The 134,054-nt window shown below is 50.9% G+C and overlaps 14 protein-coding genes and 1 long non-coding RNA gene across 23 annotated transcripts; 8 read left to right on the top strand and 7 right to left on the bottom strand.

The window, feature by feature from the left end:
• Positions 1–5,137: 5,137 nt before the first annotated feature.
• Positions 5,138–7,632, bottom strand: HSPA1B (heat shock protein family A (Hsp70) member 1B). Its single transcript, XM_036248250.1, has one exon. It carries the CDS (start codon positions 7,409–7,411, stop codon positions 5,486–5,488), a length of 1,926 nt encoding a protein of 641 aa, XP_036104143.1. The 5' UTR covers positions 7,412–7,632; the 3' UTR covers positions 5,138–5,485.
• An 8,364-nt stretch (positions 7,633–15,996) lies between these two features.
• Positions 15,997–18,441, bottom strand: HSPA1A (heat shock protein family A (Hsp70) member 1A). Its single transcript, XM_036248659.1, has one exon. It carries the CDS (start codon positions 18,228–18,230, stop codon positions 16,305–16,307), a length of 1,926 nt encoding a protein of 641 aa, XP_036104552.1. The 5' UTR covers positions 18,231–18,441; the 3' UTR covers positions 15,997–16,304.
• Positions 18,442–18,829: 388 nt separating this feature from the next.
• On the top strand, positions 18,830–31,930 carry LOC118621339 (U6 snRNA-associated Sm-like protein LSm2). Of its 3 annotated transcripts, XM_036248658.1 has the most exons (5): positions 25,141–25,233; positions 25,778–25,845; positions 31,019–31,049; positions 31,164–31,223; positions 31,441–31,930. In XM_036248658.1, exons 1-5 carry the CDS (start codon positions 25,231–25,233, stop codon positions 31,564–31,566), a joined length of 288 nt encoding a protein of 95 aa, XP_036104551.1. In that variant the 5' UTR covers positions 25,141–25,230; the 3' UTR covers positions 31,567–31,930. The 3 variants fall into 3 exon arrangements, 2 of the variants coding, with proteins under 2 accessions (XP_036104550.1, XP_036104551.1); XR_004957674.1 differs by lacking the exons at positions 25,141–25,233; positions 25,778–25,845 and adding an exon at positions 26,001–26,041 and having other exon boundaries at positions 31,441–31,451; XM_036248657.1 differs by lacking the exons at positions 25,141–25,233; positions 25,778–25,845; positions 31,019–31,049; positions 31,164–31,223; positions 31,441–31,930 and adding exons at positions 18,830–18,975; positions 20,287–22,537.
• On the bottom strand, positions 24,331–34,874 carry LOC118621342. Its single transcript, XR_004957675.1, has 3 exons — positions 34,712–34,874; positions 31,431–31,548; positions 24,331–24,513 (listed from the first exon to the last, which is right to left on the bottom strand). It is a non-coding gene; the product is annotated as an uncharacterized LOC118621342 (long non-coding RNA).
• Positions 34,875–34,939: 65 nt separating this feature from the next.
• Positions 34,940–48,060, top strand: VARS1 (valyl-tRNA synthetase 1). Of its 2 annotated transcripts, none has more exons than XM_036248656.1 (29): positions 34,940–35,351; positions 37,600–37,734; positions 37,830–37,968; positions 38,203–38,327; positions 38,422–38,506; positions 38,707–38,807; positions 38,900–39,027; positions 41,183–41,347; positions 41,572–41,653; positions 42,164–42,283; positions 42,363–42,471; positions 42,563–42,657; positions 43,094–43,184; positions 43,435–43,559; positions 43,642–43,745; positions 43,825–43,983; positions 44,088–44,178; positions 44,305–44,410; positions 44,492–44,562; positions 44,646–44,771; positions 45,080–45,184; positions 45,267–45,335; positions 45,417–45,495; positions 45,613–45,740; positions 46,028–46,183; positions 46,351–46,557; positions 46,626–46,737; positions 46,829–47,154; positions 47,921–48,060. In XM_036248656.1, exons 1-29 carry the CDS (start codon positions 34,965–34,967, stop codon positions 47,987–47,989), a joined length of 3,795 nt encoding a protein of 1,264 aa, XP_036104549.1. In that variant the 5' UTR covers positions 34,940–34,964; the 3' UTR covers positions 47,990–48,060. The 2 variants fall into 2 exon arrangements, with proteins under 2 accessions (XP_036104549.1, XP_036104548.1); XM_036248655.1 differs by having other exon boundaries at positions 34,965–35,351; positions 38,419–38,506; positions 47,921–48,058.
• Positions 48,061–48,496: 436 nt separating this feature from the next.
• VWA7 (von Willebrand factor A domain containing 7) lies at positions 48,497–56,828 on the top strand. Its single transcript, XM_036248530.1, has 15 exons — positions 48,497–48,963; positions 49,269–49,550; positions 49,872–49,968; positions 50,552–50,662; positions 51,109–51,304; positions 51,385–51,554; positions 53,060–53,172; positions 53,394–53,510; positions 53,997–54,182; positions 54,677–54,809; positions 54,929–55,081; positions 55,192–55,284; positions 55,620–56,136; positions 56,349–56,523; positions 56,617–56,828. Exons 1-15 carry the CDS (start codon positions 48,730–48,732, stop codon positions 56,788–56,790), a joined length of 2,751 nt encoding a protein of 916 aa, XP_036104423.1. The 5' UTR covers positions 48,497–48,729; the 3' UTR covers positions 56,791–56,828.
• Positions 56,829–59,500: 2,672 nt separating this feature from the next.
• Positions 59,501–78,648, bottom strand: MSH5 (mutS homolog 5). Its single transcript, XM_036248628.1, has 24 exons — positions 78,520–78,648; positions 78,143–78,266; positions 77,641–77,721; positions 77,393–77,455; positions 76,605–76,726; positions 76,309–76,418; positions 76,024–76,059; positions 75,262–75,344; positions 74,508–74,553; positions 66,098–66,236; positions 65,895–65,957; positions 64,056–64,184; positions 63,718–63,790; positions 63,455–63,564; positions 63,140–63,220; positions 62,821–62,908; positions 62,414–62,603; positions 62,180–62,306; positions 61,629–61,778; positions 60,985–61,059; positions 60,645–60,788; positions 60,332–60,469; positions 59,847–59,920; positions 59,501–59,627 (listed from the first exon to the last, which is right to left on the bottom strand). The coding sequence occupies exons 1-24, from the start codon at positions 78,646–78,648 to the stop codon at positions 59,516–59,518; spliced, it is 2,487 nt and encodes an 828-aa protein (XP_036104521.1). The 3' UTR covers positions 59,501–59,515.
• A 3,851-nt stretch (positions 78,649–82,499) lies between these two features.
• Positions 82,500–88,647, top strand: CLIC1 (chloride intracellular channel 1). Its single transcript, XM_036248971.1, has 6 exons — positions 82,500–82,765; positions 85,361–85,470; positions 85,671–85,796; positions 85,937–86,043; positions 86,906–87,087; positions 88,244–88,647. The coding sequence occupies exons 1-6, from the start codon at positions 82,727–82,729 to the stop codon at positions 88,403–88,405; spliced, it is 726 nt and encodes a 241-aa protein (XP_036104864.1). The 5' UTR covers positions 82,500–82,726; the 3' UTR covers positions 88,406–88,647.
• Positions 88,648–88,967: 320 nt separating this feature from the next.
• On the top strand, positions 88,968–92,204 carry DDAH2 (dimethylarginine dimethylaminohydrolase 2). 2 transcript variants are annotated; one of them, XM_036248500.1, is made up of 7 exons: positions 88,968–89,176; positions 89,992–90,354; positions 90,467–90,566; positions 90,695–90,768; positions 90,907–91,026; positions 91,543–91,692; positions 91,887–92,204. In XM_036248500.1, the coding sequence occupies exons 2-7, from the start codon at positions 90,058–90,060 to the stop codon at positions 92,001–92,003; spliced, it is 858 nt and encodes a 285-aa protein (XP_036104393.1). In that variant the 5' UTR covers positions 88,968–89,176; positions 89,992–90,057; the 3' UTR covers positions 92,004–92,204. The 2 variants fall into 2 exon arrangements, with proteins under 2 accessions (XP_036104393.1, XP_036104394.1); XM_036248501.1 differs by having other exon boundaries at positions 88,984–89,176; positions 91,592–91,692; positions 91,887–92,194.
• A 2,529-nt stretch (positions 92,205–94,733) lies between these two features.
• MPIG6B (megakaryocyte and platelet inhibitory receptor G6b) lies at positions 94,734–96,897 on the bottom strand. Of its 4 annotated transcripts, none has more exons than XM_036248719.1 (6): positions 96,813–96,897; positions 96,262–96,561; positions 96,023–96,113; positions 95,680–95,726; positions 95,463–95,542; positions 94,734–95,347 (listed from the first exon to the last, which is right to left on the bottom strand). In XM_036248719.1, exons 1-6 carry the CDS (start codon positions 96,871–96,873, stop codon positions 95,243–95,245), a joined length of 684 nt encoding a protein of 227 aa, XP_036104612.1. In that variant the 5' UTR covers positions 96,874–96,897; the 3' UTR covers positions 94,734–95,242. The 4 variants fall into 4 exon arrangements, with proteins under 4 accessions (XP_036104612.1, XP_036104611.1, XP_036104610.1 ...); XM_036248718.1 differs by having other exon boundaries at positions 95,463–95,561; positions 96,262–96,609; positions 96,813–96,890; XM_036248717.1 differs by having other exon boundaries at positions 96,262–96,609; positions 96,813–96,890.
• Positions 96,898–98,508: 1,611 nt separating this feature from the next.
• On the top strand, positions 98,509–101,210 carry LY6G6C (lymphocyte antigen 6 family member G6C). The gene is made up of 3 exons (XM_036248994.1): positions 98,509–98,623; positions 99,955–100,065; positions 100,536–101,210. The coding sequence occupies exons 1-3, from the start codon at positions 98,572–98,574 to the stop codon at positions 100,748–100,750; spliced, it is 378 nt and encodes a 125-aa protein (XP_036104887.1). The 5' UTR covers positions 98,509–98,571; the 3' UTR covers positions 100,751–101,210.
• An 870-nt stretch (positions 101,211–102,080) lies between these two features.
• LY6G6D (lymphocyte antigen 6 family member G6D) lies at positions 102,081–106,045 on the bottom strand. The gene is made up of 3 exons (XM_036248627.1): positions 106,031–106,045; positions 105,789–105,894; positions 102,081–102,298 (listed from the first exon to the last, which is right to left on the bottom strand). The coding sequence occupies exons 1-3, from the start codon at positions 106,043–106,045 to the stop codon at positions 102,081–102,083; spliced, it is 339 nt and encodes a 112-aa protein (XP_036104520.1).
• Positions 105,821–114,606, bottom strand: LOC118621295 (lymphocyte antigen 6 complex locus protein G6f-like). Of its 2 annotated transcripts, XR_004957666.1 has the most exons (7): positions 114,478–114,605; positions 113,700–113,801; positions 113,353–113,616; positions 111,746–111,901; positions 111,507–111,573; positions 111,078–111,375; positions 105,821–105,894 (listed from the first exon to the last, which is right to left on the bottom strand). XR_004957666.1 is itself a non-coding variant. In XM_036248620.1 (6 exons), the coding sequence occupies exons 1-6, from the start codon at positions 114,530–114,532 to the stop codon at positions 111,351–111,353; spliced, it is 897 nt and encodes a 298-aa protein (XP_036104513.1). In that variant the 5' UTR covers positions 114,533–114,606; the 3' UTR covers positions 111,078–111,350. The 2 variants fall into 2 exon arrangements, 1 of the variants encoding a protein (XP_036104513.1); XM_036248620.1 differs by lacking the exon at positions 105,821–105,894 and having other exon boundaries at positions 113,700–114,029; positions 114,478–114,606.
• LOC118621296 (lymphocyte antigen 6G6e-like) lies at positions 107,843–109,822 on the top strand. Its single transcript, XM_036248621.1, has 3 exons — positions 107,843–107,932; positions 108,871–108,996; positions 109,129–109,822. Exons 1-3 carry the CDS (start codon positions 107,881–107,883, stop codon positions 109,347–109,349), a joined length of 399 nt encoding a protein of 132 aa, XP_036104514.1. The 5' UTR covers positions 107,843–107,880; the 3' UTR covers positions 109,350–109,822.
• A 2,215-nt stretch (positions 114,607–116,821) lies between the features above and the next one.
• Positions 116,822–133,065, top strand: ABHD16A (abhydrolase domain containing 16A, phospholipase). Its single transcript, XM_036248695.1, has 20 exons — positions 116,822–117,017; positions 118,045–118,101; positions 118,819–118,885; positions 119,130–119,216; positions 123,398–123,483; positions 125,842–125,915; positions 126,094–126,216; positions 127,794–127,908; positions 128,007–128,108; positions 129,034–129,097; positions 129,482–129,531; positions 129,802–129,925; positions 130,346–130,450; positions 130,679–130,742; positions 131,781–131,837; positions 131,971–132,033; positions 132,166–132,242; positions 132,328–132,426; positions 132,520–132,566; positions 132,755–133,065. Exons 1-20 carry the CDS (start codon positions 116,886–116,888, stop codon positions 132,836–132,838), a joined length of 1,677 nt encoding a protein of 558 aa, XP_036104588.1. The 5' UTR covers positions 116,822–116,885; the 3' UTR covers positions 132,839–133,065.
• Positions 133,066–134,054: the final 989 nt, after the last annotated feature.

The raw sequence follows: 134,054 nt of genomic DNA, 5'->3' as shown, positions 1-134,054 counted from the left end.
ACAAGGCAAGGCCAATATAGAGCAAAACAGTTTTATTCCATGCACCTGGGTGCAGGCTGCTGACCCAGTTTCAGTTGTAGGAATTGACTGCCAAATATCGCAACCCAGACCAACCCAGACACTCACTTGTTCTTTGGGCCCTTATGTCTTTCTCCACTCTTTTTTATTTTTATTTATTTATTTGTTTGTTTGTTTGTTTGTTTTGGTACATGCCCCAACGCTCCAACAGCTAAGCCAAACCAGCCAGGGCTCTCCACTCTTCTGGTGTTACCAGCCTGTCCCACTCCCTTGTTAGGGCGGGGCATTCTAACTAAACTCCATACTCTCTTTTTTTCTTCTTTATTGATTTTTTTAGAGAGAGAGAGAGAATGGAAGGAAGAGGGAGAGAGAGACAGAAACATCGATGAGAAAGAACATTGATTGGCCACCTCCTGCATGCCCCCTAACTAGGGGTTTGGCCCACAACCTGGGCACATGTCCCTACTGGGAATCAACCGGTGACCTCTTTTTTTTTTTTTTTATCCTCACCCGAGGATATTTTTCCATTTTTTGTACAGATAGAGTGGGAGGGAGAGAGAGGAAGGGAGAGAGAGAGAGAAACATCGACATGAAGGGACACATCGAGTGGCTGCCACCCACACGACCAACCAGGGCCGGGGACAAAATGCAACCGAAGTACATGCCCTTAGCGGGAACCGAACCCGGGTCTCTCCGGACCGCAGGCCAACACTCTAACCGGTGACCTCTTGGTACATGGGTCAACACTCAACCACTGGGCAACGAGGGGGGGGGGCTAAACTTCATGCTACTTTAACCTTTACTTCTACCCTCCCCACTAACCCTTCTCATTCTTTACTTTGTCTTTTCCAAGAATTAGCCTCCTCTCCTAACATAAACCCCCTACCATTAACTCCAAAATTAGTTAACCCCATAGTGTGGGACACATCCCTCCCATCTGCAGCTAAGTACCATAGGCCAATCAATTTTTTTTTTTAGGTACGTGTCCCTAGCGGGAACCGAACCCGGGACTCTCTGGTCCACAGGCCGACACTCCAACTGCTGAGCCAAACCGGCTAGGGCTCATAGGCCAATCAAGATAGCTCTCAAAGATCCCTCATTTTTCCTATCCCAGAAACAATACCCTACCCCAGCAGAAGCCCAGAAATGACTGAAACCTGTCTTAACTCCTAAAGAAAAATTTACTCCCCCCTACCAGTTCTCCCTATAATACTCCCATTTTGCCTGTACGCAAGCCCGATGAATCTTCCCTTCTAGTACAGGAGCTCCACATCATAAATCAGGCCGTCCAGCCAATACACCCAGTTGTTCCTCACCCATACACCCTTCTCTCCCAAATTCCAGCTAACACACAGTTCTTTACGGTCCTAAACCTTAAAGATGCCTTTTTTACTGTTCCCTTACATCCAGGTTCCCAAAACTTTTTGCTTTCACCTGGACTGACCCAAGCACCGAGCAGTCTCAACAGCTAATCTGGACCATTCTCCCTCAAGGATTTCGGGACAGCCCCCCCTCTTTGGGCAGGCCATAGCCAGTGACTTGCGGCAATTAGACATAAAAGGGTTCGCTCTTCTTCAGTATGTAGATGATCTTCTCTGTAGTCCCACCAGACAGGATTCTGAAAATCATACCGCATGTTTATTGAATTTCCTTGCGCTGTGGATATGATCTCCCGCGGGCTCAGACCTTTTAGTTTCACTGTCCCGGGCCTTAATAAACATACTCTCAGAATCACCTAGACTCATGTTGTGAAATCTTTCCTACATAAAGTTAAGAACCCACATACTACTACTAGTGGGCCCTAGGCAGACCCGTGGAAGGCCCAGACCTGAGCCCAGACCCTGTCCAACAGTAACATTTTTTAAAAAATTGAATTGAGAGAAAGGGAGAGGGAGAGAAACATCGGTTTGTTGTTCCACCTAGTTATTCATTCATTGGTTGATTCTTGCCTATGCCCTGACTACGGATCTAACCAGCAACCCTGGCTTATCAGGAGGATGCTCTAACCAACTGAGCCACCCAGCCAGGGCCCATCTGGTAACATTTTGAGCAAAGCCACATATAACAGGGTGATTTGGAGATTTTGACCCATACAAAATTGGTCTCCTTTTTGAATCACATAATTTAGGCACAGTGAGCATACAGTAAATTTTGGAAGAATGCAATTGTGAGCACAGGAAATATCCTTTTACTTTCTTCTGCAATTATCTTTACATCTATCCTGCCTTCCTCCAAGGTTTCAGCCTTCCATCAAAAAATATTTTCCAGGAATCCTGTGGTATTCACCTATTTGATACATTTCTCGGCTCCCAGGGGCCACTTCCACTTGTGGCTGCTGTTACAAAGTAATTTTGCTTGAAGTTTCAAGATGTGTTATGTGTACAAGCACATCAAATGGCTGTCTCCTGTATGCCCCCAACTGGGGATTTGCCCACAACCCCAGCATGTGCCCTGACCAGGAATCGAACCGGTGACCTCTTGGTGCATGGGTCAATCCTCAACCACTGAGCCACATTGGCCAGGCTGGGTCAACACTTTTAAAGCCTTTTGCAGCGGTTCTCAACCTGTGGGTCGCGACCCCTTTGGGGGGTCAAACGACCCTTTCACAGGGGTCACCTAAGCCCATCGGAAAACACATATCTCCAATGGTCTTAGGAACTGAGACACAGCTCCTCTATCCATCTCCAGGCGGGTCCGCCCACATGCAGATACGCTCACATACAACATGAGAAGCTGTATTAAAGGGTCGCGGCATTAGGAAGGTTGAGAAGCACTGCTTTACAGCCTTCAGGCTCCCATGAGCCCCTAACCATCAGCTGTGGCTCCTGAAGTACAGATACCTTCCTGCCCCCCCCAAATACAATCACGAGTAGCCTCTGGTGCAGTTTTCTCAGCTTTGGTTGCACATTAGAAACACCTGTGCAGCTTGAACTCTGAACAATGCCTTAGCTACTTCCAGACATTCTAAACTGGTTTTGAGGAGGTCTGGCACATATATATATATATTTCTTTTAGCCTTCCCAAATTATTTTAATACCACTAGGTTGAAGAACCACTAGGTTGAATGGCATATATATATATATATATATATATATATATATATTCTTCTAGCCCTCCCAAATTATTGTAATACCACTAGGTTGAATGGCTTGAAGCTAAAGGATATATTCCCATACTGCACTTAGTATATTCTATTTTTTTATCCTCATCTGAGGACATTTTTGCACTTATCTTCAGACAGAGTGGGAAAGAGAGAAGGAGGGAGAGAGAGAAACATCGATGTGAAAGAGACACATTGAGTGGCTGCCACCCACATGACCCCAACTGGGGCCGGAGACAAACTGCAACTGAGGTACATGCCCTTAGCAGAAACCGAACCCGGGACTCTCTGGTCCACAGGCCGACACTCTAACCACTGAGCAGAACCAGCCAGGGCAGTATATTCTATTATCATAGACTATATTATAGTTTACCAATCCTGTGAATAAAACAGGCCTCTGAGAATTGATCCAATTACCAAAAGAACTCTTACTATACTCCTTTTCCTTTACATGCTTTTAAGAAGGGCTTCCTATATGTGGTCATTCCTAAAATGTTTGCTTTCCCGACAGGGTAATTTATGGAAAAATGAAAACATGGAATTTTAATTTTGTATGATTTTGGAGTAGGTATGTCCAGACTGTGTTTGGCAGGAAGGAAGCTGGGATTCTCTCAGGCAAGTGGAGGTCTTCAGGACACCTAACTGCTAGGCAGGAAGAAACCCCTACGGAGGGGCTTGTGTGGGAGAAAAGCCCATTTCCCCTGTCTCCTCAGCTCTAAGTTGTACAGCTTTATCTCCTCCTTTCTGCATTAAATTTGCTATTACTCTAAATTGCTATTCTTTTGAGATTGTCCATAAATAAGACAAAGAGAGTACCAATTGTTAAAACTGGGGTAAAAACACTACTTAGAACCAGACATTAACAACCTAATGCCAACAGTGTCCAGGCAATCTGGAAACAGCCCAGCCCTCAAACCATCACTTATGCTAATTTTGCCCTGGATATAGTTGAAATGACCATGTCCACATACTTGCCTATGAAAAAAACAACAACCACAACACTTTAGGCCGGTATGGCTGAGGTTAGAGCATCAGCCAGAGAACCAAAGGGTCTCAGGTTCTATTCCAGGTCAAGGGCACGTACCTGAGTTGCAGGTTCAATCCCCAGCCCTGGTCTGGATCCTGTGGGAGGCAACCAATAGAGGTGTCTCCTCCCTCCCTCCCTTTCACTCTATCTAAAAAAAAAAAAAAAAATCAATGGAAAAATATCCTCAGGTGAGGATTGACAACAACAAAAAACCCTATAGCTTACCTGACATGTAGAGAGTGGTGGAATGAGGATTACTTAAGATTATTGGGGTACAATGCCTATCCCCACTCCTCCTTATTGCCATGCCCCCAAACTCAGTTATCTTAATCCTACAGACTTGGATAACTGCAGCTAAGGTGAAGGTGTTGCTTGTCTATAGCACATTTCTGCTCAAAATGATCTCAGAACTTTGGAAGTGAGGCCATTTGGACAAAATAAAAGGAGGCAACCAAGACTGAGAGGATAAATAACTGCATGTGATCAACCAAGACTGAGAGCATAAATAACTGCATGTGATCACCAGGTCAGATTTACAGAGCCAGAGTGTAAATCTGCAGCTCATTTTTGTTTTGCTCACTCCTAAATGTATTTACTGTATAAGCTAAACAAAAGACTGGAAGACTCACAGGTCAGTATTGGACACTAGAGTTCTGCCCACATAAGTGCAAGTGAGGAACCACAAATTCCTCTAAACACAGCCTTTAAACCCAGACTAACCTCTGCTCCCCAAACACCTTTTGCTGATCCTGTCCCACTTTTCACTAAAACAAGCCCGACCATAATCAAAATGGTCACCTATTATTTTTGTTTTCTAACACGGATGTCATTTACCACCTACAATTAAGACCTCCCCCCATAGCCATAGTCATTGTTTCTAATTTATGGACCTTTTTTCAGGAGTACTGTCCCTTTCACTGTTTATGGAATGTTGACATTTCAAATGAGTCCATTTTCCTCCCAAATGAAAACAGGCACACATTATTAATATTTTTATTTACTTTTCATTCTTAGCATACAATTATAAAAAAACAAAAACATCTCATAACTTTGTGTGTTTAAAAGTTCCCCCCCAAATAGGCCAGCGGGTTGCAAGGTTGACTCATTTACGGGGGGTGGGACACTCCAGAGACCCACACTACTTTAAATGCAAAGAATTGTAGAGAACACATTGGTTATATCAAGAAAGAATAACAAACACAAGCACGTTAATCAGGTTAACCTAACTTTAAATTGAACTGGAACAGTAGAGAACTTCAAGTTAAAATATATAGAGAAAACAATAACAAGGTCCCTGAGTACCCTGTCTCACAGATACATGACAAAATAGGGTAGGGTCCCTAATCCACCTCCTCAATGGTGGGGCCAGAGCCAGAACCCCCCTTGGGAGCCTGAGCCCCAAAGCCACCAGCCCCAGGGCCACCCGCCCCCTGGTACAGTCCGCTGATGATGGGGTTACACACCTGCTCCAGCTCCTTCCTCTTGTGCTCAAATTCCTCCTTCTCCGCCAGAGTGTTGGAGTCCAGCCAGGAAATCACCTCCTGGCACTTGTCCAGCACCTTCTTCTTGTCGGCCTCGCTGATCTTGCCTTTGAGCCCCTCATCTTCCACAGCACTCTTCATGTTGAAGGCATAGGACTCCAGGGCGTTCTTAGCAGACACCCTCTCACGCTGGACCTCGTCCTCGGCTTTGTACTTCTCGGCCTCCTGCACCATGCGCTCGATCTCCTCCTTGCTCAGGCGGCCCTTGTCGTTGGTGATGGTGATCTTGTTGGCCTTGCCTGTGCTCTTGTCCGTGGCCGTGACGTTCAGGATGCCATTGGCGTCGATGTCAAAAGTCACCTCGATCTGGGGCACGCCCCTGGGGGCCGGTGGGATGCCGCTCAACTCGAAGCGCCCTAACAGGTTGTTATCCCTCGTCATGGCCCTCTCGCCCTCGTACACCTGGATCAGCACCCCTGGCTGGTTGTCGGAGTAGGTGGTGAAGATCTGTGTCTGCTTGGTGGGGATGGTGGAGTTGCGCTTGATCAGGGCAGTCATCACGCCCCCGGCTGTCTCCAGCCCCAGTGACAGGGGAGCCACGTCCAGCAGCAGCAGGTCCTGCACGTTCTCAGACTTGTCCCCCATCAGGATGGCTGCCTGCACCGCTGCCCCATAGGCCACCGCCTCGTCGGGGTTGATGCTCTTGTTGAGGTCGCGCCCGTTGAAGAAGTCCTGCAGCAGCTTCTGCACCTTGGGGATGCGGGTGGAGCCCCCCACCAGGACCAAGTCGTGGATCTGGGCCTTGTCCAGCTTGGCATCACGCAGAGCCTTCTCCACAGGCTCCAGGGTGCCCCGGAACAGGTCGGAGCACAGCTCCTCGAACCGCGCCCTGGTGATGGACGTGTAGAAGTCGATGCCCTCGAACAGGGAGTCGATCTCCAGGCTGGCCTGGGTGCTGGACGACAGGGTCCTCTTGGCCCTTTCGCAGGCGGTGCGCAGCCGCCTCACGGCTCGCTTGTTCTGGCTGATGTCCTTCTTGTGCTTCCGCTTGAACTCCTCCACGAAGTGGTTCACCAGCCTGTTGTCAAAGTCCTCCCCTCCCAGGTGGGTGTCCCCAGCCGTGGCCTTCACCTCGAAGATGCCATCGTCGATAGTCAGGATGGACACGTCGAAGGTGCCCCCACCCAGGTCAAAGATGAGCACGTTGCGCTCCCCTTTGCCCGTCCTGTCCAGACCGTAGGCGATGGCGGCAGCCGTGGGCTCGTTGATGATCCTCAGCACGTTCAGCCCCGCGATCACCCCCGCGTCCTTGGTGGCCTGGCGCTGCGAATCGTTGAAGTAGGCCGGCACGGTGATCACCGCGTTGGTCACTGCGTAGCCCAGGTACGCCTCGGCGATCTCCTTCATCTTGGTCAGCACCATGGAGGAGATCTCCTCGGGGTAGAACGCCTTGGTCTCCCCTTTGTAGCTCACCTGCACCTTGGGCTTGTCCCCGTCGTTGATCACCAGGAAAGGCCAGTGCTTCATGTCCGACTGCACCACCGAGTCTCCGAACTTGCGGCCGATCAGCCGCTTGGCGTCGAACACGGTGTTCTGTGGGTTCAGCGCCACCTGGTTTTTGGCCGCATCCCCGATGAGCCGCTCGGTGTCGGTGAAGGCCACGTAGCTGGGGGTGGTGCGGTTGCCCTGGTCGTTGGCAATGATCTCCACCTTGCCGTGCTGGAACACCCCCACGCACGAGTAGGTGGTGCCCAGGTCGATGCCGATGGCCGTGGTTTTAGCCATGCCGGTGTCCTGCTCTGTCGCCCTGCGCTGAGGTTCGGGCCTTTTCTGAAAAGGTGCGGGTTCGCGACGAGAAGCTCAGACTTTCCTGAAGCGGGAAACTGGGGCTCGTCCTGAGAGGCTGCGGGTCTGTGGAAGTTGCTCGCACGAACACCAGGCTGGAAAACCGCCAGAGTCGCCCGTCCCCGCCGCTGGCCGCTCGCTGCTCTTCGACCCGCGGCTCGGTGTATATCATTCTTCATGGAGCCCCGCCTTCTCCCTCCGCTCACCCAATCCCCGAGCTCGGCTGGGCGGTGGGTCGGGAATATTCCAGGGCGTTCGCGGTGGGTCCTGCCCCCAGGCTTTCTCAGGCCAATCAGTGGCCTGGGTCCCGCCCCTCCCAGAACTCTCCAGACTCTTCTGGAGGGGCTGGAGTCCTAAAGGGAGGGGGAGCGGCGCTAGGATGGATGGGTGTTGACTCCGCCCACCCAGTCTCTGTATCCGGTAGACGCTGGGCCCCCGCCCCCGTCGTTGAAATTGACCGGAAGGGGCAGCGCTTGGCTCCTACGTAGTGTAGGGCGGTGACAGGCTGTTGGGGCTCAAACTAGTTGTTTCATTCGTTAGAAAAATTCCCGAATTTCTTGAAGAGGGTCCAAAGACACTCTGATTGGACCTTGGCGGTGACGGAAAGGTCGCCTTTGGGCCTGCTCTCCAAGCGTCCCCACAGCCCCCGCTGCCCGAAGATTGCCTTGGCCGTCTGCGGTGTTTCCCAGCTTATTTTTAAAATGGGAAGCAGAAAAGAGATCGTGCTATATAGTTTTTTACCTCATGCATAACGTACATGGAATATCTGGGGGTGGGGAATCGTAATTTTCAAAGGGAAAGTAACCAGGTAAAGAGGCAGTTCTTAAACAGGGAAAAGGAGCATGCTCCGTGCGGGGGAGGAAAGGGGTGGGAGGGTGGAAGGGCGGGGCGGGGCTGGGCGTGGGCGCCCCGCTCCTCTCAGTCTCTCCCCTTTGCCTGGAACTACACTTCCGCCTGAGAAAGAAAATAAGTTGTCCCTAGAATTTGTCTTATGGGCTTCTCCCTTCCACTCGTTCTTCCCAGTCTGGTGTCCCAGCTAGTCCTGTTCCTCCTTTCTGCCTTCTCCATTCCTGCTTCAGCCTGGTAGTGTGGAGTAGAGCCAGCGTTAACCTCAGGGTCCCGAATTTGGCCGTCTGCCCTGTCCCTGCAGCCCCTAGGCTCTCCAACCATTTATAAATATGTGGAATGGCGCTGGCTGGTGGGCCGGTTTGGCTCAGCTTAGAGCGTCAGCCCACGGACCAAAGAATCTCCCCTCTGATTCTGATCAAGGGTACATACCTGGGTTGCGGTTCCATCCCCAGCCCTGGTAGCCCTAATAGAGGTCTTGCAGGAGGGGAGACAACCAATCGATGTGATCTCTCTCTCTCCCCCCGCCCCCTTCCTTCCCACTCTATCTGAAGATAAATGGAAAAATATCCCCGATTGAGGATTTAAAAAAAAGGCACCCTTGCCCATTTGGCTCAGCGGTTACAGCGTCATCTTGCGGACCAGAGGGTCCCAGGTTCGGTTTCCGCTGAGGGCACGTAGTTCGGTTGCAGTTTGTCCCTGGCCCTGGTTGTCGTGTGGGTGGCGACCGTTCCATGTGTCTCACATTGGTGTTTCTTTCTCTCCTCCTCCCTCTCTCCCTCCCATTCTATCTGAAGATGCAAAAATGTCCTCGGGTGAGAATAAAAATTAAAAAAAAAAAAAGGCAAAATGGAGAAACACATACTTGTACATTGGTGGGTACAGAAGAGTTAAATAACATTAACAGCACATAGAGATGTATCAGGAAACAAGATAACTGCAGGTCTCTGTGGTCTCATGCTCTGGTGGTTTTGTGCTCTGATGCTGGGAGTTTTGACTGCAAGGGGTAGGAAAAGAAAATTACTGACATTTCGAAGGTGTGTTTTCTTAGATGTTTGAACAGTGGACAGTTCACTTAAGGTAAAGACTGACCTTTGCTAAGGAGGCTATAGGCCTGAAACATGACTACCTGCTATGACCTGCCTAGTTAAGAATTTGTAATCAACCCATCCTGTGTGGTTACTTTTAGTCACTGAGCTTGTCAGGCCAGCCATGAGCACACCCCCCTGAGCTTGTCAGATTATTGCATAGCCTCCTTTTTCATTCACAGGTTTGGTTTTTTACTAGGTTTGGTGTTTGGAAGCAGCAAGGGCTGAGCTTCTCCGAGCTGTATGGGCTGTCAGGTACTTGGAAATGTGGGGCAACTGCAGAGGGAGTGCCAAGAACACTGGCTGCTTGAGGCAGGAAGTGTGGGGGAGGGAGGCCTTTCTCTGTAATTACAAGATCTCTTTTTTTTTATCTCTCCCTTTTCCTATAATTTCTCAATTTTGTTTTACCAAATTATAATAAGTTTATCTAGGAAAAAAGCAAAAGAGATAACTGTTATGAAACCTTGAGCCAAGCATTTTTAACAACCAAAGACGTCAACGATCTGGGAATGCTGTGGATTTCCAGCAGCATGGGGGGAATAATGGGGGGTGGGGGGAACGAGGGTTGGGGGGCACCTGGGAAAGGGAAGACCTGTCTTTTCATCTGAACTCTACTTCCTTGTTGAATATTTTTTAAAACAATAATGTATTTGTAAGTGAACTAAATTACACGTCTCTATATCTCTAAAATAGAATTAACATCTATTTCTTAGGACGGTAGGGATAGGACTGATAGATAAGAAGGCCTTAGTTGAGTACCTGTGACATAGTGCTCAAAAGTTGCTGCCTTCTCCCTTTTGTTGGGGTCCCCTAGTCTCACATCTGACTTCTCTCACAACTGCTCACAAACCTGGGCACTACCAGGACTATAGCATTACTTTTGGTTTACTGTAGGAATGAATTTAAGATTTGTAGGTAGAGGACATTCAGCCAACTTTTTTTTGTGTGTGTCTTTTATAGAGAAAGGGGGAGAGAGACAGAGTTAGAAACCTGGCAGCCAAACCTTTTCACTTTCAAAGATGAGCGCAGAGGATCAGAGGTTCAGTGGTTGGTCTGGTTACACAGACAATAATTACAGCACCAGTGACTGAACCCACACGTCCTTACACTCCCTATTTGGAATCCTCCCAATACTGGCACATTGGCCCAATGGCTTCATTCTCAAAAAATCGCCTTAAAAGGAGGGAGTGAAACGTTATTATCAGAGAGCTGCGCATTAGGGGCCCCATGGGGGTATGTGACCAGCCAGGTCTCCCCTCCTGCAGCGGTTTGACTCACCACCACCCCTCCCCCCCCAGGCTCCCACCCTTCCAGCTCTTCCAGCCCCGCCTCCCCTTCCCTCAGTAACAGCAGGGTCGGAGGGAAAGGACTGGGCCGCCTGGTGGCACAGGGTTCACAAAATCTCCTGGAAATTAACTGTAAAGCCGTGACTACGCGTGATGTTCCAGGGCAGGATTGGGGGTGGGGAGTCTCGGCCCGCACAGTTTGTTTGCGGAGGAATCAGTCTAGGAGTCAGTCCCCGCCCTCGAGCCCGGAAACCTCCAGAACATTCCGGGCAGAGCCCGACCGGCAAGGGGCCTTAGCTAACTAGACTGACACGGCGCGGGGGCGGGGGCGGGGGCGGGGGCGGGCCGGGCCTGGCGGCGGGGCGGGGCCTGGCGGCGGGGCGGGGCGGGGCCTGGCGGCGGGGCGGGGCGGGGTCTGGCGGCGGGCCTGGCCACCGAGATGCCTATCCTGCATGGTGTTTGCGATTGTCCTTTCAAAACGCGATTAAAAAAGAAAATAAAAAGAAAAGACCTTTAAAATTTCCCGCACTAGCTAATGTATCAGACGAAAACACTGGGGAGTTTTTTTAGTCATACAACTAAAGCAGAGGAACTGGGTGGCCAGACGGAGAGGGAAAGGTCCCTACGGCCCAGGGAGCGCGCCCGCCTCTAGTTCCTCGTGTCCTCTCGGCCCTTTCCAGGGGCAAAGAGGGCCAAGACCCTGCGCAGTGATTCTCGTCTCCTGCACGTCGCCGAGCTCCCCATCTGTGGGCCAGCCACACGCCTCTGCGGTGCCTGCTCCTCTGGTTCTGGACTGGGCCAGTGGAGGGAGGCCTCCTCTGCCTCCCGAACTCACTCCACCCTGCCCAGTCTTTTTTTTTTTTTTTATCCTCACCCAGGACATTTTTCCATTTTTTGTTCAGATAGAGTGGGAGGGAGAGAGAGGAAGAGAGAGAAGCATCCACGTGAAAGGGACACCTTGAGTGGCTGCCACCCACACGACCAACCAGGGCCGGGGACAAACCAACTGAGGTACATGCCCTTAGTGGGAACTGAACCTGGGTCTCTGTGGACCGCAGGCCAACGCTCTAACCGCTGAGCCAAACTGGCCAGGGCCGCTGCCCAGTCTTTTTAATGAGCGTTGCTAGGAGAGGGCAACAATGGTTGGGGTTGTTGTGTCCCACTGAACTGCACCGCGTACCTTATGGAGTGCCGGAAGGGGATTGAGGGTGATCAATTAGCGTGAAGGGAGATGGTTACCGGTTCTTAGTCTTGACAAGGATTGCCCCCTTAGAAATCGCCAATATTTCTCTTTACCTGAAATAACCCCATTTCTTTTTTTAACCAAAAGCCCCCTTCTCTTACACTTACAATTTTTGTTTTGGTATCTTTTCTGTATGTTTGATGACAGAAGCCTGTTAAACACCAGGGCTATTAGTATGTAGGTTACTAATAAAGGAATGTTTTGGGTTCAAAAAGCATACGAAATCAGCTACATTACCATAGCCTCCTGCCTTCTCAGGACTGGTATAGGGAGATAGGTGAGACTGGAATCAGGGATGCTACTCGATTTTAAAAATTGTTTCAGTTACTTTTTTGAGGCACAGTCCCTCCCACAAAGTTCCTTTTGCTACCCAAAGCATCAGTTCCTTGAGGGATGGCACTGCAGGATATCCTTGCTAATTATGCAATTCCCTCAGCCTCCTTGAGCTTACAGTGACTATTTTCTTTTGTTTTTTTGTTTATTGATTTTTTTTTTTCTTTTTCTTAAGAAAGGGAGGAAGAAAGAGAAGCATGGATGTGAGAAACATTGATCAGTTGCCTAAGTTGCCTCCCATACTTACCCTGACCAGGACAAACCTGTATCCTACCTATGTGCCCTGACCAGGAATGAACCCCAGATTTTCCAGTGCACCAGATGAGACCCAGGTTCGGTTCCCACTAAGGGCACGTACTTTGTCCCCGGCCCTGGTTGGGTCGTGTGAGAGGCAGCACAGACCTCTGAATAATAACCAACTGAGCCACACAGACCAGGGACAAAGTGATTATTTTCTAAGTATTCTCTGCAAGGATATGCAGGCAATAACATTTATTTCTTAATAAAACACCTACTCAGTAACCTTGACTGATCTAGCCATAGGAATTGTTTTCTCCAAGGTTATTTCAGATTTTCCCAGGCTCTATTTCTTTTTTCCTTTTTTTTATTCTCATCTGAGGACATTTTTCCATTTTTTGTTCAGATAAAATGGGAGGGAGACAGAGAGAGACAGAGACCTGGCTGGTTTGGCTCAGCAGTTGGAATATTGGCCTGCGGACCAGAGAGTCCCGGGTTCGGTTCCCGCGAGGGGCATGTACCCCCCCCCCCCCAAAAAAAAAGAGAGAGAGAGAAACATCGATGTAAAAGGGACACATTGAGTGGCTGCCTCTCACACGACCCAACCAGGGCCGGGGACAAAGTACGTGCCCTTAGTGGGAACCGAACCTGGGTCTCTCTGGACTGCAGGCCAACACTCTAACCGCTGAACCAAACTAGCCAAGGTCCAAGCTCTAGTTCTTAACAAAGGTGTTTGGTAGGTCCTTCCCAATCTCCATCCTTTTCCACACATATTCTTCTTGCCCTCAAGTAGTGGTAGTGGCTGCCGACTTGAAAAGTCACTATTATATGCAGATGACAGTCACAAATGCTCCTGCAGCTCCAAAGGTCCTGTTACAAATGCACATGCCCATGATGACTGAACTATGTCTTGGCTAGAGTCAGTCCAGGTGCAGCAGTTCAACTACTTTGAAGGTTAAATGTGTTTTTATCAGCTGGCCTGGAAGCCTAAGCATCTTAGATTTCCAAACTTACAAGGCAAGGTCTACCTGGATGTGCCATTCCCTGATACTGGGTTTTCTTCAAAGGCACGTTTTTGTGAAAAGTTTGGTGGGCTTTGAGGTACACGTAAGCTCACAGTGCTTTTATGGAATGTTGACACAATTTTTTTTACTGTTTTTGTTGTTGAAGTAAAATTCACAGGACATAAAGTAACCATTTTCAAGTGTACAATTCAGTGGTACCTAGTATATTCACAATGTTGTGCAACTATCATCTCAGTCTAGTTGTAAAGCACCTTTGCAACCCCCAGATACAATTGACTTAAAGGGGCTCTTTCCCCAAACCCTGAGGATTGTGCGAGGCCTTTTCCAACAAGGAAGCTTGGATGGGATTACTTCTAGGATGCTAGCAGCTAGGACATAAAGCAGCTCCAAGGGACTAAAGCCTTTAATAAGTCTTCCCAGTATAAAGCAGCAAGTTTTTTCTCTCTTTTCTAAATTAGCAAATACCAGATGTTTGTCATCAGTTCTATTGCTTACTTGACATAATTGTTCAGGACTGTATAAAGATAGAAGGGGTACTGATTGTGAAACCTAAGGTAGAAACATAACCCAGAACCAGGCATGTACAAACAAGCCCTGAGGAACATGGGGCAAGATGGCAAAAACCTGTAAAACCTGAGTTGGGAGTCCGGTTCAACGTCTTTGCTGAACTGGATCTTATTTTTTGTTGTTGTTAATCCTCATCCAAGGATATTTTTCCACTAATTTGCAGACGGAGTGGAAGGGAGGGAGAGAGAGAGACAAACATCAATGTGAAAGACATTTATCAGTTGCCCCCTGCACAACCCTGACTGGAGCCAGGATCGAACCTGCAACCCAGGTATGTGCCCTTGACCAGGAATCAAATCCGAGACCCTTTGATCCACGGGCCAATGCTCTAACCACTAAACCATACTGGCCAGGGCAAACGAGCTTTAAAAAAATTTTTTTTTCTTTACTGATTTTAGGGGGGGGAAGGGAGAGGGAGATAGAAACATCAATGGGAGAGAACATCCATTGGCTGCCTCCTGCATGCCCACCCACAGGGGATTTGGCCCACAATCTGGGCTTGTGCTCTGACCAGTAATTGAACCTGCAACCTCTTCGTGCATGGGTCAATGCTCAACCACTGAGCCACACCCGCTGGGCCTGGAGCTTATTTATAACTTTTAAATAATTTTAGTTGCCTGACAGTTTTGCTCAGTGGTTGAGCATCAACCCATACACCAAAAGGTTGCCAGTTCGACTTCTGGTCAGGGCACATGCCCAGGTTGTGGGCCCAATACCCAAGTGGGAGAGCATGCCTGAAGTGGTCAATTAATGTTCTCTCTCATGGATGTTTCTCTCTCTCTTCCCCCTCCTCTCCCTTCCTCTCTAAAAATCAATAAAAAAAAATTTTTTTTAGTTAAGCCTGTACTTTTTTTTTTTTTTATCCTCACCCGAGGACATTTTTCCATTTTTTGTACAGATAGAGTGGGAGGGAGAAAGAGGAAGAGAGAGAGAGAGAGAAACATCGATGTGAAGGGACATATCGAGTGGCTGCCACCCGCACGACCAACCAGGGCCGGGGACAAACTGCAACCAAAGTATGTGCCCTTAGCGGGAACCGAACCCGGGTCTCTCCGGACTGCAGGCCGACGAGTTAGGCCTGTACTTTTAAGTCTCCCCATATGCTCACCTGTGAAAGTCAAACACTGCCTAAACTCAGTGTGGTGGAACGAGGGTTAGTAGACACATAAAAGGCCCCAGTACGGTGCCTGGCATGTAACAGCACTAAAACACTGGAGTCCTGCTGGGGCACCCAATTCTCAATGACACCTCCCTAAGGTACTCAGTAGTACACTTAAAATGTAGTTAACTATTGCTAGAAATGTGGCATTTCTCTCTCAGCATCCTTTCATATGCAAGAACTGTAAGCTGAGGCATTAGCCAAACCCTTTCATTTTAAAATATAAGAAGGGATCAGAGTGGCCAGTGCACTTGTGCATAACTCAGCTATTGCTTAAACTCACATCTCCTCACTGCTAATTAGGCCTCACTTTCTTCCATGTTGAATCAAGATTAAATGTCAGGGCCTCGATATATCAGGTGTACTTTTAGAAATTAGTAGCTATGACCTTCCCATCTAACTGCCTCTCCTTTGCCTGCTTCTAGGAACAATCCCAGCCCCAAGTCCCTTTTGAGGCCACCCTTACATTGTGAGACAACTATGCCAGTAGCCCTTACTTTTTCTGAACCCACAAACCCAACTCACTATAAATAAGCTGGTTTTAATTTAAAATATGTATGTCTCCTGAGAATACCATTTGCTTAAGAGAGATCACAATGCAATAACACCCTTTTTCCTCTAGATGCCTAACGTTTCCTAAGAGGTAAATTAACCATTGCTTTTAGACATTATAAGAAACGCAAACTATGCAGACCCTTCTGACCTCAAAATAAAACACAGGTAGGCAAGACATCACTTAGCTTGAGTTTATTTACTTTGAAGTAAACAGTTGGGAAAAAAACAACAGGAGTTTGGTATGAGTATTACAAAAAAGGAAAGAAGCACAAGTAATGCACAAGTATTATAAAAAACGAAAATGATGGCAGTATAAACGCATCTGTATTTTCACTAAGGGGGAAAAAAGCTCATAACTTCACCAAAACACACAATTCAACTTTGCAAACAATTCCCAAAGTTGAGAGCTGAAGAAAAGCAAATACACAAGGCAATGCAAAACCTTTAATCTCATCCTTCTCCTTAACAAACATAAGCAATATGGGAAGGCTTTCTTAATCCACCTCCTCAATGGTGGGGCCAGAGCCAGAACCTCCCTTGGGAGCCTGAGCCCCAAAGCCACCAGCCCCAGGGCCACCCGCCCCCTGGTACAGTCCGCTGATGATGGGGTTACACACCTGCTCCAGCTCCTTCCTCTTGTGCTCAAATTCCTCCTTCTCCGCCAGAGTGTTGGAGTCCAGCCAGGAAATCACCTCCTGGCACTTGTCCAGCACCTTCTTCTTGTCGGCCTCGCTGATCTTGCCTTTGAGCCCCTCATCTTCCACAGCACTCTTCATGTTGAAGGCATAGGACTCCAGGGCGTTCTTAGCAGACACCCTCTCACGCTGGACCTCGTCCTCGGCTTTGTACTTCTCGGCCTCCTGCACCATGCGCTCGATCTCCTCCTTGCTCAGGCGGCCCTTGTCGTTGGTGATGGTGATCTTGTTGGCCTTGCCTGTGCTCTTGTCCGTGGCCGTGACGTTCAGGATGCCATTGGCGTCGATGTCAAAAGTCACCTCGATCTGGGGCACGCCCCTGGGGGCCGGTGGGATGCCGCTCAACTCGAAGCGCCCTAACAGGTTGTTATCCCTCGTCATGGCCCTCTCGCCCTCGTACACCTGGATCAGCACCCCTGGCTGGTTGTCGGAGTAGGTGGTGAAGATCTGTGTCTGCTTGGTGGGGATGGTGGAGTTGCGCTTGATCAGGGCAGTCATCACGCCCCCGGCTGTCTCCAGCCCCAGTGACAGGGGAGCCACGTCCAGCAGCAGCAGGTCCTGCACGTTCTCAGACTTGTCCCCCATCAGGATGGCTGCCTGCACCGCTGCCCCATAGGCCACCGCCTCGTCGGGGTTGATGCTCTTGTTGAGGTCGCGCCCGTTGAAGAAGTCCTGCAGCAGCTTCTGCACCTTGGGGATGCGGGTGGAGCCCCCCACCAGGACCAAGTCGTGGATCTGGGCCTTGTCCAGCTTGGCATCACGCAGAGCCTTCTCCACAGGCTCCAGGGTGCCCCGGAACAGGTCGGAGCACAGCTCCTCGAACCGCGCCCTGGTGATGGACGTGTAGAAGTCGATGCCCTCGAACAGGGAGTCGATCTCCAGGCTGGCCTGGGTGCTGGACGACAGGGTCCTCTTGGCCCTTTCGCAGGCGGTGCGCAGCCGCCTCACGGCTCGCTTGTTCTGGCTGATGTCCTTCTTGTGCTTCCGCTTGAACTCCTCCACGAAGTGGTTCACCAGCCTGTTGTCAAAGTCTTCCCCTCCCAGGTGGGTGTCCCCGGCCGTGGCCTTCACCTCGAAGATGCCATCGTCGATAGTCAGGATGGACACGTCGAAGGTGCCCCCACCCAGGTCAAAGATGAGCACGTTGCGCTCCCCTTTGCCCGTCCTGTCCAGACCGTAGGCGATGGCGGCAGCCGTGGGCTCGTTGATGATCCTCAGCACGTTCAGCCCCGCGATCACCCCCGCGTCCTTGGTGGCCTGGCGCTGCGAATCGTTGAAGTAGGCCGGCACGGTGATCACCGCGTTGGTCACTGCGTAGCCCAGGTACGCCTCGGCGATCTCCTTCATCTTGGTCAGCACCATGGAGGAGATCTCCTCGGGGTAGAACGCCTTGGTCTCCCCTTTGTAGCTCACCTGCACCTTGGGCTTGTCCCCGTCGTTGATCACCAGGAAAGGCCAGTGCTTCATGTCCGACTGCACCACCGAGTCTCCGAACTTGCGGCCGATCAGCCGCTTGGCGTCGAACACGGTGTTCTGTGGGTTCAGCGCCACCTGGTTTTTGGCCGCATCCCCGATGAGCCGCTCGGTGTCGGTGAAGGCCACGTAGCTGGGGGTGGTGCGGTTGCCCTGGTCGTTGGCAATGATCTCCACCTTGCCGTGCTGGAACACCCCCACGCACGAGTAGGTGGTGCCCAGGTCGATGCCGATGGCCGTGGTTTTAGCCATGCCGGTGTCCTGCTCTGTCGCCCTGCGCTGAGGTTCGGGCCTTTTCTGAAAAGGTGCGGGTTCGCGACGAGAAGCTCAGACTTTCCTGAAGCGCGAAACTGGGGCTCGTCCTGAGAGGCTGCGGGTCTGTGGAAGATGCTCGCACGAACACCAGGCTGGAAAACCGCCCGAGTCGCCCGTCCCCGCCGCTGGCCGCTCGCTGCTCTTCGACCCGCGGCTCGGTGTATATCATTCTTCATGGAGCCCCGCCTTCTCCCTCCGCTCACCCAATCCCCGAGCTCGGCTGGGCGGTGGGTCGGGAATATTCCAGGGCGTTCGCGGTGGGTCCTGCCCCCAGGCTTTCTCAGGCCAATCAGTGGCCTGGGTCCCGCCCCTCCCAGAACTCTCCAGACTCTTCTGGGGGCTTGTTGGGCTAGCTCTGCCCCGGGGAGCGGGAGGAGGGACATGGGGGTGGGAGGGGCCCGGGGGGAGGCAGTGGTGACGTTAGGAAGGGGCGGGAGCGGGGGGTGGAGTTGTTGACGCCGCTTCCGGCAGTCGCGTTACAATGGATGTGCTGCCTCTGACCTCATGGCTAGTTTGGGTCCGGATGATAGGACAGGAGCCGGTTCAAAGTTGCAGGGCAGGAGGGTGGGGGGTGGGGTGGGCGGACACCGGCTGCGCATGGTGGATGTTGAGGGAGTCCCCACCGACAGGGGCTTCGCAATCCGAACATTACCAAACTGGAGCGAAGGCGTCGGGAGAATAGGTGAACCAGGAGGGCTGTTGGTAATGGGATGGGAATAGCAAGACTGGTAGGTCCTTGTTTAAGTGCTGCAAGGCTCTCTAGTTTAAGTCAGGTATGGGGTGTTGGCCACCCACGGGAGTGGGTGCACTGGATTGGTCACAGGTGCTGGAAAGAGGTGGAGGAGCCGGTCTGTTATTGCCTCTAGGTACCAGGATTTTTTTAAGGTAAAACGCCAAACAGACTTCCTGGAGCGCACCATCTCAGCTGAGAAAACTTGGGTTCCTCGCAGCCCAGATTTACTCCTACAAATAATCCCTAGTACAGGGTAAAGGAGCCCAGGAAGGCAGCTATACCCAACGATGGTGACTAATGTGTCATGTAGAGATGGGAGGGTAAAATAATTACTCTTAGTTCAGCAGGAAACAGGTCCAATCTCAGAATAAAATATATCAGAGATATATGACAGAACAGTTGAATCTATGAAAAATTGAAAACAATTACACCCACTACCTTCCCACTTCACCTTGGCTAGAATGCTTTTCTCTGCCTGTCCAAAAAGCATGGAAGCCATTGTCTGAAAGAGATATTTGTACACCAAAAAGATATTTGTACACGGAGTTCATGACAGCATTATTCATAGTAGCAATGATGTAGAAGCAGCCCTTGTGTCCACAGAGGGAATAAATGAATAAAATTTGGATACACAATGGAATATTATTCAGCCTTAAATAGTAAGGAAAGCCCTGGCCGGTTTGGCTCAGCGGTTAGAGCATCAGCCTACAGTCCAGGGAGACCCGGGTTCGGTTCCTGCTAAGGGCATGTACCTTGGTTGCAGTTTGTCCCCAGCCCTGGTTGGATGTCTCTCTCTCTCTCTCCTCCCCTCTCCCCCACTCTATCTGAACAAAAAATGGAAAAATATCCTCGGGTGAGGATAAAAAAAAATAGTAAGGAAAATGAGATACATGCTATAACATAGATGAACTTCATTATTAAGTATAATAAGCCGGTCACAAAAAGAGAAATAGTGTATAGTTCCACTTGTATGAGTTATCTAAAGTAGTCAAATTCATAGAGACAGAAAGTGGTGTTTTCCAGGGGCTGGTGGAAGTAGGGAATGGTAAGTTGTTTAATGCACATAGAATTTCAGTTTTGCAAGATAAGGAGTTCTGGAGATCGACTGGACAACAATATGAATGAAGTTACTACTGAACTGTACACCTAAAAATGGTTAAGATGGTAAATTTCATGTAACGTGTACTTTACCATAAAAATAATAAATAAGTAGAATAAAGAAGTATTCTGCCAAGACTTGATCTTACTTTTCCTCAGCAGGTCTCGGAAAACCATGGCTGCTGCTAAGGGAACAGCCATCGGCATCGACCTGGGCACCACCTACTCGTGCGTGGGGGTGTTCCAGCACGGCAAGGTGGAGATCATTGCCAACGACCAGGGCAACCGCACCACCCCCAGCTACGTGGCCTTCACCGACACCGAGCGGCTCATCGGGGATGCAGCCAAAAACCAGGTAGCCATGAATCCTCAGAACACTGTCTTTGATGCCAAACGCCTGATTGGCAGAAAATTTAATGATTCTGTAGTGCAATCGGATATGAAACTTTGGCCTTTTCAAGTAATCAATGAAGGAGACAAGCCCAAGGTATTGGTTTCTTACAAAGGGGAGAAAAAGGCTTTCTACCCTGAGGAAATTTCTTCTATGGTGCTGACTAAGATGAAGGAGACTGCTGAAGCCTTTCTAGGCCACCCTGTCACCAATGCTGTGATCACCGTGCCAGCCTATTTCAATGACTCCCAACGCCAGGCCACCAAGGATGCAGGTGTGATTGCGGGTCTCAATGTGCTAAGAATTATCAATGAACCAACAGCTGCTGCCATTGCCTATGGCTTAGATAAAGCAGGTCAGGGAGAGCGACATGTCCTGATCTTTGATCTGGGCGGAGGCACATTTGATGTGTCCATCCTGACCATAGATGATGGGATTTTTGAGGTGAAGGCCACAGCCGGGGACACCCACCTGGGAGGGGAGGACTTTGACAACAGGCTGGTGAACCACTTCGTGGAGGAGTTCAAGCGGAAGCACAAGAAGGACATCAGCCAGAACAAGCGAGCCGTGAGGCGGCTGCGCACCGCCTGCGAAAGGGCCAAGAGGACCCTGTCGTCCAGCACCCAGGCAAACTTGGAAATTGATTCACTTTATGAAGGCATTGACTTCTATACATCCATTACTAGAGCCCGGTTTGAAGAGCTGTGCTCCGACCTGTTCCGGGGCACTCTGGAGCCTGTGGAGAAGGCTCTTCGGGATGCCAAGATGGATAAGGCTAAAATCCATGACATTGTTTTAGTGGGGGGCTCCACCCGCATCCCTAAGGTTCAGAGGCTATTGCAGGACTACTTTAATGGCCGTGAACTCAACAAGAGCATCAACCCCGACGAGGCGGTGGCCTATGGGGCAGCGGTGCAGGCAGCCATCCTGATGGGGGACAAGTCTGAGAACGTGCAGGACCTGCTGCTGCTGGACGTGGCTCCCCTGTCACTGGGGCTGGAGACAGCCGGGGGTGTGATGACTGCCCTGATCAAGCGCAACTCCACCATCCCCACCAAGCAGACACAGATCTTCACCACCTACTCCGACAACCAGCCAGGGGTGCTGATCCAGGTGTTCGAGGGTGAGAGGGCCATGACGAGGGACAACAACCTGCTGGGGCGCTTTGACCTGACTGGAATCCCTCCTGCACCCAGAGGAGTTCCTCAGATCGAAGTGACTTTTGATATTGATGCCAATGGTATTCTTAATGTAACAGCCATGGACAAGAGCACTGGCAAGGCCAACAAGATCACCATCACCAATGACAAGGGCCGCCTGAGCAAAGAGGACATCGAGCGCATGGTTCTGGATGCTGAGAAATATAAAGCTGAAGATGAGGTCCAAAGAGAGAAAATTGCTGCAAAAAATGCCTTAGAATCCTATGCTTTTAACATGAAGAGTGCTGTGAGTGATGAAGGCTTGAAGGGAAAGATTAGTGAGTCTGATAAAAAGAAAATACTGGATAAATGCAATGAGGTCCTTTCATGGCTGGAGGCCAATCAACTGGCCGAGAAAGATGAGTTTGATCATAAGAGAAAGGAACTGGAGCAAGTGTGTAACCCAGTCATCACACAACTCTACCAAGGAGGATGCACTGGGCCTGCCTGTGGAACAGGGTACATGCCTGGAAGGACTACCACAGGCCCCACCATTGAAGAAGTAGATTAAACTTAGCTGGAGCTGGAGGGTTCTAGGGTGCCTTTAAGGTGAATTTGTTCCCCTCATCTTCAAACATTTTTATGATTCTTAAATTGACTGGACCTGAATCTACGTTACCATCATTTTGGGATTCTAATGGAGGAGTGTCAAATGCCATCTTTTCACTTGTTTCTGACTCTGGAATCAGGCTCTTAGGAAAACTAGGCCCCTCTCTGAACCATCTGATGAATTTGTCTGTTATTTAGTTCCAGCTTCCCCACCTTTCTTCTTCCTGTGTGGATTGTTATTTGTCACTCAGTAAATTTGTTCCTGAAGCACATTTCTTCTGGTATCTTTAGGCTGTGAGTGTATCTTGAAAGTAAGGAAAAGGAAAGTTCATGGAGAGAGCATGTGTGGTTTGATTGAGAACCTGTGAATGATTAAGCTGGTAAGGGCAAAGTATTTGAATTTTCATGAGCTAATTGTTTCAAGCAGGAAAATGACTTGATCATCAGGCACTTCCAGCCCCAGCTGGAGCAGTTGCTAACAATAATTACTGCTGATATTCAATGATAGACCGGTTTAAGTGTTAGGGTTCAGCTATGGGGGGCAAACTTCTCCTTGATATTACCCAAAGGTGGGGTCTAGATGCAGCATCTGTGCACTCAAAATCCATTATTACATTTAAAAAATTTTGTTTCTATTTTAAGGAGGGAGTGGGAGAAATATCAATCAACTGCATCCTGCACGCTCCCTATCAGGGATCAAGCCTGAAACCTGGGCATATGCCCTGACCAGGAATCAACCAATGACCTCTTAGTGCACAGGACTATTATGCTCACCACCTGAGAGCCACATTGGCCAGGGCTATTATTACATCTTTTTAAAAAATTTTTTAAATTGATTTTAGAAAGGAAGGAGGGGAGAGAGAGAAACATCAATGAGAGAGAACATTGACTGGCACCTTCTGCAGGCCCACAACCTGGGCATGGGCCCTGACGGAATCGAACCTGTGATCTCCTGGTGCATGGGTCGATGCTCAACCACTGAGCAACACCGGTCGGGCTATTATTACATCTTTTACATGCAGAAAACACTTCTACAACAAATTTCTCACAAATGAGTACTTTTATACAAGATGAGAAACAGGATTTAGTATGGTTTTATTCCTTGAAAAAAATATTTCCACCTATTATACCATATCACATATTTATATAAGTCTTGGGAACATGAGTGTAGAAATATGTGTAAGTGCATTTGTAACCCTTTGTATTTGAGGGGGCATATTTGGATGTGACATATGTTACCAAACTCAAGGGATTTGCACCCAAGGTGGTCTATTCAAGAACCAGACATGGCCCTGGCCGGTTTGGCTTAGCGGTTAGAGCATCGGCCTGCTGTCCAGAGAGACCTGGGTTTGGTTCCCCCTAAGGGCATGTACCTCGTTTGCAGTTGTCCCTGGCCCTGGTTGGGTCATGAAGGTGGCAACCACTCGATGTGTCCCATTCATGTCGATGTTTCTCTTTCTCTCTCTTTTTTTATTTTTATTTTTTATTTAAAAAAATTTTTTTTTAATCCTCACCTAAGGACATTTTTCCATTTTTTGTTCAGATAGAGTGGGGAGGGAGAGAGAGAGAAAAACATCATGAAAGAGACAAATCGAGGGTTGCCACCCGCACGACCCAACTAGGCTGGGGACAAACTGCAACCGAGGTACGTGCCCTTAGTGGGAACCGAACCCGGGTCTCTCTGGACCGCAAGCCGACGCTCTACCGCTTAGCCAAACCGGCCAGGGAGCTGTTTTATTTTTTATCCTCACCCGAGGACATTTTTTGTTCATATAGAGCAGAGGGAGAGAGAGAAAGAGAAACATCGATGTAAAAGGGACACATCGAGTGGTTGCCACCCACTTGACCCAACCAGGGCTGGGGACAGACTGCAACTGAGGTACGTGCCCTTAGCGGAAACCGAACCCGGGTCTCTCTGGACTGCAGGCCGACGCTCTAACCGCTGAGCAAGATCAGACCGGCCAGGGCTCTCTTCCTCTCTCTCCTTCCCGCTCTATCTGAACAAAAAATGCAAAAATGTCCTCTGGTGAGGATTAAAAAAAAAAGAACCAGACATGTTTCACAAGGTAGTTTTATTTATTTGCAGCAAGTAAAGGAGATGGGATTCATAGCCAAAGCTCTGCCTTTTTGAAGGAAGCTTAGTCATTGCTTGCTTACACTATCGGGTCAATTACATGTTGATTTCTTTTCTGCACTTGGCCACATTCATCAGGTTGAGTTTCCTGTCCTCTTTTCTGTTTAGTGCTGCATCTGCAAAATACTGCTATATTTTAACATTTAGCAAGAAATAACATTTAGAATGTTAAGACCTTTGTCCTATCAAATAATTAAAATGGCTATTTCCATCCTCCAGCTAGTCTGTTAGTTTTACTCAGTCCATGTCAGGACTGTCCTAGGCAAAAGTGAGTAAGAAATGTGGACTGAGATTGGGTCTTTGAGAGAAGTATGTTTATTGGGAAGCAACTTTTTATAAAATCAGGATTTGTGCTCAGGCTCCTGACCTTGGAGGCTCAATTTTTTTTTACTTTTTAAGGAAGTGTAAAATATATAGAAAAGTGTACAAATCATGAGGTTTCACAAACTTCCCAGCAGTTTTCAATCAACATGCAGTGTCTGTACAGTGTGAACAAATCTTGCTTCGGAATGCACCACCTTGGAAAAGGAAAACCTAAGAGTGCTGAGGAGCTCTGACCCTGCCGCAGCAGCTCGGGCCGCGCCTGCGCGGTGAGCTCGCCGGCGGAGGAGGAACTCGGGAGGCAGGAAGCCCCGCCCCTCCCTCGGCTTTCGCGTGCCTTCCTCTCGCGATCCCTGGGCCAGTCGCGCGCTCCCCTTCAGGGCTCCGAGCTTCCCGCGGCGCCTCCCGCCCCGCCCCACGCACGGGCTCGCACTCCGGTTCCCGCCCGCCCTCTCCCGCGGCGTCAGGCCCTTGCCTTCCCGGTCCCGTCGGCAGCCCGCTGCGCGAGCACCATGGTAGGCACTGTGACGTCACAAGGGGGCGGTTGGGGTCTGGGTGGGGGTCCCAGCTACGTCCGTCTGCGCTGGAGTTGGCCCTGGGGTTCTCTTCACCCTTATTTTCTGCGCCTCAAGTTCTCTGAAGAGACTTCTGGGAACACGTGGGAGTTTTTTCTCTTATAAAGAAAACAATGGAAGAACCCAAGGGAGAGTCGGCAGGGACAGCAGGAGAGGGAGAAGTTAGACCTCAAGAAGCACTTCCCTGACGGAGAGCAGGCTGCGGGCGTTTGGCCGGGGGTACCTTCCGCGGTTCCCAGGAGTGGGCAGGGACCCCAGGGAGGTGGCGGGCTGGCGCCGGGTCGGGCAGGCAGAGCCTCGCCGGCTCTGTGAAGTGCGCAGACTCTCGGGCTCCAGCTGCTCGCCGGCACCGAGTCTTCTTGATCCTGTGAAGCCTGAGACCTGCCACCGGTGTGGGGATCCCATACCAGAGCGGCACAGTGCGGGAGCCGCTGCTCCCTCCCGCGGCTCTCCCCGTCTGACGGTTCCCTCTCTCGCCCCATAGCTCTTCTATTCCTTTTTCAAGTCCCTGGTGGGCAAGGACGTGGTCGTGGAACTCAAGAATGACCTGAGGTAGGCACCTATTCCAACAAGTCTGTAGGGGGTGGATGTGCCCAGGGCCCTGAAACCTCTTTAATTCCTCACCTGAGGTTACTTTCTCTGTTTATCATCAGATAGAGTGGGAGGGGGAGAGAGAAACATCGAGGGACACATCAACTGGCTGCCTCCTGAGTGACCGGGACCAGGGCTGGGATGAACCACAACCCAGGTACGTGTCCTTGACAGGAATCGAACCCACAACTCATTGGTCCGCAGGCTGACACTCCAACCACTGAGCCAAACCAACCAGGGCATCAACATTTTTTTACAAAGCAAGCATAGTTTTTTTCCTGATGAAATTACTCCTGTGACTCGACTTATAGAAATGTCAGAATCAGTTCCACAAGTAAAGATATATATACAAAGATGTCTGTAGTTTTGTTTGCAGTGGCCAAAAAAAGGAAAATAAATACCTATCAACAGGGAATGGGTTAAATTGTGGCACTTCCATATTATACCCCTGTCACACAGGAATGAGAGGCAAAATAGTGTATGTGCATTATCTCACTTTTGTTAAAGAAAATGTAAAGGATAAACGATCAATTCCTTCCATCTGTGTTGCTTTTACATCCCGTACCCCTTGTATCATTAGCTCCTAACCATCTTTCAGAACTTGGATTAAATGCTATATCCTTGGAGAGGCTTTTCCTGGTCTTTCTAGCCAAGTAGATCCATCTTTTTTTTGGGGGGGGGGAGGTATGTGCCCCTAGCAGGAACCGAACCCAGGACTCCCTGCTCCAACCGCTGAGCCAAACCAGCCAGGGCCAAGTAGATCCTTCTATCACAGAGTCTTATTTTCTTCCTAGTGGGTGCTTCTCAAATTGTGATTTCAGAGAAGTAGGTTTACTGTTTATGGCCTTTTTTCCAACAGGGCCAGGACCATGTTTAAGCTCACTACTGTACCTAATGTCTAGCATAGGCCTGATATATAGTATGAGCTTAATAAATGTATGCTGAAAGAAAAGTAGCTAACCTTTGAGAACCTCCTATTGACTAGGCACTCTTCTGAATACATTTAACTTATTTAATTCTCATAACACCTCTATATGACATATACTATTGTTGCTATTTTACATGTGAAGAAATTGAAGCTTGGATAGGTTAAATTTGCTTAAGTCTATGCAACTAGTAAGTCACAGCCAGAACTGAAATCCAATTCTGTCTGGCTTTTTAAATTTTATTTTATTTTTTTAAATTCTCACCTGAGGATATTTTTCTATTTATCTTGAGATGGGGGCACAGGGGGGAGAGAGAGAGAAACATCAATGTGAGAGAGACCCAAACGACCCCAACCGGGGCCGGGGATGAACCGCAACTGAGGTACATGCCCTTGACTGGAATCGAACCTGGGACTCTTTGGTCTGCAAGCCAAGGCTCTAACTGCTGAGCCAAACCAGCCAATTTTTTATTGATTGATTTTATAGCGAGAGGAAGGGAGAAACATCAGTTTGTTGTTCCATCGGTTGATTCTTCCATGTGCCCTGACAGGATCAAACCAGCAGCAACCTTGGCATACCAGGATGATGCTCTAACCAACTGAGCTACACAGCCAGGGCTTTTTTTTTAAAGGTAAAAACAGGATCATATGCCCTGGCCGGTTTGGCTCAGCGGTTAGAGCATTGGCCTGCGGTCCCTAGAGACCCGGGTTCGGTTCCCGCTAAGGGCACGTGCCTCGGTTGCGGTTTGTCCCCAGCCCTGGTTGGGTTGTGCGGGTGGCAGCCACTCGATGTGTCCCTTTCACATCGATGTTTCTCTCTCTCTCTCTCTCTCTCTCTCTCTCTTCTCTCTCCCTCTCCCTCTCTCTTTCTCTCTCCCTCCCTCCCTCCCTCTCCCTCCCTCCCACTCTATCTGAACAAAATATCCAAAAATATCCTCGGGTGAGGATAAAAAAACAAAAACAAAAAACAAGATCATATATTCTATGCAGTTGTGAAACTTGCTTGTCACTTAAGAGATGTTGTGGATATTTTCCATGTCAATAAAGTTGATCTTTAACATTCTTTTTTAAAAATTATTATTAGAGAGAGGAAGCGAGAGGGACAAAGAGAGAGAAACATCGATGTGAAAGCAGAACATCGATTGGTTGCCTCAGAGGCTATTCAGCAGCCAGGGATATGGTGAAACCACCACTGAGGCAGTAGGTCTCAGACACTGGATTTCAAAGACTTACAACTTTACAAAAATTAGAGTCCGGTGTGGCCGGCATGGCTAAGTGGTTGAGCCTCAACCTATGCACCAAGAGATTGCCAGTTCAATTTCTAGTCAGGACATAGCCCAAGTTGTGGGCCCAATCCCCAGTGAGGGGCAGGCAGGAGGCGGCCAGTTGATGTTCTCCCTCATCAATGTTTCTACCTCTCCCTCCCTCTCCCTTCCTCTCTCTCTAACATCAATAAAGAAAAAAAAATTCTAAATAAAAAAATTGTAAGCCCTGGCTGGTTTGGCTCAGTGGTTGAGTGTCGACCCATGCACCAAGAGGTCACCAGTCTGATTCCCAGTCAGGGCACATGCCCAGGTTGTGGGCCTGATCCCCAGTGGAGGGCATGCAGGAGGCAGCCAGTCGATGTTCTCTCTCATCGATGTTTCTCTCTCTCTTCCTCCCTTTCTCCCTCCTGCTCTATCTGAAGATAAATGCAAAAATGTCCTCGGGTGAGGATAATAAATAAAATAAAAAGTTGGAGGACAGAGGTAACAGGGCTTGGAGCACTGGAGTTATGATAGCATTCCTCATTAATATTTCAGGGTCTTCAGGATTAGGCAGGGGAGAGAACATCCCGTGTCTCTTCAAAAAGAGCAATGATAGCCCTGGCCGGTTTTGCTCAGTGGTTAGAGCGCTGGCCTGTGGTCCAGAGAGACCTGGGTTCAGTTCTCAATAAGGGCGCGTACCTCAGTTGCAGTTTGTCCCTGGCCCTGGTTGGTCGTGTGGGTGGCGGCCACTCGATGTGTTCCTTTCACGTTGATGTTTCTGTCTCTCTCCCCCCCTCTCTCCCTCCCACTCTCTGAACAAAAAATGGAAAAACAATGTCCTCGAGTGAGGATTAAAAAAAAAAAAGAGAGCAATGCAAGCTGCTTTATCTACTTGACATATGGGGCTCTGGTTGCAGAGCAATAAATGTTTGAAAATAGCTGATGGTCTGGGGTCAGACAGATATGGACTGAGTCCTTGTTTATATGTTCTAAACGTGGGCATTACACAACCTCTCTGAGTCCCTGGATGGGTACTTTGTAAAGTAGCTAAAAGATTATAAAAGTGACTGTAAAAATTACAAATGCTCTGCAATAGCCCTGGCCGTTTAGCTCAGCATTTAGAGTGTTGGCTGCAGACCAAAGAGTCACGGGTTCGATTCTGGTCAAGGGCGCACACCTCAGTTGTGGTTCAGTCCCCAACTCTGGTTGGGGTCCTGTGGGAGACAACCAATCAATGTCTCTCTCTATCTTTCCTTTCCCCTCCACTCTATCTGAAGATAAATGGAAAAGTATCCTCAAGTGAGAATTTAAAAAACAAACAAATGCTCAGCAAAATACAGGAGAAATACAAGATGGCAGCTCTTAGAAGTGGGTTGATGTAGGGAAAGATGTACAATCTAAAATACACTGTTCAGTCTGGCCAGTGTGGCTCAGTGGTTAAGCATCGACCCATACACCAGGAGGTTGCTGGTTCGATTCTGGGCCAGGGCACATGCCCAGCTTGTGGACCCAATCCCCAGTGGGGCATGCAGGAGGCAGTCAGTCGATCTTTTCTCTCATTGATGTTTCTATCCCTCTCTTCCATCTCTCTCTCAAACCAATAAAGAAAAAATTTTAAATACACTGTTCTGGCCCTGGCCGTTTTGGCTCAGTGGTTAGAGCATCGGCCTGTGGACCAGAGAGACCGGGTTTAGTTCCCACTAAGGGCATGTAACCTTGGTTGCAGTTTGTTCCCAGCCCTGGTTGGGGTCGTGTGAGTGGCAGCCACTAGATGTGTCTCTCTCACATTGATGTTTCTCTCTCTCCCTTCCTATCTCCCTCCCACTCTATCTGAGGATAAGTGCAAAATTGTCCTCAGGTGAGGATAAAAAATAAAATAAGTAAATAAATCCAGTGTTCTGGAAGCACTGTCTTTCCTTCTCTAGGGCTTAGGAATGCCCCCTTTTGGTTCCACCTATTCTGGCTTCCCCAAGTCCGTGACTTCCCCAGACTGTTCCCTCCCTCCCTTCCCTCCCTCCCTCCCTCCCTTCCCTCCCTCTCCTCCCACTGATTCCCCCCTCCCCGTCCTGTCCCCAGCTTTGTTGTCCATGTCCATTGTTCATGAATACATGTATATAAGTTCTGTGGTTTATCTCCCCCACCCCCTCTTCTGGGGATTGTCAGTCTGTACCCCACTTCCACGTCTCTGGGACTACCCCATTCCTCACACTGTTATGTTCATTATACTCCACAAATAAGTGAGATCATGTGATACTTGTCTTTCTCTGTTTGGCTTGTTTTGCTTAGGATAATACTTTCCAGGTCCCTCCATGTTGTCTCAAAGGATAAGAGATCTTTCTTACAGCTGCATAGTACTCCATTGTGTATATGTACCATAGCATTTTTATCCATTCGTCTACTGATGGACACTTGGGCTGTTTCCAGATCTTAGCTATTGTATTTTGTTTTTTTATCCTCATCTGAGGACATTTTTCCTTTTTTGTTCTGGTAGAGTGGGAGGGAGAGACGGGAACAGAGAGAGAGAGAGAGAGAGAGAGAAACATCGATGTGAAAGGGACACATCGAGTGGCTGCCACCCGCACGACCAACCAGGGCCGGGGACAAACTGCAACCGAGGTACGCGCCCTTAGCGGGAACCGAACTCGGGTCTCCCGGGACCGCAGGTCGATGCTCTAACCGCTGAGCCAAACTGGCCAGGGCTTAGCTATTGTAAATAGTGCTGCTATGAACATGGGGGTACATATATTCTCTCTGATTGGTGAAAGAGGTGCTTTTTTTGTGTGTGTGGTATGTGCCCTTAGCAGGAATCGAACTCGGGACTCTCTGGTCTGCAGGCCGATGCTCAGCCACTGAACCAAACTGGCCAGGGCCCAAACTGTATTCTTATCTCAGCTCTCAAGTCACTTCTATGTTGACTTTGGTGTAAACTAATTTGGTTCTTTCTTCCCTCTTCCCCTGACAGCATCTGTGGAACCCTCCATTCTGTGGATCAGGTAAGACAGAGCAAGAGCCCAGGACTGGTCTTGGGGAAGGAGAAGGGGAGAGGTTAAGGATGGGATACTTGTATCTTTTCTCTAGGGCTAATGATGGTATTCATCTTTTCTTAGTATCTCAACATCAAACTAACTGACATCAGTGTCACAGACCCTGAGAAGTACCCTCACATGGTGAGTTGCGGGTGGTGGAAAATGGAAGCACCTCTAAAAGCAGGAGGGCCCTGGGTGGATAGAGGACTCTTTTTTTTTTTTTGGTACGTGCCCTAGCAGGAACCAAACCTGGGACTCTCTGGTACGCAGGCCGATGCTCCAACCACTGAGCCAAACCGGCCAGGGCAGGTAGAGGACATTTTAAAGGGTGTTTTCACATTTGCCTACCTTTCTCTAGTTATCAGTGAAGAACTGCTTCATCCGAGGCTCAGTGGTCCGCTATGTGCAGTTGCCAGCAGATGAGGTGGACACGCAGTTACTACAGGATGCAGCAAGGAAGGAGGCCCTGCAGCAGAAACAGTGATGGCTCCTTCTCTACTTCCTTTCCCTCTTCCACTGGTGATCCTTGACCTGGTGTCCTAGCCCAGAACCCCTCCACTCATACTTGAGATGTTGTGTTTTTGTTTTTTTAATAGTGAAGTTGCCTTTTTTTTTTTTTAAGGGATGAATAGATGAGAGGACTAATTAGTGGGGAGCAGCTATCCTCAGTGAGAAGGGGATGAAACTTGTCTGGGGAACTGCAGTGTTCCTTGTCCCCAGCACCTGCCTTTCTTACTCCTTTCCCAGAGATGGTGGGAGAATCTCCTAGAACTCTCAGGGGCAGCATGTGATTCATTTGGGGATGGAAGGAATCTGTCCCGCATCGGGAATAAAATTTATGATGCAAATTTCTGGTTCTGTGTGTTTTGGGAAGGAGGCTGGAGCGTGGGAAGGGGATGTTGAATTCATCCAAGCTCTTGATCTTCATTACTCCAGCCAAGAATCCAACCCAACTTCCCAGTATTACCTGCCACTGTTCTTTGGTATAAACCATATACTACTACCTCAATTGGGCTACACCATGTTTCCTGAACATGCCTTTACCTACATGGCCTTTTGCTCAGATTGCACCTACGATGAGTGCCTGCTGTCTTTCGTAATGTGACCGTTATTTTTTTAATCCTCACCCAAGGACATTTTTACGTTTATCTTCAGATAGAGCAGGGGTGGGGGGGTGGTGATCGAGAGAAACAACGACCGGTAGCCACCCACACGACCCCAACCAGGGCCGGGGACAAACTGCAACCAAGACACGTGCCCTTAACAGGAACCAAACCTGGGACTCAAGTCTGCAGGCTGACGCTCTAACCACTGAGCAAAACCGGCCAGGGCATGGGACCATTATTGTTAAATCAGACACCAAGATGCATTTGATGCTGCTGGATTTTTTCCTCAACCCAGCCAAGTCAGTATGAGGCAGGATAGTGAGAAGCTAGGAAAATCTCTGGGGAAGTGGAATGGGGAAACAGAGAAAAATTAAACAAGGCCAAACAATTTGAACTTTTTACAGCCAGCTGGTGAATTACAAAACTTTACCTCCCCAACCAAGGATGACAGAGCAAATGGTTCATAACACTGCTCCCTAACTAGAGAATACATAACTTAAATCACCCTGGCCTGGGAAAAATAGAGAACAAAGACCCAATTAATGCCATTTGTGCCCGCTAAGCCCAAGGACAGATGAAGTTGGGGAATAACAAAACCCCTGTTAAAGACAGACAGACCTAAGATAAAAGTAAAACTGTAAAACAGACCAAAGAATAATCCAAGATTTCCCCTATCCACTCTTTGATGCATCATCATATTAAAAATGCAGCTGGAGCCCAGCTGGTGTGGCTTAGTGGTTGAGTGTTGACCCAGAACCAAGAGGTTGCTGGTTTGATTCCCAGACAGGGCACTTGCCCAGGTTGTGGGCCCCATCCCCAGTGGGGGGCATGCAAGAGGCAGTCAATAGATGTTATCTTTCTCTCCCTCTCCCTTCCTCTTTCTCTAAAATAAATAAAGAAAAAAATTAAAAACAACAACACCTAGAGCCCTGGCAGGTTTGACTCAGTGGTTGGTGCATCCACCCTTGGACTGAAGGGTCACAAGTTTGATTCTGGGTCAAGGGCGCGTACCTGGGTGGCAGGCTTGATCCCCAGACCCATTTGCGGTTGGGGTGGTGGTGGAGGCAACCAATCGATGGGTCTCTCTCACATCCATGTCTCCCTCCCTCCCTCCCTCCCACTCTATCTAAAAAAAAAAATCAATGGAAAAATGTATCCTTGGGTGAGGATTAACCAAAAAAAATAAAGTGTTTTTTTCTTTATTCATTTGAGACACACAAACACACACACACCGATGAGACAGAACATCGACTGGTGGCCGCCTGCATGCCCCCCACTGGGGATGTGGCCCATGTGGACTCGTGAAACTTGGGCATGTGTCCTGACTGGGAATCGAACTGGCTACCTCTCAGTGCATGGGTTGAGCTCAACCACTGAGCCACACTGGTCAGGCAAATAATATTTTTAAAAATGCGCCTAGAAGGCTGATAAATATTCTACTGAAACCCTCTCCTAAGATTCTCACCTGCAGGAAAAAAAAAAAGATAAAAAACCCTTGGGACAGAGACTCAGTGTGGGTTCTCTCCAGAGCATGCCCAGGCCGGTTCCCAGGCATAAACTTCTTATTTCTAAGGGTCCCCGTGAGACTGGCAACCAGGGGAGCAGTGTTCAGCAGTAGCTTGACCCCAGCCCACCCGGACCCTGTCTCCAAAGCCCCTTTCCTCTGACTTCCCAGTGGGTTCAGCAGCCCCGCCCCCGACGTTTCCAGGAGCCAGAGCAGAGCACAGCCTGGGTTCTCCCGTGGTTTCTTCTACCCCAATCCCTTCCTCTGCTGCTCTGCCCCCAGCACTAACAAACACCTGTTCAAGCCCATGTGGACTCGTGGAATCTTTCCTACACGAAGTCAAGATCCCACACACTACAGGCTGGCCTGCCCCGGTAACGCGCACTCTGACATTCAGGGCAAACAAGTGGCATACTTTTTATTGTGGGGGGTGAATGCAAATTGCCTGTATTCACCCATTCCCGCTCCAGATGAGCGCTCTCTGCATTGCTGCCACCCAGAGTGACCCCAGTTCTCAACAGACGAGGCACTGGGGCCCTGGTCGAGGCAGGCCGCTTGGCCGCAGCACCTTCCCGGGCCGCTTCCGCCGCTTCCCCCGGGCACCGCCCCCTCGCTGCGGCCTGAGGACCCACCTGGGTGCCCGCGGCCGCGCCCGACGGGAGTGCCCGACGAGAGCGCCTGACGGGGGCGCGGTCCTGGGGGCGACCCGTCCTGTGCCCGCGCCGGCGCCCGCGCCCTCCCTCCCGAGCGCGGCGGGCGGCCCCCCCGGCCAGTGTCGCGCGGGGTGGCGGCTGCGCACGCAGGCGGGGCACGGCCGCCCAAGCCAGGACCCGCGGGCCGGAAACGCTCGCTGTCACAAAGGGGCGACACGTGGGTGCCGACAGCCCAGGCGGCGGTCCAGGGAGCCGGGGCGCCCGGAGAACCGCCTACCGTCCCGGCCGCTAGACTCCTCGGCCCCGGTCGCCAGGCCGGTCCAGCTTTGGCCGGCGCCCGGCTGACCACCTCCCTCCAGTACGTACCTGCGGCCTGAACCCGCGTCCTGTGGACACTGAGGGGCTCCTCCCGGCTCCTACTCTCCCCGAGGACCCGGAAAGTCCCCACTGTCACCGCCACTCCGACAGTCGGACCCTCGGCTCTTGAGGCCCAATCAGACGCCCCAGTCCTGGGGGCCTCGGGCGCCTGCGGTTTCTACTCAGACCCCAGCTCGCTCAGTCTTCCCGGTGTCTCTTTCTCCTTAGGTCTTTTCCACCCGGTTGGGTCCCCTGCAGGACCATGTCCATCCTCTACGTCTCCCCTCACCCTGATGCCTTCCCAAGCCTCCGAGCCCTCATAGCTGCGCGCTACGGGGAGGCGGGGGAGGGGCCGGGCTGGGGAGGGCCCCACCCCCGCATCTGTCTCCAGCCGCCTCCAGCCAGCAGGACTCCCTTTCCCCCACCCCGCCTGCCTGCCCTGGAGCAGGGGCCCGGTGGGCTCTGGGTGTGGGGGGCCACGGCTGTGGCCCAGCTGCTGTGGCCAGCAGGCCTGGGGGGCCCTGGGGGCAGCCGGCCAGCCGTCCTCGTCCAACAGTGGGTCAGTTACGCCGACACGGAGCTAATACCAGCTGCCTGTGGGGCAACGCTGCCCGCCTTGGGACTCCGCAGCTCTGTCCAGGACCCCCAGGTGAGTGGGGAGAAGATGGGGAGCGGGAGTTTTAGAAGAAGGAAGCAAGAATTGGAATGGATAATGAGGCAAGAAGATAGCATGTCAGATGTGGGGAAAGACTGATCAAATCCCAGATTGCCTAGTAACTAACCCCTCTGAGCCTTAGGCTTCCTTTTGTCTATGAAAACTTTAGTTTTCATGTTGAGAAGATTAAAAGAAGTGTGCAGAGCACAGTCTAGTGCTAGGCACTTGAAAGTTCCTGAATAAAAGTTTGATGAGCTTTAAACCGATGATAGAAGTTACTGTGAATTGTAGGGAAAGACTGGGTGAAGGAGATATGAAGAGGAGAGAGGAGAGGCAGGTAGGGCCAGGAGAGATAATGATGCTGGGAGGCCAGAAAGGAGCAGTGAAATGAGGGGAAAGTAAGGGAAAGGAGATAACCACAACAGATTGTAACTAAGTCCTTCCAGAGTGGGGCTGTGCCTTCTGGTCCTTATCACACACCATATATTGAACACATGGTAGATATTTAGTATTTTTTTCCTTTATTGATTTTAGAGAGAAAGGAAGGGAGACAGAGATAGAAACATTGGCCCTGGCCGGTTTGGTTCAGCGGTTAGAGCGTTGGCCTGTGGTCCAGAGAGACCCGGGTTCAGTTCCCGCTATGGGCATGTACCTCGGTTGCAGTTTGTCCCTGGCCCTGCTTGGGTCATGTGGGTGGCATCCACTTGATGTGTCCCTTTTATGTCGATGTTTCTCTCCCTCCCTCCCTCCCACTCTGTCTGAACAAAAAATGGAAAAATGTCCTCGGGTACGGATTAAAAAAAAGAGAGACAACATTGATTGGCTGCCCCCTGCACGCCCCCCACTGGGGATTTGGCCCAGAACTTTGGCATGTACCCTGACTGGGAATCAAATCAGCAACCTCCTGGTGCATGAGTCAGTTCTCAACCACTGAGCCACACCTGCCAGGTGATATTTAGTATTTTTTGAATGAATGAATAAATAATTGAGTAAATGGAATCAATATGTGACTTAGATCCTGGCTGGCTCCCTCATGTCCTGATTACACTATGTGAAATAGAGGTCTCTCTTGAATGCAGACTGGTGCAGCCACTATGGAAAATAATACGGTGTTTCCTCAAAAAATTAATAATAGAACTGCCATTTGACCCAGTGATCCCACTTCTAGGAATATATCCTAAGAAGCCTGAAACACCAATCAGAAAGAATACACGTGCTCCTGTGTTCATAGCAGCACTATTTACAATAGCTAAGATCTGGAAACAGCCCAAGTGTCCATCAGTAGACGAATGGATAAAAAAGCTGTGGTACATATACACAATGGAGTACTATACAGCTGTAAGAAAGATCTCTTATCCTTTGAGACGACATGGAGGGACCTGGAAAATATTAATGCTGAGCGTAATAAGCCAGTCAGAGAAAGACAAATATCACATGATCTCACTTATTTGTGGGATATAAAATCAAAATAAGCTAACAAACAAAATAGATCTAGAGACATGGAAGTAGAGAACAGACTGATAAACCTCAGGGGCAGGGGAGAGGAACAGGCGGGAAGAGAGAACCCAAAGAAATTAAATGCATATATGCATAACCAGTGGACACAGACAGCAGTGCGGTGAAGAGTAGGGCAGGGAGAAGGGTGTCAATGGGGAAGAAGGAGGGACATCTGCAATACTTCCAACAATAAAGAAAAAAATCATTAAAATAGAGGGCTCCCTCTTTGGCATTCCCTCTCTCCCTCAGCCTGATTTATTTCTGTTCATAGCATTTAAGGAGAAAAACAGGGTAATGCATATTTGCTCATTTATTGTCTCCCCAATTACAATGTAAACTCCAGCAGGTCAGGTGCCCCATCTGTTTAAATTCTCTCCTCATTCCTTAGAGAAGTACCTGGCATGTAGTAAGTTGCTTAATAAATATTGTTGAAACAATTACTGTGTTGTCTCATGTAATCGTTAACTTCATGTACTTCTTATTGCAACTGACACATAGTGAGTGTTCAGTAGGAATTTACTGAATGAATGAAAGAAAGAAAGAAAGAAAGAAAGAAAGAAAGAAAGAAAGAAAGAAAAAAAGAAAGAAAGAAAGAAAGAAAGAAAGAAAGAAAGAAAGAAAGAGGCAGCAGGGCTTCTTTTTCTTATGACCATTTCAAAGAAGATGAAACTAGCCTCAGAGGTCATGATTTGTGGGAGTGGAAGGAGGCCAAGCCCTGTCTCATACCCCTTCCCCTTCCTGCTAGGCTGCACTGGGGGCCCTGGGACGGGCCCTGAGCCCCTTGGAAGAGTGGCTTCGGCTGCACACCTACCTGGCCGGGGAGGCTCCCACGCTGGCTGACCTGGCGGCTGTCACAGCCTTGCTGCTGCCTTTCCGATACGTGAGTCACCAGGTCCTGGCAAAGAATGGGGTTACTTCCTCTCAGACCTCACTATAAGGTAACTAAGGATAGTTTATTTCTTTTCCCCTTCCTAGGTCCTACACCCCTCTGTCCGCCGGATCTGGGGTAATGTCACTCGCTGGTTCATCACCTGTGTCCAGCAGCCAGAATTCCGGGCTGTGCTGGGAGAGGTGGTTCTGTACTCGGGGGCCAGGCCTCTCTCCCAACAGCCAGGTGAGGAAGGGTGCAGGTAGGAGGGGAGGGGTTCCCTGGGGTCATCCATGCAGCTCACTTTCTTTGTTTCTCTCAGAATGACAGAATTCCAGGGGCAGGTGCCTGTGGGAGGGTAAGGTGGGAGGTCAGCATGGAGAAGCCCTTGGGTAGCTGGAGTAGCCCATCTGAGACACAGCAGCACCTTCACAGGGGGCCTCCTGTAGGCTAAGTCTGCATTTCTATGCCTCTCACCAGGCCCTGAGGTCACTGCACCTCCAAAGACACCTGCTCAACTCAAGAAAGAGGCAAAGAAACGGGAGAAGCTAGAGAAATTCCAACAGAAGCAGAAGATGCAACAGCAGCAACCGTCGCCCAGGGAGGTAAGAGGCTAAGGGAGGTAAGGACAGGATGTTGGTGCCATAGTGAGGGGGGAGGGGCCTGATATCTGGGTCTGTATCTTTCCCTCCCAAGCAGAAGAAACCAAAACCAGAGAAGAGGGAGAAGCGGGATCCTGGAGTTATTACCTATGACCTCCCAACTCCACCTGGGGAAAAGAAAGGTACGAGGACAGGGAAGGAACCCCCACCCTTCACCGCCACCCTCCTCAGCTGCTGCTGCTTCTGTTTTTCCCATCCTGCTTTGTCCTTGCTCCCACCATTTTATTTGGTGAAGATTTGCAGAGGTGCTTCTCTGCGGGCTCACCCTCCCTTTCCAGCTACTCTCAGCCTCAGCACTGATTCCTGCCTGCCTCTCCTGCAGATGTCAGTGGCACCATGCCCGACTCCTACAGCCCCCAGTACGTGGAGGCAGCCTGGTACCCTTGGTGGGAGCAGCAGGGCTTCTTCAAGCCAGAGTATGGAGTGAGTGGGCACTGCCACCCAGGCCTGGAGGGGGAGGGGCTGGGAGAGGTGCCGAGACGCCTTAGCATATGGCCATCCTTCCCCCTACACAGCGTTCCAGCGTGTCAGCACCAAATCCACGGGGCACCTTCATGATGTGCATTCCACCCCCAAATGTGACAGGCTCCCTGCACCTGGGCCACGCGCTCACCAACGCCATCCAGGACTCCCTGACCCGGTGGTGAGCTCCTGTCCCCTCCCAACTGGTTCTTTCTGCTTCCTTCCCTTCCCTGACTAGGACCCTCCCCCTCTCCCTTCCATGTTGGCCCTCAGCTCTGCCCTCTGGTGGTGGTACACTTCTCTCTCATTCCCCTCTGATCACAGCTTTCTCCCCTAGTCAATAACCGACACTCACCAACTTGTAGACACCCTTCTCTCCCTTCTCTTGTTAGTAGAAATAACAACTTTTTTTTTTGTTAATCCTCACCTAAGGATATTTTTCCACTGATTTTTAGAGTGGAAGGGAGGGAGAGAGAGAGAAACAAACATAGATTGGTTGCCTCTCACACTACCCTGACTGGGGCCTGGGATTGAACCTGCAACCCAGGTACATGCCCTCAACTGGGAATCAAATCCACAACCCTTCAGTCTGCAGGCCGATGCTCTGACCACTGAGCAAAACCAGCCAGGGCTAAATAACATTATTTTAATTAAACAAGAAATAATGTGAAATATTCTTATTGTAAGAAATTTAAAGTTTCAAATCTCCTTGACTACCCCGTTGCAGGCCTACTCCTTCTCAAGACTGAGCCTTTGTTATCGCTTTGATTTTGGATCTTTTTTTATCTTTCTTGTCTATTACTTACATGACATGCACCCGTAGAAATGTATAGTTCTCCTTTTGGGTAGGATTTTCTTTTTTGTCATGTTGTTCTTCAACTTTCTTCTTACACTTAATAGTTGTCTTAGAGATCTTTCCTGACCCTTATGTATAGACTGATTTCATTCTCTGTCATTTCTCTGTAGCATTCCATAGTGTGACTATACCATAATGGAGTCACTTTTTAAAAAACTTATGGTTTCTAATTTTTCTCTGTCGAAATCTTGCTGGGCTCAGCGGTTTGAGCGTCAGCCTGTGGACCGGAGAGTCCTGGGTTCGGTTCCCGCTAAGGGCATGCACCTCAGTTGCAGTTCATCTCCAGCCCCGATTGGGGTCGTGTGGGTGGCAACCATTCGATGTGAGTCTCGCACATTGATGTTTTTCTCTCGCTCTTCCTCTCTTTCTCCCCCCTGCTCTATTTGAAGATAAATGCAAAAATGTCCTCGGGTGAGGATGAAAAAAAAAGAGAGAAAGAAAATCTTGCTGGAATACACATTCCTACACAAGCTTTTTCAAGCACATGTGAAAGAAGACTTCTCTTGCGTAGTTACCAGAAAGTGAAACTGCTAGGTCAGAGGGACATGCCTACATTAAGTACAAATAGAAACTGCCAATTTGCCCTACAAAACAGCTTTACCCATTTATATCTCCATGAATTCCCTGTGAGGATATTCATTTCCCCATGGCCTTGCCAACTCTGGACATTATCTTCATTTTGCTAATCTGATGGGCAAAAAGAGGCCACCTCTGTAGTTCTGATAACTAGTGAGTTGTGCCTCTTCCCGTGTCTGTGCCAGTCTGGTTTCTCCTCATAGAACTGTCTGTGTACATCTGTCATTGCCCACATTTCTATTGATTCTTTGTTGTTGTCTTTTTCTTTCCTTTTTTTTTTTTTAACTTTTGTTTATTGATTTTAGAGAGAGAGGAAGGGAGAAAGAGAGAGAGATAGAAACTTTGATGAGAGAGAACATCAACTGGCCACCTCCTGCATGCCCCCTACTGGGGATCGGGCCCACAACCTGGCCATGTGCCCTTACTGGGAATCTAACCAGCGGCCTCCTGGTGCATGGGTCGACGGTTAACCACTGAGCCACAGCGGCCGGGCAGAAAACTGTCATTTTCTATGGTTTTTCTCATAGTTTTAGTTTTTTAAATTGTTTTTCCCTTTTGTATTGATAGGAAATCCCACCCCTGACAAATACTAAATTGGCTTGGATCTGTTTCCAGTCACTAATTTGTTCCCTTTCGTCTGTAACTTTGTTCCTGTGTTGTAACTAACTGCTTGAATAAGCATAACTTTCCCACATGTTTTGCTGTCTAGTTGGACAGGAGCCTCCTCTTTGTTCCTTTGCCAGATTGCTGTGGCTGGCCTTGCACGTCTCCCCCAGACCGGAACTTGAGGATTGGGTCCCTCTCCACTGCCCTTTCCTTTCCGAGTGCGCTGACGTCCCACCCAGAGGCCCTCTTCATTAGTGCCAGGCTTCACCAGTCCACTCACCTCTGTCCTCCTCCACAGGCACCGCATGCGTGGGGAGACCACCCTGTGGAACCCTGGCTGTGACCATGCAGGCATCGCCACCCAGGTGGTGGTAGAGAAGAAGCTCTGGCGAGAGCAGGGCCTGACCCGGCACCAGCTGGGCCGCGAGGCATTTTTGCGGGAGGTCTGGAAGTGGAAGGAGGAGTGAGTGTGCAGCAGCCCTGGCTTCCTGCCCCCTTCCCCTCAAGACCTGTGTCACCCGTGACCCTGGCTTCAGGGTCACACCCTCTTCCAGAGGCTGAGGGTCAATGGCTTCAGAGCCCAGGTCAATTTCAGAGCATGAGTGATCCCCACACTGCCCCATCAGCCACCCCATGTCTCCCTGCAGCCAGGCCTGAGTGCTGATCTACCTGTCTGTCCACTCCCAGGAAAGGGGACCGGATTTACCACCAGCTTCGGAAGCTTGGCAGCTCCTTGGATTGGGATCGAGCCTGTTTCACCATGGACCCTGTGAATAGGAGGGGTCTTGGGGCTGGGGCTGGCTGGGGAGGCTCCCCAGTATGAGGCACCCATAGATGAGAGACTGCGTGTTGTACACTCCCCCAGGGATTGAACCCACACATGGGAAATCACCGAGGGTTCAGCTGCAAATGTCATTTCTGTTCCCTTGCCATGACCCTTTGTGCTTCTTGTCACCACTCTGGGAGCTCACATTCCTCCAGGTTGTACATGGGGCCTCACCCTCCCATGGAGCCTAAACTCCCAGGATTCTCTGCACTGGCACCTTTCCTCACCTGAGTGGCTTCCCTGCCATCTCCAGTATCGGCAGGCTTGTTGCCTGTGCTTGTGCTCCACAGTACCCTCTCCCCTCAGGGAAAGTACTGCGCCCTTGGCAGCCCTCATAGGGGTCTAGGTGCTGGGCAGTGGGACTCTGGACAGGCCAGTCTCACAGGACCCTGCTGCCTTGAAAAGTCTGCCTGGGCCCCTAGGCCCACCCCTGACTCCCCTACTCCTCCCTAGAAACTGTCAGCAGCTGTGACAGAGGGCTTCGTCCGGCTCCACGAGGAAGGAGTCATCTACCGCAGTACCCGCCTTGTCAACTGGTCCTGCACCCTCAACTCTGCCATCTCTGACATCGAGGTGTACCCCTGCCCCAGGCTCTCTGAAGCTCCACCCCAGCCCTAGTCCCCGGCCGCTTTTCCTAATACCCATTTCACAGGTGGACAAGAAGGAGCTGACAGGTCGCACCCTGCTCTCTGTGCCTGGCTACAAGGAAAAGGTGGAGTTTGGGGTCCTCATCTCCTTTGCTTACAAGGTCCAAGGCTCAGGTAGGAGCCAGGGCACCAGGATCCTGGGCTGGGTGGGGTGGAGCACAGGAAGGGGCCAGCGCTGAGATAACAAGGTTGCCTGTCACCCCAGAGAGCGATGAGGAGGTGGTGGTGGCGACAACTCGGATCGAGACGATGCTGGGAGATGTGGCTGTAGCAGTGCATCCCAAAGACCCCAGATACCAGGTGTGCGGGTGCTCCTGCAGCTGGGGAAGACTGCTGGCTGAAAGGCAGAGAAGATTCGATTAGAAAGTTATCTTGGCCCTGGCCGGTTTGGCTCAGCGGTTAGAGCCTGCGGACCAGAGAGTCCTGGGTTCGGTTCCCGCTAAGGCACGTCCCTCGGTTACAGTTTGTCCCCGGCCCCAGTTGGGGTTGTGTGGGTGGCAACCACTCGATGTGTCTCTCTCACATCGATCTTTCTCTTTCTCTCTTACCCTCTCTCTCCTTTCCGCTCTATCTGAAAATAAATGCAAAAATGTCTGCGGGTAAGGATTTAAAAAAGAAAGTCATCTTGGGGCTCCTTTCTAGCCCTGGCGGGGGAATTTGGGTATTGAGACATTCAGGGCCCAGGTTAGGAGGGCGCAGCCCTTCATGCATTTTTGAGGTCTCCCTTGGTTCCCAGCATCTGAAGGGGAAGAGCGTGATCCACCCGTTTCTGTCTCTCAACCTCCCCATCGTCTTTGATGATTTTGTGGACATGGAGTTTGGCACAGGTGAGCAGGGGACTGTCCTGTGGGGAGAGGAAGGAGCCCAGGAGGCACATCCCACCATCCCACTTCCCTGACAAAGAAAAGAAAATAAGCTTCACCTAAACAGGCAGGACTTGGGCTGGTTCTCAGGGAACTGTCTTAGGAAAGTGGGAGACAGGTAGTCTAGGAGACACATCCTTCAGCAAAAGAGGTGCATGTGGGAAGGGACTCCATTGAGTCTCTCATGGTCCTAGCACCCCCACGTACACTCTAGGTGCGGTGAAGATCACCCCTGCACATGACCAGAACGACTATGAGGTTGGGCAGAGGCATGGGCTAGAGGCTATCAGCATCATGGATTCCCAAGGGGCCCTGGTCAACGTGCCCCCGCCTTTTCTGGTGAGACTGCCTGGATGTGGAGCCTGGTCTGGGGACAGCGGGGTACCAAGGCACAGCCATAATGGGGCTTGTCTCCACCCAGGGCCTGCCTAGGTTCGAGGCCAGGAAGGCAGTGCTGGCGGCGCTGAAGGAGCGAGGACTATTCCGTGGCATCAAGGACAACCCCATGGTGGTGCCACTTTGCAAGTGAGGGTGGGGCCAGAGAAAGGGGGGTGGCTCCTCAGAGAGCTCCCCATTCAACCTCCCCACCTCTGTGTACCTGCAGCCGGTCCAAGGACGTGGTGGAGCCTCTGCTGCGGCCACAGTGGTACGTGCGCTGTGGGGAGATGGCCCAGGCCGCTGGTGCTGCTGTCACTCGGGGTGACCTCCGCATCCTGCCTGAGGCCCATCAGCGGACGTGGCATGCCTGGATGGACAATATCCGGTGCGTCAGGCTTTATGTGGGGAAGGTGACTGGGTGAGGTGCTGGTCCGGGCACAGGCCAGGGCACCTCCCTGGCCCTGACCCCTCCTTCCCTGCCATTTGCAGGGACTGGTGTATCTCCCGGCAGCTGTGGTGGGGCCATCGCATCCCAGCCTACTTTGTCACTGTCAGCGACCCAGCCATCCCCCCTGGGGAGGTGAGAACTGGTCCAGCGTGGAATACTGCACATTTGGGGGGAACTGTGGTTTGTTGAGTGCTTGGTGTGGGGCAGGGGCGGGGCAAGGCAGGGGCGCCCCCTGGGTATTCACTGCACCTGTGGCAGGACCCCGACGGGCGGTACTGGGTGAGTGGGCGCAGCGAGGCCGAGGCCCGTGAGAAGGCAGCCAAGGAATTTGGAGTGTCCCCTGACAAGATCAGTCTCCGGCAAGGCAAGGCAGGGCCTTGGGGGTGGAGGGCAGAGCTGGGCCTCTGAGCCTCATCTCTGACCTCTGACCTTTGGCTTCCCTCAGATGAAGATGTCTTAGACACCTGGTTCTCCTCTGGCCTCTTCCCCTTCTCCATCCTGGGCTGGCCCAACCAGGTACGTCCCAGAGGCCAGCCTAGGTGGGTGGGGGTCTTGGAGGTGGGTGCTTGGCTCCCCGTCACTCTCTGTTCTGCCCCTAGTCAGAAGATCTGAGTGTGTTCTACCCGGGGACACTGCTGGAGACAGGCCATGACATCCTCTTCTTCTGGGTGGCCAGGATGGTCATGCTGGGCCTGAAGCTCACCGGCAGGCTACCCTTCAGCGAGGTGCGAAGCCTGCTGAGACCCTCCCAGAGTCTCCACCCTCTCCTGTGCCACAGCTCAGACTCAGCATGGATGGGGCACAGGCAGGGTCCCTGGACAGCTGTGGGTGGGCCTGTGGGGCCTGGAAGCCAGCCTGGGATCTGCTTGGTGATTCTGTGGGCTTCCCAGAGAGGAGTGAGCACCTCTGAGTCCATGAAGGTGCTGAATGGGCTGGTGGGACACTGAGGGACTTGAGGTTCAGACACAGGGCCCTGGGGGGGCAGTGGGGTCTGGTAGGGAGGCGCAGCCTCACAGGCTCCTTCCTGCCTCAGGTCTACCTCCATGCCATTGTGCGAGATGCCCATGGCCGGAAGATGAGCAAGTCTCTGGGCAATGTCATCGACCCCCTGGATGTCATCTACGGAGTCTCGCTGCAGGTGGAGCTGGGTGCTGGGCCAGGCTGGGGAGGACTTCAAGGCTGTGGCCACAGCCCCCTGACCCCTCCCACCTCACCCTCAGGGCCTCCACGGCCAGTTACTGAATAGCAACCTGGATCCCAGTGAGGTGGAGAGAGCTAAAGAAGGGCAGGTATGAGGGTGGCCAGGGCCAGGGAGTGGGCAGAGGGAAGGGGGTGCTGGCTCAGGACTCAGACACCGGCTCCTCTTGCAGAAGGCAGACTTCCCAGCGGGGATTCCTGAGTGTGGCACTGATGCCCTCCGGTTTGGACTGTGCGCCTACACATCTCAGGGTAGGGCCCCCAAATCTCTGTCATGTCTTTCCTCTTCTGAGGCCACCCCTCTCCTCCTCTGCCCTGGGTGAGATTTGGGAAGGAGGGTGGGGCTGAGGACACACTCACCGTACCTAGGTCGTGACATCAACCTGGATGTGAACCGGATACTGGGATACCGCCACTTCTGCAACAAGCTCTGGAACGCCACCAAGTTTGCCCTTCGTGGACTTGGCAAGGGTTTTGTGCCCTCAACCACCTCTGAGGTGAGGGCCTGGTAGTCACGAGATGACCAACATACACCCCTCCCAGTCCAACACCAAGTGTGGCCCAGGAGCCTCCATGTTGTGGGGGGCAGAGGGTTACAGGGAAAGCCCGGGGCATTGGGGTCCTACCCTCAGATACTGGCACATGATGGCTTTAGACCCAGCAGGCTCTTGGAATACATATTTGCCCATGGTTCCTGCCTCCGTGGGGTTCTGGCTCCCTCCTCCTGGGTATCTTCCTCCCCCCAACTACGGTGGGCCTTGGCTGATCTGCCCCTCCTCCCAAGCCTGGAGGCCACGAGAGCCTGATGGACCGCTGGATCCGCAGCCGGCTGACTGAGGCCGTGAGGCTCAGCAACCAAGGGTTCCAGGCCTACGACTTCCCAGCTGTTACCACCGCCCAGTACAGCTTCTGGCTTTATGAGCTCTGTGATGTCTACCTGGTGAGGAGGAGCCGAGTGGTGGGGGCAGCAGAGCCCTGGGCTTCCCTTTTCCAGTGGTTGGCCATGAGACCTGAGCTACCTGTCCCCCTCCCAGTTGTCACAGGTACAGTGAGGGCTGGAGACTAGACCTTTTCCAGCCCTGAGCCCTGTGCCTCTCCATCTCCTAGGAGTGCCTGAAGCCTGTGCTGAATGGGGTGGACCAGGTGGCCGCTGAGTGTGCTCGCCAGACCCTCTACACCTGCCTGGATGTTGGCCTGAGGTTGCTGTCACCATTCATGCCCTTCTTGACTGAAGAGCTGTTCCAGAGGCTGCCCAGGCGGACGCCACAAGCACCTCCTAGCCTCTGCGTTACCTCTTACCCAGAGCCCTCAGAGGTATGGGTTTGGTCTGGAGGGGGCTCCAGCCTGCCCTAGCCCTCCTCACCCCCTGCTTCGCCCCACAGTGCTCCTGGAAGGACCCTGAGGCAGAGGCTGCCATTGAGCTGGCCCTGAGCATCACTCGAGCCGTGCGCTCCTTGCGTGCCGACTACAACCTCATTCGGATCTGGCCTGACTGTGAGCCTTGGGGCCCCATGTCTACCCTGTCCCACTGTCCCTGGGCCCAATCTCCAGTATGGCTACCTTACCATCTTCCCTCCCCTGGCAGGTTTCTTGGAAGTGGCTGATGAGGCCACAGGTGCCCTGGCATCAGCAGTGTCGGGTTACGTGCAGGCACTGGCCAGCACAGGTGTGGTGGCTGTCCTGGCTCTGGGGGCTCCTGCACCCCAGGGTTGTGCTGTGGCCTTGGCCTCTGACCGCTGCTCAGTCCACCTGCAGCTGCAGGGGCTGGTGGACCCGGCCCGGGAGCTAGGCAAGCTGCAGGCCAAGCGTGGTGAGGCGCAGCGGCAGGCCCAGCGTCTGCGGGAGCGCCGAGCTGCTGTGGGCTACCTGGTCAAGGTGCCCCTCAAGGTCCAGGAGGCAGACGAAACCAAGGTGTGTGGTGGGGGTGGGCGTTTTCTTCCCTACTCCCCACATCTCGGACCCAGTCCTGTGGCTGCACTGTGCTCAGCCCCAGGCAGTCTATGGGGGGAGCTCAGAGCCCAGGCCCCTTGAGCAGATGGGGGTGGGGAACAGCTGGGTGGGTGGGTGGGAGCATAGCAAGGTGAAGACAGAGTCAGACCCAGAACCAGGTACCCTGCCTCCCAGCCACACTCCTTATGGCCAGCACCTAGAACATGGCATCCCACATGCCTGGGGCTGGGCTCGGAGCACATAGACTGGAGCCCTCCAGGCAGGAGCCCTGGGTAAGCCACGAGGGGCACAGGGAACAGCAGCCATGGTGCCAGGTAGCGTACTCACTGGATCCGCCCAGTAGCCCTCTCTGGGCAGGCAGGATTACTCTGGCCACTTTACAAATGAAGGCTGAATGCCTGCCTGGGAACCTGTGTTCCTAATCTCTGCCCCTCAGGCTGGGCCACTGAGTGGGACACCTGGGCTTTGAGGCTCCTTTGTCCTTAGGAACTGACCTCTCTGGGAAAAGGCAAGACCCAAAAGCCCAGTGATGGTGGAAGAGAAGTGGGGTGCTGGTGGGGAGGTGCTTGGGGTTCCCATCCCACCAAGCACACAGTCCCTAACTAATCCCTTCCCATGACCCTCACCTGACTTTCCAACTCTGACCCTCTGCCTTCGGTGGGCATTTGGAGGTCTTCTCTCTTGGGCCTGGGTCCTCACCACCCACTGCCCCTTGTTCCACCCCCAGCTCCACCAGACAGAAGCAGAGCTCAGGAAGATGGACGAGGCCATTGCCCTGTTTCAGAAGATGCTGTGATAACAACTCCAACCCTCATAACCCCCAGTGGTACACCCGGGGGGTGGCAGCAATAAATATTTTGCCACAAAGTCATTTTTTGTCTGCATGTGTACCAGGACTGGGAAAGGGGTGCTGAGGGGCCGGGTTCCCAGATCATCAGAGGCTGCAGACCGGGCCAGGCGCAGGTCCTGGTGGGCAGAGGTGCATCTGTCTGGGTCTGCCCTGGCACCCAGCCAGGCCTGAGTCATGCTGCGCTGCGGGTTCCCTTCCTCCCAGCTCTCACCTCCGCACTGCAGCCAAGGAAGGCCCGCCCTGGTAGCCGCTGCAGCTATGGCCAGGGCCTGGTTCTGCCCCACCCCGCTGGGCCTCCGTCCTCCTCCCCCAAGGCTCACTTAAGTTAATTATAACTCTGACCTAAGTGCCCTCTGACACCACATCCAGCAGCCCAGTCAGAAGACCCAGCCACCAGGTAGGGGAGACTTCCTGTGTGGGGTGGGGGTGTCAGGCTGGGTGGGGAGGGGCATCCTTGGGGGAGGAGCCTCAGACCCCTCTTGCTGGTGTAAGTCCCAACTGGCCTGATAAGGCCTTCAGGTTGTCTGGGCTACTACAGAGGGCAGGAAGCTGGGCTGGAGCAGCTAGGGTGCTTGAGGCAAAGAAGAAGGGGCTGCGTAGGTCCCCATGGATACAGCCAGGCCTGCCCTTGAGCTACTGCTCCTTCCTCCTGATAGCCTTCTGTCCCCCAGGTCCATGTCTCAGTTATGCTCCCCACTGACGTGCCCTTAGCCTACCTGGGCTCCTCAGTGCTGCTGCTGCTGCTGCAGCTGCTGCCCCCCACATCTGCCTTCTTCCCCAACATCTGGAGCCTCCTGGCTGCCCCTGGCTCCATCACCCATCAGGATCTGACAGAGGAGGCAGCTCTCAATGTCACTCTGCAGCTCTTCCTGGAGCAGCCGCCCCCAGGTCGGCCCCCTCTTCATCTTGAGGACTTCCTGGTGAGTGTTCCTGGGTCTTATCACATCCCAGCTGGACCCCTTGAGGGTCCTAGGACCTCTACTCCTTGAGGTCCTGCTTGCCAAAAGAAAGAACTCCATCCCCAGCCCATCTATACCCTCTGCAGCAACAATACCCAGGAACCTTGGTCCTGAAATGAGGAGTCCCTCCCCCTTAGAAAGGTCCAGGATGGCCAGCACCCTTGAGTTCTTCCACACCCAGCCTTGAATGCCAGTTGCTGAAGAAATGTGGGCAATGGCCCAATCCATGGGGCTTCCCTGGAGCCCGTTTCCTACCACTCTCCCAGGGCCGCACCCTCCTCGCTGATGACCTCTTTGCCTCCTACTTTGGACCTGGGTCCCCTTCCCGGCGGTTCCGAGCAGCTTTAGGCGAGGTATCTCGTGCCAATGCAGCCCAGGACTTCCTGCCGACTTCCAGGAACGACCCTGATCTGCACTTTGATGCCGAGCGGCTGGGCCAGGGGCGCACACGCCTGGTGGGTGCTCTGCGGGAGACCCTGGTGGCTGCAAGAGCCCTTGATCATACCCTGGCCCGCCGGCACCTTGGGGCAGCCCTCCATGCCTTGCAGGTAAGAGAAAAGAGCTGGGGTAATGGTTTGAGGGGTCTTCACTGCCAGTCTTCCTGTCTCCCAGACGGTGCCTTCTTGACCGTGCCTCTAGAAGGGATAGGGCACTGCTTGCCAAGGCCCTGAGGCTACTCCACAGACACAGCCAGGCTGTAGTCCCCACCTCCACACTGACGGCACTTCCTGTGGAGAGCAGAGGAAGGCCTTGGGGTGTCTGACAGGGGTAGCAGGAGAGGGAGGAGGCTTTCCAGGTGGGGGACAAAAGTGGCAAGTTAAGGCTGGAGACAAGTGCCCATTCCACTCTCCTCCTTTCCCTGGGTCTAGGATTTCTACAGTCACAGCAACTGGGTGGAACTGGGGCAGCAGCAGCCACACCCTCACCTCCTCTGGCCAAGGCAAGAGCTTGGGAGCCTGGCGCAAGGTATGGCCATGACCCGAGTGGTTAGGGCAGAGCCCACAGAGCCACCTCTTTTCAGCTTACTCAGCCACCATATCACATCCTGAGGTCACATAGGATGTGACATCACTTCATCTCTGGAATGACCTGTGAGGTCTCCCAGTTTAACCAAAGGCCAGGTCAGTTGGGTGGCTCCCTAAGGTCACACAGGGCAAGATAGAGACTGGACCAGGTCTGCAGACAGCTGAGTTTTCTCACATGGATCCCACAGGGCTTTCTCTCACAGTCCCCTCAACCTTCCAAATGAACAATGACCCTCAAGCTGCCTCCTGTCCATTCCAAATTCACTTCCTGTCCACAGCTCACCCAGGTCACTATCCCCAGAGGATTGGCCGCCACACTGTTGGCTTTTCTAGCATGGTCTCAGTCTCACCACCAGCCCCTGAACTCCGGGTTTAGCTCAGAAAGCCTAGAAGGGTACCTAGGACAGCTCCCTGTGGGCTCTCACCTTATTCCAGCTGGTAGGAAAAGCTGAAGTTTGGGCAGACAGGGATAAGGGTCTGGGCTGTAGAATCTCAGGCTCTAGAACTCTGCCCTCTCTTCCCAGAGGGAGACCCCACCTGCTCTGATTGTGAGGAACTGAGCTGTCCTGGAAATTTACTGGGTGTCACACTCCTCACCTCTGGCTACTTTGGAACTCATCCTTCCAAGCCTCTAGGTACCAGACGGGAAAGCCCTCAGAAGTAAGGGGACAGAGTCACTTCCTTTCCCTTGACCCTGTCCCCAGGGATTTTGGTTCTCTAGGTGTTTGCCCCACTTCCTGAAGAAGGAGAGACATTTGGGAATGGAGTGGGTGGATGAAGGCCCACTGAGTAGCCATGACTTGTTGGGGGAGGGGACAGGGAACCTCTTCTTACTCAACTAATAAGACTTCTCCGTTGCCCTAGGGTAGCTTTTAGGGACTGACTGGAGGGCTCAGGGGATCCACCATGTGCTGCGTGGCTGACCACTCCAAATTTGCCCTCCACAAAAAATGTCACACTTCCTTTCCTGCTGATCCTTCACCGAGCAATGAGAGGGTCAGGCCAGGTCAGAAAGGGCCCCGTTTTCTTAGAAGGCAGTAGTTTTTTACTTCCACCCTCCAGATCCCTTTCCCCAACCCAGGAAAATGTAGCCATGGGGGCCGTTTTGACCAGAGCAGCTCCCAGCCACCACGGGGAGGCATCAACAAGGACAGCACAGCCCCAGGATTCTCCCCCCACCACATGCTCCACCTCCAGGCTGCAAAACTGGCCCTTCTGGCCTCCATCCAGGCCTTCAGCCTCCTGCGAAGCCGCCTGGGAGACAGGGGTTTCTCCAGGTGAGTGGCCTCCTGGAGATGAGCTGAGAAACCAGAGGCTGGGGACAAATGTGTAGGCCTTTCATTGTGGCCCTCCCCAGGCTGCTGGACATCACCCCAGCCTCCAGCCTGAGCTTTGTCCTGGACACCACGGGCAGCATGGGCGAGGAGATCAACGCTGCCAAAATCCAGGCTCGCCACATTGTGGAGCAACGACGGGGCAGCCCCATGGAGCCCATCCACTATGTCCTGGTGCCTTTCCATGATCCAGGTAACTGCGGTCTAGCTGGGATAGTGGAGGGAAGGAAAGTCCAGGGCAAGGGGTAATGCCAATGGTGGGCAGTGGGCCTGAGCTAGCCTTTCCAGGGTACCTATGTGCATACGGGAAACAATTGGCCACTTCTTCCATGGCTTCCAGAATGGCAACAGTTCACATAAGTGTTTCCTAGGGACCCATGCCTCGGCCTTCTCAGCTTTCATTGCTATTCAGTCATTTTCAGACAGAGGTGGGGATGAAGGCGAGGGTTTGGTGGGTCCAGGCCTCTGTGAAGTATTTGAGACAGAGAGTTAAATAGTATTCCTTTCCCCACTGAATTGGAAGTCAGACAATCTGGCCTGAGTTGACCAGTCTTACTGTGTGTCCTTAGGTTGGTCATATAACTTCTCTTTGCCTCAATTTCATCATCCATAAAATGGGTCACTACTAGCTTTATTCTGCCTATCTCCCAGGGTTGAAATGATCATCAGATAAAATGCCCGCAGGACTAGGAATTTCCCAAGGGCAGGGTTTGAGTCCAATTTGCATAAATTTCATAGTAGCTGGCATATAGAGATTTATCACGTATTTGCTAAAGGTATGAATAAATAAATAATGAAGAATTCAGTCACTTACATGCCAAAGCACTATTTTAAGCCCTGGCTGGTTTTGCTCAGTGGTTAGAGCTTTGGCCCGTGGACCAGAGAGTCCTGGGTTTGGTTCCTGCTAAGGGCACGTACCTTGGTTGTGGCTTGTCCCTAGCCCTGGTTGGGTCGTGCGGGAGGCGGCCACTCAATGTGTCCCTTTCACATTGATTTTTTCCTCTCTCTCTCTCTCCCTCTCTCTCCCTCCCTCTCTATCTGAAAAAAAATGGAAAAATTGTCCTCAGGTGAGGATAAAAAAAAAGCACTATTTTAAGATTTATAAAATCATTTCCTTTAGTCCTCCCAATAACCTTCTAAGGTAAGTACTATGATTTTTTTTTTTAATCCTCATCCGAGGACATTTTTCCATTTTTTGCACAGACAGAGTGGGAGGGAGAGAGAGGAAGAGAGAGAGAGGGAAACATCGATGTGAAGGGACACATCGAGTGGCTGCCACCCGCACGACCAACCAGGGCCGGGGACAAACTGCAACCGAGGTACATGCCCTTAGCGGGAACCGAACCCAGGCCTCTCCGGACCGCAGGTGGACGCTCCAACCGCTGAGCCAAACCGGCCAGGGCAGTACTATGATTTTTCTGCCTTTTCTGGTGAGGAAATCTAGGCCCCAGTTGTGTTTATACTTACACATAGTCCCAGAAAGGCCCACTCAGGACCCCAGGAAGTGCTGCCGCTGTGTGAAGGACATGAGGCGGCTTTCCCCCCAGAGGCGCCGAGCGCCTTCCCTGCCTATGCACATATAAGGGAATTTTGTTATTTCAATACTTGTCCAACCCAAGAGCACAGAGAGCGTCTTGACTGGGTAAGAATGAGGGGAGTCCTCGCCACACTCATCTCAACTTCCTTTCCTCCTCCCAGGGTTTGGCCCTGTCTTTACAACCAGTGACCCTGACAGCTTCTGGCAACAGCTCAATGAGATCCATGCCTTGGGGGGTGGAGATGAGCCTGAGATGTGCCTGTCAGCCCTGGAGGTCTGCCCTCCCCCTTCCCTTCTTCTCTCCCCCTTTCCAGGCCCCACTACCAACGGGAGTTAGAGCCTTCCTGGGACCTCACCCCCCAGCCCACCTTCAGAGCCTGGTCCCTCTAGCTTGACTCCAGGGTTCCAGGGCCATATTGCCTTCTCTGCCCTCCCTTGCTCTCCCCATTCCCCTGCTGCCACCATTTTCACACCAGCCCTTTCCCTCCCTGCCAGCTGGCCCTGCTGCACACACCTCCGCTCTCAGACATCTTTGTCTTCACTGATGCCTCCCCCAAGGATGCCTTTCTCACCAGCCGAGTAGAAGCCCTGACTCAGGAGCGACGCTGCAGAGTGAGTATAGCTGGTGGGAGACCCCATTTTAGCTTCCCCGGGATGTAGGAGACCCTATGACAACAACCTCATAACAAGGGTCACACCACACTGTGGTGGTTGAGCCAGCCTTGACATGGGGTGGGAGAAGTGGACAATGAGTATAACATTTCCTGACCCCTTTCACAATACTAAAGAGTGGGAGGCCCTACCCTTAATGATCCTGAATTCATATTTGAACCAAATAAACCATCTGAAGAACTGGAGATCTGTTGCCAACAACCCACTATGTGGATGACATATTGTAACAGTTTCAAGGGAGTGGCATGTGCTAACTGAAGATTAGGGCGTTGTGTCATTGGGAATCCCTGCGTAGCAGCCAGAGGGCAGACAGAGACCTTACCACTAATCATGAGCTCTGTGGGAAGCTGGAGCACAGGAGACCCTCATTCACAGTGGTGGCTGGCACTTGGGCACCTCAAGTACTGGCCTCTCTTCTGGGCACAGGTAACATTCCTGGTGACAGAAGACCCATCGAGGGGTCAGGGCCGAGGTCGGCGCGAGGTCTTGTCCCCTCTGCGTTTTGAGCCATATGAAGTGGTGGCCCTGGCCTCTGGTGGAGAGGTGATCTTCACCAAAGATCAGTACATTCAGGATGTGGCAGCTGTTGTCGGGGACAGCATGGCTGACCAGGTGAGTGCACAGAACAGAGGGATCAATGCTTTCAGCTTGGAACTGAGGGGATGGGTGACATTGTATTTCTTTTTCCTGGAGGAAGGGAATGACTCCCGTTGTGATGTTGCTAGAGGGTGTCAGAAGAGTGGCAAAGGATGTTTATCTTCCCGGAGATCCATGGCTACCCACTTTCCACATTGCTCCTTCCATATCAGTCCCACCCTTTCCCCCCCAATCGTGGGCTCCAATATTCTGTCCTTGAGGCTGCCACAGGAAGTCCTGCCATTTTTTTAAGTGGGGACAAGAAGTGATTGATACTCATCCTTAACCCCTTGCCTCCAACTTTGTCATTGAGTATAACTTCATCCCTGGTCTTAGGCCACTCTCTCACTGGTATCCCGTCTCCAGGTGTGACTTAGTTTTTTTCTGTCTCCACCTTTCTTCTGTCTTTGTTCCCGCCTCATTCTACACCTTATCTTTTCCCCATATTTTGTACCTGCCCATCCTTCAAGGTGACCCTTCCCCTGGAACCTCCGGATGTGGTGCCTGAGAGGCCACTTGTGTTCAATGTGGATGGGCTGCTCCAGAGGGTCTCAGTCCGGATCCATGGGGAGGTCAGCAGCTTCTGGATCAGGAGCCCTGCAGGTACTTCCACGTGTGTGTCTCAAGGCAGAGGGAGGAGCTGGAAATGGAAAATGAGGAGTGATGTACTAAGGGAAAGAAATGTTTCGTGTGGCAATCTCTTGCTCTCCACTTCCACCCAGGGATCTCCCAGGGCCCGGAGGAAGGCCAGGGGTCTCTAGGTCACACTCGCCGCTTTGGGCAGTTCTGGATGGTGAGCATAAATGACCCCCCACAGACAGGGACCTGGGAGATCCAGGTCACAGCTGAGAGCAACCCCCGGGTGAGAGTACAAGGTAAGGAGGAAGACATTCCTGGGAAGGGAAGGGGAGATTGCAGAGCTCAGAGAGCAGTGTCAGTCACATTCATCTGGGGAAGGTCTCTGAACTACCTTCACCTTCCTCAGCTCAGACCTCCCTGGACTTCCTCTTCCACTTTGGGATCCCCATGGAGGATGGCCCCCACCCTGGCCTCTACCCCCTGACTCAGCCAGTTGCAGGTACATCTATCCCCCTTTCCTGAACTTGTTTATTAATTTCATATTTACATCTTTTATAATTTACATATTTTATATAAATATACACTAAATTTAAGTGCACCGCTGGATGGATTTGATAGAATACACCCACGTAACCATCATTCAGTTTAAGATTTAGAAGATTTCCAGCTTCCCAGAACTCCCTCTTGACCTTTCCCATCAATACTCCCCAGAGGTAACCCCTTTTCCCTGACCCTACTTCCCAGAGGTAACCTCTATTCTGAAAGCCATTTTCTTTCCTCCTTGACTCCAGTCTCACAGAGACCACTGTTCTCCCCGCCCCTCCTTTGTCCCAGGTCTCCAGACCCAGCTGCTGGTAGAAGTGACAGGGCTGGGCCCCAGAGGCAGCCCTGAAGATTCTCTGCCTCATTTCTCCCACGTCATCCTTCGAGGGGTCCCAGAGGGTGCCAAGCTAGGCCAGGTGCCTTTGGAGCCCAGGGGAGCCCAGGAGCGAGGTCTCTTTGTGGCCTCGCTTCCGCCCACTCTTCTGTCCACCGTGGGGCCCTTCTCTCTGGAGCTGATTGGCCAGGACGGAGGGGGACGGGACCTGCACCGGGCCTCCCCCCAGCCCTGCACTGTGGTCCCTGTCCTTCTGGAGGTGAGATGTTGGGGAAGGTGCAGCTGGAGCTCTGGAGAGCTGGGGCGGCTCCTCCCGACACGCCCTCCTCTGCAGCTCAGTGGCCCTCAGGGATTCCTGGCACCGGGCAGCAAGGCCCCACTCACCCTTCACGTTGCCAGTTTCTCCAGCCCTCAGGATCTCAATCTTAGGACATCTGTCAACTCCAGCTTCTCTCTCACCTCCAACCTCTCCAGGTGAAGCAGCTGAGCACTCCTGCTTCTTTCTGGCCCCAACCCTTTTGGTTTTCCAGGAATGGGATCTGGTTTATGTTAAGCCCTGTTTCTGGCCTCTTCCAATTGGCCCTCAGGTTCTCACTTCCCTTTCCCACAGCGCTTGGCTCAGCCCTAGCCCTTGACTCTCAGCTCTTCAGAGCCTAGGCTTCAGATGGCTGTTTGTATCCAAACAGGGTTCGGCTGGAACAGAATGAGTCTGCCTGGGGGCGCCTGTGGCTGGAGGTCCCAGAGTCAGCCGCCTCTAACTCCGTAGTGATGGTGACTGTGACTGCATTGGGTCGAGAAGCCGGCCTAGTGCCCCCGACACATGCCTTCCTCCGGCTCTTGGTGCTGGCCCCAGCCCCACAGGTGAGGCGCCCCACTCTTCATCGCAGCAGGCAGGGCAGGGGGAGGCTTAACTTGTGTGCAGACACCCAGACAATCTCTCCCTCTTCTCCCCAGGACCAGCTCGCTGCCCCTGCCCACTCGTCTGGCCCTGTCTTCACCTCGGTCAGCCCTACCCTTCGTCCCTCCCCTTTGGTGACTTGGGGCAGGGCTGGGGGAGGGCTGGCAGGCAACCCCTGGTGGGGCACAGTCGGAGGGGTGCTGCTCCTCCTAGGCCTGGCCTCCTGGTGACAACAGCTCCTAGAAGGATGGATCTCCAGTGCTATTTTCTTTTTAATTTTTGTTTTCTTTATGCCCTGCATGTCACCCACTGGGGATCGGTCCTGACCGGGAATCGAACTGGCAACCTCTTGGTGCATGGGTTGTACTCAACCACTAAGCCACACCAGCTGGGCTCCAGTGCTATTTTCAGTCTTGCCCCCTTGGTGAGAAGATAACATGGGCCCCGGGACCCTGCCTCTCCCAGCTGGGCTGGAGGTTTTCCTTCTCAAATACTGTCTCTTGTCTTAGCAAGATTGGGATAGAGGACACTAAATTTTCCCACAATGCACTTTCCCTAACCCTCATGGGAACCAAACCAAAGACTGATTTTTTGGAGAAAGCTGCTTTCTATTTCTTTATAGCATCTTTATTATACTACTTGTTTCTGCTCTCCCAAGCTCAGGTAGAGAGGAAGATGTATGGGGAGGAGACAAAGGTAAGGAGTGGGGTAGGAGTGTACTAGAAACTGTTATTTATAGGACTGTTTTTATTTGAAATTCTGGAGAAGTTTCTATTTTATTTTTGTATTTAAAGTTGAAGGACAGTTTCAATAAACATGTCTTCTCCCCAAAGGGATTTCAAAGACCCACCACCTGGAGCTATTTAGTTGTTGAGTCAAGAGGCAGAGTAGGAGGTTCTGACTCAGCCTCTTCTGTCACCTACTGAGGGATGAGAGGAGCCTTGGATGCTGGGGGCCCCACCGGTGGGGCAGCTGGCTGAGACCTCTCTTCTTTTGGCTGAAGGACTCCTTTCTGCTTCATTGACAACTCCTGGAGAAGAGAAACAGTCTCAGCATCTGTGCTCTGCCCTTACCCTAAATCCCCTCCCGTTTACCCGCTGCTGCCACACATCCTGCTTCCTTGGCCGTCCCTTCCCTTCCTGGGTGGCACAGGAGCCAGCCTGCTCAAGGGATGTGGGGAGAACAAGGGAGATATTCTGTGTTCTCTGTTAAACCAGTGTTGACCCAGGTCTCCTCTGTACCCCAACCTCCCAAAACTCTAAACTAAAAATAATAAACTCACCTTCCCCTGAATCAAATTCTGCAAACAGATGTTCACCTTTTTTTAAAATTTCTTTTTTTATTGATTTAGAGGGGGAGGAAGGGAGGAGAGAGAGAAACATCAATGAGAGAGAACATCAATTGGCCATCTCCTGTATGCCCCCCCACTGGGGATCTGGCCCACAACCCGGGCATGTGTCCTGACCAGGAATCAAACTGGTGACTTGCTGCATGGGTCAATGCTTAACCACTGAACCACACCGGCAGGACCTTCTTCATCTATTCTTTATGGATCCTCCCTGTTTATCCCTGGCCACTCCCCCACGTCAGTGTAGTGATCCAAATCATGTCCCTCTGAAAGGAATGCAGACCAGCCTTCTCCACGCCCAACAATGAACAGCAACCTAACACTTGGCGGTAGCATCCTGTCATTACAATGCTGCTTCCAATTCATCTCTGCCCATTAACTCTCTGCTTCTAGGGTGGTATCAGGCTGTGTCCACATAGCCCAGCTCCTTGTCCCCACACACCGAGGGCAGCCTGGTACCTTACCAAGGGCTCCCACACATAGCTGCCATTGCTATGCTTCCATCAGCTGGTACTCAAACCAGGCCTGGTCATGCTCCAGCAGCTCCAGCTCCTACCACAGGGCGTCCTGTTTCTTCTCCAGAGCTCACATCCTCTGCAGCTGGGAAATGCAAGAAGCAGAGGCTTACTCTACATCAGGGCTCTGGGCCATGGCCTTTCTAGAAACTCTTGCTTGAATTCACTGTCTGGTCACTGAATGCAAGCCCAGACCAGCCACTGAGGACCTGGAGGGCAAGGGAAAGCAGAGGGGAAGACTTATGAGTACTCAAAATTGAGTGGAAATGTAGAGGGCAGATCTAGGAAGAGGGGCTTTCCCTGGGTCTTGCTGGACTAATACTCACCCAGAGGAAGAAACTTCAGGCCTCTTGGTCTTGGCGGCTTGTCCTCAGTGGTAGCAGCAGAACCCTGTAGGGGGCCTGCAGCAGGGGCAGTGCACTAGAACCCTGGTTCCCCATGGCTCTGAGGTGGGAAGGGTAGAGCCATACCCTCTGGTGACCAGGGCTGACCCCTCCCTTCCCCACAATTACAGTAACCCACTTAGTCTCCCAGCCTCAGAGTACCCCCTCCTGTTATATCTGTCTGAGGCTGGGAAAAGCCTTCTCCCTTGGGCTCCTCTGTCTTCCCTCTCATCTATTTTCGTAGGGTCTGCTGAAGTTGGTTCTCAAAAAGTCCCCCTTGGTAGAATCCCCTTCTGTCTTTCTACAGAAGTGTCACTGTATTATTTTTAAATTGAATTTATTGGGATGACATTGGTTAATACAATTCTATAGGTTTCAAGGGTACAGTTCCATAGTAATTCATCTGTATATTGTGTTCACTACCCCAAGTCAAATCTCTCTCCATCACCATTTATTCCCCCCTCTACCCTCTCCTAATGAGGCACGGCAGGTCCCTCTGTGGACTCCTGCTTGGTGTTTCATCTCTTCTGTTCTCTTGTTTTGTTTTGGCTGGTATAAGGAAACAACTTTCTCCAAAATAAACTTCATTCCTAATATGAAACAATTTCCAGGGAAACTGAGAACCCTGGGTCTGAAGAAGATAAAGAAACAAAGAAGGCATGGCAGCCCACTGGGGTTTGGGAAGTGGAGGAGGGCTGAGGAAGGACACTCAGAGGATGGTGGTGGCCGCAGGGAGCACTTCCTGACTCATGAAAATGTCCAGGTCCAGGTTGGGATCTTCCAAATCCAGTTTCAGAAATGTATCTACTAATGTCTGGCAACTGAAGGGAGAGAGAACAGTGAGATATATGAGAGAATGGATAATAGTCCTGAGTAGAGGGGAGAAGCTGTGGCATAAGACCCAGGACCTTGAAAATTTAGGGATTTCAGAAAGAAAACAGTGGGTCATGAAAAGACAAAGAGGCTTCCTGAGTCCCTGAAAGGGGAGAAGAGCTGTAGAAGATGCTAGAGATAACAAGGACCCTGGGTCATACACTCACTTTTCCATTTGCTTCTCCTTTAGCAACTCCTTGACAGGCTTGATGGGTTTTCCACTACGGATCAAGTCTGAGACCTAAGAACAAGAAGGAAGGGGGAGCCATGGCCTGTTTGGCTCAGCGATTAGAGCGTCAGCCCGCAGTTCAGAGAGACCCAGATTCAGTTTCCACTTAAGGGCACGTACCTCGGGTTGCAGTTTGTCCCCGACCCCAGATGGGGTCACGTGGGTGGCAACCAGTCGATGTGTCTCTCTCACATCGATGTTTCTCTCTGTCTTCCTCCCTCCCACTCTATCTGAAGATAAATGCAAAAATGTCCTTGGGTGAGGATAAAAAAAAAAGAAGAAGGAAGGGGGAAGGAGTGGGGGAGTTGGGTAAGAAAAGAAGAATAAGGATCAGAAATCCCAGGGGCCCCAAAACCCAGGCCCCTGAGAGGAGCAGGGACTGGAAGTGAGCCCTGATGGGTGTAGCTGACATCCAGATCTCACCTCTTTGCCACGAGCTATGAGCTTGTCGGGAAGCCTGGCCTGGGCAGCTGTGTGGGAGGCATGGCTGGCATTGGCAACACCTTTGCAAACCCGATAGAAGAAGACAAGGTCATTCCCATCCTCACAGGTCTCCATGGTCTTAAAAAAGAATAAAAGGGGACAGTGTGTCATCATCACTTAGCTTCCTGCCCCGAAACCGATGGCCAACCCGTGGTCCCTGTATTCAGGGAGCCCTTGTTATGAAGGAGCCAGTCTCCAGCTCTGGGGAACACTTGGTTTAGGGACCCCTAGGTGGCTAGATTATTTTCCTCACCAAATACTGCACAAGGGGCCCCTGTGGCAGCAACTGTAGCTGAATGAGGCTCAGAAAGTTGGTGGCCACAAATATGTGGGGGCACGTGGGTCCAAGTGCCAGCCAGTATCGGAGCACAGCAGCCAGAAGTGCAAGCCCGTCTACCTGAGCAAAGGACAGGGTAAGGGTGTAGAACCATGGGTGCCCCATGTGTACCCCTCCACCTGCTGGCCTTTCCCTTCTTGCACTGTTCTGTTTCTTTTCCACCCACACACTCCTTTTCCAGAGGCCCAGCCTCCCCCTCATGCTCCTTTGCCCTCCTCCATTTTCTCCTTAGTTCCTCATCAGTTTCTCCTCTCACCGTGTTGGTTCCCTTTCCGAATTCATCAATAAGGACCAGAGACTGCTCAGTGGCATTGTTCACTGCTTTTGCCACCTGTTGGGTACCAGGTGGACAAAGGAGAGTTTCATTAGCATTCGAGGCCTGTAACACACTGACCACAGTCTGCCTGTGAATAAATCTGCTTGTATATGTGTCCACCCTACTGGACTGCAAATTCTTTAATGATGAGGTGCATGTTTTGTTCACCCTTTCATTGCCAACATTGACTCATACAAAGCAAGGGTTAAAAAGGCTCCAAAGTGGCCCTGGCCAGTTTGGCTCAGCAGTTAAAATGTTGACCCGCAGATCAAAGAGTTTCAGGTTCGATTCCGGTCAAGGGCCCATACCTGTTGTGGTTCAGTCCATGGCCCTGGCTGGGGTCATGCAGGAGGCAACCAGTGGATGTGTCTCTCTCACATCGATGTTTTTCTCTCTCTCCCTCCTTCCCACTCTGCAAATAAATGGAAAAATACCTCAGGTGAGGATTTTTTTAAAAAATGTTCCCAAGTGTACAGGAAAGACAGCAGATGGAATGATTTTCCTGTTCTGATAATTTTTCAGGGGTAGAGTTCCTCCCCCAATTTCCCTCTCCCCAGATCCCACCTCTCTTTGTTCCTTCTGACCTGATTGAGGTCGATCATGAAAGTGGAGAGGCCAAGAGAGATGGATTCGCAGCTATGAATTCGGGTGAAGATGGCGTCTACTGCCCCGATTTCGGCTTCCTCTGCTGGCACAAAGCTGCCCACCAAGGCCATGAATGTGATCAAGCCTACCTGAGCAGGGAAGGAGACAGAGTCAGGCCTGTGGCACAGGTTGAGGTGAAGGTGAGGCTAAACTGAGGGGTTATCAAGGAGAGATGGACACAGTTTAACAGAAGATCATAGTCCGTTCCACTTGCTTTAGAGAGGAACAGGGAGTGGTCAGAGGCACGCTGGGGAATGGCATGGACCTATTCAGCGGTGGAGAAAGGGAATTGAGCATGGAAAGCTCTAATAGGGTATGGCTCTCCAAGTAGAGAATGGAACGTGAGGTAGAGGAGCAGTGTGTTACAGTGTCTTCATGATAGGCAAGGTCAGAACACAACAGGAGAAGAGCTGCAGGGACCTGGGTTGTTTGGCAGGTGGGGGATGAGTTGATGAAGATGCCAGAGGCCGAATGTGTAGGATTCTCCTACCTGTTTGAGGTATATGCTTTTCCCTGAGGAGTTGGGTCCAGTGATGACTTTGACCTTCCCTTGGTCCCCACTGCATTCTGCGGAGTTGGGCACAAAGGTTCGGGCACAGAGTTCCATCAAAGGATGTCTGCAGTGGGTGGAGAGATACCTCACACATCATGCAGATGAGTGAAGTCCCCAGAATAGGGGCCTCAGGACCCTCGTGTCTGTGCCTCCACCCCTTTCTATTCTCACCTGCCATTCTGGATTCGTACCCCAAGGAGTTGGGGGGAGTAGCGGGGCCTTGAGTAGCCATAGTCCTGGGCAGCACTGGCAAGAGCCAGCAGGACGTCCAGGCGGGAGGCAAGGTCCAATACCCGGGTCAAGACAGCCGCCCGTGCCAGCACCTGACACTGCAGCTGGTACATCAGCAGGGTCTCCTGGTCTGAGGGTAGGTAAGGGGAGAGCTGGGGGTCAGCTCCAGGGGAATGTGATTGAGAAATGAAGACAGCAGGGACCTGGAAACAAGCTTGTAGATATTGTCTGAGACACCCAGAGATATTCAGAGATGTAGAGTCAGAGTGAAAGCGAGAGCAGGAAGAAAGGAGCCTGCTGGAATCAATTCCAAGCTGCCTGCTCCCTTCCAGCCTTTTGCTTCTCACCGCGGATGTCACAGTGCAGGTCCCCCAGCAATGCATCCAGCTCCTTGGTTCGAGCACTACGATAGTGCAGCTTCTCCTCTGAGAGAAACTGGGTAAGAGGGTTCAAGCTGTGGGCTTTTCATCTCTTGGTCCTCATCCTCTCCCACCTTTCTAACGCCACCTACAGGCCTCCACCCAATTTCTTTCTCCTTCGTCTCATAGCTAATACAGATCAAAGTACAACTACAGAAGAGATCACATATTGGGCAGTGTTGATGGGGTAAGGTCCCCTGACAGCTGCTGATTCATTTTCCTTATCATCTCCCTACAGAGGTCTTACCATGAAGTCCAGTCCCTCGATCTCAAAGTCACTGGCCTCCACCATGGAAGGCAGGCGGGGAATAGAAAGAAGGAAGCCAATCTGGGGCGAGAAAAGAGGAGATAAAACAGAGCATGATGCCCTGGGCACTTTCTCTCCCTAGAGGAAGCCAGAGTCCCTTGTATCCCCAGTGCTTCCCTCAGGGGGCTAGAGCCACCACAAGGTATTCATGTTCTTCAGACTTCTCCAGAAATTTTCTTCTACCAATGTGTCCTTCATAAGTCTGCTATCTCCCCCAAAGGCCCCTAGAGGTTACACTCAGCCTCCTGCCCTCACCAGAGGGATATAGATGACACTGCATGAAGGGATGCGGGAGTCCAGATTTTCTAGCTCCTTCTGAGCGACCTCAGTGAGGAAACTGGGAAGTCCCACCAGCCTTCGTTTTTCTAGAATGGCAGAAGACACATGGATATCAGAAGTAAGGTTCCTGCCCTGGTTCATTATCCCGTTGTAGGGGCCTGCCGACCAAGCAGGACACCCCATCACTATGCAGGTTCGTGTTTCAGGGCTCAAAGGCCATCCCCACACTCAACACTCACTCTCATCAATTTCAGGATCTATGTTGGGGAGGACTGTGAAGCGATTTGCAGCAAGACTGCCCTCAAAGTCCACCTGAGGAAGCAAGAAGTCCAGTTGCTTATCAGCCAGCACCATCTCTCAGTCCTACTGCTCACCTCTACCTGGGTCCCAATTCTCCCTGCAGTCCCTGATCTAATCCTAACCCTTCCGGCACATCCCTGATGTTCTGCCACCTACTCTTACCATTCCATTCTTTAGTCATTCAACTGACCTCAATGTCTCCCAGGCTTCCCCATCTTCCACATAACATCTCTTGCATCCACTTCCCCAGGGGCTTGGCCTTTTTCTTTCCACTCACCACTTTCCCAATGAGGCTGGCGATGTGGTGTAAGTCATCAGAGAACTCTTGGGCAATGTCCTGAAAGAGCTGGATGGACTGGGGCAGGGAGCGACAGGCATCCCTCAGGCCCAGGGCACTGTACACAGTCTGTAGGAGAAATGAACAGAGAAGAGTGGCCCACACCCAGCCCCACTGAGGCAAGGGGACAGGGATGGACTGAGAACAAAAATTAACCAGGCCCTGGCCGGTTTGGCTCAGCAGTTAGAGCGTCGGCCTGCGGTCCAGAGAGACCCGGGTTGGGTTCCCTCTAAGGGCACGTACCTCGGTTGCAGTTTGTCCCCAGCCCTGGTTGGGTCGTGTGGGTGGCAACCACTCGATGTGTCCCTTTCACGTCGATGTTTCTCTCTCTCTCTCTCCCTCCCACTGTATCTGAACAAAATATGGAAAAATGTCCTCGGCTAAGGATTAAAAAAAAAAAAGACTAACCAGGACAAACACAATAACAAAGACACAGAGAAGATCTCAAAGACAAAATGAAATAGTGAGGGAGGAAATGCTCCAGGCACTGCACTAAACACTGAGGCTGCAAAGACAACCAAGATATGGTCCCTGTCCATATGAGCCTACAGCCTAGGGAGGAAGATAATTTTTAAAAATTTTAATTTATTTTTGAGAGAGGAATGGGGAGAGGGGAGAGAGAGAGAGAGAGACAGACAGACAGACAGAAACACTGATGTGTTGTTCCACTTATTTACACATTCATTGGTTGATTCTTGTATGTGCCTTCACCAGGGACTGAACCAGTAACCTTGGCGAATTGGGACAACACTCTAACCAACTGAACTACCCGGCCAGGGCAAGACAAATTTTTAAAAAGAAAAGGTTACCTATAGGTGAAAAGAGGGGCAGGGATAGAAGCTAGAATTAGTTGATTATACCTTGTTTGGGAGATTTGACTTTGGAACTGTGTAAATGTTTTTCATAACTATACAATTAAATTTTTATTTAAAAAATTTTGTTTTCTTGCCCTGGACGGCTTGTGATTAGAGCGTCGGCCTGTGGACCAATGAGACCTGTGTTCGATTCCAACCAAGGGCACATACCTTGGTTGCAGTTCATTCCCCGGCCCTGGTTGGGGTCATGCGGAGGGCAACCAGTTGATGTGTCTCTCTCACTTCGATGTTTCTCTTTCTCCCTCCCTCCCTCCCTCCTAATCTGTCTAAAGATAAATGGAAAAATGTCCTCAAGTGAGGATAAAAAAAATTTTTTTTTCTTTATTGATTTTAGAGAGCAGAAAGGGGAGAGAGAAAGAGAAACATCGATGAGAGAGAACATCGACTGGCTGCCTCCTGCATATCCCTTTTGGGGATTTGGCCCACAACCTGGGCATGTACCCTGACCTCTTGGTGCATGGATCAACACTCAACCATGGAACCACACCGTCCAGGCATTAAATTAAATTTTTAAAAGAAATTCCTAAAAATAGAAAAAAGAATGAAACAAATTAACATAAATGTATGTCCCTATAGTGGCATAATCACACAGAGAACTATTCCAAGTGAATAAAACAGGGTAATTTGTATGTCCCTAGTGGGGGAAAAAAGAACTGTTCCTTCTGTCCCCTCAAAAAATCAAGCAATTTTCTGTGATATAAACTATATCACTGGGTAACCAAAGAGCAGACAAGAGGAAGTTTTTCTTTAGGGAAACAAATAATAGTATTTTGGACAATATCTATAATATAGGCTTAAAAAAAGTGTTGGGATAAAGTTAGACAAGGTAACCACAGTAGAGGGTCTAAAACACATGATGAGGGGCTTAACTTGAACTTCTAGAATTCAAGAAGGTAGGTCCTACCTTGTAGAGAACCTGCCAGTCGCTGACCTTGGTGTGGGACAACTTCATGCGTTTCAGAATCAACTACAGTCAGATAAGGACAGTTGGACAAGGGGACAGCCACTGTTTTTCCGCTCCCACCCTAATGCCCTTCAGGAAGCCCAATGTCCTGGATTGGCCCTCAACCTCCTTTCCCACCTCCCTGCCCCCAACCTTGGGCTCACAGGTACATTCTTGACGTGACCCAGCAACCGATGGAGCATCTGAGCCATGTCCAGATTCTGGGGTAGCAGGAAAAACTGGATGACATCCAGACGAGAATTTAGTTCCCCCAGGTCATGAGTTGGACGTGTGAACCACAGCCTGGAAGTGAAGGTTGGGGTGAGGACACAAGAAATTACATCTGTTCTCATCATTGTCTTGATCTCAATTTGTGAAAATGTTGTGTTTGCAGGTCCCTGGAGATTGTGGCAATATGTATCTGTACTGGCAAGTACAATGTCCTATCTATGCAGGGATGTTTACATGTATCTACTGAAACTCTCTGGATATGAGCATGACTGTGTCTGTGTATCACGGTTTTGATGGATATGAACTTGTGTGTCTTTCTATGTGGGTATGTGATAGAGCTTGTCAACATTTTAGAGGAAGAGCAGTGCTGAGGCATTTGTATGACAACACTGCCTCAGTGGCTGAGTAAGAGAGGGTGAGTCAGAATTAGTTTGTATATGTGTTTAGCTGTGAAAGTGTCTCTGGTGTAATAGCACAGACATTCACCCTTTCCTGCTTTTCCTGTGAAAGTATGTAATTGTCCCATATGGAATGATTTGTTCTCAATTCATAATAATGGTCATCTCTGCAAAAAAAGGATTGGGGAGGAACATTTAAGGGGCTTCAATAACACTGATTTTTATTTTATTTATTTATTTATTTATTCCTCATCCGAGGACATTTTTCCATTTTTTGTTCGGATAGAGTGGGAGGGGGAGAGAGAGAGAGAGAGAGAGAAACATCAACGTGAAAAGGACACATCGAGTGGCCGCCACCTGCACAACCAACCAGGGCCGGGGACAAATTGCAACCAAGGTACGTGCCCTTAGCGGGAACCGAACCCGGGTCTCTCTGGACCGCAGGCTGATGCTCTAACCGCTGAGCCAAACCGGCCAGGGCAATAACACTGATTTTTAAATTGGCTGGTGGAAACAGAGGTTTATAATATTATTATTTTTTTAATGTTTTTATTGATTTTTTTTTGTGTTTTTTTTGTTTTTGTTTTTTTTATCCTCACCCGAGGACATTTTTCCATTTTTTGTTCAGGTAGATTGGGAGGGAGAGAGAGGAACAAAGAGAGAGAGAGAGAAACATTGACGTGAAAGGAGCACATCGAGTGGCTGCCACCCGCACGACCGACCAGGGCCGGGGACAAACTGCAACCGAGGTACGCGCCCTTAGCGGGAACCGAACCCGGGTCTCTCTGGACTGCAGGCCAACGCTCTAACCGCTGAGCCAAACCGGCCAGGGCAATAACACTGATTTTTAAATTGGCTGGTGGAAACAGAGGTTTATAATATTATTTTTTTAATGTTTTGATTTTTTTTTAGAAAGGGAGATAGAAACATTAATCAGATGCCTCCCACCTGCCCCCTACTGGGGATCGAGCCCACAACCCTGGCATGTACCCTGACTGGGAACTGAACCGGGACATCTCAGTCCATGGGATGATGCTCAATCCACTAAGCCACACCAGCTGGGCTATATTATTATTAATATTTATACCTTTTGTGTATCTGAGGTATTTATTACTAATTAAGTTACTGTACAGAAATGAAGGTCTCATCTGTGTTTGTCTAATTTTGGGTGTCCCTATCTCCCTATGGCTGTGAAGAGTGTGAGATTCAGGAAGGACCTGTGAGCCCAGATTCTTTTCTACATTAGAGCAAGCCATTAGGCATCCATTTTGTATAACAACCAATATGTAGACACAGGGGCCTGAGGATGTGTATCTCACACTGTAGTTTTAGGTACTTCTGCTCCTTGGCCACAAAAGGCTGCTCCACCCAGGGCAGTGTAGGCCAGTCTGTGAATGTCTGTCCCCACCTGGGAGAGTACATGGACCTCACAAAGCTAACTTTCATGTAAAACATCTAGGTTTTTTTGTTTAAAATATTTTTTCTTTATTGATTTTTTTAGAGAGAGGGAGAGGGAAAGAGATAGAAACATCAATGAGAGAAAACATCGGTTGGCCACCTCCTGCACTCCCCCCCACAGGGGATTGGGCCCATAACCTAGGCATGTGCCCTGATTGGGAATCAAACTGGCAACCTCTTGGTGCATGGGTCAATACTCAACCACTGAGCCACACTGGCCAGGCAAACATCTAGGTTTTTACTGCCGGTGCCAGGAGAGATTTTAATCAAGCCAAACTTCCAGTTTACAGCTGAGGAAATAAGGCCCTATACCATAAGCAACTTGTCCAAAGCCATACTGCTAGTAAGAAGTAAAGCTGGGACTCAAACTCAAGTCTCTCCCCTACTAGGATAGTGCTCTTGAGAGCATACTGTGGCACTCAACTAATTTCTTGGTGCTCTGTCTAGCTGTAGGCCGGCTGGGCCCTTAGTTCACCATTTAGGTTATGATTCCATCCTCTGGGGGATCCTATCTGGGGAATCTGTATTCCTCCCCACCTTTAATTCAGTTATCTTCTCCAGTGAAAATTTCTTCCTCTCATCTATGGTTGAGATTAGAGATCTGTGCCTGAATCACTGGAAAATGTGTAGGCAATTATATCACCCACTAATTACCTAAAAATTATCTTAACCTCCAAAGACACATTGCTGAGTGGGTGAGGTGAGGAAAAGATTGTGCACCTGTGGGCTAGCAAAGGATTCCACTGAGTTTTTACAGATGATGTCACCAGTGAGCTTGCTTCTGTGTATTGTGCTCATGCGGAGAGTGCTACTGAGTATAAGGCCATGCAGAAGGCACTGAGGTAACAGGAATGGCCACTGCACAGAGTTCACAGCTATGAAGGCAAGCAAATTCACCGACAACTAATTCCAATCGATGTGATAGTGCAACTAGAAAATATAAAAAAGCAGCCCTGGCCTGGTTTGCTCAATGGTTAGAGCATCGCCCTGCGGTCCAGAGAAAAAAACACTACATGAGCACACAGGAAGGTGAATGTCAGTCTCCTTACAGAGGCCTGTGAAAAAGGTGATAGTTGGCCCTGGCCAGTTTGGCTCAGCAGTTAGAGTGTAGGCCCACAAACCAAAGAGTCACAGGTTCGATTTTGGTCAAGGGCACGTACCTTGGTTGCGGTTGGATCCCTGGTCCTGGTTGGGGTCGTGCGGGAGGCAACCAACCGATGTTTCTTTCTCTTTCTCTTTCTCTCTCTCTCTCTCTCCCCCCTTCTCCCCCTCTCCCTCTCTCCCTCCCTCCCACTCTGTCCTAAAATAAGTGGAAAAATATCCACTTTGGGTGAGGATCAAAAAAAAGAAAAAGGTGATAGTTGGGTTGCACCCTGAAGTAAGATTTTGACAGATGGAGAACAGAGAACTTTTCAAAGGGAACTGCATAAACACAAGCATGATGTATTTCCATGATGGCAAGTGGCCCTAAAATACTCAAATGTAAGATGGATCTGGTAAGAAAGGATTTAGAAGGCGGATGGGAAGGTAAGTCTGGTAATTAAAATTGGGGTGAATGGGAGGAGTTGTGAACATCATACTGCTAAAGACACTAATTAATCTTCATCCTGCAGATAATGGGGAAACCTCCTGAGGTTTATGTTACTTTATTTCTACCTAAGGTTTTTAAAAAAGTGAAGTGACATGTTCAGATCTCTGTTTTGGATTAACAGGTATTTTAGAATATGAGATGAACTGGAATAAAGAAGAGAGTAGCCCTGGCTGGTTTGGCTCAGCGGTTAGAGCATCAGCCTGGGGTTCCAGAGAGACCCGGGTTTGGTTCCCGCTAAAGGCACGTACCTCGGTTGCAGTTTGTCCCCAGCATTGGTTGGGTCGTGCGGGAGGCAGCCACTCGATGTGTCCCTTTCACATTGATGTTTCTCTCTCTCTCCTTCCCACTCTATCTGAACAAAAAAATGGAAAAATGTCCTTGGGTGAGGATTTTAAAAATAAATAAATAAATATAAAAGGTAGCAAAATCTATTTTAAAAAAGAAGAAGAGAGTAGAGGCAGAAAGACCAATTTAGAGGTATGCAATGTTTCTGGTTAGAAATGATGATAGTGGACTTCAGGTCAAGATGGCGGGGAGATAAATGCAGTATGGCTTCCTCCACAACCACTTCAAAATTACAACTAAACTACAGAACAAACATCATTCAGACTCACCTGAAATCGAACTGAATGGAAGTCCTACAACTACAGAATTAAGCTGAATCTAGACTGGTAGAAGGGGCAGAGGTGCGGACCGGATGGTCCCACACCCGCATCTGGCAGATAAACATCAGGAGGGACACCTCAGCTGGGAAGGTCCTCCTTGAGGTGCAAGAGGTCCCTGTCCCACACCAGGCACCCAGCTCAGGGTTTCAGTGCCAGGAAAAGGAGTCCCCATAACTTCTGGCTGTAAAAATCATCGGGAACTGAGGCTGAGGGAGGCTAAGGCTGCTGGAGCCCCAGGCAGCTCCTCTTAAAGGGCCCCCGCATGGACTTACTCAGACCCGCTCCCTCTGAGCTCCAGCATGGAGGGGAGGCAGCTTGAAAGGCACCAGGGACATACGAGGAAAACTGAGTTGTTCGGCATCAGGGCGAGGACTGGAGAGGTAGCTTTCTCCAGGACAGATGTGCTAGTGGAGGCTACTATTCCTTTGGTGAGCCCTTCCCCACAGGGCTGGCAGACGGGTGCCATATCTGGGACTCCAGCAACCTGGCTCACACTGTTTGCCTGCCCTGGAGATTCTTTGAGGCTCTGCCCCACCCAACTTTCTGGCCCACCCAAGCTGTTTCCAGTGGCTTTACCATAGCATTGGCTTGTTTTGGCTCCTGCTTCAATGTTTCCTAAATTCTCTCAAACAAGCAGCATCTGGCCACAGCGAGCCCCATATCTCTTGCTAAGTGGCTCCAGGCCTGGCACTAGAAGCAGCCAGCCTTGGTTCACAGCTTGGCTTTGTCTATGCACCTCCAAGCTCAGCACAAGCAGCAGCCATCAACTGATCTCTTTGTAGCTTATGCCTGGTGGCCCCGGGTAGAACACAGGCAATGGCTGACCTTGCCCCAGAGCCAGCACACCCAGTGGACAGCTTCAGATCATGTCCAAGCACCATCACCCAACCACCTCCATAGTGACACACCCAAGGAGTGGACTCAGGGGGTACCAGAGCCCTGCTGAAGTAAGTTTTGCTCTGAGTGGTGAGCCCCTGCACAGCTGATCATCCAAGGTAGTCAGAGGTCAGTGGTTAGTGGGTACAGCCAGTCCTTGCAGCTAGCTGATCAGCCTGTGCCACTGGACCCTACAGGACACCTACTACAACAGGCCACCCTAGGAAGCCTAGGAGACATAGCAATTCTACCTAACACAGAAACAAACACAGGGAGGCAGCCAAAATGAAGAGACAAAGAAACATGTCCCAAATGAAAGAACAGAACAAAACTCCAGGAAAACAACTAAATAAAATGAAGATAAGCAATCTAACAGATTCAGAGTTTAAAACACTGCTTATAAGGACACTCAATGAACTTAGTGAGGACCTCAAGAGCATAATAAAGGACCAGTCAGAAGTGAAGGATGTACTAAATGAAATAAAGAATAATTTACAGGGAATCAATATCAGAGTAGGTGAAGCCAAGAAGCAAACCACTGAATTGGAATACAAGGAAGCAAAAAACACCCAATGAGAATAGCAAAAAGAAAAAAGAATAAAAAAAAATGAGGACAGTATAAGGAGACTGTGGGACAACTTCAGGAGTACCAACATTCACATCATGGGAGTGCCAGAAGGAGTAGAGAGAGGGCAAGAAATTGAAAACCTATTTGAAACAATAATGACAGAAAACTTCCCTAACTTGGTAAAGGAAACAGACATACAAGTCCAGGTAGCACAGAATCCCAAACAAGATGAACCCAAAGAGGTCCACACCAAGATACATCATCATCAAAATGCAAAAGGTTAAAGATAAAGAGAGAATCTTAAAAGCAGCAAGAGAAAGCAGTTAGTTACCTACAAGGGAGTTCCCATAAGGCTATCAGTCGATTTCTCAAAAGAAACTTTGCAGGCCAGGAGAAAGTGGCAAGAAATATTTAAAGTGATGAAAAGCAATGGCCTACAACCAAGATTACACTATCCTATAAAACTATCATTTAGAATCGATGGTCATATAAAGGGTTTCCCAGACAAGATAAAGCTAAAGGAGTTCATCACCACTAAACCAGTATTATATGAAATGTTGATGGGTCTTCTTGAAGAAGATAAAAAAATATATCTATCAACAACTGGATCTAAAAACAAAATGAACAAGCAGAAGAGAAACAGACTCAGATACAGAGAACTTTTCATTGGTTGCCAGATGGGAGGGGAGCTGGGTGAAAAGATGAAGGTATTAGGAAGTACAAATTGGTTGTTAGACTGATGAACCTCAAAGGGAAGGGGGGAGGTGGGGCGGGAAGAGAGAAACCAAAGAACTTATATACATATAAGCATAACCAACAGACACAGACAATAGTGTGGGGAAAGCAGGAGGAGGGCAGGATTGGGGAAAGGGGGTAAAAAAGATGAACATCTGTAATACATTCAACAAGAAAGATAAGTTATAATAAAAACAAAATAAAAGAAGAGCCCTGACCCTGACCTGTTTGGCTCAGCAGTTAGAGCGTCGGCCTGCGGACCAGAATCCCAGGTTCAGTTCTCGCTAAGGGCGTGTACCTTGGTTGCAGTTTGTCCCCGGCCCTGGCTGGGGTTGTGTGGGTGACAGCCAGTTGGTGTGTCTCACATTGATGTTTCTCTCTGTCTCTCTTCCTCCTCCTCGCCCTCCCACTATTTGAAGAATGTCCTCTGGTAAGGATTTAAAAAAAAGAAAAAGCCCTGGCCGGTTTGGCTCAGTGGTAGAGCATCGGCCCATGGACCAATGAGTCACAGGTTCAATTCCAGCCAAGGGCTCATACCTCAGTTGCAGTTTGGTCCTGGTCCTAGTCAGGGTTGTGCTGGAGGCAACCATCAATGTGTCCCTCTCTCACTGAAGTTTCTCTCTCTCCCCCTTTCTCTCCCTCTCACTCTATCTGAAGATAAAAAGAAAAAAATATATCCTCGGGTGAGGATTAAAAAAAAAAATGCCTGTCTGGTGTGGCTCAGCGGTTGCACATTGACCCATGCACCAAGAGGTCGCCGGTTCGATTCCTGTCAGAGCACATGCCCAGGTTGTGGGCCAAATCCCCAGTGGCGGACATGCAGGAGGCGGCCAGTTGATGTTCTCTCTCATTGGTGTTTCTATCTCTCCCTTCCTCTGTCTCTAAACTAAAAAAAAGATAAAATAAATAAATAAATGATGATAGCATTAGAGCATAGGAAAGAGGGACAAAGGAATGGCTGAAAGAGACATTGGATAGAATTCAACAGGCCCTAGTGAATGACTGAATATGGAGGGTGAGGGAGAAGCATCAATGCAGGTTCAAAGCTTGAGAAGCTGTACTGCCAGCAATGCCATTAACCAGCAAAGGGAATGTGGGAAGAGGAACAGGTCTAGTGGGTGTCAGTTTGAATGCTCTGAGGTTGAGCTGCCTGTGGAAACTGCTGGTAGCAATGATGTGCAGTTGGCATTCTACAAACTGAGTTCTGAACTAGACACAGAAATTTGAGAGTTATCAGAAAATAGCTCAAATTTGAAGTGTGGTGTTGTTGTTGTTGTTTATTGACTTTAAAGAGAAGAGAGAGAGAAAAATTGATGAGAGAGAACATCGACTGGCCGCCTCCTGCATGCCCCCCACTGGGATCTGGGCCCACAACCCAGACATGTGCCCTGACCATGAATGGAACCAGCGACCTCCTGATGCATGGGTCAACACTCAACCACTGAGCCATACTGGCCAGACTGAAGTGTGGTTTTTATAAAGATATTACTATGCAGCCCTGACCTGTCTGGCTCAATGGCTGGAGCATCAGCCCTCGGACCAATGAGTCATGGGTTCATTTCTGGTCAGGGGCACATGCCTTGGTTGGGGTTCATCCCAGACCCTGGTTGTGGCTGTGTGGGAGGTGGCCAATCGATGAATCTCTCTCACGTCGATGTTTCTGTCTCTCTCTCTCACTCCCACTCTATCTGAAGATAAATGGAGAAGATACCCTCAGGTGAGGATTAAAAAAAAAAAGATATTACTGTGTAAAAAAAAAAAAACCCTAAAAAATAAAAATAAAGATATTACTATGTGTATATTAGGGTTTTGTGATTATGTTTCTGCTGCTTGTATATGTGCAAGTCTGAGTATCATCAACGAGTATGTTTATCTGTGCTGACAATGTAAAATAAAGATAATAATAGCCACCACATGGGGTCATAATAAGGATTAAAGGCATTTAGCCAGCATTACAGAAAGGGCAGTTGTTTTTATTACTACTACATGGGGTGGTATGTGTGTCTTCAGACTGCATGCATTAATTTATAGCAAAAGTTTGTGACCACTCACCTGAGCAGCTTCTCTCCCCACTTGGAGCGGCATCTGTTGAGAATTCCTGGGGGGGAGGGGGGGATGGGGGCAGGGAAAGGAATGTATGGCTGTGTCTAAGCATCCAGGTCAAAGGTCCCAGTGTTGAGCAGGCGGGCCTGCGCATCATTTCCCAGATACAGGATACAAAGGCAGTCAAAGTCAGCAGCTGGCCACAAGTCTGAGCCAGGATTACCTTACATGGGCTTAGTGGAAGGAATGGGTACTCATTGAAACACTCAGCCAAAAATATATGCAGAGCAGGTATAGTTAGACTCACAAACAGCCCAATACATATATGTAAACATTAGGCAAAACCCACTGATATATGCATAGTGAAACCAGGTGGATACTTCAGGCAATGTCCCCAGTACACCCTAAAGTCAGAGACAACTGATAAAGACTCAATGTAAATCAAACATAGGCAGTTTCATTTACTAACTCTCCTCTGTACATAGGACCTCCCAAAGTCCCCAGACAGGTATACACCTAGTAGAGACATTCATACAAACCCAAGGAATGAATATGAAATTGATAAAACAAGATATATGCCAATGACACTGGATAACAGGGTAAGGGGAAGTGCCTAACTTCAGGGAGGATACAAAGATAAGAAAGTGCAAGAGGCAATGGAATGGGAGTGAAGTGGGAAGAGAGGGGCTGGGACACATCTTTGGAGGCAGCTGCTTTTCTGGAAGGCTTTTGTAATATGGAATGAGGGATGGGGCACACATACCAAAGAGGCTGAGCCCCTCCTTCAGTCCACTGGCCACTTTGTACACTGAGGGGTGAGACTCACTCTTAAATATCTGCAGAACACTGTCAGGGAGAAATGGGGGAGTTCTGAGTAACTTGGATTTTTAAAAAAATTCTCACCTGAGTTTATTTCTCCATTAATTTTTAGACAGAGTGGGTGGGGGCGGGGGAGAGAGACACATCAATTGGTTGCTTTCCACAAGCACCCCAACTGGGGCTGGGGATCAAACCTACAACCGGTATGTGCCCTTGACCAGTAATCGAACTCAAAACTTCAGTCCATGGGCCAATGCTCTAACCACTGAGCAAACCAGCCAGGGTGGTAACTTGTTTTTTTTTTAAATTAATTTATTTATTTTTGTTACAGATGTTTCTCCTTTTCCCCCCACTGATTCCCCCTCCCTCTCCCTCCTTGCCCTGTCCCCAGCTTTGTTGTCCATGTCCATTGTTCATGCATACATGCATGGTAACTTGGATTTTTAAAGGGAATTGAGAAAATGGGTTGGGAACATCCTTCTGATGTGAGGTTTGTCCCTCACTTCTCTCTGCTTGTTTTTCCTTTCAGAAAAGAGTGACACCTTTGTGTTTTTCTTCTCTCCCCTCACTCCCACTTCTTTTTCCTTCAGGGAGAGATCTTAATAGCCCCAGGATTAAAGAAACTGGAGCCTCATTAGGATTATTGGAGCATTAAATTTAATCCTTCTCCCTCCCCAGAGAAGACAGCCTGTCTCCATCTCCTTACCTGTAAGTATCTTGATCTATGCTTACCAGATGGGTCCTGAGGGCAGAAAATAAGCAGAAGGAAAAGTGCTGGGTGTGAGAAGTCAAATTTCATTTCTAAGTTTCATCCCATTTGCCCTAACTCCCAGAATACTATCTCAATCTTCTCCCCTAGAGCTCCACATCCCCTCAGGTGCTCCTGTGTGTCCTAGGGTACTTTACCTGGATAGGTCACTGTCTGCCCACGCCTTCACCCTTACCACCCACCCCAGCCTGTGTTACTATTCAGGCCTCCCACCTTACTTACAACACAAATTTTTTAAAGCCCAGGATGGGAACACTGACGTTATAGTCTTCCAGTTCAACCCCGATTCTTCTTCGACCTAGGAACTTGAGCAGCCCTCCAAGTGCTCGAACCTGGGAGGGGATGAGTAGTGGAGCTGGGGTAAATCCTAATGTCTTGGAGGCAGGACAACACCAGGGAAAACTACTATTTTCCAGGGCTGGGCTAGAAACTTCCAGGACTCAACCCAAGGAATAGGGTGCTTTTGCCTTTCTCCAACCTGTGGCATCCCAGCCCTGACTTCCCAGGACCCAGCTCACCGTAAGAAGGCAGTCAAAGGGAATGATGGAGGAAAGGAAGAGAATTTTCTCAGTGGTGGTCACAGAGTCCGGGATAAAAGAGTAATTTCCAGAAAGGAGGCGCTGTTTGCTTATCTCCAGACCTATTTTGGAGAATGTATGGGAAGGAAACAAAGATCTTGTATGTAGTCCAATTTTTCACTCCATTTTAAGAATAGAAGCAAGATCAGATTTGATCCGATGAGAGAGAACATGGACTGGCTGCCTCCTGCAGGCCTCCCACTGGGGACCGGGCCCACAACCTGGGCATGTGCCCTGACCAGGAACCGAACCGGTGACCTCCTGGTGCATGAGTTGACACTCAGCCACTGAGCCACACCAGCCAGGCAGAAAAAATATATATTTTTTACAAAAAGAACACTAATGCCTTAACATCTAATTAGGATAGATGTCTGTTTTGCAAAATTGGGAAGATTATGGGAGTGCCTGTGATTCATCAAGGTCACTGAGAAGGTAGCTTTCCCCCACCCTTCCAACAAATGACTTTGGCTTAAAGGGGGGAAGTTCCAATTCCAAAAAGTGTCACTGCTCTCTTCTCAGGGGATATCCCTAGGCATGACTAAGTGGAGGTTTCATTATAAGTTTCAGGTTATTAAAAGGTAGAGAGGAGAGATCCTGAGGAGGAGGCTCAGAGAACACAAAGGTTTAGGATGAGATAAGGCTGAGAAGAGATCTCTGATGATGGGGTGAAATTAGGAGAAAGGGTTGGGAAACTGGGATGTGGGAATGGACAAAGCAAAATGAGATACCAAAATCCACACTTGGCAAAAATATGATTTCAGGTCTGTTATGCTCTCTGTGTTCCTGGGAGGCTGTGAGGGAGGCAAAGAAAGGGCCATTAGTCTGTACATATCTGTCTTTCTGCCTCTGTCCCACCTTCTCTCTCACCCGGTACTGGCTTCCTGACTCTACCTCCTTCCAAGACCCTTTAATCTCTTGTAATATTCCATACTTTAGTCCTTCCTCCTTTTCCCTCTCAGCCTTACCCAGTCCTTACCAAGCTTCCCCAGGAACCGAGTCATATTCTCGTCCTGTTTGGCACTAGTAACAAGAGACCGGGGATTGATTTCATCCAGAACTTGGAAGGAGAATGGAGACCAAGTCAGTTAAATGACCTTAATCCCTCACTAAGGGGAAACCCACCGCCCTTTCCTTGCTGCCTCCCTCCCCATCTCAAAAAGGTATTTCCTCTCTAAGAGGAGGGAGTGCCCGACACAGTGGGAGCACAGTTAGGAGTCGGGCACGGGAATGAGGAAAGGGAAGGGCAGCAAGACCGGTGAGGTGGTGGGCGGGAAAGGGGTGCTCTGGAGACTGGCACTGGAGTATAAACCCCAAGAGGACAGATACGACTGATTTGCCCAGGGCTCTATCTCCGGCTCTGGATATACTGTAAACCCTAATAAATATCTCTTGAATAATTAAATGATTCTTAAAAACAACAGACCGTCCTCCAGGGTCAAGCAATAACCCGGGCCAGGTGGGCACACGCGGGTCCCCACCTCTCTGGAGAAGCGCGAGGCTCTCGTGGTCTGGCGCGTCGGGCATGAAGTGGACGGTGGAGTCACTAGTGTCATAGTAGGCGATGCCCAAGTGGCCCAAATGCCACAGCACACACAGATGGGTCTTGGCGAGGAAAGAGGGAAACCAGCGTTTGAACCACTCCTCAGTGCAGGGTCGTGCCGTGCCTTACTTTTCACTTTCCCAGCTCGCTGAGATGGGCTCAGCACCCCTTCGGAACATGTGGAACCGGCTGGCGGAGGTGCGTGACCAGCCCGCCCTCCCCACCCCTGTTTCTTCTAGCAGCGACGTGCCAGTGCGCTCCCCACTCGGCTGATTCATCCCGGCTCCCCTCCCCCCACCTCGCCGCCCCGGAGACCTCCGCCGGCTCCTCCGCGTCGTCCTCCTCCGCGCCCCCGGGGCCCGGCGCTGGGGCCGGGCTGGGGAAACTGGCGGCGGTCGCTCCCAGAGAGGCCATGGGCAGGGAGGCTCTGCGGCTGCGGAACATGGAGGGGTTCAGGAGCGACGTTCACCGTGAGGCGGCCGGCAAGGGCGGCGCGCCCAGGTGCCAGTGCACTGGGAAGTCTGGGCGAGGGCTGAGGAGAGGGAGAGGTCCCATTTTGTCTTCAACGTGTGGGGGCATTTCTGTGGAAACCTCGCCCACCCACATTTCCCTCAAGCCTAAGTACTGGGGTGGAGACTTTCTGAGGGCTGAGGGGCGAGCTGTTCAAGTCTGCTCTCCCCGCCCCTGCCAACCACGCCCCCAAGAAGGCAGGCCCACGGTCTCTCCTTTCCCACCCACTTGCAGACTCCTTGCGGAGTTTTCCCGCCTTTTCTGTCACCAGGACCTCCGCGAGCGCGAGATCGCGTCACTAACAGCCACGAGCTTGCGGAAGGAGCGCTCCGGTGCGAGGACGGAGTGCGCGTGCGCCCCCCCGCCCGCTTAGTCGCTATTGGTCAGAGAGACCAGGATCCTGCCTAGAGAGCCAACAGGGCGAGAGGGCGGAGATCGCAGACGGTCAGAAGGCTGGATGCCGATTGGCCTATATCATATGAGGCGGCGCCAGAACGTTCAAACTTCCCGCCCTCTGCCGTTGCTTAGCACCTAGGTCTCTGGCCTTCAGGGTTTCTGGGATTTGATTAAAATGAGGTGGAGCCTATAAAAGTCCGGAAGCGGTGCTCGAGTCGGAGCCCCGGGAACTGTTCTGGGGGCTTGGGGGCGGGGGAGGAGGGGGGTTGAGGGGAAAGAGGATCTGGGAAGGAGCCGATCTTAAAGGGCTAGAGGCGCGTTGTTTTTTCTGGAGTGGGGATAAGCAACAGTAATTCAACCTGTGTCAACAACTCTAAGTTAATATTTGTCCCTCCTAATATTTATAAAGAGCTTAAAACAGTGCTTGGCAAACGTGCTAAGAGCTACGCGAGTGTTTTAAATAAATAAGCAGAAATCACTGAGACTCATATCGCAGCCCTCCTTTGCCAATTTCCTGAGTACAGTGTATGACCACCCCACAAGGGCACTGCAGGGCCTAATTTATAATTTTAGCCCCGCAGGAGGACGTGAAAGCTTGGAATCACACCAAATTCTGGCAGAGAGTAGACCTAATAACACCTACACCCCTTTTGAGACATGCCCAAACCCCTGGGCACACACAGCCCACCTTAAGGACAGAGGGGTGTTGTAGACCAGCGACAGACCAGATTCAGACTCTGAACTGGGTTCAAATGAAGAGAGCTTTATTAGCGGCGCGGGTACTGTCCCATTCTACTCAGAGGAGAGAGCAGCCCCAAGCTCAGGGGGTGGGTTGTTTATATAGTTGTCTTAGCCCCCCTTAAGGAATTTGGGTTAAGGGTATGCCAGCAAGCAAGCAGTACTGAAGCAGATATTTGCAGTTAGCTGTTATGCCTGAGGAAACAATCAGTTTCTGTGTACACAAAGCAGTGGTTATCTATACAATGCAGTGGTTATCTATTAGCAGATAGTTCTTGCCATTCCCTTAAAATCCAGGGGGCAGGGTCATGTGTTTGTTCTTTACAGGGGTACCATTCATTCCTACAGCAACTATATAGTGCCTGCTCTGGGCCAGGTGGTGGACTCAAATTAATGAACATAATTAAGTCTGAGCTTCATGAAGCTAACTTTTGAGTGTGTGTAAGTGTAGAAGCAAGGAGATTATGAGACAGAAATAAACAAATATATACTTTTTAAAAAAAAACAGATTCCTGCCCTGGCCGGTTTGGCTCAGCGGTTGGAGCGTCAGCCTGCGGTCCAGAGAGACCGGGGTTCGGTTCCGCTAAGGGCACGTACCTCGGTTGCAGTGTGTCCCTGGCCCTGGTTGGTCGTGTGGGTGGCAGCCACTCGATATGTCCCTTCACATCGATGTTTCTCTCTGTCTCTCTTCCTCTCTCTCCCTCCCGCTCTATCTGTACAAAAAATGGAAAAATGTCCTCGGGTGAGGTTAAAAAAAAACAGATTCCTTAAAATACATCTTCCTCCCAGCTTTGTCCGGGGTACCCTTAGATAGGGAGACCCCACTCAAGACTTTAGGAAAGATGGCGGGGTAACCTGGCTCTGCTAAACAATGATTGGAGAATCCCCCCTATGGAGAAAGGTGGTGGGGCAGTGAGTTGAGGACAAAGTTAATGGTTACCCTTAGCAAATTGTTGAGCAATGGAGCTATGGAAACCCAGAGAAGGCTGGTAAGGAGTGTCTGGGAGGGACACACCTTCCAATCTGGGGTGGGAAGTGATTAGGGACTGGTTTACCAAGCCCAGGAAGGGGAGATAGTGGAAAGAGAAACCTGCCCAGAAAAGGGAAGGGGAGATACTGAGATAGGAGAAAATCAGGGGCAAGGAGATGAAAGGGAAGGGAGACCTCTGGTACAGGATTTAGGGCGTTGCTGGATGGTACCAGGAGAGGGCAGCGTCACCTGTCACCTGTCATCTGGGAATTAAGGCTAAAATACCTTGTGGGTAGCCTCCCCAGCCAGCCAAAGTCAATATTGACAATGAAGGCAGCTCTAGCTATAAAGCTGTAGGAAAGAAGAGAGGCAGGGGAAAGGCTGCCAAACCTGCTTGAGTTCAGAAGCCGCACTTGCTTGAGGCTTCTCCTAGAGGGGACATCTTTGCGGGGCAGATTCTCTGGTAGACTCTGACAAGCTGGAGCAGAAGAGGACCCTGGGAAGTAGGGCTGCTTTGACTTCCCTCAGATGGAAGGGGTCCTATGTGCAGATTTTGAGGGTTACCATGGAAGAAATTCCCTGTATTTATGAAATCATTCTACATCCTTATAGGATGTTACAATTCAAGGGAGCAAACACCAAATATATCCATCCCCTCTCTGGGGAGGAAAGAGATAGGCCTTACCCCAGTGAGGCAAAAACCCACAGAAGAGGAAGCATGAGAGGAAACCACCAACTGCTGGTTTCCAGCAGCCATCTTATCACTCCACCACACTCCTCCCCCAAGTCCCTCTGTTTTTTCAAGTCCCAAGCTCTGTTTTGCTCCTGTGTCCTTGCACTCCATCAACTTTTTTCTGGAACTGTAGGTCTCTTGATAGACGGAGGGCGATGAGGAAGAAAGAATGGATAGTTGGATAGGAGATTCAAGATGTAGAGGCTGGAATATATCCAGTTTGGAGTACATATTCTTGGGCTATTTTTCAGCAGATCACAGTTTGATAGACCTCCAAAATCAAATTTGTGACTCCTAGGACACTACTCATTCTAACTCTGCTCTGTCTAATCTTTGCTTTTTACCCACGATAGGACCAACTACCTCACCCCCCACCCCCATTCCTGGGGCCAAAACTACCCCACCCTTTCACACCATCTCCTAGGCAACCTGTCAGTAAGAAAAGGGCAAAGGGGACAGGAAGGGGCCCTGTTGGGGGTGGGGGACAGAGGTGTAAGCATGAAGGCTGGCCGGCTACAAGAAGGAGCGGCCCTCCCCGGTGACGAGGCCCCTTGGCTCAGCTTCCGGTTTCCCTACTTTTCACCACTCTCTTTCCCCAATCCCAGAATTTGGCCTGAAATCTCAAAGAACTCTGAAAAAGTAATAAACGACGGATCACCTTCCTGTCCTAAAATTCCCTCTGGGCCCTCACGGTGTGCCCAACCTGTTGGTATCAAGTTTCTTGCATGAGGTAGAGTGGGAGAATCTTCTGATTAATGAAGCAGGGAAACTGAGGCAGAAATAAAGTCCTGTGTTCAAGGAGACCGGCGGAGGAAGACGGAAACCCGCGGCTTCCCTCACCCTCCGGAAGACCAAGGGTGTCCCCTCCGGGACCACTCCCCGCCCCTCCGGCCCCGCCCCGCCGGCCCCTCCCCAGGCTCCGGGCGGGGCCGGCCGGTGAGTCAGCCGCTCTCCGATCCGGCCCGGGAGGGCGCTGGGCTGAAGGAGCTGAGTGTGAGGTCCGCCGGGCTGGTGCGGAGGCCGGTGGTGCCGGGAGCGGGTCTGATCGGCTAGTGTTGTGCTGAGCGGACAGTCCTCGCTCTGGGGAGAGAATCTCTGCGTGTGAGACCCGCCTTCCCCGGCCCGGCCCCTCCCAGCTCCCCAGCGACGGCCGCTTCCTGGTCCCCGTCGCAACCATGGCTGAAGAACAGCCGCAGGTCGAATTGTTCGTGAAGGTAAGCACACCTTCTTCCTCCTAGGCCACCCTCCAAATTCCTAAAAGGCAGCTCTCACCTTTCCCCAGCTCTACCCTTCGCTCCCCAGCCCCTTCCCTCCTTGCCCTCCACCCCCAGCCCCTCGTTCCGTCTTCGGGACGGGGGGTTCCGGAGGGGAACACAATTGACGTGTGCGGATGATGAGAACTGTAGGCTCAACCCTGAAAAGTTTGTAAAAGTGCAAGTTTCCAACAGCCTAAAGGACCACAAGGTGGAGAAAAGGAAGGGTTCTGGGTAGGGGGTGGGGTTGGGGGTGGGGTAGGGGAGGACGATCTGACAGAGGGACGGAGAAGTGGGGGTGGGAGTGGAGCAGGGTTGGGGAGGGACAAGGGAAAACATCTGGATGTGTGGCCTTAGCACATCAGAGGGTGAGAGGTGTAGTGGGGGGAGATTTGGGGAAGTGTGTGCGTTTGTGTGTGGGTGTGTGGGGCCTAAGGGGGAGGTTTCAAGGGAGAGGGTGTGGTAGGGAGGCCTGGGAGTGGGAGGAGATCGATTGAGAAAAATTAGTGGGGTGGAAGGAGACAGAGTGGGAGTGGAGTTCAAGACGCAGGCCTGGAGAGGTGATGGGTGGAGAGGTGGTCCCGGGACTGGGGGAAGTGAGAGAAAGGGAGATGGTGAGGAGATGAGAGTTTAGCTGTGACTACCTCAAGGCTAGATGAGAGCCATCAGGACTGGGTTAGGGCGTTTCGGGTTTGGGATGGTAGAAGCAGGAGAGAGAGTCTCCCCAACTCTCCTTTCTCTGTGGGTGTGGATACCGAGAGGTGGGCCCATGGCATTTGGGTATCAAAACTCAGGCCAGACTTGGCTGGGTAGCTCATTTGGTTAGAGCATTGTCAGGATAGACGGAGGTTGCAGGTTCCATCCCGTCAGGGCACATAACAAGAATCAACCAATGACCCTGGCCGGTTTGCTCAGTGGTTGGAGCATTGGCCTGCGGACCAGAGAGTCCCAGGTTCGGTTCCCGCTAGGGGCACATACCAAAAAAAAAAGAATCAACTAATGAATGCATAAATGAGTGTAACAGCATATCGACCTCTATCTCTCTCTCAATCTCTCTCTCTCTTTCTCTCTCTCTCCCTCCCTTTCTCAAATCAGCGAGAAAAAAAAACCAAAACCAAAACCACACACCATGGCCTTCACTGTTTCCGCCCTGCTCCCTTCCCTTTCACCTCTCTGGACCTCATCCTTGTGCCCTCCTTCCCCTTGGCAGCCTTCCCTGTCTTCTTGTTTGCTTGTCCCCCCACCCCTTTTCTGCTTCCTTTCTCTCCACGTCCCCCCTTTTGTTCATCTTGTCTTTGTGTGTTCCTGCCTGTTCCTCCCTCTCTTTTATGTTTGACTTCTGGGCACCCATTCCCTCTCCCTTCCCCCAGTGAAGTGCCTGGGTCCGCCCCCTTAGGTGTGGTCCCCACCTCACTTTCACACTTACCTCAAGGACTATTTTTACTCCTGGGTGAGTCTGTTCTGCAGAGATTCTGGCCCTGGGCATTGTGTAAGGAGGATTATCTGGAGCCAGAGAACTTGTGCTGTCCTGGAGGCAATGTCTGGGGAAGGGGAAGGTGGCCTTCACCACTTGGTCCTCAGCCTCACAGATACCTGCCTCCACTCCTTACCAGGAAGGAAGCTGCTGAGTCTGGAAACACCAATGAAATGAATCATCCTTAGCCTAAGGGCAGGTGTCCCTTGAGGGATGAGGTCACCACTTACCAGTTAGAGGGCAGCCCCCCTCAGCAAATGCCCTTTACTTCTCTAGGGTGAGGCAGTGAACCCCTTGACTCCCCAGCCAGCTGCCCAGAAACAGCTTGGGTGGAGGTATAGAGAACCAGAACTCTGGCTTTCAAGCCCTGCCCCACCTCTTTTGTCCTCAGGCTCCGCTCAATTCAGGAATCCAGGCCTCTAGCCTACAACTCTGGCCTCACCAAAGTCCCTCTCTGGGGGCTATTTCATGGGTTGATTTGAGAATTAAATGAGTTTTTTTTGTTTTGTTTTTTATCCTCACCCGAGGACATTTTTCCAATTTTTGTACAGATAGAGTGGGAGGGAGAGAGAGAGAGAAACATCGATGTGAAAGGGACACATCGAGTGGCTGCCACCCGCACGACCAACCAGGGCCGGGGCAAACTGCAACCGAAGTACGTGCCCTTAGCGGGAACCGAACCCGGGTCTCTCCAGACCGCAGGCCGACGCTCTAACCGCTGAGCCAAACCGGCCAGGGCGAGAATTAAATGAGTTTTTGTATATAAAGTATTTAGTCTTTCCTCGAGTCCTGATCCTTTAACTTCTTCATAACCCATTCTCTCTGCCCACCTCTCACTTATCCTTAAATCTCTGGGGAACCAGAAGCCAACCTTTGCACTAAATGTTCCCACTGATGTGCTTTAGGTTTGACCCAACTCAGGGTGGAGAGCCCAGTTCTGGGGAGAGCTTTTAGTGGAGAGACTGGGTGTGTTTCGTGACTGGGCAGGAAACAGCTAGGTCTGGGAGTAAGAAATGCCCAGAATGGCCTGGGGATGGGTGGGGTACACCAGGCCTGACCTGAGGTGGTGGGTTGCTTTTCAGGCTGGCAGTGATGGGGCCAAGATTGGGAACTGCCCCTTCTCCCAGAGACTGTTCATGGTGCTCTGGCTCAAGGGAGTCACCTTCAACGTCACCACCGTTGACACCAAGAGGTGGGCCCACTTCTGTTTCTCTAAACACCCTTTGTGCTGACATGTGTGCACACACACATTCAGCCACCCGAGTCTTCCATACTGAATGTTTTCCCCTTCCACCAAGAGCCCCTTTCTCTTCCCACATCCCTCTATCTCCCCTTTCTGGTTCTCCCTGACCCCCTTTTCCTATCCTGATGCCTGGCCTCTCTCTCCTACAGGCGAACCGAGACAGTACAGAAATTGTGCCCAGGAGGACAGCTTCCATTTCTGCTGTATGGCACCGAAGTGCATACCGACACCAACAAGATTGAGGAATTTCTGGAGGCAGTACTGTGCCCTCCCAGGTATTAGGGCACTTGGAAAGGGGAGGGGTGCTGGGAGGCTCTGAGAAAGAGAGGGGTGGAAGAAATGAAAAGCAGATAGTGATGGGACTGAGGCTCCTCCCAGGAAGATATCTTATCCTGTTTCTCCCATTGACTTTCAGATACCCCAAGCTGGCTGCTCTGAACCCTGAATCAAACACAGCTGGCCTTGACATATTTGCTAAATTTTCTGCCTACATCAAGAATTCAAACCCAGCACTCAATGACAGTGAGTCTTGTGGGCCAGAGGCCTGGGTCCTAGGAGGAATGGAGAAGATTCAGGGGTTGGGAGGCATTAGGTGCACTTGGAAATTCAGATACCAGGGAGATGGAGCACATATTGGCAAACCTTATTTTTGCTTAACCCCCATATTTCCTTGCATTCTCATTAGCTGTGACTCTTAAGCATCTCTCATTTTTTCCCTGGCCTTTTCTGCCGTACTGGTGACATTAGTTAGGTTGGCTGCTGACCTGTTTGGCAGAACAGGGTTGTGCTTAAGAACAGTGACTCTAGCCCTGGCCGGTTTGGCTCAGCGGTTGGAGCGTCGGCCTGCGGTACAGAGAGACCCGGGTTCGGTTCCCGCTAAGGGCACGTACCTCGGTTGCAGTTTGTCCCCGGCCCTGGTTGGTCGTGCGGGTGGCAGCCACTCGATGTGTCCCTTTCACGTCGATGTTTCTCTCTCTCTCTCTCTCTCCCCCCCTCCCACTCTATCTGAACAACAACAACAAAAAAACAATAAAAAAAAAAAAAAAAAAAAGAACAGTGACTCTAGATCCAGACTACCTGAGGACAGACTCTTCTAGCCATGTGACTTTGGGCAATTCATTTAAACTCTATAAATCTATTTTCAGATCTGTAAAATGAGGCTAACAATACCTATTTTGTGGACTGATGTGAGAATTAAATGAGTTTTTATTTTTTATGCAAAGTGCTTACAATAGCACAGAAAGCTGACTACATTAGCTATTATTATTTTGGACTGGCCTCACCATTAGTATTCACCCTCTCACTCCCACCCTGCCCCATGGACCGTCTTGGACTTGGACTGTCAATCATCTGATGTTCTTGCCAATGCCCCTCTCTTGGACAGATCTGGAGAAGGGGCTCCTGAAAGCTCTGAAAGTTTTAGACAATTACTTGACATCCCCCCTCCCAGAAGAAGTGGATGAGACCAGTGCTGAAGATGAGGGCATCTCTCAGAGGAAGTTTCTGGATGGAAATGAGCTCACTCTGGCTGACTGTAACCTGTTGCCAAAGCTCCACATAGTACAGGTGGGTGGTAGGATGGCCACTGGAATAGCTTCCCATGACAACCACTCCAAAGGTGATTTTTTTCTTAGGATGGTTTCTATAGATTGCCACCAATAGCGGATGCCACCCCATTCCTTCTCAGTAGTCATTGCTAGCAAGACCATTGCTTGTGAAAATTACATTCCAATATACAAGTTATGGGTGCAAGCCGGCTGGCTGAAAGTAACACATCCCAGTATTACTTTCAGGAATGCTCTTCCTGTCTCTATCACTGCCAAATCCCCACATCAGACAGAGCAGGCTTTTCCTAAAATCAAAGTTTTAAATCTTCATAGCTTCAGTTTCCACTTCCTCTTGTGGAAGATGGAAATTGTTGGTTCCTATGTTTTTGTCATAGGCTTAAAGCTATGGTTTTAGTTTGTGAAATATGGGCCCAATGTTAGTTTGCCACAGAACTGTGTATCGAACACTGAAAGACAAAGTTGCATGATGAATAGTCCTCACCCCAAATAAAATATAAAGAGAAAGTTGCTGTGGGAATTCCAGAGAAAAGTTTAATGGTTTGTGACTTATATCCCAATAAATCAAGAGGAGAAAAGTAGTACCACCGGAATGAGGTGATCTGAAAAGGGGCTGGTTATCAGAAAGTGGGGAGGAAAGGTGAAAAGAGTATATGGCAGTGATGAGTTAAGAAAGCCAATTGGCCCTGGCCAGTTTTGCTCAGTGGTTAGAGTGTTGGCCTGCGGTCCAGAGGGACCCGGGTTCGGTTCCCACTAGGGGTGCGTACTTCAGTTGCAGTTTGTCCCCGGGCCTGGTTCGGTCGTGTGGGTGAAACCACTCGATGTGTCCCTTTAACGTCGACGTTTCTCTCTCCCTCCCACTCTATCTGAACAAAATATCGGAAAAATATCCTTGGGTGAGGATTAAAAAAAAAAAGCCAATTGGAAAATAAAAATAAATTAAAAAAATAAAAAAAGAAAGTCAATTGGAGAAGTAGATTCATTTGGGAGATAAGAATCATAGGAAGAGAAGCTAGATAGTGGAGACTTTCAAATGCCTGAACAAGAAGGCTGGATTTTATCAGATAAGTCTTGGAATAAGAAAGACCACAGCAGGACAGCTCACTATGGCTTCCTTGAGGCTAATATATTTGTCCCTCTCCTCTCCACACCCCCAGGTGGTGTGTAAGAAGTACCGAGGATTCTCCATCCCTGAGGTGTTCCGGGGGGTGCATCGGTACTTGCGCAATGCATATGCGCGGGAAGAGTTTGCTTCCACCTGTCCAGATGATGAGGAGATCGAGCTGGCCTATGAGCAAGTGGCCAAAGCCCTCAAATAAGCTCCTCTTTGGGCTTCCTCAACCCCTCCCCTTCCATTTTTCTCCACAAAGGCCCCAGGGTAGTTTCCACTTGGCTACCCAATGGACACACTCCATAATGTCCAGTGGGAAGTGAATTCTGGAGCACTTGTGCAGGACTTCCTAGGGGATGAAGAGAAGGAATGGGGGAGCTGGGTGAGATTTATATTGTGGGATGGGATGGGATTGGTGGGATAATGTGTTTCAGTAATAAAATACAGAATGAAAATCTAGTGTTGTATTTGTACAAAGGGGGCTTGGAATGTGGGTAACAAGGAATGAAATGACCTTGAGCTCAGGCAGAAGCCAGGAATTAGAAGGGTGCTTGCAGGGATTTTGCCATTTTTATTGCCAATCCATCGTCGCGCTGTCTTGTAGGTCCACGTCACTTTTGCAGCCCAGACTTAAGGGGCGGCCATTTCTGGGTGGGCCCGGGCATTGCTCGTCAGGCGGGGCCAAGTTCAGAGAAGGGGGGCGCAATCCTGGTGGAGTGGGCGCGGCATGGCAGGGCGGAATGGGCGTGGTCTGTGGAGCCCCGCCCCGTCCCGTTTAGACAATGCCCCGGAGCCGCCAGACAGTCGCGCCCCTACCCCACCGTAGTACTTGCCCTCGCCTACTCAGACACTCCCCAGAGCCAAAGCTCCAGTACCCCAGCCTTGAAGACTAGGACTCTTATCCACCAACTCTGTCCTCACCGGGGTTGGGACCCGAGCCAAGATCACCGAGCGGCAGGAGTGGGGGTGGGCACTGGAGGTGAGTCTGGAGTGGGAGGTGTCCCCTGTACCGTATTGGGGCCGGAATCTGCAGGTGCCGGGCCTGTACCTGTCCCGGACAGACTGCGGGGGGCCGACATTTGGGTGCGGAGCTGAATGGGGTGGACTTTGGGGAAGATGACCAGGAGAGAAGGGACCGTGTCCTGGAGCCTGGAGTGGCGCCCGCTCTCCGGAACCACGCCCCCAGTTTCCCCGCCCCTCAGATTTCGTTTTAGACCTCTCCCAGTCCTCCGGGACTCGGTCTGGTTTATACTGGGTCGCGCTAAGAGCTGAGTGACCAGCTGGGAAGATGAGGATTGTTTAACTCCTTAGACTCTAATTCCTCTCTCCTTCCCCACCTCTCCTTTTCTCGTTTGGATCCAAGACTTCCATCCCCCAAGCCCTCTCTCCCCAGCTGTCTCCTGTCCCATAACCCCTATGGGTCCCTCGCCGCACTTCGGGTCCGTTTGGTGTAGAGCAGCTGAGGGTTAAGGGGGCGGGGCGCTGCATTTTTGGGGAGTGAGCGCATCCTAGCGGCTGCCAAGAGGGGCGCTGGGCAGGAATCTCAAGAAGCCCCAGAGCAGGGACAACAGGTGTTTTGGAAATTAGGGGATCTGGTCTTGCTCCTTGGACTCCCCTTAAAGAAGCAGACCCGCGAAGGTGCGGGTGGAGTGGGGTAGGCAAGGTCTGGAGGAGGTGGAGAGGAGTGGGAGGGGCACCCAGAGATGGCTAAAGGAGGACCCCCGTTCTTAACCACCTTCCTACACCCTTCTCTGCATGTCTTTCTCTGTCTCCCCCATTCTATCTCTTCTCCAGACAGGTGAAGTAAAAAGAGAAAACTAAGAAATCAGCGCTGCCTGAGGGGGCGTCTGTGTGGATGGGATGGGGACGCCGGGGGAGGGGCTGGGCCGCTGTACCCATGCCCTGATTCGCGGGGTCCCGGAGAGCCTGGCGTCAGGGGAGGGTGCGGGTGCCGGCCTTCCGGCCCTGGACCTGGCTAAAGCACAGAGGGAGCACGGGGTGCTGGGGGGTAAACTGAGGCAGCGATTGGGGCTGCAGCTGCTAGAACTGCCTCCTGAAGAGTCGCTGCCGCTGGGACCGCTGCTTGGTGACACCGCTGTGATCCAAGGGGACACGGCCCTAATCACGCGGCCCTGGAGTCCTGCCAGAAGGCCGGAGGTGAGTGCCAGGGTCGGTGAGGTCGGAGGAAGGGAGGAACTGGACATCCGGGCTTTAGGGAAGAATTGGGGGTGGGAATGTCTCAGCCCCGCTCTCTTTTCTCTTTCCTAAGGTGGATGGAATTCGCAAAGCCCTTCAGGACCTGGGGCTCCGAATTGTGGAGATGGGGGACGAGAACGCGACGCTGGATGGCACTGACGTTCTCTTCACCGGTGAGGCTGGGGTGCCCATCCCTGGAGCTTGGCACAGGGAGGCAGGGTTTGGGAGACCCGGCCATCGCGGATCTGGTTTCCAAGGCGTTCTCTCCCGCCCTTACACCTCTTCGGCCGCCTGCACTCAGGCCGGGAGTTTTTCGTAGGCCTCTCCAAGTGGACCAATCACCGAGGAGCCGAGATCGTGGCTGACACGTTCCGGGTAGGAGCGGGACAGCCCTGGAGGGGGCGCAGGGCGCTGAGGAGCGAGCGGCTGAGAGCAGCCTGTGTTTGAGGGAAGTTTGGGGGTTATTTCCTCACCCCTCCCGCATCCCTTAGTGCTCTTCCTTGTTCGCCCTAGGACTTCGCCGTCTCCACAGTGCCGGTCTCGAGCCCCTCCCACCTGCGCAGTTTCTGCGGCATGGGGGGACCCCGCACTGTGGTGGCGGGGAGCAGTGACGCCGCCCAGAAGGCGGTCAGGGTGAGTGGGGGCGGGGCTAGGGTGGGGCACGGCCCCTGAAAGCGGGCGTGGCTACTGGCCAGGGAGGAGGGGCTGGGAGGCTCAGAAAATTAGCTATGGCCCCTGCCCTCACTGAGCTGTTTGTCTACTGTGAAAACACGCGAGAAAACAGGTATAGCTGGACAGGGAGATGGGAGATCAGGGAACAGGGTCGATTTACATTTACAGGGTCTTCCAAAAATCCCCAAAGGTGGCATCTAAGCTGTGATTTCAAGGACGGTTGGGGTCGACAGATGGAGGCTGGAGAAGGGGAGATGGGGAGAAAAGGGTTGCAGGTGGAAAGAACTGCATGTGAGTTTGAGGTTGAAATAGCAAAGGTAACTAAAGCACTTAGAACAGTGCCTGACACATACTAAGTGCTGTGTCATTATTATTCCACCAGTGTAACTGTCCCAGCCCTTAGCCATGGTAGGGCAGCTAGTGTCAGGTGTGGAGAGGCTCTGAGACTTGAATGCTGCCTTTTTCCTCTACACCCAGGCAATGGCGGTGTTGACAGACCACCCCTATGCCTCCCTGACCCTCCCAGATGATGCAGCCGCTGACTGTCTCTTTCTGCGTCCTGGGTTGCCTGGTGTGCCCCCTTTCCTCCTGCACCGTGGAGCAGGGGATCTGCCCAACAGCCAGGAGGTGAGGAAAGGCAGGAGCTCCACCACCACTAACAACCAGAGAAGGAGTCTCAGGCCTTCGTAGGAAGAGGAGGGAGGGATACCTTCTCTAGAAACCTGAATGGGCCACTCTGAGGTGGGTGCAAGGGGGTGGGGGGGCATGACTGTGGCCTCAAGGTCTCACTCCCATCTCCCCACTTTGTGTCCTCCCTGCAGGCACTGCAAAAGCTCTCTGATGTCACCCTGGTACCTGTGTCCTGCTCAGAACTGGGGAAGGCAGGTGCTGGGCTCAGCTCCCTCTGCCTGGTGCTCAGCACACGCCCCCACAGCTGAGGGCCTGGTCTTGGGGTCCTGGCTTTTCAGGGGTAGGGCCATATAGGGAGTAGAAGAGGAAAGAGGGTTAGATAGAGGATGGTGAATAGTTAGAAGTGGGGAGAGGGCCCCAAGAAATGGGGAGGGCATAGTGTGGGAAAAAAGATAGAGGCCATTATGTGAGTCTTCTCTCCCAGAACTAATAAAATAGAACTGACCTTTCAGACTGGGCTGTGGCTGCTGTCTTATTGGGGCAGAGGGACAGGGGCAGGGCTGAAACCTGAGGTTAGGAACAGTGCCGGGAAAGAGGCCTCTTTCATTCATCAAACCTTCATTAGGCACTTACTCATTGCCCAGCCCTGTGTCGTAGGTACTTGAGCAAAAGCATGTACAGGACAGAGAAGAAAGAGTATGGGTGGATCACCTGCTGGATTTATCTAAATCTTAAATGATTCAGAGATTCGTAGATTACTAGCCCACCCCTAGTTGATAGGAAGAAATGATGCTTGCAGGGATATTAATTTTTTTTCCTTTATTGATTTTAGAGAGAGAGGAAGTGAGAGGGAGAGACAGATAAAAACACTGATGACAGACAACATTGATTGCCACCTCCTGCATGCTCCCCATTGGGGATTGGGCCCACAACCTGGGCATATGTCCTGACCGGGAAATCAAATTGGCGACCTCTTGGTGCATGGGTCGACGCTCAACCACTGAGCCACACTGGCAGGACAGGGATATTAATTTTTATTCACTCATTTACTGAGGCTTAGCAATGATATGAAAAGGGTCAGTCTCCTGATATCAGGGAACTCACAATTCTTGAACATTTCTTACAAACTGAAATATAGGTCATGATGGAACAATTCGCAGGAAGCTGTTAGGAGACAAATAAGGGGACTCCTAGGCTATCAAAATGTATGCAGGGTGGCAAAGAGGGTCAGGAATGGCTTCCCAGAAGGCTAGACTTGAACTGAGTCCTGAGGATTAATATGAACTAGCCAGTCAAGTACTGGAGAGGAGGGAAAAGGGTAATCCATGAAGAAGGAATTGTGCTGTACAAAAGCACATGGCATTTGGGGCCCAGGGAGAATTTCTCTAAGGCTGGTGTGTTGTATACATGTGATGTGACAGAGATAAGCCTAAAGAGCAGGCAGAGTGCTGTAGTACTTTGTACCCAAAGCCAAGGCCCCATGGGCCCAGAGCTGAAGGTTAAGGAAAGAAATACTACAGATCTGAAATACAGGCTGTTAGAAGCAGGTTAGTATTTGGAAAGGATCTCTGCCTTCGGGGAGAAGGGCAAGAAGGATAAGATGGGGTTATGGGTAATCCAGGGAAATGAGGAGAGTACATTCAGGAGGCAGTGCTGGACATGAAGAGGGTGTGGATTTGACAGTGATATTAAAATAGAACAGCAGCCCTGGCCGGTTTTGCTCAGCCTGCGGTTAGAGCGTCAGCCTGCGGTCCAGAGAGATCCAGTTTTGGTTCCCACTAAGGGCATGTACCTTGGTTGCAGTTTGTCCCCGGCCCTGGTTGGGTCATGCAGCGGCAACCACTTAATGTGTCCCTTTCACGTCGATGTTTCTCTCTCTCTCTCTCTCTTTCTCCCTCCCACTCTATCTGAACAAAAAAAATTAATTAATTAAAATAAAATAAAATAAAATAGAATAGAACAGCAGGCCCAGACGGTGTGGCTCAGTGGTTGAGCGTTGACCCATGCACCAAAAGGTCACCAGATCAGTTCCTGGTCAGCACACATGCCCAGGTTGTGGGCTAAATTTCCAGTACGGGGCATGCAGGAGGTGGCCGATTGATGTTCTCTCTCACTGATGTTTTGTTCTCTCTCCCTCTAAAAATCAATAAAGGGGAAAAAAATAGAACAGCAGGACTTGGTTCATGGTGTGGGAGAGGAAGGAGGTCTGCATGACTCTCACTTTCTGGCTTGGGCGACAGGATTGATGAAGAGGGAATACAGAGGAGGATTAAGTGAGAGGTTTGGGAGATGACAATGTTTTGGACATGCTGTGCACAAAATGGTTAGGGCCAGATAGGCAGGGATGTCTGAGGGACAGCTTGGAAATCCCGTAACCGAGATCAGAGCTGGAGAGAGTTCTGGGTGTCGTTTGCCAAGGTGAGGACTGAGGCCACTGTGGATGACAGCTTCCCAGAAAAGGAAGAAGGCAGATAAAGGGACAAGCCTAGAATGGTGGGGAATACCATGGGGGTAGGGAGAAAGGAAGAGGAGTACAGAAGGAAGATATCAGCATTGAAGAAAAACAGCTTAAAGAAGGGAGTAATAAAAAGCCAAACCAACCCTGGCCAGTTTGACTCAACGGTTAGAGCATCGGCCTGCGGTCCAAAGAGACCCAGGTTCAGTTCCCGCTAAGGGCACATACCTTGGTTACAGTTTGTCCCCGGCCCTGGTTGGGTCGTGTGGGTAGCAGCCACTCGATGTGTCCCTTTCACATCGATGTTTTCTCTCTCTCTTCCTCTCTCTCCCTCCCACTCTATCTGAACAAAAAGTGAAAAAATGTCCTCGGGTGAAGATTAAAAAAAAAAAAAGCCAAGCCAGCCAGTGGTTAAGCCAGTGATTAGAGTGTTGGCCCACAGACCAAAGGATCACTAGTTCAATTACCAGTCAAGGGCATGTACCTGGGTTGCAGGTTCCCCTGGTGAGGGTCATGTGGGAGGTAACCAATTGATATGTCTCTCTCACATCATGTTTCTCTCCCTCCCTCCCTCCCTTCCACTCTATTAAAAAAAAAAAAAAAAATCAATGGAAAAATATCCTCAGGTGAGGATTAACAACAACAACAACAAAAAGCCAAGCCAGATGAATGCTAAAGAATGTCTACTAGGTATGGCCATTTGGAAATCACTGGCAATCTCATGGGAGTAGAGTGAAGGAGAATAAAATGGAGGAGACAGATGTAGGTCCCTGGTTCAAAGAGCTTGACTGGAAGGGAGGGAAGAGATGGGACAACTATCTTGGAGTGACTGATGTCTTAAGATGGGGAGACAGGGTTTGATGAGGTTTAGAGAGGACACCAGTGGTAAAGGAGACACGGAGGTTATAGGAGATGGGATAACCGAAGGAGCAAGATCAGTGGCAGACACAGCCTGGAAGCCAGGTCTCCTGACTCCCAGTCTAGTGCTCATTTCTATCCCATGGTGCCTTCATTTCCTGGGGAGAGCTGGAGAGGGCGGTTATGGAGAGCTGGGAGCTCCCAGCTTTTGATGTGTGGAGTAAGGGCTTTCCTTCAAACTACAACCGCATAGATGGTGGAGGAATCACCAGAGGCCACTGGAGACAACCGGCAGGATCTTCTGAGGGCCATATGATCCAGGTCTGCATAGAGCAGGCTCTGAAAGGTGAGGAGGAAGGCAGAAGTGTGACTCCTTGGCAATCCAGGCCTGTCTCTCCTGGTCCACTTTTCTCAGGAATTCTGGCCAGTCCCCTTCCCATCCCTAAGCCCTTACCGACTCCTGGTCCAGGTCTTCTGCTATATGGGGCTCCTCCTCCTTTACTGGTCTCTGGGGCTCGGCTTTCACTAGTGGAGCTATGTAGGGGGAACAGAGCTGAAGGATTGAGAGAAGGTGACCAACTTGTCTGCTCCCAGCAAGGGCTCAGACTCAGGAATTGAGGGGTGGGGGATGTGCAGGTAGAAGAAGAAAAATGGGGTGGAGGTAAGCTCACCAAATCTGGGGAGTGGTCGAAGCGGGTGCGGGTGCGGGGACGAGCGCCTGTCGGGGATGTATAATAGTCTGAGAACGTCCAGTGTTGTCTCCCAGGTTCTTGGCTCTAAACCCTGCAACTTGTAGCCCCTGACCAGCAAACCAACTTAGGCTCCACCCCCACAGAGAGCTGCTACCTCTAGCCTAGCTTCCCAAGTCAGGGCTCCACCCACTAGCCTGTGGCCCGGTCTCCAAGTTCTGATCACCCCTTCTCCAAACCACACCCCAGGGCTCCAGATCTAGCTTTAGTCTGCGAAAACTCTGGTCCTGCCCCTCCCACCTCTTGTCAAGCCCCGAGAGTTCACCTGCGCTGCCACCAGACCACGCCCAACACTCCGAGTCCCAGCAGCAGCCCAGCGCCCAGCAGAGGGATCAGGAGCGGGGGATACACGGACTCTGGAGGAAGGATGGAAGTGGGTGGTGGACGCCTGGGTCAGGGGACAAACAGCTAGCTCTCAGCTCAGGAATCCCCAGCCAAGGCCCCTCTCCCGGTCGGGGTTGTGTGCCCGAATTAAGTGCCCTGTGCGCGAAGGCTTCTACTTACCCCGGCTAGGCCCCGGGGCCCTGCAGTAGGCCCTGTCCCCCAACACGTGAAGCACCATTCGGCTCTCGTTCCCGTGGTGGCCCTTGCAGATAAAGGTGCCCGAGTCCCCCGCGCTCAGGAGCAGCTCTAGCCGACGGATGCCAGGGTCCAGGGCTCGCAGGCGGCCAGCAAAGGGTTGGACAGGAGGCACGGTGGGGGTCCCGCTCGAAGAGGCCCACAGGATCGGGCGGCGTCCTTTGGACAGGCCCTTGCAGGTTGGGAAGCTAGGTGCCCAGGCCCAGCGGGTGGGATGTGAGACCCCTACGCAGGAGAGATTCACTCGGTCTCCTGGGCGGCCGTCCAGGAAAACTAGGGGAGGCCGGGGGTGGGGAGGGGGGCGGTGATTAGGGCAAGTCCACCGGGTGAGAAGACTTCCCCCGCCTCACATCTCTCCCCTCTCCTCTGCCCTCCCACCATCCTGGATCTTCCCACACACATCCCACTGCCCAGTCGGCCCCGTCGCGTGCCTCAGACTTTCCTGGTTCATCCCGACTTTCCCAGGGATGGCTTACCCCCGGGGTCCCCCTGAGCCCTCGACAGCAGCAGCGGCAGTAGCGACAGAACCAGGGCCATGGCTGGGATGTGGTGAGGAGAGAAGGCGAGTGAATCAGCAGAGGAGACCGGAGGGAAACGGGGTGGGGGTAGGGGCGTGTCGGCAGGTCTGGGGGCTCCGATAAGAAGGAGGCGGGGCCACCGGCTGCCTGGATTCCTCTAGGAATACTCACAGGTCCTCAAACAATGCTCACTTAAAATTCGTGCTCAGGCCGTTTACACAAGCATTTTCGAATATTTTAACTCCTGCAGCGGAGCAGGTGGAAACATCACGAATTTGGATCCCGGCTGCCTTCAAATCCTGACTTGACATCTACTAGCTGCCTGCTGTAAGCAAGTCGCTTAACTTTTCTGGGCCCGTTGGCTCATCTATAAAAGCACCTATAAAAGGCCCTGGCCGGTTTGGCTCAGCGGTTAGAGCGTTGGCCCTTGGACCAGAGAGTCCTGGGTTCAGTTCCCGCTAAGGGCACGTACCTCGGTTGCAGTTTGTCCCTGGCCAGGTTGGGGTTGTGTGGGTGGCAACCACTCGATGTGTCTGTCTCTCTCACATCCATGTTTCTCTCTCTCTTCCTCCCACTCTATCTGAGGATAAAAGAAAAAATGTCCTCGGGTAAGGATAAAAAAAAGCACCTAGGATGCATAACCAATGGACATAGACAACAATGCTTGGCTTGAGGTGGGGGATAGGGAGAAGGGTGTGTGTGGGGGGGGAGAAACATCTGTAACAAAAATAAATTAGTTAATAAAAAATAAAAGCACCTACGTTATAGAGGATTGTGAGAACTAAATACATACATCTAAAACGCCTAGAACAATGGCTGACACATAGGAACACGAAGTACTGGCTATTATCATTACTATCTATTCCTATTTTAGCTGTACCTCATGTCTCTGTGCACACGCTGTCCCTCTCAGCCACGGTGCCTCCTGAACCGGCAGGTTTTGACTGGGGAGGCACCTTGGTGCAGGGGCACTTGCCCCACACCCAGAACTTCATTGGCCTTCACTGGACTGGGGCAACCGAGGCCAGGCCAAGCCCAAAGTGGACCCTGAGAACCTCTGGGGAACCTGAGGCAACTCCTCCTTGCAGGCAGCCCCAGCCCATGCTTGTGCTGCTATGATATCACAGACACTCTTGGCGACATCACAAACCCTACTCCTTAATCCTGTGGCTGAGCTGTGGTTGGGAAGACCAAATGGGAGCCGAATTGAGAATAATTTGGCTCTTTCCAGCCAAAATCTCTGCTCACATCTTCTACCAATGCCCTCCAGGGACCCAAAATTGGCAGTCATCTTGGGTCACACCCACTGTCCATTTTCCAGGAACCAACAGCTGCTACCTCCACGGCCACTGTAACATCACAGGGGCCTTTGGTGATGCTTCTTCAGAGGACTGGGCAGGCAGGGCTGTCGGCTGGGAGCCAGGAGGGGTACCTTGATCGGAAACCAAGAACCAAAATGGCTCACCTACACACCCACCCCAATCCCTACCACCTCACCTCTCTCTCCCATCTCTACTCCCCCACCCAGTCCTGTTTAGCCCCACCCCACCCCTTGGTCAGCTGTGCATGAATGGGGAAGGAGGAACCACCAGAGGCAGGAGAGGGAGGGACTTTTGGGAGTATAAATTCCAAAAAGACTACTCAACTCCCGGAGCTGGATCCCCAGAAATCCACTCTGTCAGCTGCTGCAGTTGCTACCATTCTTAGGACCCTCACCATGAAAGGCCTTCTGCTGCTCACCTTGTCGTCTTTGTTCTGCTGGATCTCAGGTGAGCTCCTGGGGCTCCAAGGACCTGATTCACCCAGTCAGGACTTTTATACCCTACCCCACCCACCACCCTACACTACCCACTACTGAGGATCCCAAGTACCCCTGGCCCCAGTTGGCTGAGCTCTCCTGTGCCTCCAGAACCAAGCCTCCCTGTAACAGAGACCTTGCTCCATTTCTCAAGGATCCATGATTCCATCTTTCAGACTCCTTCCTACCTCCAAGACCCACTCTTTTAACCAGCCAGGGTTCTAGGTCCCCTTTTCCCTACTCCAAGGCACCCCCTTCTTGGAAACCCTGTTATCCAGTTACCCTGACAGCCCCACTCCAGTACCTGCTTTTTTCTTTCTCCACCTGTACTCAGCAGGGTGTCCTCCCAGAAACCTAGGCATCCAGCCTAGAGCTTCTTTTGCACCCCACCTGTCATCTACTCCATCAGGGACTTCATTCTCAGTCCCTCAAGCAGTGGTCTTTCCTAGTTCCCCACTGCTCCTCCCTGGGGTGCATACCTCTAGGGACACAAGCTCTGGAGGGTGCTAGTGACCTCTTAGAACCTCCCAGGGAACAAGGGAGATTTCCCTGGCCTTCTAGGGAGGAAATGCCAGGACTGCTCACCCCCCAGGGTGAGATGCATTCACAGCCTTCTCCACCCTTGGACCAAATCCCTCCTTCACCAAACCTTGCATGCCCAAACTTTGAATTAGCTGAGGCAGGAACTTTAGGGGTACCACCTTCTGTACCCAGGTGGAATCTGATGATCTGTCACCTAGATAGTACTTCTTTCTGTCAGAGAGTTCTTGAGGCAGGAGAATCAACTCAGGTCTGGCTCCTCTTATCATGCTCTGGTGGGCACAGGAGGTGTAAATTGCTAAAGCCGACCGCACGTGGCTCTCTTGCCAGCATGAAGTTCCAAACCATTTCTGCATGTGTCGTATCCTCCGTGATTCTCATCTTTAATATTTCTTCTTATTTCAAATCTCTATCTGTGACCTCTTCTAAATCCTTTCATCTTCTTCCCCACCTCCTCCATCCCATGGAGTTCTCTTTTCATCTGTCCCCAGCCCCATATTGTTGCTGGTAGCTCTGTCCCTCCTGACTCATCCCCAGATGGAATGGAGTGGAGAAAGGTATTCAGAGTGCAGGTCATTCACAGAACAACTCCACCCTCACCCACTTCCACTTTTTCTCTATCACTCACCTGCTCCGTCCCTGACAGACCAAACAGGTCGGAACACCTACTGCATGGGCTCTTCTCCACCCCACCTCCCTGCTTGGCTCAGTCCCAGGTGAGTCAGACATCCCATCACCTCAGCCTGACTTGTGTCTTCCCAGGTGACATTCACTGTCACTCCTGCTACAAGGTCCCTGTGCTGGGCTGTGTGGACCGGAAGTCCTGCCGACTGGAATCAGGACACAGATGCCTGACAACAAATGTGTACCTTGGTAATATCTCCTTCTTTAGTGGGGATGGGGGAGGGGGTCATTGGGGGACTATGGCTGGGCCTGAGGCCCAACTGGAGCTAAGGCTCAGGTGGAACTAAGAATGACGGCAATGAGAACATTTGGCCAAAAATGATGACATGCCAGGCCCCATTCTGTCTCTACATGGATTGTTTCAACTAATGTTCTGATCACCCTATGGTGTGGCTACTATTATACTGAAGAAACAGCCTCAGAAAGAGAAAGTAACAGGTCCAAGGCATCATGGCCAGTAAGTGATAGGACCAGGATTAGGGTGAGGGGGCAGGGTCTGGAAGTGCAGGAGAAAGATTAGACTGAAAAGAGATAAATGGGGGAAGTTGGGGCAGAGTTGGGAAGGAAGGAAGCTTGGGTGGGTTCCTGGGTCTGGGAGGTGAACACAGGCATTCTAGGTGCCCATCCCAGTTGACGCCACTGTCCACTCCTACCCCCAGGCAAGATGTGGGTTTTCTCCAACCTTCGCTGTGGCACACGTGCACAGCCCTGTGAGGAGTCCTCCAACCAAACCATCCACAAGCTGGGCCTGACCTATAACACCACCTGCTGCAGTGAGGACAACTGCAATAGCCCAGCCCCTCGGCCCACCCCGGGCCTGGCCCTGGTCCTCCTCACCTCCTTGGCTGGCCTTGGCCTCTGGTTGCTGCAATGATACCCCTTCCATGGTGTCCCTGCCCCCCACCCGGCCTTCGCCTAAGCCTCTCTCCCTGTGTGTCTGTATCCCCTGGCTTCCCACAATGGTCTCTTCCTAGTTCCCTTTGCTCAGAAAAACATTTCTTCAGACCTTCACATTTCTTTAATCATACAGTGGTCTCCATCTCCATCATTCCAAACCGCATACCCTCCTCTCTGCTTTTCCCTTCCCCTTTCCCTCTGGACCACTCCAGATCCTCCACTGGCCCCTAGAAGGGCTTCCCACTTTGTCTCCTGCACTCTACCATGCCCTGCTCAGGGAGGGATTGGAGTCTGGGCCTGAGATGGGGCTTCTGTCCTGTCCCCGGTGAAGGTCCGAGGAAAGACCTGATGACCTCACTGTATGAGGCTGATTTCCCAAACCCTGGCTGCCGTACGACCCGTTCTCCTGCTCACCTCTTTCCATTTTAAGTAATAAATGTCTGTGTCTGATAAGTTGTACATTTATTGTCAGAAGACCTATTGTCAGAGGCCCCTGCTTCCCTGCCCTAACCCAAGCATCCTTCAGGGAGTTTATCTGGAAGGCTGGGCTGGGGCAAATGGAGAAACAGGTTTTTCTGGCCTCCATCCTCCCTCCCAGTATCTGGGGGTGGCACACAGGTCCCAGTGTTTGGAGACAATCCTTATCTCAAATGTAGGTCACATCTCTGAGGTATTGCCAAGAGGGAGGTGCGGCCTGGCTTGAGGGCTCCCACAAATGGGTGGGAGAGTTGCTTGGGGATGGGACTCAGGACTCTCTTTCCGGGTGTCAGGCCCTCAGGTTAGAGTCAGAGGCCTCACCTGAGGTCACTAAGTGGGGCAGTGAGTGAGCCTCCTATCACAGTCTCACTTTTACTTCCTTTCTCAATTTAAAAGAGTCCTTTTCAGAGCCAAGCTACAAAGGGGAAAGGAGAGCCAACCCAGACCACCAGGCTCGTTGCTTCTGGTGAGCCCCACTCAGCCCAGAGCTTGCTCCCTGCGTGATCCTCCTTGCTGAGGAAGGTTCTCCCGAGCAACAGGGTCCAGGTGTAACTTAGAGTAGATTCTCCACTGTCCTTTGGGGATGGGTCGGTTAAGGAGAGCATCACCACAATTAAGTTCACTGAGGTGTGGTGATCCTGAAACTAGAGCCATAAACTAGAGTAATACGCCCCCATATTACCCCTTCAGCACTGGTCAACAAAGGCGACATGGGATTTTCCAGTCGGTTCTAGAGTGGTTGATAGATGTTAATGGCTCACAGAGGAGTGTGTGTCTTCTCATCTCAGATCTCCTTCATTCCTTTGCTCCCTTCTCATCCTGTGCTCCCACTACCCTCTCCACAGTCCTGGAAAGACCCAGGCCAGGGCGCTGCCTGCTGCAGCCAAGATGCGGGCTGGGGTCACAGTTCCCACCACAGCACTGCTGCATGGGTCTCTGACGCAGCAGTCCCTGTGAGCTGTGTAGGTCACATCTCCCACCAATTCTGTTTCTACTTGCCTGTAGTGATGGGCTGCCGCACAGGCTGGATGGTGATGAGGCAAGATCACTGAGGTTGAGAGACTGAGACAGCAGTGTTGGCCTCCTGGCTAGAGGACTTGCCTTCTGGAGCTGAGCAGATGTGATTTCAAGGAGCCCAAAGGGATTCTCTGCCCCCTCAAAAAACACCTCCCTAAAACCAGATAATCACAGTTATCACACTGACATTGTGAATCCCCTGATGTGATGCACTGCAAAGGATCAACATCTCATCTATGCTACTCTTGCCAAGAGCTCATGACCTCAGTCTGATCATGAGAAAATATCAGATAAATCCAAATTGAAGGACATTCTATACAATAATTACCAGGACTCTTCAAAAGTGTCAAAGTCATGGAAGACAAAGACTCAGAACTGCCACGGATTGGGAACAGCTAGAAAGACATGAGAGCCAAATGCTATGGGGGCTTCTGGTTTGGGCTCTGGAATATCTGGCTAAATTGAATAAGGTCTACAAATCAGTTCGTAGTAGTGTATCAATGTCACTTTCTGATATTGATCACTGTACAGTTGGCCTTTGAACAACATAGGTTTAAACTGTGCAGGTCCACTTTTACAAAGATCTCCCCCCCCCCCCCCCCCAAATATACAGTTGGCTCTTCTTATCCTGGAGATTCATCCAACTGCAGACCGAAAATATTTTCAGTCTGCAGTTGGGAATCGGTGGATGCAGAGGGCTGACTGTATGTGTTGTTCTATGCCATTTTATTTTATTTTATTTGTTTGTTTGTTTGTTTGTTTTTTTGGTGGTACATGCCCCTTGCGGGAACTGAACCCAGGACTCTCTGGTCCATAGGATGACGCTCAACCGCTGAGCCAAACTGGCCAGGGCCATTTTATTTTATTTTTAATCTTTGTTGTTGAATGTATTACAAATGTTCCTCATTTTTCCCCCATTGACCACCTCCTCCCCACTCCCACCCCCCTCCCACCTTTTCCCACATTGTCTGTGTCCATTGGTTATGCATATAAGTTCTTTGGTTTATTTCTTCCCACCCTTCAACCCCCTTCTCTTTGAGGTTTGTCAGTCTAGCAACCAATTTGTTCTTCTTAATCCCTTCACCTTTTCACCCATTCCCCCAACCCCCCCTCCCATCTGGCAACCAACAAAATGTTCTCTGTATCTATGAGAATGTTTCTGTTGTGCCTGTTCATTTTGTTTGTAGATTCCATTGTCAATAGATATGTATTCATTGCCATTTTGTTTGTTCATATATTTTATCATTTTCTTCAAAAAGACCCTTCAACATTTCATATAATAATAGTTTGGTGGTGATGAACTCCTTTAACTTTTTCTTGTCTGGGAAACTCTCTATATGACAGCTTTGCAGGATAGAGTAATCTTGGTTGTAGGTTCTTGCTTTTCATCACTCTGAATATTTCTTGCCACTCCCTTCTGGCCTGCAAAGTTTCTTTTGAGAAATCGACTGACAGTCTTACGGGAACTCCCTTGTAGGTAACTAACTGCTTTTCTCTTGCTGCTTTTTTTTTTTTTTTTTATCCTCACCTGAGGACACTTCTCCACTTTCTGTTCAGATAGAGTGGGAGGGAGGGAGAGAGAGAGAAACATCAATGTGAAAGGGACACATTGAGTGGCTGCCACCCACACGACCCAACCAGGGCCAGGGACAAACTGCAACTAAGGTACGCGCCCTTAGCAGGAACTGAACCCAGGTCTCTCTCTTGCTGCTTTTAAGAGTCTCTCTTTGTCTTGAACCTTTTGCATTTTGATGATGATGTGTCTTGGTGTGGGCCTCTTGGGGTTCATCTTGTTTGGGACTCTCTGTGCTTCCTGGACCTGTATATCTGTTTCCTTCACCAAGTTAGGGAATTTTTCTGCCATTATTGTTTCAAATAGGTTTTCGATTTCTTGTTCTCTTCTCCTTCTGTCTATGCCATTTTATAGAAGGAGTTTGAGTATGGGGGATTTTGGTATCTACAAGAGGGTGGGGGTGGGGTGTCGTGGAACCAATCCCCCTCAGATACCAAGGGACAACTGTAGTTAAGTTTTTTTTTAATTTAATCCTCACTCGAGGATATTTTTCTATTTATCTTCAAATAGAGTGGGAGGGGGAAAGAGGGAGACAAAGGGAGAGAGAGAGAAATATCAATGTGAGAGGGACATATCGACTGGTTGCCTCTCACATGACCCCCAAAGAGGGCCGAGGTCGAACTGCAACCAAGGTACGTGCCCTTGGTCAGAATTGAACCTGATACTCATTGGTCCACGAGCCGACGCTCTACTGCTGAACCAAACTGGCCAGGGCTGTTGTTAAGTTTTTGTGGAGTCAAAAGTTATATGCGCATTTTCTTTTTTAATGTTTTTTTTTTATTATTATTCAGATAGAGTAGGAAGGAGAGAGAGGAAGAGAGAGAGAGAGAAAAACATTGACATGAAAGGGACATATCAAGTGGCTGCCTCCCGCATGACCCAACCAGGGCTAGGGACAAACTGCAACCGGGGTACGTGCCCTTAGCGGGAACTGAACCCAGATCTCTTTGGACCGCAGGCCAACGCTCTAACTGCTGAGCCAAACTGGCCAGGGCTATATGCGGATTTTCAACTGAGCCAGGGGTCAGCAACTCTTTTTTTTTTCCTTTATTGATTTTTTTTTTTTTAATCATCCTCACCCGAGGACATTTTTCCATTCTTTGTTCAGATAGAGTGGGAGGGAGAGAGAGGAACAGAGAGAGAGAGAAACATCGATGTGAAAGGGACACATCGAGTGGTCGCCACCCGCACAACCAACCAGGGCCGGGAATAAACTGCAACCGAGGTACATGCCCTTAGCGGGAACCGAACCCGGGTCTCTCCGCACCGCAGGCCGATGCTCTAACCGCTGAGCCAAACCGGCTAGGGCTCCTTTATTGATTTTTAGAGGGAGAGTGAGATAGAAACATTGATGAGAGAGAACATCAATTGGCTGCCTCCTGCATGTCCCCACTGGAGATCGGGCCCACAACCCGGGCATGTGCCCTGACCGGGAATCGAACCGGCGACCTCTTGGTGCCTGGGTGGATGCTCAACCGCTGAGCCACACCAGCCAGGCGGGGTCAGCAACTCTAATCCCCACGTGTTCAAGGGTCAACTGTATTATGGTTATATAAGATGTTAACATTAGAAGGAAGCTGGGTGAAGGATATACAGGAATTCTCTGTACTATTTTTACAACATTTCTGTCAATCTTAAACACACACATACCTCCCTGGTCCTTAGCTGATGCCAGAAAATTGAAGTTTGGTTTAACATTTTGGTTCCTACTTTCAAGGGACTGAGCTTTTTCAACCACATGTGAGTGAGTGGACCTCTGAGATTCTGGAAAGCAGAGGAGGGAGGTGGGACCACATGGATGGCAGACTGAGGGGCACCGTGCTGGGAGCACAGAAGGGGCTGCAGACAGCTCTCTGCCAGCAGCACCATCTACCCAGACCTAGCCTGATCCTGGAAGGTTCTGGAGGTAGGAAAGGGCTGGGGGAAGAGGGAGAAACTGAGGACTCACTGTTACCAGACAGCTTGCTCTGCTGCAGGCCTGGTTGGGGTTTGCCCTCACCACAGATGGTCACAGGCGCCTCCGCCACTGCAGTCCCAGCACAGCATGCGGTGTCCTGGAAGGAGAGAGGAGGCGCTGGACCTGGGCTCTCAGGGAAGCCGGCTGGCAGAGAGGGGCCAGCCTGTATGATAGGGGCCTTGCCTGTCTTCTTACCCAAGGCACCCAGGCAGGGTGCTGAGCATCAGCCCCACAAGGAGAGGGTTCATTGTGTCTGCCTGGATCAGTGGCCTCTCCCTTCCATGCCCCTCCCTGCCCTGGCTCTGCCAGCCTTATATCCCCCCGGGTTTTATAGGACAATAAAAAGAGAGGCAAAACTCTCCCTCAGCAGGCACTGGGGGCCCCACTGGAGACAGGGAGGGGCCCCTCAGGAGAATGCTCTCAGCATCCTCTGGAGTCCCCAAACTCCTCCATCCTTAGCAGCAGTTCTAAGGCCCTTTCAGAGGGTCCTTAACGGTCTTCCTTTTCCAACTATATATCTGTGTGAGGTGGGATTTTCTTCATACACATCAACCAAACCAACATATCCCAACAGATTGAATGCAGAAGTAGATATGAAAACCCAGCCATCTTCATTGGGAAAGAAGGTCTTTTTCACAAAAATATGTTTTGTTTACACGTAGGTTTATTATTTTAATTTTCTTTTAATTCTCACCTGAGGATATTTTTCTATTTATCTTCAGATAGAGTGGGAGAGAGAGAGAAGTATCCACTAAGAGGAACACATTGACAGGTTGCCTCCTGCATGACCCTGACCAGGGCAACCAAGGTATGTGCCCTTGACCAGAATCGAACCCACATCTCATTGGTCCACAGGCCAACGCTCTAACCACTGAGCAAACTGACCAGGGCATATTATTTTAATTTTTACATGAATCTATTTAAATTTTCTGTTTTGATTTCTAATAGACTGTTAATATAGCTCACTGATGCCTGGCCTGTGTGGCTCAGTGGCTGAACGTGTCGCCAGTTCAATTCCTGGTCAAGGCACATGCCAGCTTGTGGGCCCGATTCCCAGTGGGGGGTGCAGAGGCAGCCAATCGATGTTCTCTCTCATCAACGTTTCTATCTCTCCCTCTCTCTTCCTCTCTCTCTAAAATCAACAAAGAAAAAAATTTAAAAAAAAAAAAATATATATATATAACTCACTAAGGAAAGCTTTTGGGGTCTTCAGTAACTTTTCAGTGTGTAAAGAGGTCCTGACATAAAAGGTTCTAGAACTCTGCTGCTCTGTGGAGAGACAAGCCTCCTCCACCCACCCCACCCACCCAGTCCTATCCTGAGTTATTCCCGCCCTGATTCTCCAGGTGTGCTATCCTCCTCCCAATCTCTTTAACCCCTGTCTTCCAGACCCTGCAACCGCCCCCCAAATCTTATCCCTGCATTTTTTCCTACTCTTTATGACCCCCCCCAACCCACTGACTTATCCCAGTGGAAATGCATCCGACCCTCTGACCCCAAGGGTGATAACTCTTTCCTCCCAGGTAGTAAAGCTGGGAGAGATCACTAGGGGTGGGGCCGACTGGGGATCAAAGGGATCTGAGAGGGCAGGGAGCCCTTCCTTAGGCAGCTGTCTTTCGTGCTGGGGGATGGGAGGAGACGTTGTTGGTTCTGCATTCAGACAGATCTGGGCCAGGGCTGTTTGGAGGGTGACCCTGAGAGACTTACATGCACAGAAGGGGAACGGAGAAAGCCGAGAGGAGGAGAAAAGCTGAGAGAGCAGAAAACAGCTTGAGACAAGGGTGGGGAGGGGAGAGGAGTAGGAGGGAAGGTGACAGACACCATCTGGAACCCGACGCAGCTGAGAGTACAGAGAAGACCCTGAAGGCAAGAGCAGACTTCGGGAGGTGGCAGGGAGATGTGGGGGCAGGGCCTGCTGGTCAGGCTGGTGAATCTGGCCAGTTCCACCTCCTCTCTCGGTTCACTCCCTAGGTGTGTTTGTTTATTGGTTCCTCCCTGTCTTATTCAGATGCTCCTACTCTTCAGCCTGGGCAATTCAGGTGCAGGTCACATTCTCCCAGACTCCTGAGCCCTGGATTCAGCCATGGGCACCACCAGCACCTTCCTCTGCACCCTGTTCTTCTGCGGGGCAGTGGGTAAGGGTGGGTTGGGGATCCTCTGGGGCAGCGGGCTGGGGGGTGCAGTTGGGGCAAGGGTTCATGGAAAAGCTTGAGACTGGGGGGCGGAGGGGTCTGAGAGACCCAAGAAGAGAGTTGTGGGAGCTTTAGAAAGAGGAGCTGGCGGGGAATGGTCTCAGGCCACCCTGATAAAGCCCCTTCCGAAGGCGCTGAAGAACAGCGCTTTCTCTGCCATCTTTGAGCAGCCTCTATCTTCCTTGGCCCTTATCTCACCTCTATTTTTTTATCCTCACTCGTGAACATTCGTGAACATTTTTGCATTTATCTTCAGATAGAGAAGGAGGGAGAGAGGGAGAAAGAGAGAGAGAGAGAGAGAGAGAGAGAGAGAAACATCAATGTGAGAGAGACACATCGACTGGTTGCCACCCACATGACCCCAACCGGGCTGGGGACAAACTGCAATGGAGGTACATGCCCTTAGCGGGAACCGAACCCGGGTCTCTCTGGTGCGTAGGTCAATGCTCTAACCACTGAGCCAAACCGGCCAAGGTCTTTATCTTACCTCTTGCTTCTTTGCTTGGCCCCTTAGTAAATGTCAGTTCCCATCTTCGCATCTGTTTCTGGCACTATCTGCTTAACTTCTTCACTGCCGCCTCCCACCACGGCTTCTGTCCTTCTCTGAGTTCATCTCTGACACTCTCTCAGCTTCTGTTCATGTTGGTGTCCCTCACAGTCTCTGTATCCTTCTTGCCTCTGTGTCTTTCTCTTTTCCTGTCTCCCCTCCCTCCTCTGTGTCTTTTTCTACTTCTGTCTGCCTTCTCACTCCATTTCAGTGCTGCCCTCTCCCCACTTCGGGTGTTACTTCTCTGTGCATCCCTGTCCCAGATCTTGGCTCCAACTCTCACCTGGCCTGTTTCCCTCTCCTCCTGCCTTCCTGCTGTCCACCAACCCCACAGGTCTCACCACTTCCCCTGCCCAGGGGCGACTCCACTGCTACTACTGCAGCTTTGCCAAACCCTGCTACCCTGTCCCCACCGAGTGTCAGGATGATGAAGCTTGTGGCATCAGTATTGGCACCTCAGGTAGGACTCTGGTCCAATGGCTCTACTCCAGGTTGTTCCCCACCTCCATCTGTCCTGCCTCTCCTGCTGCCCCTGGCCCTTACCTCCTTCCTGCCCCTGCCCCTGCCCCAGCTTTCCGCCTTTGTCTCACAGAGCAGAGTGAGCTCATCCAGCGGAAAGGCTGCCTCCCAAGAGCCCAGTGCCTTCTGCCTGGCCATGCCACCTACTGGTCACGCTCCTACGCTCTGCAGCACCACTGCTGTGACCAGGACCTGTGCAACATGGCCACCTCACTGCAGCAGCCCCGCAGCTCCCTCCTCCCCACGCTGCTCCTCATGGCCAGCTTCACCTGGGGAGGCCACCTCCTTCACTAGCCTCACTTGAATCTGCAGCCCTCAACCCAGGACTCCTCCACTTTCACTACGGCCCTGGAAACACCTGCCCAGACACTTTTGAGATATGGCCAAGAACCTGATTTTGTACAGAGGCCTCAGATCCCTGGCCCAATACCTTTGGAGACCCCTTCCAAGACCCGACTCCCGTGGACCTGGCTCCAGCCCCGACAGCAACCTCCCCAGAGCCCAGCCTCATAAAAACCACCTGCTCTGTGTCTTTTGTCTTTTCTAGATGCTGATGTCCTTTCCCAGTCCCAGGTCTCTGGCAAGGCAGGTGTTTGATGGAGCTGTGGGTCCTAGGAAAGGGGATGGCAGGGGCATCATGTACGGAGAGGAGGGGAGTCTTGCTGGGGAAGGTTAATTTGGTAGGTCAGGAACTCAGGAAGGAGGGCTCGGGCAACTATAAAGAGTAAATTTGCTCTGGCCTGTTTGGCTTTGCAGTTAGAGTGTCGGCCCAGACCAGAGAGTCACAGGTTCAATTCCGGTCAAGGGCACATACCTGGGTTGCTGTTCATTCCCCTCCCTGGTCGGGTCATGCAGGAGGCAACCAATTGATGTATCCTCACATCAGTGTTTCTCCCTCTCGCTCTCCCCCTCCCTCCCACTCTATCTGAAGATAAATAGAAAATTATCCTCGGGTAAAGATTAAAAAAAAAAAGAGTAAATTTAAATTAATAAAGTGCTATCTGGGGGTCTGGTAACACTGCTGTGTGTGTGGGTGTTCTCTAGAAGCAAACTAGCTGCTTGGTGGGTGGTGCTGGAACCTGAGCCATAACTTGCACCTCGTTCTCCATTGGTGTCATTCGCGTCTTCCTCCTCACCAATAGCTTAGCTGAAGCCACTGCAGAAAGGCTTTCGGTGAGACTTCCGAGAAAGCTTTTCTTCAGCGAGGCCCAAGCTTGAGCAGATACACAAAAGGGCACTTGGTGGAGGTGTTTGTGAAGGTGTGGCTGGGAGTCCATGTCATTTCTGCCTGAGCCTGGGGTATGGTCGAGTTGGGAGCGTCACCGTGCTCACCCTGCTTCACCAGCCCAGACCTGTCCGTGGTTCACAGACAGCCCAATACAGGGCCCAATTACACAGCCACCAGGGAATGTACCCTCCCACCCCTATGGATACTTCCGCTAAGGGAGATAGCTTGTGACTCTGGGATCCCAGAATGTCAATGTGGCATAAGCGACTGGCTGCTGGGGATGCCACAATGGAGCGCCTAGAAGGAGGGTGACGGGGTGGGAACCGAGCTTTGGCATCCCCATATTACCCAGTTCCTTCCCCTTCCATCAGAGAAAGTGTGGGGTCTAATCAAAGGTGTTTGTTCTGCCCTGGCCAGTTTGCTCAGTGGTTAGAGCGTCAGCCCGCGGACCACAGAGTCATGGGTTCAGTTCTGGTCAAGGGCATGTACCTCAGGTGAGGTTTGGTCCCTGGCCCTTGTCAGGGTCCTGCAGGAGGCAACCAATCCAAGTGTATCTCTCACATAATGGAACTAAATTCCATTCTCTCTGTCCCTCAATCTTCCCACTTTGTCCTCCTTCTGTTTTTCTCTATCTCTCCGAATATCTCATCTCTTACTCTGATTTGAGTCTCTTCCCTTCTCTCTACTTCAGTTTCCCCCATTTCTCCTCTGGTTCCGTTATGCCTGGTTCTCCACCATTGTTCAAATCCCTGAATTCCTCTGTCTCCTCTCTGCCCATCCCCACCCCTCCTTACCCCCTGCCAGCTACACCAAGCTCCCCTCAATCCGATGGTTGCGGGTTCAGGGACACCCTCCACTGGCTGCTACAGACAGGAGACCACACTTTTTCGAAGGTGACATCACGAGATAATTCTTCTCCTTTCCTTCAGCACAACTCCCTCCACACACAGCTGAACGGTAAAAGTAGCATTCTTAGCCCCTCCCCCCTTGCCAAGATTTTCAGGGAGTCCTTCAGGTGCCACGTGGCCAGGGAGACCGCAGGTCCTTTCCAGCAGATGTCACCAAGATCATCTGGTCTTGGGGGCAGGTGGGCTGTGGGTTTTGTGAAACATAAAGGATTAAGGATACTTCCATTCTCCACCCCCTCAGGAACCAGGACTCACATCCTCCCTAACCCCAGTCACCTCTGGGATTTAAGTCTCTGTCCCACAGTTGTTCCTCACCTAAGACGGGCCAAGTGGATGTTCTCATAGACCTGGATTTCAGGTTTGAACTGAGGAGTTGAGGTATCTGGGGAGAAGGAGTCATATGGAGTGTGACAGAGAAGTCACCAGATAACCCAGAGCTGTATTCCCTACCTCCTCCTCCCCTGGAGAAGATGGGGTACAAAGGAAAATGTGAGCCCAACCCTCTGCCTCCTACCCACATGTTCTCGTCTTCCTTCTGGGAAGGAGGGACTCACTTTTGCACTGAGCACACTGGACCCTCCGCTTGCAGAGCATGACACCGAGGACCAGGGTGGTGAGCCCCTGGCCTGCTGCGAACAACAGCATCAGGATCCAGGGCACATTCCAGCCCACGGAAGGGGCACAGAGGGCAGGGGAAGCATCGGTTGAGGCTGCAGTAAGGGCAAGACAAAAGGATAAGGAGGGAGGCAGTGAGGGAGTCTGGCCCTGTGCCCCAAAGAGAGACTTCCCACATAGTCTGGTGGGCTCTTCCAAAAGAAGACCTCATAAGTTTCCTTGCCCCCATTGTCTACCCCCCCACTTTGCCCCTTTTCCATTCTCTCACCCTGACCCCATGAGCCAACATGGATGGAGAATGGCAATGCCTCCTCACACCCAACACATACACGGACAGCTAACTCCAGAACAGACCACCAGCCATAACTCATTTCTCCTCATACATCCACCTTTTCAAGAAAAAACGAAGTGCCTTCCATGTATTCCTTCTTCCAGTCACTCACTCCGCAAGCGTTCACGGAGCGCCCGCCACATGCCGAGCACCCGCGCAGGTGCTGAGGGTGCAGAGGGAAGTCAAGCCCAGCCGCTGCGTTACTGACCTTTGCTTATTGAAATAATGGCCACTTGCTCCTCCCTCCTGCCTTGTAAAATGAGTTATTCCACACCCAACAGCATTCTTTCTCTGTATAATGGACTTTTTTCTGATAAAACAATTATATTTTTTTCTCCCTCTGCCTTTACTATCAATGGGCCATTATAACCTCAGTGCATATATTTCCTTTCTTTTTTTTTTTATCCTCACCCGAGGACATTTTTGCATTTATCTTGAGATAGAGCTGGAGGGAGAGAGGGAGGAAGAGAGAGAGAGAGAAACATCGATGTGAGAGAGACACATCGAGTGGTTGCCACCCACACGACCCCAACTGGGGCTGGGGACAAACTGCAACTGAGGTACGTGCTCTTAGTGGGAACCGAACCTGGGCCTCTCTGGTCTGCGGGCCAACACTCCAACTGCTGAGCCAAACCAGCCAGGGCGTATATATATCCTTTCTTCAAAAGACAACTCCCCGAGCCCAGCAGGTGTGGCTCAGTGGTTGAGCACTGACCTATGTACCAAGAGGTCACCGGTTTGATCCCTGATAAGGGGGCATGCAGGAGGCGGCCAATCGATGTTCTCTCTCACTGATGTATCTCTCTCTCTCCTCCCATCCTCTCTCTCTAAAATCAATAAAAAGAAAATTATTTTTTAAAAAACAACTCCCTCAGCAATAATTCTTATTTTGTTCCTCTCTGCTATGTGATGTTCCACACAAATCATAAGTTGGCCTATTTCTAAACAATGATATATTCCACCAGAATTCTTCTTCTCCCTCTTGGCTATGGTCTATTCCACCAGAAAGTTAGCTTAACCAACCCCCTTCTCTGTTATGGATTCAGTCAATAAGTAAGAAAGTCCTCCTCTTATAGGTGATGGTCAGCTTCACCAGAAATCACCCCTCCTGACCTGGCCAATAACAAATTTGCCTCCTTCGGTACCTCCTCCCCTAGTCAGCAGGTGTGGATGTGCCAGGGGGAACATCCCTTTCCATATCCCCCCTCAGTTTACCTGCCAGGCTGAAGCTGACCCCCTTGTTCTGAGGTATGAGGCAGCGGATGATCCTTGGTCTATGGCCCCGGTGCTCAGAAAGCCCCTCCCCAGGACACACCAAAAGCAGGGCAGCCCCTTCGCCCCAGAAGGACTGCACATGGCCCCTCACAGGACCCTTTCCCTCCATCCATGTCACAGAATCCAGGCGTCTGGTAGGGACCACAGAGCACAGAAGGACAGAGCAGGGGGATCCATCTGCAGCCCTTGCAGATAACTGGGATCCTGTGGGGAGAGAGAGACCCCTCAGTTCCTTGCTTGGGCTTCCCCCTCCCCCAGTGGCCTCTGGCCTGCATGCTTCCACTCACCTCTGAGCACAGAGACATCATACACCCTCCAGTTCTGGTATTTGTGGCGCTGACCCAGCACGGCACACCAGTATCGCCCGGCATCTCCCTCCTTGGACCCTTCTAGCCACAAAGAGTAGTTCCCCAGCAATTTGAGCCTGGATTCCCTTCCAGACTTCCCAGGGTCTGGGGCTGGCCTGGCCACTTGAACTTGGGTCACCAGGGCAGTGGAGGAGCCTGCTGCAGGGCTGTGGAACCAGGACAGCAGTTCATCCCCATGTAGGGTAGGTGGTGAGGGACATGGTAACTCCATTGCTTCCCCCAAGGTCACATAGATGGCCTGGATGTTATCTGTAGGGAGGGGCTTGTATGAGGCCAGAGACCTCCATGAGATCAACAACCTCCCAACTCAACCTCCAACCCCTGGCTTCCTTTCCTTCTGAGGGACAGCTACAAAAAATGTGAGGTGGAGAGGAGGGTAGGGGCTTTCTTCCCCTCTCCCCCAGTGAGTGAGGGAATCTGAAGGCAAGAGAGAAAAGGTTGGAATAGTTGGCAAATACCCATATCTTTTCCTCTCATTTCTCCTTTTCTGGAAGCACTTATTCACCTGTTCTTATTTTCTAAAGGAAACTGTACATGATTTGGATCCTAAGGGTCTCTGGGCCTACCCCAGTATTAGAGATCAGGAGATCAATTGGAGTAAGTCTATCTTCTTGAATCAAATACCTGTGCCTGCCCTAAAGAGAAACAGCGGCAGTCCCTCACAGCCTTGCAGAATCCTCCACCTCCTGCTCCTTACCTTCAGCAGCCTGGAGGGGTCCACAGAGGAGCAGAAGGAGAAGGAATAAGGCCATGGGGAGAGCCTTTCAAGTTCTCTTGCTTGGGAACTAGTGTTCCTAGGGAGGAAACAGAGCCCAGATAAAGGCCCACAGGCCTCCGGACGGGATGGGAAAGCTGGGGAGATAAAGCCCAGCTGCAAGTCTACTGGGGAAAAAATGACCACCGCCTTTCTGTCCTGTTGGGAAAAAGACCCAGTCCAGGCTGCTCCTAAGACAGCCTCCTCACCCTTCTGACTCCTGACTCCATACTGGTGGAGGGACTTAGATAGAAATCTTTCCATTCTGAGAAGCCTGCATAGAAGGGGTCGCAGCTGTCCACCTCCCACCAGGTTGGAAGCGTTCTCTCCTCCACCCTAAGAGGTGCTAGACACGAGGGAAGAAACTGAGTCTTCATGTTGGTCTCCACGGAACCCAGCATGAGACTGCACACCCAGTCAATACTTCAGAAATTATGTATTTATTTATTTATTTATTTATTATTATTTTTAATTCTCACCTGAGGACACTTTCGCATCTATCTTCAGATACAGCAGAAGGGAGAGAGGGAGGAAGAGAGAGAGAGAAACATCGATGTGAGAGAGACACATCGAGTGGTTGCCACCCACACGATCCCAACCAGGGCCGGGGACAAACTGCAACCGAGGTACGCGCCCCCAGCGGTAACCAAACCCGGGACACTCCGGTCCAAGGGCCCACGCTCCAACCGCTGAGCCAAACCAGCCAGGGCGCAATACTTCAGAAATTATTTAAAATGGCTTTCCTAGGGGACTGTCTGGCACCAATTTCTGTTGGATATGTTATTACTTAAGAAGAAGAATAGCAAGGGCCTGAAAAATTCACTGATTCATCCCTTGGCCTCAGGCAGAGCTCTCAGGGCAGATCTTCATATGGCTCTAACAGTTCTTAATGTGTTATTTATTTTCAAAGGCTACTTTTTTTTTTTTTTTTGGTAAAATAATCCATGCATACCAAATATTATATCTAATGTACAATTGTATATTAAATAAACTGTGACATATTTACATAATGGACCATTCAACAGTATTGAGAAAGTACAAACCACTGTAACATGCAACAAGGCTGAATCTCACAAACATAATGAGTAAAAGAAGCCAGAAACAAAAACATATATTATAGGATTCCATTTACATAAAGTACAAAAAGAGGCAAAAGTAATCTAAGAGGTTGAAAATTAAGTTTGTGGTTACTCTTAGTGGGGTGGTAGCAACTAATAGTGATCTGCAGAGGGTCTTCCTAGATGTGGCAATGATGTGTTGTTGATCTGGGTGCTGAGACACGGATATATTCGAGTGCTGAGACATAGATATATTCAATTGGTGCACTTTTCTGTTTTTGTGTTGACTGCAATAAAAAGCTAAAGGGTGTGTATATAATGTAGGTGTAAGGTACAAAGAAAAAGAAAACCTGTGTTCCGTTAAGAAACAGAATATTACCATTTGAGTTAAAGATTCTCTATGCTGTGTAACACTTTTCCAAATTTGCTCTTTATCTTTCACTTGTTCATTAAGTTTTATGTTTTTCAACTTTATACATTGGTGGCATGTTGTATGTAATATGTGGCTTTCTTTTTCCACTCAACATTATGGTTTTGAGATTTGTCCATGCTTAAGAGATAATTCATCCATTTTCCTTTACCAGTATTTCACACATCTTAACCATATTCAGTCTTTCTAGCCATGGTCATGGTGTAGCTCTCCATTTATCCAAGCCCTCGTTTACCTCTTTCAATAACTTTATATATTTTCTTCATAAAACCTTTCATTTATTTGATTAGATGTATTCCTAGATACCTAACCCCTTTTTTTTTCCTTTATTGATTTTAGATATAGAGGAAGTGAGAGGGAGAGAGAGACAGAAACATCGATGAGAGAGAACATCTACTGGCCACCTCCAGCATGCCCCCCACTGGGGATCAGGCCCACAAACTGGGCATATTCCCCCATTGGGAATCGAACCTGCGACCTCTTGGTGCATGGGTCAGCTCTCGACCACTGAGCCACACCAGCCGGACTTGTTTTTGTTGCTCTTGTCAAGTGTTCCTAACCCTACCCTTCCCGCCTAGTTTCGCTCGAGTGCCTACCAGTACTAGGATGGGAAAACGTGATTGAACTATGCCTGCTGACTCGCTAACTCTCCACGTTCCGAACTGCTCCTGCTAATTTCAGGCCATCGCCGCACCGGTAGGTCCAAGCGCACGACATCCTCCTCAAGGAGCGCGGAAAGCGTCCCGCCTCGGCTGGAGGCGGGGCCGGTACGTGCTGACGTCAGGGCACGCAGCACCTGGGCCGGGGAGGGCGGGGCTAGCAGGGGAACTGCTGCTGAGAGAGCAGCGGCCCGAGCTGGGGCCATGGCGAAGCTCCTGAGCTGCGTCCTCGGCCCCCGGCTCTACAAAATCTACCGCGAAAGGGACTCTGAAAGGGCGCCGTCCGGCGTCTCTGGGACTCCAGCTTCAGTCACTACCCACCCTTCCAGCTCTTGGGTGAGTCGAATTCTCCCCTGGTCAGAATCATGGTACGGCCCAAACCCCTTTGCGGCCTTTGCTCCGCAGAAGCGCCCATTATTGGAAATCGGGGGTGGGGGGACTACTTGTCAAGTCAGTGGCGCGCACAGTCTGCGCTCTTGGTGCTTCCTGAGTTAGAGTCACGCCTGTGGACTGGCCCCCTCCTTTATCGCTGTTTGCCACCGCTTTCTCATTCCGACTCCCCTCCTTGCCTTTTCCTCTCGCGGCCCCCCATCCTGTCTGTCGTGGTTCATGTCTGTCCCAATTGACTCCTAAATCCTGGAAGAGACCCTGCGTGGATTCGGGAGCTGGACTGTTCCGACGTCAAACTCTCGATTTCTTTCTTAACTTAGTGCTCCTTGGTGCCTTGCCTACTCCGTTTTATCTTCTCTCTAGTACGTTTTGAATTTCAACATGACTAGTTCAACATATCCCCTATCTGCTGCCTTCCACCTGACCCCCCTGCCTACTGTGGAGACCCCAGAGTCATTGCACTCATGAAAGCAATGATCCTGGGGATGGTGGTAGGTTCTGCCCCTAAATTCTCTTCCTTTTTATCTGTAGTCTCAAATTATGTTTCTGGTCTCCTACAACTGCCCACCTCCAGCCACATTTCCTTCCTTGATTTCCTACTCTTATTTCTGATGCCCTTCTTTCCGTCTTAAAGATGTCATGGTGTCTTTTCCTTTCTTCCCTAGCCCCACTCTCCCTGTAGGCACATGCCCACAGCCCATTTGAAACTGGATCCTGAAAAAGGAGCCAAAGTCGTCCAATGCTGCTTTCACTTTTGCTTCTAAATCCAACTCCTGTGTTTGTTCTCATGGTTGAGGAGGGAAATCAGGTTCTGAGCACGCCCAGGGAAGAGGGGTTTCTTTGGGAGCTAGGGATGTCCTAGGAGGGACAGTTTTGGAGGCTAGAACCAGAGGACACACATCAGGGCTTCCAAAAGGGAGCCCTGATGTGTGTTAATGAACAGGATCCTTAATGTGGGCATCTGTTTTGGCAGGATACGTACTATCAGCCCCGGGCCCTGGAGAAACATGCTGACAGCATCCTGGCACTGGTATGTCTGCCCTGGCTCCTGGGACTACTGTATCTTTTCAGCACTAGCTGCCCTCCTGAACTTTCTCCTCTCCAGCCTGGGAGAAGGCAATGCCCCTGGGGGTGGGGGATGCTCCTCCAGGCTCTGCAGCTTACCTCTCCAACACACACAGACATACTATCAAGCATGTGCATACTTGGCACTCCTCTTTGGCTGTGACCTGCTTTCTCTGGGGCAGCCTGAGCCATGAGGAAAATTTGTTTACTCTTGGAACCATCTGCAGGTGCTGAGTCCTGCAGTCCCCAGTGACCTGTCCTTCTGGCAACTAACCTCCTTGGCTGTAGGGACAGCTGTTCTCTCTGGCAGGGTTCCTATGGTGACGTTTGTGCATCTCTTGGGAACCAGGCCAGGACTGTCCTGAACAGGACTGATTGAAAAGACTTGATTAACTTGAGTAGAGAGACTTGCCTTTAAATGTGATGAATTATGTCTGGAGATGATAATAGGAAGAAGACAGAACTTGTGCTTACTTTTACCAGCCTGTTATGCTCTGACACATTGCCTTGCAACAGATATTGAGCACCTATTGTGTGCCTAATGCCATGCACAGAATAAGTACTTCATGTGATATCCCTCAGGTTATCCACTTTGCTCAGAGCCTAGGCCTGGAAATAGCAGGTGTGTGTGTGTGTGTGTGTGTGTGTGTATTGATTGCTTGTCCCTGTCTCTCTGCTGCAGGCTTCAGTCTTCTGGTCCATCTCTTATTACTCCTCTCCCTTCGCCTTCTTCTACTTATACAGGAAAGGTCAGTGTGGTTTCAAAGGTGGTGGGACAGGAAATGGGCAGGTTGTTGGCAAATGAGCCCACCTTCTAAAGAGGAAAGGGGACCTGCAAGGATGGCTTGGCTTCCCTCTTCCATTAGGCATCTTCCTCCTCAGAGGCATGGCTGTCCCACTGAGGGAGTGTGGGGTGGAGGTTGGGGTGGAACTGGGAAGAGGGTCTGAGAGGCAGTGGGGAATGCTTCTCACATAGTTTCTCTCCCCTCCTAGGTTACTTGAGTCTGTCCAAAGTGGTACCGTTTTCGCAGTATGCTGGAACGTTGCTCCTGCTGCTGGCAGGTGTGGCCTGCGTCCGAGGTATGTGGACAGGGAGCCTGATTTGTATCTATCCATCACTGCGTAAATATTTATAAGGTAGCTTCTGCAATTTTGTGTTGGGCCCTGAGGGAGAATGATAGAGAATGGTCAAGGAATGATCTTTTCCTTAAAGGGCTTGAGTTGTAAATATGAAAAAATAATTAGCAGAAAAGTTTGCAATTAGCTGGAAAAGATTCCACATATATTCATGTCTATGTTTGTAATAATGCTAAACTGAAAACAGCTTCATAGCCACAAGTGATAGGGTGGGTAAATACATCAGGGGGTATAGTCCTACAGCAACACACTAAAGCAATGCAAATGAACAGACTCAGCTACACTCAGCAATGCAGATGAAGCTAATAAATATAATATTGAATGAAAGAAGCTGACTGCCAAATAATTTATGCAGTATGTTTCCATTTATATAAAGTTCAAAAGGGATGCATATGTAAGTGGCAAACACTAAAGAAAACCATGGGCGCCTGGCTGGTGTGGCTCAGTGGTTAAGTGTTGACCCATGCACCAAGAGGTCGCTGGTTCGATTCCCAGTCAGGACACATGCCCAGGTTGTGGGACAAATCCCCAGTTGGCGGCATGCAGGAGGCGGCCATTCGATGTTCTCTCTCATCAATGTTTTTGTTTCTCTTTGCCTCTCCCTTCCTCCCTTCCTAAAAATCAATAAAGAAAGAAAAAAACAAACCATGGGCATTACGCCCAGCTGGTGTGGCTCAATGGATTGAGTTTCATCCCATGGACTGAGAGGTCCCAGTTCGATTCCAGGTCAGGGCACATGCCCAGGTTGTGGGCCAAATTCCCAGTGGAGGGCATGCAGTAGGCGGCCAGTTGATGTTCTCTCTCATCAATATTTCTGTCTGTCTCTCCCTCTCTAAAAAAATCAATGAAAACATATTTTAAAATAACAACAACAACAAAAAAAACCCATGGACATCTTGAAAGTCAGGAGAGTGATTACCTGTGAAGTGGAGGGGACAGGATAGGGAGGACTTCTGGTGGGAGGTGGCTTTGGTCTTCTCTTCCTTGACCTGGATGATGGTCACATGAATGTTTGCTTTATATTTATTTATTTACTTTTTATCATTAGATAGAGTGGGAGGAAGAGAGGGAGAGAGAGACAGAGAGAAACATCGATGTGATAGAGCCACATCAACTGGTTGTCTCTCACACGACCCAACCAGGGCCGGAACGAACTGCAACCAAGGTATGTGCCCTTGACCAGAATCGAACCCCTGACTCATTGATCTGAGAGCTGATGCTCTAACCACTGAGCAAAACTAGTCAGGGCTGCTTTGTATTTTTTTTTTTATCCTCACCCGAGGACATCTTTTCATTTTTTTGTTCAGATAGAGTGAGAGGGAGAGAGGAAGAGAGAGAGAGAGAGAAACATTGACATGAAAGGGACACATCAAGTGGCTGCCACCTGCACGACCAATCAGGGCCAGGGACAAATTGAAACCGAGGTATGTGCCCTTAGTGGGAACCGAACCCGGGTCTCCCTGGACCGCAGGCCGACGCTCTAACCACTGAGCAAAACTGGCCAGGGCTGCTTTGTATTTTTTAATCTGACTGTATGCTTTATGTATCTATGTCATATCTTACAAATAAAAAATGAAAAGAAAAACCAAATTATATCTTCTGGTGGGTGCACATGGTAGAAACTGAGTGGGGGGGTGCTTGGAGAGGGAGTGTCGGTCTGGAGCAGGAAGGCTGCAGTTGTGTTCAGTCCAGGGTAGAGACCCCTCTGCCTGTGGTCATCTGCCTCCTGGTCTCCACAGTGCTGGACTCCCTCCTCAGAGAGGCCTTCCATGACCACCCCATCTAAAAGTAGCTCCCACCCCTTGGTTTTGCCTTAAAGTGTTTTTTTTAAAATTTAATATAGTTTAATTTTTTTCCATCACTGTTTATCCCCCCATACCCTCGTCCACCTCCACACTGTCTTAAGTTTTAATTTTATTTCTTTGCAGTTGCAGGGGTGGGATTAAATACAGAAAAGCTCAGAGAAGAAAATATCAAAAATAAGTAAAATGCTTATATTTTGTGATATTGCTTCAGATACCTTTTCAGTAAAACCCTAAAGCATTACAGTTAGTGTTGAAGACCCCATGGGACTCTCCCCATCCCATGTTCTTCTTTCCCCAAAGCAACTACTGTCATCTGGTGAGTTTTTCCCCTTGCTTTCTTAATTTTATCCTTACCTGAGGATATGTTTTTATTGATTTGAGAGAGAGAGAAAGGGGAGAGAGAGAGGGAGAGAGAGAAACATTGATTTGTTGTTCCACTTATTTATGCATTTGTTGGTTGATTCTTCTGTGTGTCTGATTGGGAATCAAACCCGAAACCTTGGTGTATTGGGATGACACTCTAACCAACTGAGCTACTCAGTCAGGGCCTGCATTGACATTTTTATCTTTATTGATTTTTGTTTTTTAGAGAGAGAGGAAGGGAGAGGGAGAGAGAGATAGAAACATGGATGAGAGAGAACACTAATTGGCTGCCTCCTGCACGCCCCCCACTGGTGATTGGGCCCACAACCTGGGCATGTGCCTGACTGGAAATCGAACCGGTGACCTCTTGGTGCGTGAGTTGACGCTCAGCCACTGAGCCACACCCGCCGGGCTGCACTGACATTTTGACACATGGCCTCACTCTACACAACCCTTCTGCAGCTTGCTTCATTCTCAGTATTGCTGTGGGTTCTACCCTGATGACTCATGGCATTCTAGTTCATTCTGGTTTTCTTTTCTTTTCTTTTTCTTTTTTTTATCCTCACCCGAGGACACTTTTTGATATTTTGTTCAGATAGAGTGGGAGGGAGAGAGAGAGAGAGAGAGAGAAACATTGACGTGAAAGGGGCACATCGAGTGGCCGGGGACAAACTGCAACTGAGGTACATGCCCTTAGAGGGAACCGAACCCCGGTCTCTCAGGACTAAAGGTCGATGCTCTAACTGCTCAGCCAAACCGGCCAAGGCATGGTTTTATTTTCCATGTAGCACTTATCCCTCTTTGAAATTTTTTGTTGACTATTTCTTGTTTTCTCTAGCCCCACCCCATCCCCACCCAAAGTGGCAGCTCTCTGAGGTCCAGGACCTTGCATCTCATTTACTACGTTTTTCCATGTCAGGACAGTGCCTGGCACATGACACCTGTTGGGTCATTGGAAGGAGAGATGTCAGGATTTGAGTCTCCTTGACAGTGAAGGGAGAGCTGATGTGATCACTGAGGGGCTGAGTGACGAGTGAAGGGAGCTCAGCATTGAGAATGACTCTCGGTTCAGAGAGGGATGTAGCACGGCGACAGGGGAGGAGCAGTCCAGGAATTGGAAGGAGGCAAGGGTGGATGCAGGGAGCAGAGAAAAGACAGGGAGAGTGCTGAGGGCCCAGTGGAAGAGCTGGAGGACTGAGGAAGGGGCTTGGGTCCAATGAGGTAGTAATTATGGATCAAGAGCCATGAGGCAGATGGCAGGGAATGAGACTGCACAGAAAATGTGGTAGCAAGCATTGGAGAATGTGGCAGTGGAAAGAGGAGAAATCCAGTGTTAGCAGGGCCAAGAGTGAGGGTGCATGACAGTGTCTTAAGACTGGGGAGAATGGCCTGGCTGGTGTGGCTCAGTGTGGCCCGGCTGATGTGGCTCAGTGGTTGAGTGTCGACCCATGTGCTCAGAGGTTGCTAGTTCGTTTCTTGTCAGGGTAAGTGCCCAGGTTGTGGACCAAATCCCCAGTGGGGGGCATGCAGGAGGCAGCCAATCATTGTTCTCTCTCATTGATGTTTCTTTTATTTTTTATCCTTATCACGGACATTTTTTTTTTCTTTTCATTTTTTGTTCAGATAGAGCAGGAGGGAGAGAGAGGAATAGAGAGAGAGAGAAACATCGACGTGAAAGGGACACATCGAGTGGCTGCCACCCGCACGACCCAACCAGGGCTGGGGACAAACTGCAACCGAGGTACATGCCCTTAGTGGGAACCGAACCCTGGTCTCTCTGGACTGCAGGCTGACTCTCTAACCACTGAGCCAAACTGGCCAGGGCTCATTGATATTTCTATCTCTCTCCCTCTCCTTTCCTTTCTCTCTAAAATCAATAAGGAAAAACAAATTAAAAAAAAAAAAAAAAGAACATGTTTTACAGCTTCTCTAACAGTTTCCCGTCCCCTCTACCAGGCCTCGGCCGCTGGACCAACCCCCAGTACCGGCAGTTCATCACTATCTTGGAGGCCACACATAGGAACCAGTCTGCAGAGAACAAGGTGAGAGGTTCCAGGACAGGTGCCGAACAGGTGCCTCTCCAGGGTACTGGCACTGCTTCTGCCAGGGGAGGTGTGTTCGCTGCCCACCAAACGGGTGTTCACTGCACAGTGCTCTGTCACTTCTCCCTCTCCACGTGAACGTCCACCGCAAACTTTCCCTTCCTGCCATTTCTAATGGAGTATTCTGCTGGAACAGTCTTCCACCCCTCCTCCCTCCATCCACAAGAATTGTCTAGATGCAGAAACATTCTTGCCCTGGCCAATTTGGCTCAGCGGTTAGAGCGTCGGCTTGCGGTCCGGAGAGACCCGGGTTCGGTTCCCGCTAAGGGCGCGTACCTGGGTTGCGGTTTGTCCCCGGCCCTGGTTGGTCGTGTGGGTGGCAACCACTCGATGTGTTCCTTCACGTCGATGTTTCTCTCTCTCTCTCTTCCTCTCTCTCCCTCCCACTCTGTCTGAACAAAAAATGCGAAAATGTCCTCGGGTGAGGTTAAAAAAAAAAAAAAAAGAAAAGAAACATTCTAGTGTTTCTTATTTATTTTTTTATCCTCACCCAAGGACATTTTTTCCATTTTTTGTACAGATACCGTGGGAGGGAGAGAGAGGAAGGGAGAGAGAGAGAAACATCGACGTGAAGGGACACATCGAGTGGCTGCCACCCACACGACCAACCAGGGCCGGGGACAAACCGCAACCCAGGTACGCGCCCTTAGTGGGAACCGAACCTGGGTCTCTCTGGACTGCAGGCTGATGCTCTAACCACTGAGCAAAACCGACCAGGGCTCTACAGTGTTTCTTAGACGGGGTTTTCTCTCTGTCACAGAGCTCAGGTCTGAATGTTTCTTGTTGCTGGGTGCACTGAACATCGTGCTAGTTCTGTTCAGGCCTGGAACAAGGTGGACAGGTATGTCCACTCTTGTGCCTGGAGCACAGTGTGGCACCAGGAGGGAGAAAAACCAGAGCACAGTCTTGGGAGTTGTGCCCGTCCAGCCAGTACTGGAGTGTAATTATCATTGAGAAGGGGCTTGGGGTCCGGCTGGTGTGGCTCAGTGGTTGAGCGTCGACCCATGCAACAAGAGGTCGCAGGTTCAATTCCCAGTCAGGACATGTACCCAGGATGTGGGCCAGGTCCCCAGTAGGGGGCATGCAGGAGGCGGCCAATTGATGTTCTCTCTCATCGATGTTTCTCTCTCTCTTTCCCTCTCACTTCCTCTTTCTCTAAAATCAATAAAGGAAAAAATAAAAAATAAAAAAAAATGAGAAGGGGCTTGGGGACCCTGTAAAGCTCTCCTGCTACAAGGGCTTTCTGGGATCAAAGGCTGAGACTGCCGTCGGTCACCACACCGTTGTTGGCGGAGCTCTGGAGTCACATGTTTGCAGGCGCCTTTCTAACCCTCACTGCAGCCGGGGGGTGGGGTGGCCTTGTTACCCTCATTTATACATCTGAGGAAACAGGCAAAAGAGGACAGGTGACCCAGGCAGAGCCCCAGAGCTAGGGAGTGGCTGAGTCTGAATTTGAGTCCAGGACTGAGCAAAGTCTGCCATATGCTTTTCTTCATTTTGTTTTGTTTTGCCCTCTATATTTTTGTACAGATTTTCTGTTGCTCTCTCTGAGTCAAGTTAATTTTGAAGATGTCAAAAGAAATTTTCTGACAGAAAATAAAAAACAACTCCCAAAATAAAACAGAGTGCTGGGAGCTCGGGGGCGGGGGAGGGAATACAGTTGAGTGTGAGACAGCTCCTGCTGCCCCAGACAGCATGTGGACTGAGCAGTGGGTGCCTGGAGGCACCGCGGGCTGGGTGGCAGCGCCCGCCACGGCTGCAGGTGCTGAGGAGGGAAGGTGGCCCTGAGGCTGGAACAGTCAGAGAGGGCTTCATCCAAGAGGTGGCTCAGAGCAAAGGAGCCACTCTGGACATGACTTCCCTCCTCCTCTCTCACCCGAGCATGTGGGACAGTCAGTTTGATCCACTGGGGATTTCTGAGCCTCCAAGACAGCATCATGTGAAGGACCCAGGTGGGGAAGGAGCAGGACCAGCCTGCAGTCCCCACTTCTCCCTCAGAAACACCAGCACCTACAGCCAGCCACCCCTTCTGGGGGTGGGGTAGTCTTAGGTTTTTAGTAAAACAAACAGGTGGGTTCTTCTGGAAGAGGGCAGGCAGGCCAGTCGGTACCTAACAGGACACCTTCTCTTGCTGGGTTTTCCTGGCCATTTGAAAACCAGCAGGGTGCTGACCTCTGTCTCCCATGCTGTGTGAGGGCCAGTCCCCAGCATGATGAGGGTGCTGAGGGTGGGTAGGTGGACCTCCTCCACTTCTCAGTTCCCCTTTTAATCCTCAACTCCTCTCCCTGCCCACTGCAGAGGCAGCTCGCCAGCTACAACTTTGACTTCAGGAGCTGGCCAGTTGACTTCCACTGGGAAGAGCCCAGCACCCGGTGAGCCTCAGTTCTTTTACCACATCCCTGCTCTCCCATCGCCTCCTCCATCCCTGCTGGGGTCCCAGTGCCTGCTTCCAGCACACTCTCCTCGTTCTAGACCTCACCATCCTCCGGACCTCAGACGTCCAGCTTGCTGCTCCTGACCCCATCTCCCCCTGCATCTTTCCATCCTCAGAAAGGAGTCCCGAGGGGGCCCTTCCCGCCGGGGTGTGGCCCTCCTCCGCCCGGAGCCCCTGCACCGGGGGACAGCAGACACCCTCCTCAACCGGGTCAAGAAGCTGCCTTGTCAGATCACCAGGTAGGAAGCAGCAAGGAGAGGCTATCAGGGTGGTGCGGACGTGGGGTGGGGCTCTGGGACTGGGTGCTCCATTGTAAGACAGCTGTCATCTGTTGGGCCTAGTGCCACATACTTTGTATTATTTGTGGCAAAGTGTTTATCCATGTTCACATGAGAAGAAAAGGAGCTCAGAGAGGTCCTGAGTCTCTCCGGCAGTGAAGGAAGAACTGGGGTAGTAACAGTCCTGACATGAAAGCTCTTGGATGAGGACTAGAGGGAAGGGGAGGGGACGCAGAGCTTGGGGCAGGTGCAGGGGCAGGGTCTGGTGGCCGCGGTGACCGTCCCTGGCTTCTAGTCTGTGCACCTGTGAGGAACGCGCCTCGCGGGTTGGTGATGCCACATAGGGTGATGTGTGTCGAAGGGCATCAAGCCTGCCTGGGCACCTGAGAGCACGAGGTGGAGCCCAAGGAAATGGTGGTGGGCACTGATGATGTTGGAGGTAACAAGGGGAGCTTTCTGTTGCTGGCCCTAGGAGGCGGGTTCTAGACCAAGGCCGGGGTGCCTTGGTGGTTTGTTACTGACAGCATGCTGACTGGTCAGAGGGGCAAGCCAAAGGCAGAGTTCTGAGGGCTTTCTGGAAGGGGCCATGAAGGGTTCTGGGGACAAATCTTACTTCAGGATGAACTGGAAGTAGCTAGTCGTCCTTGTCAGGAGCAGCACCTACCACATCTTACCTGTCTAGATTTGTATTTTCATTCAGTAAGTGTTTATTAAGCCCCTACTCTGTACCAGGCTCTGGGCACCTCCTACGTGGCAGATATCAGACATACCAAAGTGAACAGAACAGCCAGGTCCCTGCCCTGATGGAGTTTGCAGTCTAGTTGGTGTCTTTTTTTTTTTTTTTAAATCATTACCTGAGGATATTTTTCCATTTATCTTCAGATAGAGTGGGAGAGAGGGAGAGGGAGAGAGAGAGAGACAGGGACAGAGACAGACAGAGAGAGAGACACACACACATCAACTGGTTGCCTCCTGCATGACCCTGACCAGGGCTAGGGACCGAACCGCAACCAAGGTATGTGCCCTTGACCGGAATCAAACCCGCAACTCACTGGTCCACAGCCCAACACTCCAACCACTGAGCCAAACTAACCAGGGTAGTTGGTGTCTTTCAAACTACCTATCTTGACGCATTAGTGAATCTTGAAATCAGTTTAGTGAATTAACAGTCATCATTTTTTTTCAAGTATTATTTATTTTGGGACTTTTATTAAGTTGTATTTATGCATTAACAGATTCATATTTGATAATAACTTTGCTTTTCCTTATTATATATAGAAAGTATTATGTATTATCTTATAAAGCTTTCAGAATTATATATACTGGGCTACAATATGAAATGTGTATCTTACAAAGGTTGCAGTAAAAAAAAGTTTGAGAAACACCAGCCTCCTACATATAATATCTCATTAAGTCCCAGAAGAGGCAAACAAGCTGTGCCAGTCGCAGGGAAGCAGGCCTCGGAGTCTGAGTGCTAAGTCTGGGGCAGTCCCTGGCCCCCCCGGGAATGGGGTTCCTTAACTTCATGCTCTCCACAGCTACTTGGTGGCCCATACCTTGGGGCGCCGGATGCTGTACCCGGGCTCTGTGTACTTGCTCCAGAAGGCCCTTATGCCTGTGCTCCTGCAGGGCCAGGCCAGGCTGGTGGAAGAGGTGAGGCTCCCCTGCCCCTGCCCCTCCCTGACAGCTCTTCTCCCCCTGAGGAATGTGGCCTCCTGCCCTTAACTTGACCTTGCATCTCCCTCATTCAGTGTAATGGGCGCCGGGCAAAGCTGCTGGCCTGTGATGGCAATGAGATTGACACCATGTTTGTGGACCGGCGGGGGACAGCTGAGCCCCAGGGACAAAAGCTGGTGAGAGGGATCAGGGAGCCCAGAGGTAGAGTGGGGGGAGGGCAGCGAAGGTTCTGAGGATCTCAGCTGTACGCCCTCAGGAGGTGCTGCAGCTGTGGATAATTCCATCTCCTCGCTCCACCCTAAAGACCTCTTGGTGTAGGAAAACCCTACTATAGGGAGATAGATGAAGTAGGAGTTGACATTCAAAGACAAAAAAGTAATCATAATAGTCACCTCTTAGAAAGCCCTTACCATGTGCAATACATATATTTAGTCCCCACAACAACCCTGTAAGAGAGGTACTGTTATATTAGGCCATTACAAATGATGAAACTGAGGCACAGAATAACTTTCCCAGATCACACAATTAGTTACTGGGAGAGCTGGGATTTGAACCTAGGCTCCAAAGTCTCCTGCCTCCATGAAGCAGCCCTGGAAAGAGCACTAAGCCAGCAGGCTAGGGAGCTGGGTTCTACTCCCAGCTCTGCCTGGCTGCTATGAGAGTCCATGCAAGTCCCATCATTTCTGGGCTTTGTCTTGGAGCACCATGGAATTAGTTTATCTGGTCACAAGACCTGAGCCCAGAGAGAAGAGGAAAAGCATACCACGTAAAATAAACAGAAAAAATGGACTCAAAAGCTAGCAAGAAAAAAAATATCCCAAATTCCATTCCTGAGAGATGTCCACCTCGTGGTCTTCCAAGGACAAATGGACACTGTGCTGGGTGGTTGAGCAATTCAACTTGAAACATTCTTCTTCTGAATGTTTGCTCAGCATTTGCATCAACTTCGGGACCTTGTGAAATGAGTTGTTTCTATTCCCTGTGGATAGAACTGGAATGCGTCCTTCCCTCTTCCCTGTGAACTCCCGGGCTGCCCTCCCTGCCACAGTGGGGATTTTTAGTCCTGTTGGCTCTTTCCCAGCCCTTTCCTGCCTCCTGCAGGTGATCTGCTGTGAGGGGAACGCGGGCTTCTATGAGGTGGGCTGCGTCTCCACGCCTCTGGAAGGTAGGCCAATGGCTCAGCCCTCTTGTCTCTGCCTCTTGGAATGGAACGTCCCCACCTTCCCACACGGATATGACTTCCCCAGGCCTGACCACTTTCTGTGGGTAAAGTCTGAAACCCTCACCTGTGGGGGAAAAGTCCACGCCCCATTTGCTTTGCTAATCTTACATCTCTCCCTGGGGCTGTCCCTAACCTTAACCACCTTCCTCTCGGCCACACATCTCCCTCTGCTGCCTCAGAGCCTTCGGTATCATCTCCCTGTCCTGGGAAGGCTCAGTGATACTTGCCTCTAGTTGGAGGGGGGTTAGAGCTGTGGTGTCCTGCTGTTCCTTCTGGGTCTGGGGGTATAGGCCTGAGGTCCCAGCCCCTCCCCGCCCTGTGTTGCAGCTGGATATTCTGTCCTGGGCTGGAATCATCCAGGCTTTGCTGGGAGCACGGTGAGACCCTCTGTGTTTCTGTGGGGCTCCCACTCATCTGACCTGGGTGCAGGGCAGGGGCTGCAAGCCATGGGAGCCCTTCTCGCAGTGGGCCAGCAGGAGGGGGTGCAGTGGGTCTCTGAACACTGGTTTCTGGGGAGCCACCCCTTTCCTTTCACCCTTCTCTGTTGCAGAGTAGCTATAGGAAGGGTCCACTCTGGGTGGGGGTGGGGGTGTCCACAGCTTGCCAGTGGTGCTGACCCACTCCTGCCTTTGCCCTTCCTTCTGCAGGGGGTGCCATTCCCACAGAATGAGGCCAATGCCATGGATGTGGTGGTCCAGTTTGCCATCCACCGCCTGGGCTTCCAGCCCCAGGACATCATCCTCTATGCCTGGTCCATTGGCGGCTTCACTGGTACCAGCCCCGCTCCGCCCCACTCTGTAGGCGCAGTCCACACGCCCTTCCCCAAGGGGAGGTGGGAAGCGCACTGGGCCCAGGAGTGGGGTGGAGGCTTAAGGAAGCAGAGGATCTGAGTGGTCTGGGAGAAGGTACCCTATACATACACACTTCACGCTTTCTTCCACACTTCTGCCTGGTTAGCAAAAGTAGACCAGGTCCTGGGCCGAGAAGATCGGGAAGGCGAGGTTTCCTCTGTGGATTGTCTTTAGTGCACGTCCGTGTTCTCTCTTCGTCCTCTCCAGATAGTGTCCTGGCTGAGCGATGAGGGCTGACCCAGTAGGGAGGATGGGGTCAGCCTATAGGGTCAGTGGGGCGAGGCTGGGTGGTGAGCAGGAGCCCCTCAGTTCTTACCCTTCTTCTCCATCCTGATACCAGCCACATGGGCAGCCATGTCCTACCCCGACATTAGTGCCGTGATCCTGGATGCCTCCTTTGATGACCTGGTGCCCTTGGCCTTGAAAGTCATGCCAGAAAGTTGGAGTGAGTACAGCCCCCAGGCCTGCCTTTGCAGGGAAGTGTGGGCTGGCACTGGGAGCTGTTCTAACGGGCGATGGTACCCTTTTCCATAGGTGGGAGTGGGTTGCCCCTTGGCTGAGAAGCGGGAGGACTCCCTTTCTGGGGGCCTTAGTTTTCTCCATGAAGAGTGAGGACTTTTGTGTTGGGCAAGGGCTTTGTCTCTGCTATCCCTTCCCTTTTGTCCCACTCTAGGGGGCCTAGTGACCAGGACTGTGAGACAGCACCTCAATCTAAACAACTCGGAGCAGCTGTGCAGGTAGCGCCTGCCCCACCTCGCCCCACAGCTCTGCTGGGTGTGCAAATGTTGAAGCTAGTGCTAAAGTATGAGTTGGTAAATGACCACTGCCCCGGATCCCTTGAGTGCCCCCCTCCCAGGTGGTCTAACTCCCCCGGTCCCCTGGGACCCTTGACCTTTTTAATTTTTTCCCCAGAATTTTTCTTCTTCATTGATTTTGAGAGGGAGAGCATCGACTGGCTGCCTCCTGCATGCCCCCCACTGGGGATCAGGCCCACAATCTGGGCATGTGCCCTGACCAGGAATTGAACCAGTGACCTCTTGATGCATGGGTCGATGCTCAATCACTGAGCCTCACCGGCCAGGTGACCTTTTTTTTTTAATCCTCACCTGAGGATATTTTGCCATTTATCTTCAGATAGAGTGGGAGGGAGGGAGAAAGAGAGAGAAACATCCATGTGAGAAAGACACATCAATTGGCTGCCTCCCACATGACCCCAATTAGGGCTGGGGACCAAACTGCAACCGAAGTACGTGCCCTTGGCCGGAATCGAACCCGCGACTCTTTGGTCCAAGGGCTGACGCTCTAACCTCTGAACCAGACTGGCCAGGACAGACTTTTTTTTTAATCCTCACCTGTGGATATGTTTATTGATTTGAGAGAGAGAGAGAAAAACATTGATCAGTTGCCTCCCATACACACCCCATCAGGGATCGAACTGACATCCTGGATAGTATGTACCCTAACCAGGAATCAAGCCTGAGATCTTTTGGTGTGCAGGATGATGCGCCAACCAACTGAGCCACATTGGCCAGAGCTCAACCTCTTATGATCTGGCCAGGAAAGGGTTGATGCCTGGCACAGCAGAAATCTTTCAGCAAGGCCAGACTTTCAGTAGACCCTTCTTAAATATTCTCTCACCCCTGGATGAAGGGCTAGCCCATGAGGCCCTGCTGTAGCAGGGGCTAAGAATACAGCCAGTATAGGACTGAGGTGGCCAGTTGTCTCTTACCCGCCTTCCTCTGAGCTCTCCCTTCCCAATACTCTGTCCCTTGAAGGTACCAGGGTCCTGTACTGCTGATCCGAAGAACCAAGGATGAGATCATCACCACCACGTGAGTGCCTGGGGACCTCTACCCTCCTGGGTCCCAGAGAGAACTTCTCAGTTGCCCTGCCCACTTCTAACCACTAGAAACCTCGGTATCCAAAACCTCCCTCCCCTCCAGTGTACATTCTTCTCACCCCCAGTGTTCCTGAGGACATCATGTCCAACCGAGGCAATGACCTCCTGCTGAAGCTCTTGCAGCATCGGTGAGAGCCGGGTGTGTGTGTGTGTGTGTGTGTGTGTGTGTACACACCAGTACTGGGACAAAGGGAAGAAGCTTCAGGGATGAGGAGTGAAGCAAATGGGTTCTGACCCTCATCCCGGCACTACCTCGCCAGGTATCCCCGTGTGATGGCAGAAGAGGGTCTGCGAGTGGTGAAGCAATGGTTGGAGGCCTCCTCACAGCTGGAGGAAGGTGAGAAGGGATCTGGTGAGGCCTTTGGGTGTGGGGCCTGGCAAGGCCAGGTTGCTGATGGGCCCTCATGTCTCTCCCTGACCAGCCTCGATTTACAGCCGATGGGAGGTAGAGGAAGACTGGTGTCTGTCTGTCCTCCGCTCCTACCAGGCAGAACACGGGCCGGACTTCCCCTGGAGTGTGGGTAAGGAGGCCCTGGGGCAGGAGAGGGGTGGGAAGAGCCCAGGAAGGGGATGCCCGATCTGTGGGCCATGCTTTGAGCACCCCCTCTCTGCAGGGGAGGACGTGAGCGTACATGGAAGACAGCAGCTGGCTCTATTTCTGGTGAGCTGGGGGTGGAGGGGCAGAGGAGGGTGTCTGAGTGGCCAGGGGCTCGTGTGGGACTTGGAGACCCTTGGAAGTGGTAGCTTTTCTAGAGTGGGTGGTGGTTTGGAAGGTAGAGGGTTGGGGGATGTCTGGTGGCTGCCACTCACTGCAGCGCTGTGCGTCCCACTTTCCCGCCCTCTCCTTAGGCTCAGAAACATCTGCACAATTTTGAGGCCACACATTGTACCCCGCTCCCAGTCCAGTACTTCCAGATGCCTTGGCACCTCTAGGGACCACACCGGGACTCATTCTGAAAGAATGGGGCAGGAGGAGACATGAGGAAGGACCTTATTTGTGATTCTGTGTTCATGTTGCTGTTCATAGTTCGAGGAAAGTTCTTTTCACTGTTCTTCTTGCATGTTTCCCTTATCCATCTCGCAGTACCTAACCTCCCCGGCACACACCCTGCATTAAATGAATGGATTTTTCCTAATAATAAAAGGGTATTTTTTCTACTGGCTGGCTAATTGTGTGACTTCCCAAGTATCCAGGGAGCAAGGGGCTGAAGCCTTAAAGGTCTGGGCTTTGGGAAACCCCAACTCCATACGGCCAGTTTAACCCCTCCATCTCTGCTGTTCCCCCAGGCCTTAGGTCCCCAACTTGAACTGTCCTCATGCAATGGGCACCCAAGCCTCACCCTTCCCTGGTGTGTCTCATGTTATCAGCACTGTGCAGCCTCCTGGCCCTGACATAGTCCTTCCCACATACAACCACCCCAGGAGCCCAGGTTGCCTCCTACTGCTTCAACTTACAGCTTTGTTGTTTACAAAGTGCTTTCCAGTACCTGATTTTTTACCTATTCAGTTCTTCTACCGATTTCCAGGTCCAGCTGGTATGATTTCACCATAAGTATCCCCGATTTTCCTTGCTCAGCTCCCACTACTTCCATGGGGAGTGAGGAAAGGCCTGCTCTCCATGCCTTGCGCAGCAAACCCAGCACACCCCCTCCCCCTGCCATCAAGTCTCTCCACAGGGGCTGGGTGCAAGGACTCCCAGAGCTACACTTGGCCTTTTTGGGCAGCTGTTAAAAGAATATTCTTAGGTCAACGCTGAGGAAATTGGTTCCCTGTAACTGCCCTCCTATTTCCAGTCTTTGCACCTCATGGAACAGAATGAGTCCTTCTTCACCCATCAGTTTGTTGCCTGGCCACCTTCTTCCCTTGGAATCCTTTCCAGATAAGATACCCCTAGAGCACCCTGGGTCCACTGTGTTGAACAAGATACCGAATGTGGGCAACAGTGTTCTGAAATCCTAGACAGTCTCTAGTTAATTTCAGTGTCTCTTCCAGCCCTCATGCGTGAAGTCTCAGGCAGAGTGTCTGCTCCCACCAGCTCAGCACCTCCATAAGGGAGGGCATATTGTATCTCCACTGGAAGAGGTGACCTGAGACTTGTCAGGTGATGATGCCTGATATTTGGAGTTAACAAAGGGGAGGTGGCCATAGC

This window comes from Molossus molossus, unplaced genomic scaffold (genome assembly GCF_014108415.1).
Source record: "Molossus molossus isolate mMolMol1 unplaced genomic scaffold, mMolMol1.p scaffold_m16_p_8, whole genome shotgun sequence".
NCBI classification, from domain to species: Eukaryota; Metazoa; Chordata; class Mammalia; order Chiroptera; family Molossidae; genus Molossus; species Molossus molossus.
Note: the sequence above shows the minus strand (reverse complement) of the source record. Positions and strands in the feature narration are given on the sequence as shown.

Coding starts and splice junctions, on each gene's coding strand:
- VARS1 (XM_036248655.1), top strand. CDS start 34,965: ATGTCCATCCTCTACGTCTCCCCTCACCCTGATGCCTTCCCAAGCCTC. Junction 38,507..38,706: donor TCCACCTGGGGAAAAGAAAG/GTACGAGGACAG, acceptor CCTCTCCTGCAG/ATGTCAGTGGCACCATGCCC. Junction 45,185..45,266: donor TCTACGGAGTCTCGCTGCAG/GTGGAGCTGGGT, acceptor CCTCACCCTCAG/GGCCTCCACGGCCAGTTACT.
- LY6G6C (XM_036248994.1), top strand. CDS start 98,572: ATGAAAGGCCTTCTGCTGCTCACCTTGTCGTCTTTGTTCTGCTGGATC. Junction 98,624..99,954: donor TTTGTTCTGCTGGATCTCAG/GTGAGCTCCTGG, acceptor GTGTCTTCCCAG/GTGACATTCACTGTCACTCC. Junction 100,066..100,535: donor GACAACAAATGTGTACCTTG/GTAATATCTCCT, acceptor TCCTACCCCCAG/GCAAGATGTGGGTTTTCTCC.
- MSH5 (XM_036248628.1), bottom strand. CDS start 78,648: ATGTTCCGCAGCCGCAGAGCCTCCCTGCCCATGGCCTCTCTGGGAGCG. Junction 76,727..77,392: donor TTTGCCAAGTGTGGATTTTG/GTATCTCATTTT, acceptor TCTCCAAAATAG/GTCTGGAGATAAGCAAACAG. Junction 60,470..60,644: donor GGCCCCTTGTGCAGTATTTG/GTGAGGAAAATA, acceptor TTCTTTTTTAAG/ACCATGGAGACCTGTGAGGA.
- LY6G6D (XM_036248627.1), bottom strand. Junction 102,299..105,788: donor GAGCAAGCTGTCTGGTAACA/GTGAGTCCTCAG, acceptor TCTCAACCTCAG/TGATCTTGCCTCATCACCAT.
- LOC118621296 (XM_036248621.1), top strand. CDS start 107,881: ATGGGCACCACCAGCACCTTCCTCTGCACCCTGTTCTTCTGCGGGGCA. Junction 107,933..108,870: donor GTTCTTCTGCGGGGCAGTGG/GTAAGGGTGGGT, acceptor CCAACCCCACAG/GTCTCACCACTTCCCCTGCC. Junction 108,997..109,128: donor CATCAGTATTGGCACCTCAG/GTAGGACTCTGG, acceptor TTTGTCTCACAG/AGCAGAGTGAGCTCATCCAG.
- MPIG6B (XM_036248717.1), bottom strand. CDS start 96,873: ATGGCCCTGGTTCTGTCGCTACTGCCGCTGCTGCTGTCGAGGGCTCAG. Junction 95,727..96,022: donor GTGGTCTGGTGGCAGCGCAG/GTGAACTCTCGG, acceptor CATCCCCGACAG/GCGCTCGTCCCCGCACCCGC. Junction 95,348..95,462: donor AAGACCTGGACCAGGAGTCG/GTAAGGGCTTAG, acceptor CTCACCTTTCAG/AGCCTGCTCTATGCAGACCT.
- HSPA1B (XM_036248250.1), bottom strand. CDS start 7,411: ATGGCTAAAACCACGGCCATCGGCATCGACCTGGGCACCACCTACTCG.
- VWA7 (XM_036248530.1), top strand. CDS start 48,730: ATGCTCCCCACTGACGTGCCCTTAGCCTACCTGGGCTCCTCAGTGCTG. Junction 49,551..49,871: donor CAGCCCTCCATGCCTTGCAG/GTAAGAGAAAAG, acceptor CCCTGGGTCTAG/GATTTCTACAGTCACAGCAA. Junction 51,305..51,384: donor GGAGACAGGGGTTTCTCCAG/GTGAGTGGCCTC, acceptor GGCCCTCCCCAG/GCTGCTGGACATCACCCCAG.
- HSPA1A (XM_036248659.1), bottom strand. CDS start 18,230: ATGGCTAAAACCACGGCCATCGGCATCGACCTGGGCACCACCTACTCG.
- ABHD16A (XM_036248695.1), top strand. CDS start 116,886: ATGGCGAAGCTCCTGAGCTGCGTCCTCGGCCCCCGGCTCTACAAAATC. Junction 129,926..130,345: donor GTCCATTGGCGGCTTCACTG/GTACCAGCCCCG, acceptor TCCTGATACCAG/CCACATGGGCAGCCATGTCC. Junction 132,567..132,754: donor AGCAGCTGGCTCTATTTCTG/GTGAGCTGGGGG, acceptor CCCTCTCCTTAG/GCTCAGAAACATCTGCACAA.
- LOC118621339 (XM_036248657.1), top strand. CDS start 20,300: ATGGCTGCTGCTAAGGGAACAGCCATCGGCATCGACCTGGGCACCACC.
- LOC118621295 (XM_036248620.1), bottom strand. CDS start 114,532: ATGGCCTTATTCCTTCTCCTTCTGCTCCTCTGTGGACCCCTCCAGGCT. Junction 111,902..113,352: donor GGTCAGCTTCAGCCTGGCAG/GTAAACTGAGGG, acceptor CCCTTACTGCAG/CCTCAACCGATGCTTCCCCT. Junction 111,574..111,745: donor CCAGTGTGCTCAGTGCAAAA/GTGAGTCCCTCC, acceptor CCTTCTCCCCAG/ATACCTCAACTCCTCAGTTC.
- CLIC1 (XM_036248971.1), top strand. CDS start 82,727: ATGGCTGAAGAACAGCCGCAGGTCGAATTGTTCGTGAAG. Junction 82,766..85,360: donor AGGTCGAATTGTTCGTGAAG/GTAAGCACACCT, acceptor GTTGCTTTTCAG/GCTGGCAGTGATGGGGCCAA. Junction 86,044..86,905: donor AAACCCAGCACTCAATGACA/GTGAGTCTTGTG, acceptor TCTCTTGGACAG/ATCTGGAGAAGGGGCTCCTG.
- DDAH2 (XM_036248500.1), top strand. CDS start 90,058: ATGGGGACGCCGGGGGAGGGGCTGGGCCGCTGTACCCATGCCCTGATT. Junction 90,769..90,906: donor TCGTGGCTGACACGTTCCGG/GTAGGAGCGGGA, acceptor TGTTCGCCCTAG/GACTTCGCCGTCTCCACAGT. Junction 91,693..91,886: donor ATCTGCCCAACAGCCAGGAG/GTGAGGAAAGGC, acceptor TCCTCCCTGCAG/GCACTGCAAAAGCTCTCTGA.